This window comes from Silene latifolia, chromosome 1 (assembly GCF_048544455.1).
Source record: "Silene latifolia isolate original U9 population chromosome 1, ASM4854445v1, whole genome shotgun sequence".
Classification (NCBI taxonomy): domain Eukaryota; kingdom Viridiplantae; phylum Streptophyta; class Magnoliopsida; order Caryophyllales; family Caryophyllaceae; genus Silene; species Silene latifolia.
Window position 1 is genome coordinate 171,304,695 of NC_133526.1, and position 101,719 is coordinate 171,406,413.

Consider the following 101,719-nt stretch of genomic DNA (forward strand, 5'->3'; position numbering starts at 1 on the left):
AATTATTGATAACTACATTATTGTCCTATTATTTTGACCAAAACCCTTAACTTAACCCATTTTGAAGCATTTCTATGCTAGATACCTTTGCTCTATAATCAATTTTGCATTTATTGACTTTACTCACGAACTTGCTAGATTCTTGTAGTTTTTCACGCATTTCTAGGTGGAATAAGAGATCGATTAAGGGCCATAACCTTTTGTAAGAAGGGAAGTGAAGAGTTGAAACCTCTTTGGAACCTTTTCAAGTCTTGTGGGTGTATCGACTTGGGCAAGGCGCAACTAGGGCTCGTAGGGTGTATCTTTTTACTCCTATGGGTGTATTGGGTTGAACGTGGGTGTATCGACTTCAGTCAGGATGTAACAAGACCTCGTAAGGTGTATCTTTTTAGTCTTGTGAGTGTATTTTTGGAGCATGGGTGTAAGTGTGTAACAGAGGTCCATCCAGCGTAAAAGGCACACGGTCGGCGCATCTATACATCGGATGGACCCGTGTTCTGGGCTTTACTTAGTTTTTTACTCTTGTAACTGCGTTTTGGACTTTTGTATAAAATAGTTAAACCCTATTATTTGCAACATAACTAGATACACTTTATTTTAGCTTAAAAATTGGGTAGTTGGAGGAATTTTGTAGAGGAAATCGAATCTCATCTTGTTCTTCATTTATTCAAGCAATTTAATCTATCCAGTTTATTTCTTTCATCTTTGTTGGTATATTTTTACTCCTTTCTTTAATTTCTTGTTTTGTTTTGTCAATTTCATTTCCTTAGCTATGTTTGTCTTATTTTTGAATATTTACATTACTTGTAGCCAAAGTTATCACTTTTTAGTTTGATTTTATTTTTATTAAAGTTTAATTAGCCAATTATCATCATCCTTGTTATTAATTGCATGATAAAGTTTAGAAATCAATCTTATACCATGTTTAGTGTTAAAGTGTCAATTTTTATCGCTTGTTTTAGTTTAATTAGCATGATTAATGAGTAGTCTCCCTTCTAGGGTCCGATTGGCCTAAATAAATGGTTTATTTGGGTGATTAGTTGTCTTTGACAAGTAGTGGAGTAATGGGTAATTGATATTTGTTGGGTAATTAGCATTGACCCCTTATTTGACCTTATTCAACCTTATAGAAGTTGGGTTGAGTTTTGGGCTACCTAGGCTATTAATGGGAGTTGGGCCTATGGTAGTGGGCATGTGTGGACTTGGGTATTGATTTTGGATGGGTTATTAACGAAAGTGAGACCCATCTTGGGAAACCCCACCATTTCGCTAATAAGTTCCATCCATGGAAGTGGGGAAGGACTTACTCGGGATCTATTGTTGATTTTGATTCTTTGTGTTTGATTTCGGGTTATCCATGGGAGTGGGACCCTAGTCGACTCAAGAGGCCATTTACACTTGGGATAATTGGGTGGTAGTTTTGTTAACATTGTTTCCTTTTATAACTCCATGAACTCATTGCTTGTCAAGTGACTAATTGCCAACATAAATTGTCATTAAAGGCTTGATCGGATCCTAGACTTTTAAATTTATTGAATTACAACCTTGTTTCAATTGCTTGCATTTAATTTAGTTATTAATTTGCATTTCACATTAATTTAATCCATTAGATAAAAACAAAAACGCAATGTTTGCCGACTTAGCTAAACATCATAACTAGAATAGGCTAGTAGTGCATAACTTGCTCCCCGTGAATTGACCCTCAAGTGCTACAACAACACCGTACATTTACGGTAATTTTATAACTCATCAATTATGAAAATCATTTTGATGTAATCCTTACTGTATTACTTAATATATAGACTCCGATAATAACAGCATGAACAATTGATATCTACTTGTATCAGAAATGTCGAGAGAGATAGAGATTAAAGTTATTCTAAAAATATGCATCCGACGTCTATGCTTATGAGCTTATCCACAACCAAATAAGGAGTACGGAGTATGACTGTATATGCAAACATACAAAGCTTGTTTGGTGGTATAACAACCAAATTCTCATTTGTAACGGTCATATTTGTCGTACGTTTATGATGGACAAGTACTATTTATGTGAGTTAAATAAGAAAAATTAAACTGAATTTCTAAAAAATAACAATCTATTTTATCTTATCGACCCACATGAGTAATTCTCAAACTTGTGACGGATACGTCTGTCACAAAAGAAACGTGATGTAACAACAGATATCCACGCATTATGAATTTATGAATTTTGTGCTTTTACACGTGGCATGTTATATCACCAAGCTTGTCTCACGTTTTGTTTTGTCTTCGTCTTCAAATGTTGGCATATCCACATAACCACATGCTGTATCAGCAACCTAACTAGCAGCTGACAACATGAAACTTGTTTGCGCTGCTGACTTTGGTACTCCCATCATTCGGTTCATTTTTTATCTATTCATTTGGGTATAAATATCAAGAAAATAATAAAAATAAGAGAAAATAGTGATAAATTAAAGACTTCTCTTAAACGTTACTTGCTCACTTCTAAGATCCATTTGCAATTTTGGCCATTTATATAAACTTTTCAAAACTAAAAATAGATAATAGTTTAATAATACGCTATAAATAAGGAAATAGATAATAATTGATCATGACGAAAGAAGTACAAGCAAATTAAGGATGAAAAATTGAAATTGGTGGTAGTGAATGTCGAGTGTAAGCTAAGGTGACACTTGAGTTGTGATTACAAATAAGCTTGATATCTTAAACTCAATCTCGCATAATAATGCTTAAGTCAATATGGTGTGTGTTGCAGAGTTATGACGAGTTGATGGTTAGACTTGCTTAAAATTTTTTGATAAAGTTTTAATGTTGTTGATCAATAAACTTAGGGCTCGTTTGATTATCATAGGGGGAATTAAACTCCCATGAATTTAGAAAGCACATGAATTGAACAATTCACGTGAATTGCTCAAAATGCGTTTGGTTGGCATACGGGACTTAAATGGATGTGGGAGTTTACAATTACCTAGGTGGGACTAGGTAATTCAACTCCTCCATTATGTAGGAGTTGAAAATTCATGGGAAAATGTAAATCACCCGATTTTAGGTAACCAAACAACTCTCATTTTCTCAATTCATGGGAATTTACAACTCCCCCGTTTTTAAAGGGGCAATCAAACGAGCCCTTAATAACTTGTTAAATTATTAGTCACGGCAGTCGAATGCGTTAAACAAATTAAAAAAAAGGGGCAAAACTTTTATCCTCAAATAAGTCTCTTACTCAAGGCTCAAATTACACCAATAATTCAATCTTTCTTTTTCTGTAATTTTGAGCTAAATGTGCAAAAACTAACTATAAGTAATTACTCTTACTTAAAAGTTAAAACCTATCACCAGTCACAATCACATTTTATTTACACTTTTATTTCAATCATGTGTAAGAGTCGCCTTAACTTCTTAAATAAAAAATTGTTAACTATAAATTCTTGAATTTTTTATTTTTTTTTACATTACGAGTATAATATATATAAATAAACATAACTTAATACTTCTATTAATAAGTTAAAATCATGCTTTCACTAAAAAGGAGGGAGAGAAATTCTTTAAATTGCGTATTGCAATCCACCCATCATTGATATCGCCTATCGGTGCTTTTTTAATTAGATAGAAGAGTTTTGCAACACAATTACTAAAGAGCGCCCCTAAATTACTCATATCGCCCCTAAAATTCATTTCTTTTTCCAAGTTTGCCCTTCTCTCTACTTTAACTCTCTAAAACTTGTTTTTTTCCGGAAAAATTTAAATGAGTGACGGAAATCCTTTTTTAATTATCTTTTAATTCGCATACAATAATGATAATTCGTACAATAATGATAATTCGTACAACAATGATGGATATCGATTTCAAAACGATTGGAATGCCGAACAACATTATCGGTACGACGATCAACAATATAGTTACGGTAATGGTGAAGGTAGTGGTTATGGAGACGGTAGTAACACGGGAAATTACAAGGAAGCTGAAAATACGCAAGACAATGAAAACACGCAAGAGAATGAGGTAATTTTGACGCATTTTTATATTGTTATTACGTAAAACGCGTAGGACCCGACCCAGGAAAAATGATTTCGTGTGAGATTCACGAAATAGCCCAGGAAAAGTCGTGCAAAACTCATTTAAATCGCCAGGACCAATTCGCGTAAAACACACGAAATAGCCGGGACCATTCGTGTGAAGTACACGAAATGGCCCGGGTTTTTTTTTTCGTGTGCTTTACACGAAATGGCCTGGAAAATTTCGTGTATTTCACACGAATAATGGGCCCAGCTGTTTCGTGTATTTCACACGAATGGACCATTTTTTTTTTTTTTTTTTTTTTTTTTTTTTTTTTTTTTTTTTTACGTTTAATTTTTTTTTTTTTTTTTAAATATACGTTTTGTGTTTCACATGAGTGGACTTTTATTTTTTATTTAATTTTTAAAAAAACGGTTAATGGATTTATTAGGAAAATTATGAAGATCCCGGTGAAGAGAATGTTGATTACGGTGATAATTTTGTATTTAGCCATCCGTTTAACACATTTGAAGAAGCATTTGATCGTTGTGATGAAGTTGCATATGGGTTAGGCTTTCATTTGGTAAAGGCTAAGTATCACATGGAAAAGAGTCCTCCGTATAAAATAGTGAAATGTGACCGACACGGACCGTATAATAGCAAGGCTAAGGATCCCTTGAAACCGCAAAGAAAATCGAAGACCAAAAAATTTATGTGTCCATTTTCATTAAGAATGATTAAAAAAGGTGAAGGTGTGTGGGTTGTTGTTCCGAAGTGCGGTGTTCACAATCACAAGTTTGGGAAGTTTCTAGAAGGTCACAGGCGTAGAGCGAAATTTACTGAAGAACAGAAAGAATTGATTAAGCAGTATCGGCAGTCTCACGTGAAACCGGGGATGGTTAGACATGCTTTTACGCTCGGTATCCCGATCAACCGCCCCGATTCTCGAAACAAATTTATAATGAGAATGCCCGATTGAGTGCGAAGGATAAAGATGGGAGAAATAGTGTGCAATATATGTTGCATTTAGCGAACCGAGCTAACTACATTAGTGAGTCCGTCAAACATCCTGAAACAAAAAAACTTACACATGTTTGGTTTACTCATCCAGAGTCGGTGAAGATGTTTAAAGCGTGGCCAAATGTTATTCTAATCGACTCCACTTACAAGACAAATAAATACGGTCTTATATTGGTTCAATGTGTAGGTGTCACACCTGTTGGAAAAAGTTTTTTGATAGGTTACGCGTTAATTGAGAATGAGGGTAAAGAAGGGTATAATTGGGTTTTGAGAAGGTTAGAGTCATTGTTGGAACCAGGTGTGAGGCCAACAGTCATAGTTACGGATCACGAGCGTGGTCTACTTGCTGCACTTCCTGGTGTATTTCGTACTTCCCATCATTTCTTGTGCTTATTTCACGTATACACTGCAATTGAGGCTAGAGCAACGAACATGGAGAGGAATGGTAATTTTGGGAAAGCGTTAGCACACGGTGCTTGGAAGAAAGTTGTTGAAGCTAAAACATTTGATGAATGTACCATGGAGTGGAATGAGTTGCGGAAAAAATATTGTTGTCATCCTGCACTTATCAGTTATCTTGAGTTGACTTGGTGGCATAAAATCCATATGTTTGGCAAATGCTTTACCAATTTGGTGCTTCATTTTGGCAACACAACTACGTCTAGAGTTGAGTCCGCTCATGCTCAATTGAAGATGTGGTTAGGATCAGCTGAACTTACTCTTGACAGTATATGGAAACGGGCTGATGTTATGCTTCACGGGCAACATATTGAAATTCGTAAAACGTTGGAAGATTCTATAAGCAAGACAGTTGTTACTAATATGTATTATGGGAATATATTTTCAATGTTGAGTGGAAGAGTTTCGGCGACCGCCATTGAAGCAATGTTAGTCGAATATAATCGTGGGACTGATCTGGGTTATTATTTGGAGGAGAATTGTGGTTGCACATTATGGACGACCCATAAGCTATTGTGTGCTTGTCGGTTACATACAGTTTTCCATGAAGGTAAAAGAATTCATCCTGATGATTTACATGTGTTTTGGTCACGGTTAGCCTACACGGATTCCGGTCATCGACGTTTCGCCATAATGATGTGATGGAGGACCTTTTCGATAAAGTTCGGGCGGCCCACCATTCGGTCCAAAGAGATGTAATTGAGTCATTGTTCAGTAAGTTGTATCCTGAGGACGAGGTTATTGAGGAACCTGAAATAAAAGATACAAGGAAAGGTCGTCCAAGGAAGTCCAATACCCGTAATAAATCTGCTTTCGAACATGCCAGACGTAGTTACCGAACAGTACGTCAACCAGTAACGGTGAAGGTATGCTAATATTTAGTTAATTTAAATTAATGTTAATATGTAGTTAATTTAAATTTTTAATAATTGTTTTTGTTTATATTTTTACTTAATTAATTGTTAATGTTAATATGTAGGTGGTGATGGACCCCCTCTTGAGCTTAATTATAATCGTATAATGACGTCGGTCTTTTCGATTATCGATTGTATGCCCGAGGCGGTCATTGATGGGTTTTAGGGTTTTTTAACCCGGAAGGTGATGGTCATTGTGGTTTTCGGGTTATGTCGCATGCAAAAACAGGAAATCAAAAGAATTATCTCGAGATGCGAAATCAGTTGATGGTGGAGTTGCAATGTAACATCTATATGACTATCTACTACGGTGAGCGAAACAGTGCTTGTAGACGAATCAAATGGGCTCATCATACACCATGTCATAAGCCAAATTGGATGGAGGCCAATGATTTGCATGGTTTTGCAACATTGTTCAACTGGACAATATGTTTCGTGACTCTCCAAGTTAACCTAATCGGTGAACGTGTATGGACCGGTTCTAGCACGTACCTACCTCTACGACCAGTTCAGTGTCGGGGCCCCATATGGTATTCTATGGATTCTTTTTACAGGTAATCATTTTGTGCGTCTACGCATGGATGATAATTGTGCCATGCCTCCCGTCAGCGAGCAGTGGATCAATAATCGGCATGAAGACGTCGCGTATTATGAAAACATTTATACCGAAAGACTTGATTTGTGGTGGCAATTTGTATTTTCGGGTATGATGTTTAACCCGTTTACTTAGTTATTGTAATATTTTAGAAATTTTACATATTGAACTTAGTTAATTGAGAATTTATTATGAAAACATGTCCAACCAAATTGAAATTAGAAGTCCATCATCAATAAAATACAAACAAGTCCAACATCTAAATAAAAACAAGTCCAACATCTAAATAAAAACAAGTCCAACATGTAAAATAAAAGAAGTCCAACAAAATAAAAACACAACTCCAAAGAATAAAAACCAGAAGTCCAACAAAATAACAACTAAAAGTCCAACATCTAATAAGTACGCCTACTAGTGGTAGGCTCTGATCTCGACCACCTTTGGTCATCATCGCGACCTCGACCTCCGCCTCGTCTCCGACTCGACCTCCTCCTCATGACGACCCCTACCACGTCCTCCGGATCGCCCCGCCTCTCCCCTACTACCCTCCACAACCGGGGTCGACCAGTGTACGCACGCATCCGAGGATGAACGTTCCTTAAAAAGTTTGTCACTTCGCGGTCACTGCGGGGTCTTCAACATTGTCGTAGTGCGAGAACGCCTCGAATAAGAGAGTGTCCAACCGAAAATTACGATAACAAAGATATTAAAAATACAAAAAAAAAAAAAAAGCGAATTAGTAAATAATATTAAATATAGTTACCGTAGTCGGAAAGTGGGACCTCGCCATTGGCACTTGATCAGCATCCCGAGGAACATTCATCACGTAAGGATGCGAATGTGAGACAAACCACTCCATATATCCTACCGCATAGGAATGTGGTGGGTGAGCGGGCATCGACACCCTATCCAAATGTGTCATGTGCATCTTCCAATTATTCCACGTGTAGTCTAAAAATGCACCGTCATACTGCACATCATAGGAAATGGACTTCACCGGACGGTAGGCCTTGTCAGGTTGTACCATTGGGGTCGGGATGTTCTGCATGTACCCAAACTGACGAAGACATCGATCTGGCTGATACGGCTCAACAATATCAATAAATCTCAACAACCCATGGTAAACACTACGCGGGTGCTCGGTCTCCCGGTGGTCGTGGTACGGTCTCCAAGCTACCGTCTCAATCGGCATCATATCAAGTCGCTCACGATAGGAAACCAAAGCTCTCCCCGCCTCACGTTGTGGCACCGCAAAGAGGGACCACAACATAGCTCTAGGTGCACCGGAGGGGCCGTCAAAGTAGCCATTGGCCTAAATGCCGGAAAGTACTCAAAAATCCAAGACTGCAACAAAGTCAAACAACCGCACAAACCTTTACAATCAGACCTCGTCGCGATCCCCATTTGCCTATATAGATAAGCAAGTGTGCCGGCACCCCAAGCAATCCCAGAAATACTACCAACATCTCTAAGCATCGGGAAAGTGTTAGCTCGCACTCTATCACTGGATTTATCAACAAATAACGTCGAACTCAATAAAAGCATCAAGTAGCCCTGAGCCTCCGATGCCTTTCCCCGCTTGTCTCCTTCAACCAAATCTTTCAAAGCTTTTTGTAAGATCAAATTTCCCTTGTAAATCTTTGCATCCTTATCAGTCCCCACCGACTTCCCAACTCCGCCTCGCTCATACCCAACAACTCCGACACGCCAAGTATCGGATGTGCCATATCTCGCATCGGTATGCTACAAGGAAATCCATCAATCTCGATCCCAAGAATCTCTTGCACATCATGTAATAATATCGTCATCTCACCCCATGGCATATGGAAAGTGTTGGTGTCTGGCTGCCACCTCTCAATAAAAGCACACAACAATGGCATGTTCAAATGTTTATGCATGATGTTGGGCAAATGACTAATCCCCGAATCCTCAACTATCTTCCAAGCCGCGCCGACAATTTCCATGAACGAAGCTCGGCCAAAGATCGCTCTCTAGTATATTTAGTCAACAAACGCCGCAATCGAGGCCGACTCCACAAAAGGTAAGATATGTGTCCACCAAAACTCGGAATCAACTTTGCATTCATCTGGTCCTCCCTGCCGGCCCTCTCAATATCCAACTAGTATCTTTCCTCTAGCCCTTACTTTCCTCCCTCCGCGGCTCAGAATCGAAGTGCTAGACCCCTCACCATAGACCTCAAATCTACCATGGATCCCCCGCCTAACACGTAAACCAGAAGTAGCCTCCACATTTCCCGCCTCCACATTTCCCGCCTCCCGATTTCCAAGCACCTCATTATCCATCACCTCATTTTCCATCACCTCATTTCCTACCTCCTCATCTTCCTCTTCCTCGTTTTCCGACCCCTCATAATTTCTCATCTCATCCGCAAGCTCTTTTCGAAATTGCTCGAACTCGCCACCTTCATAAAAATCTGTCTCGTAAGGCATAGAAACTTCTCTCGAACCAAAACTAGTACTACCCATCTTGAAAGTAATTTTTTACGAAAGTGAAGCATGAAGTTTGTTTCGACGTTCATCACCATCGGCCATCTGCATTAACGAACAATTTAGTTACGTAAAATTACAAATAAAATGCTAATTTAAACGTAATAAAAAAAATATTAAACTAATTCAAATCTAATATTACAAATAAACTAATTCAAACGTAAATATAAAAATAAAAAACGTAATATTCGAACTAAAAAATAGAAAAAAAAAAAAACAAAAGTACACGAATTAAGTAAAATTATTTCAAACACCTAATTTACGAGTTAAAATAAGAAAAAACAAAAATTAAACGGATACAAATAAAACTAATGCAAACATAAAAACGTAATATTCGAAGTAAAAATAGAAAAAAAAAAAAGTACACGAATTAAATAATCGAACACCTAATTTACGAATTAATATAAGAAAAAAAAAATTTACGGCTAAAAAAAAAATATTAAACGGTTAAAAAAAAAAAAAAAAAAAAAAAAAAAAAAAAAAAAAAAAAAAACCGGTCCATTCGTGTGAAATACACGAAAATGGCCTGGTCCATTCGTGTGAAATACACGAAAATGGCCTGGTCCATTCGTGTAAATCACACGAAAAAACCCAGGTTTTTTCGTGTATTTCACACGAAATTGCCCAGCCTTTTTCGTGTTTTTCACACGAAATGACCATCTTTCCTAAATTTCTCGGGTTTAATAATTCGTCCTTTTTTTTTTTTTTTTTTTTTTTTTTTTTTTTCGTATTCAATCAAACACAACAAATCACAAACAAACATCCTAATTTTGGCTCTAATCATCACAAATCTATACCTAAATCAACCTATACATAAATCTATACTAACCAAACAAATTTAATTGGGTTACAAAACAAAATTAAAAAACATACCTTCTTCTACTTTGGGAGGAATGGAGGACAAATCCGTTTGAATTTTGAAGCGATTTGTTGAACAAAGTTGTTGAAACGATTTTTAAATTTTGAATTTGAAAAAAAAAAAGGGGAAAGTTGTTGTTGTTGTTGGGTTTGCTGGGTTCAACAAGGGGAAAGGGGAAAGTTGTTGTTGTTGTTGGGTGTGCTCGGTTCACGTGAGGATGAGTGAAGTTTGTTTTTTTTTTTTTTTTTTTTTTTTTTTTTTTCAAAATTTAATTCAAAATTTAATGCTGTGTTCTATTTTTGAAGCGGGCTTGAAGCGGTTTTGAAACGGTTTTTAATAAAATACGAAACTCGAGAAGAAATAAAATACAAACAAGTTTTTGCTTATTTATTGTTTAAGGGCAAAAAGGTAATTTCTAGGGGCGATATGAGTAAAGTTAGGGGCGATCTTTAGCAAACCCGTTTTGCAACTGATATTTTGCACCCCAGTTGCCTAATTGAGTAATTGGTCTCCCTTACGATGAGCCATGACGAAATTTTGTTACTATTTTACAGTTAAATATGATTTTTAGAAACCAAATTATCATAAATTGTAAAGTTAATTAAACTATTGTGATTAACATTTGACAATAAAATTGATGGGGCATATTCTGCACCGATGACCAAGTCAACATATTGAGCAAGGTCAAGGGTATCCACAGCAAAGTCAGCGACTTAGACAGTCTAGCCGGTGAAGCCCATCGGCCTGTCACCTGGTCTCGCTTGCAGACAAACTCGCCCCAGACACAAACCGCGTACTCATATCCAAGACCCTCGGCGAGCCCGCCACAGGTCCATCGGCCGAGGGTATAACGGTCTTTTCACCTGATAGCCACTTGGCCACTACGTGACAAAAGGTGAATGCCTATAAATACTCCTCAACCTTCATTGAGGAAAGGATCCACAAATTGACCTAATAACCACTATTCATCTGGTAATATCTTATCTCTCTACAATATACCCTTAGCCAAGTTACAACAACCTCTCTCTAAGTTCACTGACTTGAGCGTCGGAGTGAGTACGCTCGGCCAAAGCCGAGCCCTCAGTTTGTTCATCGTTTCAGGAGACCGCGAGGAGGATTCAAGCAAGGACATCATCCTACTAGCTACGAGTGGCAACAAACATCTGCTCTGGAATTACACCCGGAACAATTGGCGCCGTCTGTGGGGAAGGAACACTAGAAGCTAGTCACATTCATTCCCAAACAACAAAAACAAAAACACAAAAAACCCACCCAAAAAGCTAAGATGTCGAAACAACAAGAGGTAGTCGCAACCGACGAAGCCACATTCTACCAAGATGATACATTTCACCATTCTCGAGTAGACAACCCTCCACCGGCGTGAGTAGTCCAACCGGAATTGAATGCCGATAACACGGACACGCCGCCCACCAACCAGGTCACCATCATGGGACGGGTGGTTGACATAGCAAAATCGAAGACACTCCGGACTCGATTGGGAGTACACCACCACATAGGCACGCCGACACGAGTGGCGGAAGCCGCCCAGAGACCAGGGCCTTAACGTGACTCCAAGAAACCCGGACGGAGCACCGGGAGAAGCAGACCCTACCAAGACGCCGGAGGAGCCCAAAGTGGTCGTGGTAAACGTAAGTCCTTCTCGCACTCGGGAGAGGACATCGCCGCCGCAACACCGACGAGGCACACCGTGGGGAACCAGCGATGGCCCGACTCAGAGAGCCGGAGAAGAAGCCCGAGCCGAGAAGAAGTCCTTCCGCTACGAGGAGAGAAGCCGGACTAGGAACGCGAGGAGTCGGGTCGCGTGTCATCCGACACGCGGTCAAACAGTACCCCCTCGGTGATTATGTCCTAGACACCGCCGTGCCAACCAAGTCAAGTTGCGGCGTTCACATATAAAGGAGACAACGACCGACCGACCACGCCGAGGCTTTCGAGTCTTACATGTCGGTATGGGAGGAGCACTGATGAGGTCCGGTGCCGAGTTTTCCCAACGACTCGCATGGGATGGCTCAAAGCGGTACAAGGGGCTTCCCGACGGTTCGTATATCAAGTTTCGCCGACCTAAAAGACGCCTTCTTAGCCCAAGACTCTTGCAAGAAAAGGACGGTCGTGGAGACGCCGGACCTCCCGACTATCAAGCGGGAGGAGGGCGAGTCTCTACGAAGCTATATGAAGAGGTTCGACGGCAAGGTCCAGCAGATTCGGGAAATCAACCCCGAACTTGCGGCTTTGTGACCGATGAAGGGCCTCCCAAAGGGAAACTTAAAAGACGAGCTCATCAAGCACGGGGGTTTGGGCCTGGACGCCGCCAGGAAGATGACCGATCAGGCCATCAAGGTAGAAGATTACCACAAGACCTGGATAGGCCCCAGCGACGCGAGCCCTCGAGAGAGGAAAAGTCGCCGGATGATAGCCCGGATGAGAGGCGCCGCGGCGACAATAGGTCACGGTCCGATAAGTCCGCCAGAAGCAGAACTCTGCGGGCGCCGGGGAGTTCGGCACCTTACTACCAAAGCGAGACGATGATCACACCCCCGGTTGTATCCGCGCAGAAGTCTTCGCCCGAGCAAAAGCGAAGGTCGAAGTGGGAAAAGCCCCTAAGCCGAGGGGCGACGGTGACACAAGCTAACATCTGCGAGTACCACGGCTACACCGCCACTTAACAAACGATTGCCGACATCCGAAAAATGCCATTGAGGAACCGATCCGGAAGGGAAGCCTAGGCAAATATATTGCCCGAGGTCAAGAGCGATGCCGGATCAAAAAAAAACCCGTCTTAGAACGAGAAAGGAGTAATTAATGTCGTCATCGGGGCCACGAGGGCGGCGAGTCCACTCGTGGGTACAAACGGCACCTGAATGAGCTATATCAAGCCATCAACTTTGTGCCCAACTTAGCAACCCCGCTTCAACATCCCCGATATGACAATCGGGAAGAAGGACTACGAAGGAGTCGTCGCTCCTCACAAAGCGATCCACCGACAAAGTCCACCTAGACATAGCCAACCACTTGGTGAAGAGGTGCCTAGTTGACACAGGCGCTTACACAAATATTATGTACGGAGAATGCTTTCTTAGCCTCGGCCTCGAAGGTTGAAGACTTGACCCCCGCACCCACCCGTTGTACGTTTCTGGGGCCGGCATGGTACCCCGGGGTCAATCAGCCGCCAAGAATGTTCGGAGAGCGAGGTGCGCCAAGAACGTTATGTCGGAATTCATGGTCATTGACGGCTCATCCGCCTACAACGTCCTCATAGGCCGAGACCCCGAGTGAGGCGACGCGGTGATGTCCATCCGGCTCGACATTGATGTATGTCTCGGACCGGGGGAAAGATAGACTCGTCTCAAGAACGAGAACGATGAGGTGGTGAATACCCAAGTATCCGCCAGAGGGTGCAACCTGCAATCCTTCAAAGCGGCGAAGAAATCGAGAAAGGGGAAGAGCCCATCCTTACGACAGATGGCAGCACACGGATACCACCGTCGGCATGGTAGAGGGAGCGGAGACCGAGGAGGTAGAGATTGACCCAGGTCGCGCCGTGACTATCGGTGTCGACTTAAAACCAAAGTTCGAGCCGCTCTCCCAGATCTCGCCGAGGGAAAACAAAGACGTCTTCGCCTACTCGCGGCCGAGATGCCAGGGGCGTGAGCGGGAGGTAATCATTCACAAGCTAAACGTACTCCCCACCGCCGCCCGTCAAGCAAAGGATGAGAAACTCCTCGCCGAGAAAGATGACGCCATCAAAGCCGAGGTAGATAAATTACTAGCAAAGCAGCTTTATTATGCCTTGTACTTATCCCGAGTGGTTAGCCAACGTCGTAATGGTGAAGAAATCATCGGGGGCATGGAGAATGTGCGTAGATTTTACCAACCTTAATAAAGCATGCCCCAAGGATTGTTACCCTTTGCCTCGGATAGATAGCTTAATCGACGCCACGGCAGCTACACCATGCCGAGCCTCGCTAGACGCCTTCTCGGGATATCACCAGGTATTCATGGATGAGGAGGACATGCCTAAATGCGCGTTCATCACCGCGAACGGCACATACATGTACAAAATGATGCCGTTTGGCTTGAAAAACGCCGGCAACGACACCAGATGGTGGACAAAGTATTCCAAAGTCAAAAAGGGCGGAACATTGAGGCTTACGTCGACGACGCTATTGTGAAAAGCAAGTCCGACAACGAGCACTGGCCGATTTACGGAAACATTTTGTTCGCTAAGGAAATACAAGATGAAGCTCAACCCAATGAAGTGCAACCGGGGTCCGGCAGGTAAATTCCTCGGTGTGCTCGTCGGTGCCGAGGCATTGATGCCAATCCAGATAAAGTCCAAGCAATCCTAAATCTGCCGGAACCAAGGAATCGAAAAGAGGTTATGATGTTGACCGGGAGAATGGCGCCTCTCGCCCGTTTCATCTCTCGATCACCGACAAAAGTACCCCATTCTTCAAAGTGTTGAAAGGGAATAAAGACTTGTGGGGGAGGAACAGAGCGCGGCTTTCAAGCAACTAAAAGCTCATCTTCAGACTCTCCCAACACCGTCTGTGCCGATACTAGGGGAGACGCTATACCCGTACATAGCTATTACCTCGGCCACGGTCGCCGCCGTGATCATCGGGGAAGAAGACAAACAAAGAACACCCAATCTACTTTGTCACCATACATCGCGCCCGCCGAGAGAAATTACCCGCTAATTGAGAAAGCAAGCTTTCTCCGTCGTCATTGCCGCAAGGAAGTTAAAACCCTACTTCGACGCTCATCCCGTGACGGTCCTAACCGACCAGCCTTTGGAAAAAGCTTTGGAGAAATTCGAACAATCCGGTAGGCTTATCAAATGGGCGGTAGAACTCTCGGCTTCGCATTCAAGTACAAGCCAAGGCCTTCGATAAAGGGGCAAGCACTTGCAGATTTCCTAGCCGAGTGCACATATCAAGAAGAGCCAAACCCAGGTGTATGGGAGGTTTACACCGACGGCTCCTCCACGACGAACAGCTCGGGAGCCAGATCTTATCATCAGCCCAAACGGAGACGAGTTTGAGTACGCCTTGAAGTTCACCTTCTCGGCCTCGAACAACGAGTCCGAATACGAAGCGGTGATAACCGGAGTCGAGATGGCCGAGCCGTCACGGAGCGGAACACATTGTGTTAAAGAAGACAGACTCACTGGTTACTAACCAAGTCGAGGAGAGTTTGAGGCTCGGGATGACGGGATGGTAAGATACTTAGAAAGGGTAAAAGCCGACATAGCAAAATTGAAATCCTTCCAAATCCAATGTGTCCCTGTGTCCGAGAACAACCGAGCCGACGCTCTCTCAAAACTTGCCAGCTCAACCGTCAAAAACGTTAGCCGAACCGTGCTTGTAGACATCAGGAATGCGAAGAGCATCACCGAGACCATCGGCATGATAGGGGACGTGGAAACCGAGACAACGTGGATGACTCCGATAATGAAATACAAACTCACAAGTGAGTTACCGGATAACCGCAATCTCTCGGCTAAGCTCAAAAGGATCTCCGCTGTGTACTTGGTATTCAAGGGGAACTATACGTAAGGTCCGTAATAAGACCACTCTTGAAATGTGTCGGCCCGACCGACGCAGAGCTACATCGACAGAGATTCACGAGGGCATATGCGGACACCACATGGGGGCAAGAACACTAGCCCACAAAGCTCTCCGAGCCGGCTACTTCTGGCCCACCATGCTTCAAGACTCCAGAACAAAGACCAAGAAGTGCACGAATCGCCGATGCATGCCCCGGTGATACATGCTCCTTCCCGAGACCTACAACCGGTGCTTAGCCCCTTTCCTTTCGCACAGTGGGGGATGGATATGTTAGGCCGTTTCCAACGGCCTCCGGAGGAAGGAAGTTCCTGATCGTCGCCGTCGATTACTTCACCAAATGGGTTGAAGTCGTAGCAAAGACCGCAAAGACCACAGCCGCCGTCGAAAGGTAATGGGAGAATGTTATAACCCGTTTTGGATTGCCCCAAGTCATGGTATTTGACCACGGCCGAGAATTTTGGAGTGACTCGATAATGAACGGTTAGAAGAGCTTGGCATCAAGTATGCGTATTCCTCCGTCTGCCACCCACAGAGCAACGGACAGGCGGAGGCAGCCAATAAGACAATCCTCAACGGTTTGAAGAAGACAGTGGAAGACCTTAAAGGAAGATGGGCCGGTGAACTACCCGGCGTCCTGTGGTCTCTACGGACCACCGAGAAAGAAGCAACGGGGTACACTCCCTTCCATTTAGTCTACGGATCCGAAGCAGTCCTACCAATTAAAGCGGGTGCCGACATTCGTAACGGCTACCTTTAATCCAATCGAAAATGAGGAAGGCCTTAAAGCCTCCCCGGATCTAGTCGAAGAAAGCCGAGATACGGCACGCCTCAACTTGGCAAGATACCAAAACCGGATGAGAAGAGCCTACAACCGAAGAGTCCACAAGAGGGACTTAAAAGTAGGAGATCTAGTCCTAAGAAAGTCGGCCGCCACCAACAAAGGAAATATTCACGGTAAACTAACGGCCAACTGGGAGGGTCCCTATAAGGTGATTGAAGAAATGAGGCCGGCACATACCGCCGACAGACATGGAGGGAGTGCCTTTGATGAGCCATTGGAACACCGACAACTTAAGAAAGTACTTTGTATAGCGGTGGAGGTGTCCAAACCCAATGTGGACACCCCAACGCGTGATCTTAAATGAAGAAACAACCAAGTTTTCCATCCAAGTGCCTGTCCTCCATAATCGCCACCCAAAGAGAAGAATTGCTACCGAGCCATAACCCCGTTACCTTGGCAATTGGCCGAGAGCGACGGGGACACAATGACCGGTACGCTAGAAGAATTGCTACCGAGCCATAACCCCGTTACCTTGGCAATTGGCCGAGAGCGACGGGGACACAATGACCGGTACGCTAGAAGAATTGCTACCGAGCCATAACCCCGTTACCTTGGCAATTGGCCGAGAGCGACGGGGACACAATGACCAGACGCTAGAAGAATTGCTTCGAGCCATAACCCGCTTACCTTGGCATTGGCCGAGAGCGACGGGGACACAATGACCGTGCACGCTAGAAGAGTTGCTATCGAGCCATAACCCCGTTACCTTGGCATTGGCCGAGAGCGACGGGGACACAATGACCGGACGCTAGAAGAATTGCTACCGAGCCATAACCCCGTTACCTTGGCAATTGGCCGAGAGCGACGGGGACACAATGACCGTTACGCTAGAAGAATTGCTACCGAGCCATAACCCCGTTACCTTGGCAATTGGCCGAGAGCGACGGGGACACAATGACCGATACGCTAGAAGAATTGCTACCGAGCCATAACCCCGTTACCTTGGCAATTGGCCGAGAGCGACGGGGACACAATGACCAGACGCTAGAAGAATTGCTACGAGCCATAACCCCGTTGCTACCTTGGCAATTGGCCGAGAGCGACTGGGACACAATGACCGTGACGCTAGAAGAATCACAGCCGAGCCATAACCCCGTTACCTTGGCAATTGGCCGAGAGCGACGGGGACACAATGACCGCACGCTAGAAGAGTTGCCGAGCCATAACCCCGATTACCTTGGCAATTGGCCGAGAGCGACGGGGACACAATGACCGTTACGCTAGAAGAATTGCTACCGAGCCATAACCCCGTTACCTTGGCAATTGGCCGAGAGCGACGGGGACACAATGACCGGCACGCTAGAAGAATTGCTGCCGAGCCATAACCCCGTTACCTTGGCAATTGGCCGAGAGCGACGGGGACACAATGACCCGACGCTAGAAGAGTTGCTACCGAGCCATAACCCCGTTACCTTGGCAATTGGCCGAGAGCAACGGGGACACAATGACCGGTACGCTAGAAGAATTGCTATCGAGCCATAACCCCGTTACCTTGGCAATTGGCCGAGAGCGACGGGGACACAATGACCAGACGCTAGAAGAATTGCTACGAGCCATAACCCCGTTACCTTGGCAATTGGCCGAGAGCGATGGGGACACAATGACCGCACGCTAGAAGAATTGCTATCGAGCCGTAACCCCATTACCTCCGCAACTTGCCGAGAGCAACGGGGACGCACCTGGTCAAGACATCAAAGACGTTATGCGGTTGAGATATGCATTCGAATCGCGCTCGCCATACCAAAGGTAAAAACGAAGGCACTCAATTAATAACGCAAAAAGGACAAACAAAGATGGTTGATCAATGCCTCGGCCAAGCCAAAGGCCAAAAGGATAAACTTTGTTAAAAGAGTTGTAAGAAGAATACGACGACGACGACTACCGTCCCCATAGGGGTAAGCCTAAACACAACCTACCAAGAAAGTTTTTACAAACAAGGGAAAAGAAAAGCAAAAGATTACAAGCATGTCAATTGAAGCGCCAAAAGATGGCAGGGAGGAAAGGCTCAATAGTTGGCCCCCGAACAGCTAAGGCTATCCGAGATGCCGGGTGAGTCCGGAGACGACCGCCCGTCTCCTATGCCTCGTTGCTCCCCTCCATCGAGGCAAGCAGCATCCACGGTGCCCGCTCAAGAGAAGGCTCGACATTTTCAGCACCTTTAGCCTCTCGGCCTCCTTTTCGGCCTCCTTTGCATCATAGGCCGTCTTGGCCAACGCTATCCGAGCCGCTTCGCCACCTCCGCTTCACGGCCATTGCCTTCGCAGCTTCAGACCATCTCATCCAGGAGCTGGTCATATTTATCCCACGGAAAATGCCGTCGGGATCGAGCCGATTGCCTCCTTCGCCGCCTCCTCGGCCTGGTCCCGGAATTGAACGCACATTTTTGGGAGGAGATCATCTTGAAGCATGTCAATATCCTTCTCTTTTTGAGCAAGGATAGCCTGTGTGTCCCTGAGCACCTCCGCCTGCTTCTGGAACCGATCCTCCCACTCGTCCCTCTTGGCAACCACGGCGTCGTAGGCACCCTTATACCTCTCCAGTTCCTCCATCATCTTGGCCGTGGCGCCATCAGCCTCCTCAACCTTGGCCCTCTCGGCCTTCAGCAGCTTCTCAGCCTCCTCCGCACGCTTCTCGGCAACACGAAGATCCAGCTTAGCCTTACCGGCTTCCCCTCTCGCGGCAGAGAGATCAAGCTTGAGCTTTGCAATCAGTGGCCCAGATTGGGCCGCGGCCTTTTCCTGCTCCATGATGAGGGAGGCGGCTAGACGGCTCCATTTCCCCAACCTCTTATATATTCTCTCACCCTCCGCCACAAGCTCGGTAGGAGTAGCCTCTCGGGGGGTGCGGAGTCAACGGTGACATTCCCTGTCACCCGCCTTCTCAATCGTCTTTTCAGCCGCTTCCCGCTTGCGTTCGGTGAGAACATTTGCCGATGATGGATCTACAAAAATTTACACGGGGCATCCATGTCACCGTGCATTGACACATCGAGAAAGTCCGTCATCGTGAACGCCCAACGAACCGGCTAAATCCGAACCACAAGTTAGATCCGTACCAGTTTGGACCCTCTTTTTGGAGGGTGGTAGAGGCGTGCTTCCCCCCAAGATCGGTGGAAGCAGACGGTGGGTCTTTCCTCTTTTTTCGGAGAAGGGACCTTAGCAACGGTCACCTCCTCCTCAGTAATATTGATCACCTCCACATGATCCTTTTGGACCACCGGGGCGAAGAGGAGTTGGCGTTGAAACCGCCGCCGACTTGACGCCGCCTTCTTCGATCTTTTCGGCACGCCCCAAGAACCCGTGCATGGGCGTCTCCGATCCAACCCCTTAGTCCGCTTTTCCATGATTTCGTTGGGGATAGCTGCGATCTTTCGAATCAGCCGTAGGACGCAGATTGACAACCTTCCCGTCCTTGTCAAGCCCTAGCCTCTTCAAGTCCTTCTCGGACAGATCCCGCCCAAACCGATCTGCAAGAAATCAAACAAGAGTTACATAAAGGAAGTAAAACAAGGCTCTGAAAAAGAAACATAACAAGCAAAAGTGGGCCTCACACCGACCCCACTCACCCCACTGAGGGCAGATGAGGCCGACGCAAGCATAGCACTCATCCTCGGATAATAACCGAGCCTGGGGCGCCCATCCCTCCTTAGCATCAAACAGTTTGACGCCCGCTTCTCATCCACAAGAAGGGGACAAACGAAGCGTCCATCTTAACCTTGCTACCCCGGGTGATGTGTTTCTCATACTCATCCCGGGTCTCACACCGTAAGTGAACGGGGCTCTGGAAAGACCGAGGCAATGGGTAGTCATCCCAAGACTGGACGTACACCCATCGCCCTTGCCGTCTTTGCAAGAAGTGAGTTTGTTCACAGAGACGAGCCCGCCCGCTTCAGACGCCGTACCACCCCACTTTGCCGGATTTTGACGGGCGAAGACTATGGAGGCGGCGAAACAAGTTAACCGATGGGACCTCCCCCCTAAAAAGACAGATCCATACAAAGTCGACTATCGTCCTCATGGCCAACGGATGCGGTTGGGCCACGGCAACATTCATAGCTTTGATAATGGCCATGACGTGCTCATTCAAAGGAAACCGAGCCCATACTCCGGATGCCTAATATACACGCCAATATGACCTGGGAGGACAAGAGACCGCCCGACCCTCCTCGGGGATAACAATCTTATACCCTCACCGAAGGAGAAATGATCTCCAAAAGAGTCTCTCCGGGAATCGCTTGCGAATTTATTTGTAAATACACGGTCGAGGCCGATCGTGCGAGCCTCACCATGATCCGGATAGTCGTCCTTCCACCATCAACGGAGCCCCTCATCATCGACATCATCCTCATCCTCCAACTCCTCCGGGAGGGGGACAAAGAGCGGCGGGAGAGGGAGACCTAGGGCCCCCAAACCTTAACGGGACGGCTTCTAATATCTCCTCCTCGTCAAAGCGCAACTGGGAACCCCCCGCAGAAGTACTAGCCCCAGCATCAACAGAGGACATGTTCGCAAATTACTAACGAAATAAAAGAAAATTTGTTTGATTACCTTGAAGAAATACACTCGCCGGATCGAAGACCGAAGATTGGAAGAAAAGAAAGCCCTTGAAGGTTTAGAGAGATGAAGATTTTGGGAGAAAATTTTGAAAATTTGAGGAAATGAAAGTAATGGCCAAAATCACGGAGTAACTACCCTATTTATAGGGAAAAGCCCATGAAGAAGGACCAATCAGGGCATGACCATGAAGCGTCAACCAATCGGCCAGCGGACACGTGTCGACATGCAACCGCGGAATGTCAATCGTTGCGTTCAGCGGTTGAATGTCAATCAATGCTACGATTACCAGCGTATTCAACACGCCCATTCACATCTCTCTTCGCCTGTTCATCTCCCTCAACAAGTTCCTAGGGCGCCGCTCTCCGCCGGCTACATAATCGACCAAGCCATGAAGCACGGGCACGGGGCAATCAAAAATAATAAGACTCTCACCGGTCTCGCCAGCGTCACATTATTTCCCACATCGGATACCCTTTACGCATCCATGTGGAGGGGGGTATATGGTACGGCCTAACAAGAACCACGCCGATGCTTCAGAAGAAGCCGATACCAAAAATTTTGCAAAAATACTTGCGCAGAATATACGCTCAACATACATCGGAGCCCATACCACGGCATAGACTACGCTGGGGCAAATTGATGGGGCATATTCGCGACCGATGACCAAGTCAACATATTGAGCAAGGTCAAGGGTATCCACAAAGAAAAACGACTTAGATAGTCTAGCCGGTGAAGCCCATCTACTGTCACACTGGTCTCGGCCAGACAAACTCGCCACCAGGACACAACCGCGTACTCATATCCAAGACCCTCGGCGAGCCTCGCCACAGTCCATCGGCCGAGGGTATAACGGTCTTTTCACCGATAGCCACTTGGCCACTACGTGACAAAAGGTGAATGCCTATAAATACTCCTCAACCTTCATTGAGGAAAGGATCCACAAATTGACCTAATAACCACTATTCATCCTGCAGTAATATCTTATCTCTCTACAATATACCCTTAGCCAAGTTACAACAACCTCTCTCTAAGTTCACCGATTTGAAAGCGTTGGTAAAGACGCTGGCCAAAGCCGAGCCCCCGTTGTTCATCGTTTCAGGAGACCGTGAGGAGGATTCAAGCAAGGACATCATCCTACTAGCTACGAGTGGCAACAAACATCTGCTCTGGAATTACACCCGGAACAAAAATAATTACAAAATTCCGTCATTTCAATATTCAAAAATAAACCGTTTGAAATAAAGTAAGAATTTGTGTTTGCCAATGTCCAACTTTTCTTTATCTTTTTAGATGTTTTTTTCTTGAATGTAGGACAGTAGTGACCTCAACTATAGCCGCTGAGAACAAGCCAAGTGTGAAGGGATGAGTGGCTTGGACTTACATCAAACGTCAGGTTTTACACTTGGATCCAATAAAAGAGAAAAGCACGGGTGGGGCCAACCTGCAATTTCAGAATGCTCACGTGTTTAGTTTTATCGCAAATTCTTGTTTCAGACGAACATTTTTTGTCTTATTTATCAAACGGATAAAATGTTGTCATTTTTTAAGAAAATGTAACCAATTAATTCACAAAATGTTATGACTGGAGGTGTCATTTTTTACCCTGAAAATGATGTGAACAATAATGGTAACATGTTATCAGAAAATAACAACATTTTATTGTAAAATGATGACATATTACCCGTCTTATTTCAGACCAAAAGCCTTCCGTAAAAACTGTGATTTACCAAAGTCAGTTGGCGTTAGTTTTTTTTTGTTTTTTTGGTGCGAAAGAGGGACGAACCCCACAAATTAACGTAATTGTTAAATCCTAGTATCCTACACACGATTTTGCATTATCCTACACATTTTTCCATCTTTTTCTATTATTACCCTTTATCTTAAAAACAATAAAAATTATTAAAAAAAATAAAAAATAATTAAAAATACCCAATCCCACTCCACCCCGACACCCCTGCCCACCCTCCTCTCCCCCTTTGCTCCGGCCACCCTTCCCCAGCCTTGACCCCCTCACCAAGCGCCGACCACCCTATCCACTTCGTCGAACCTAGCCTGGTGAGCGACACATGAACACCTTCGTTGAACCAAACCCCTTCTCTCGTCTTCATCGCCGTCCTTACTTAGAATAATACGTCGTCATCGACCTTCATCGTTCACCGTCGCCGATCAGTTGGTGGGACGGTTGTTGGGGAGGCTGGTGGGTAGAAATGTTTGGGGGTGAGGGAGGGTGGTGGTCCATCGGTGCAATTTCTTATTTCCTAGGGTTTTTGTTTTGTGTCTCTCTTGGTGGAGTGGGAAATGAAAGGGGTAGACTCGAAATAATACGTAAAAATGTGCGGGATTCAGTAAAATTGTGTGCGGGATTTAGCAAGTCCCAAAATTAACTACTACTCCCTCTATTCAGCATTTATCACCCCATTTCAATATAATAACCCTCACATATAATAGGGAAATAGGGAAATATTGAATGGAGGGAGTAGCTATTACACGGGGAATAGTCACCTCAAAAATATCTTCCATAAGGATGATACGTAACTCTGTAGCTGGAAAATCTAAATGTGTGGATATAGTACTCTAGTTAACTCCTTTGTTTGCAAGCAAATCTGTTGCTCTGTTAGCTTCTCTGAAGGTATGCTCTAGCTTGATCGCACAACTATTGTCTCATATAAAATCTTTACACCTTCGGACAATGAACTTAAGATTGTTGCTCACAAGCTGTTCTTCATTGATAAGGCTCGCACAAGGAGAATTGTTCATATGTATAAGTAGTCGGTTGGTGTTAGTAGTAGTGACTTTTATCTCTTAAATAAGTGGTCAGAGGTGATGTCCCTGGTTTGTAATGTAGTTATTTTACATTATCTCGAAAACTATGTAATCTTGTTTTATTTAATTTATACCAGTTCATCGTTGTTAATTCATAACTTTCGCGAATGAAAAAAGCCAAATTTGGGTAGGGACTTAAACCTGGCAAAACGGGTCAACGGGTCGGGTTTGGGTCAGACAAATTCGGGTCAGGTCAGCTCGGGTCTCTCATATTGACGGGTTATTTCGGATCGGGTGGGGTCGTTTCGTGTTTCGGGTGTTTTTTGGGTATATTGGTCGGGTCATTTTCGAGTTAAAGCGGATCGAGTTATTTCGGGTTCGGGTCAACGATTAAGATAGAAAAAAGTGCGTTTATTATTATTATTATTAGGGTTTTTTGTCAAAAACTACTTTATATTTAGGAGTATTTGTAAAAAGACTACCTTATATTATTTTTCTTGTTTTAGACTACCTTTGTTTTCTCTTTTTTTGGTCAGAAACTACCTATGCTGAAAATATGGTGAAATCTGATCGATTTAACGACATTAACCTATCTCACATTACTCTCTTAACACCAAATGACAATGACCAAGTACGTTCTAACCACAATTTAACTTCAAATAAGCATAATTTATGGTTTCACATTTCAATAATACCTACGAATATCTCTTAAAGTTAAGCGTAAGTACATCATGACTTCCCAAAATAGGATATAAGCAAGTTTGAAACATAAAGGACTCATGGGAGATAGGTTAAAGCCATAAAATTGACTAATTCCGTCTAGACTCTTAACATAGGTAGTTATTGACCAAAAATAAAGAAACCAAAGCCCAAAGGTAGTCGAAAACAAAAAAAATAATGTAAGGTAGTATTTTTACAAATGCTCCTAAATATAAGGTAGTTTCTAACAAAAAACCCTTATTATTATTATTATTATTATTATTATTATTATTATTATTATTATTATTATTATTATTATTATTATTATTATTATTATTATTATTATTATTATTATTTATTTATTTTATTCAATTAGAGTTGTGTTTTGTCTAGACCTAGCAAAACGGGTCACCGGGTAGGGCCAATTCGGGATGGGTCAGTTCGGATCTCTCATATTACCGGACTATTTCGGGTCGGGTTGGGTCATTTCAGGTTTCGGGTAACTTGGTCGGGTCAAAGCGGGTCAGGTCATTTTCGATTTCGGGTCAACGATTAAGACAGAAAAAAGTACGTTTAGTATTATTACCTATTTTTACTTCAGGTTTGATCATTGATTCTTTATTTTTAACATTAACAATATTAAGTGTGTTTTTAGATTAGTCATTTCAAGCCTTTTTTGTTCAATTAGAGTTTGTTTTGTCGGGTTGTTCGGGTCATTTCAGATCGGGTCTGTTCTGGATCAACAAAGTTAAGGACATTTTCGGGCCAGTCGGGTCGGGTCAATTTGGGTTTCGGGTCAAACTCGAGGGTTGTAGTTCGGGTCAAATTCGGGTCTCGGGCCAACCTTTTCGGGTCGGTTCAATCGGGTCGGGTTGGTTTTGCCGGGTCTAGTTTTGTCGGGTCCTTTTCGGGTCGGGTGGTTTCTGATTGGGTCATTTCGCGCTGGGTCAGTTCTGAGTCAAAAAAGTTTGAGTCATGTTCGGGTCAGGTCGGGTTAATTATTTGGGTTTCGGGTCAAAGTCGAGAGTTGTATTTCGGGTCAATCTCGGGTCTCGGGCCAGCCTTTTCGGGTCGGGTTGGTTTTGCCAGGTCTAGGTCAACCCATTAAATAGCCTTCAATTTCTCGAAGGAAATTACCCCAGCTGTCGGTAGGGAATACTCCTAGTCAATACAAAAAAAAAATTGTGATTCTACTCCATAAATAAAATTAAAATGACGTTAATATCTGTTTAAAATTGTCATAAATATAACACAATTATTCATATTCTCAGTAGTATAGAAATAAACAACCATTACATATTTAGATACTTCCTTCGGATCTCGGTAATTTGTTTACCTTTGTTTTAATACAACGACCATGAAAAGAGGAAGGTGTTAATTATTGGACAAGTGAATCAAACCGAATTTATTTAGAAGATTAAATTGCTCATTAAAAAACATTTTTTAAAATAGAAAGTTAAATAATTGAGTGATATACCTCAAAATGAAATATGTAAACAAATAATAGGGACAGAGGGAGTATAAAACAATCAAAAATACTCTATACTTTATTCCATGATTTTCAGTAAAGGTAATGAGGACAGTCTTCCCTAGTTGGCATTTTGGGCCAAGGCACGGCGGGCGGCACGGTGAAGAAAACGAGATGGTCCGGGTCTGACACGACACAAGGCACGATGGGTCAAGCATGGCGGGCACGACGATTTTAAGGGTAAATAATTAAAAAAACCATTAAAAATACCCAAAACACGACAGGCGATATGTGTCCGGCACGAGCCGAGCCCGACTTTGCTCGGGCCAAAAGACGGGCCACAATAGGGGTGGGAAAAGCGGACCGGCACGACACACCCAAAATCATGATTGTCCGTGCCTAGACCAAGCCAAAATTGTGCCTAAGCACGATGAGCCGGAACCAAAATTGTGATTAGGCACTACGGGCCGTCCCGGAGTACCGACTACACAAAGAAATTTTCGATAATATAGACGTAATTCGACACTCGTTTCTCTCGGCTCTCGTATTTCTTTCCCTCTCTTTCACCGCAACTACTTGCTCTACTTGCTTCAGTTGCTTGCTCAAACACACACCCCAATTCCTCTGTCTCACCATAATTATCAACCAAACCCTAATTTTCTTCAATTTTCCTTCAATTTAATTCACATTCTTCCCTCTTTCATCGTGCAATGCTAAATACTTCAATCTCTTTCTTGCTTGATTGAAGGAGAAATAACATTTCAGTGAAAATTTGAGCATCAGAAAGCTCAAAAATCTACAACATTAATGGCGGCGAGTTCAGCAGGTGGATTTACGACGCCGTTTTCAACCGTAAAGCTTCGTAAATTACACGACGATGTTTCGTTCCATAACTTTCACCATTGCCGAAGCTTCGAGCTCGTCGACGTCGTAAATACTCGGCGCCGTGTTTTCGGAGAGGAGAGAGTTAATCACTTCGTATGTTCGAAGAATGAAAATGTCGGAACAATCGAAGAATGGCGAAGAAAGTTCGATCTAAAGGAGAAGAGTCTTCGAAGAGTTCGTAGCCAAGCTTTGCCTTCTTTGCCTTTCACCACCTCTCCTCCGTACGCTCTAATTATTACTCCGTATTTTTTTTTATAAATTATTTAATTAATTGCGTTTTTATTTTTGTATCTGTTTTGTATGTATATGCTTGCTGATATTTGTAGTTTTTCGGTGTTTTAGCGAGCAATGCTATCGGCCTTCTCCTTTCTAACTCTGATATTTGACCTTCTCTGATATTCGAAGTTTTCGATGTTTTAGCTAGCAGTGCTACCGGCCTTTTTTTTCCCCTAAATTTTCTCTTACTTTCTCCACTCTAATTAAGCATTAGAATAGAGTATAATTTGCGACCTTGAATTAATAGCATGTAGTTAAAATTTATACTATTAAATTACAGATTTGTGAGAGGAGAAGGTTGGAGAAGAGCGTAAAGAGAAGAGCGGTAGCATTGCTCTTTAGCTAATTGTATGATATGTTAGTTTCCTCCATGATATACTGAATTTAAGTTATATTTGAGTACAGTACTAGTAATTAGCTATAATCGAAATTATGAAAATGAGCTTGTTTCGGATAAATTGACCTTCTGAAAATGGCCTTTGTTGAGATAGTTATTATTTGGCTGATTGCTTAATTTCAAGTAATGTAAATGACAATCTTCATTATGTGGCTGAAGCGTTTGATTGCGACACAGTTCTTAAAATTTTAGTGAATTATACTCGTATTACACATATATGTATAGCTGATTAGATATTTAGATGCACAAAATCTCATTGAAGCTTGTGACGGATACCGTTTCCTCTCACAAAATACCCATGAAGAGGTGAGTGGGAAGCACATGGGGGGGTGCCCCACCTTGTCCCCTCTCCCTTTTTGTGAGAGTCTTCACTTTTGTGACGGATTTAAATTTCATTGGCCACAAGCAAAGACGCTTTGATTTAGATGTAGTAAAAAAAATCTTTCCATTCCCCCTCCCCCAGCCATCTTCTTGTTTCAGTCAGTGTTGAATTTGTTTGAGTTGAGTTCAAAGTCGCTCTGGTTTGGGATATATGTGAACATTACTGAGAGCAAATGACACGCTGTAGATTGATTCATAGTAGGTAAAAGTCACCGTCATTTGTCAAAATTTTGATTTGAGCAATTACTAGGGGACGTAAGACAATTGATAAATAAATTTGTGCATTTTTTTTGTTGATTCTACTGGAGAGAGTTCGGACTAATTCTGTGTAAACAAAATGGAACTCAACTAGTGAATTAAGTTGAGTTGATTGAAATGAAGTCGACTTTAAGTGTTTAATGTTTTGAACAGAGTTAAGTTTTATTGTACTATGTTAGTTACTTAGATTAGCTTTTAGCTCCATGTCGATATCTATCTCATCAATACCCCTTAATTCTGAACTCCTGCTGTTACACATAAAATGAATAGAAGCAAAGTGTTGTGAACTGTTGTCATTACTAAAAACAATTTCCGGGAGACGAGGAACGAGTTCTAACATCAATTACTACTGAAAGCCTATTACATCATTGTGCCAATCTTGACGATGGCAAAAGGAGAATGATAAACTGATAAAGAGTTTTGGATTTTGATTTTTATAGATGTGCCATTCCAATGTCGGTTACTCCGTATTCGCTTCTGATTTCCCTGAAGTCTCCCTGATCAGTGACAGACATCCTGAATTGTCAGATGATCTGCTTTTTCATAAAACTACTTTAGACACTCAACAAGTTATAGAATATAGTAAAATACTGAACCTCAGAGCTTTCCTTAGTGACTGAAGCACCTAATGATTTCTTTGTAATGCAGAACCCGCTTTCGCTCGAAACCCAGGTGTACACCACGTAATTCTGGTCCACAGTCACGTGATACACCACCCAAGAGAGGTATTTGGAAATGCACTCTTCTTATACTTGGAATCATTTAATTATAATTATCTAACAAGCTGATGAAAGATTGGAAGGAGGCTAATAACTGGTAATAAATTGATTATTACTTGTGCTTGGAATTTAAGTCTTTGAAGTTAATTTTTGTATTTTATTGTTTACCCTTCCCCCTAGATACTGGTATTGCAAACGAGAAAGATTGGGGCATCAGCTTGTTAAATGGAAATGTGAATGAAGCAGGCATCAATGAAGATGGCAGTACGTGGTACCGTGAAAGCGGTGATGAACTTGGAGAAAATGGTTACAGATGCCGATGGACAAGAATGGGTGGTCAGTCTCAAGATGGTTCGACAGAATGGAAAGAAACGGTATTGATTTTATTTTATTATCTGGAAAATGTGAAATTCGTTTTTGATTTATAGATGCTAAGAGATTAAATTTTGTATGTTATTCCTGGTTACGGTGGCTCCTCTTGTTCATTAAGATTGGAGAACATGATCATTCTTTCTTAATTTCAAGGCGTCATCCTAGGTAAATGTTTTGAATGATTTTGTTTATCTAATTGGCAGTGGTGGGAGAAAAGTGACTGGACTGGATATAAAGAGCTAGGTACACAGACTTTCCTTTGTAAAGTTTAAGCACCGTGTATATTTTCTCGTCGTCAATCTGTTAGTCATGCACTGTCCTTGTTAAAAGAGGATTAATATGGGATAGTGCTGCTGTTATTAATGTAAGTATGTAACATCTGCTCATTTTTGAGAGATCTAGAGATACGTGTCCTTGTCCCTAATCGGTTGAAATACCTAATCCTGATATATAAGCAATTCATATCATTTTGGGAGATAATATGCATCATGCCCTTAGTCAAAATAGAGATGCTAAAGGGAATAGATCCACTAAACATTTGGATAAAATTACAACATATTGGCTCCCTTTCAAAAGAGAATGCTCACATAATCTCGTGTCCTTTTTTGTTTAAACAATATAAGTAATCATTTTCTGTGTTTTGAAAATATTAAAGTAGCATCCCCAGATTATCAGGTAAAATACCTCAGAATCATGTTCAGCATACTCAGCAAATTTTATGTGCTGTTGACAGAGATCATTAGGAAAAGAACTATCAAGCTTTTGAATGTTAATTGGCAAAGGATTAAAAACGCTAGGAAAACCTGAATTGGAGCTGTCCTATGGTCATGCAACATGTCTTCTGTTTGTAGTGAGCTCTTTCTTGTATACAGTCTGGTTGCTAGTTAGGTGCCGCAGCATTATGTATGAGTTTCTGATGTTGTGTAGGTATCAATAGCATAGAAGCAGCAGTATGACCACACATGAAGTTTATGTGTAGCTTTTCCTTACCAAGTGAAAGGTGCCCTGCCTGTTACCTATTGCTAATATTTTGTCGCTTTTTCATCGACTTGTTTTTTTGGGTCTTTTTTGCGGCATATTACTCTATTGGCCCTCACCCTATGTATATGACCTATTAGTTAGAATGTAGTCTGTACTCCTATTATTTATTTACTTTTTTCCGTTTATGAAGAGTTCAGTCTTAATGAATGATGAGTATGTATATTGGCATGTGTGATGTGTATATTAGTATCTAATTTGTACGAAGATTGTTTATAAATTTGTGGATGCAATTTTGTCTCGTGTTTCAGCGTTGGCTCCTCTTTTTGTTTCCCTATTTCTGGGTTAAATTTAGGTGTGGAGAAATCTGGAAGAAATGCCGAGGGGGATTCATGGTGGGAAACATGGCAAGAAATGCTTCATCAAGATGAATGGAGGTAAAGGAGTTTTCATCATATAGTTTTAGACTTGAAGTAATATGGAATCTACTTTCTTGGGGATATTTAAATATTGACTAAACTTCAACAGCATTGTGTACTATATCAATCAATTTCTTTTGTTTGTTTAATATATAATTATGTTACCTATTACTCCGTAATTTGCAGCAATATAGCAAGGATAGAGAGAAGTGCACAGAAACAGGCAAAATCAGGCGCTGAAAATGCAGGATGGCATGAAAAATGGTAAGAAATAGTGTTCCTGTGATGCTTGGATGCTTGGATGCTTGGACGCCTGGTAGTAACTAGGTACAGGGTTAAAGAAATTAAGCTTGACGTATTATCTTTAGGTGGGAGAAATATGATGCCAAAGGTTGGACAGAGAAAGGAGCACACAAGTATGGCCGATTGAATGAACAGTCATGGTGGGAGAAGTGGGGAGAGCACTATGACGGAAGAGGATCTGTCTTAAAATGGTTAAAGCCTGTCTTTTGCATTATTGTGTTTTCAGTTGAAGTGTTTGTTGGATCTGCTGGTTAAACCTTGGGCTAAGAAATGCATTAACATTTACTTATTCCTGCTGCAGGACAGACAAGTGGGCAGAGACAGAACTTGGTACTAAATGGGGAGATAAATGGGAAGAGAAATTTTTTGCGGGCATTGGCTCACGACAAGGAGAAACTTGGCACGCATCTCCTGGTGGTGAACGTATGACATTACTCTGCCTGTAACTTTCTGTTGTAATTCTTTGGTATTGACCAGTCAATAGTCTACCTGTATGCATATGTTCATCTCAAAAACAAGTCGTGCGTTCTTGCCTTACTGCTCCTTCACTCGAGTAAACCGTGATTCTATAAACAAACTGAGAACTAAATGGAAAGTAACCATCTGGCTAATGCTGGTTAGTTGATAGCGGCAGGTTTGGCTGGCAATCTGGCATCAATGTTGTAGAGAAGGGAAAGTATGAAAAGATTAGCCATTTTGTATAGGTTTTGGCCTAATATAATACTGGATTTTGAATTTGTAATTTTTTGACAAATGTTATCTGGAGTCTCAATTTCATATGGTGCAGAATTGCAGATCATGGTTGTCTACATCATGGTGAAAAAAGTGTATCTGGGCTGACACCAAAATGATTGCCATTCTCGCAATTGCTGCTTTTTTTTTTCCTGGGCCGACTGAGATATTTCTGCTTGTTGGATGTGCAGGCTGGTCTAGGACATGGGGTGAAGAACATTTTGGAAATGGGTATGTTCCTGTAGACATGTAGAGTCCTAATTTATTTTAATTGTTTATTACAAGTTTCATTTTTCAGATTTCTTTTTAGTGCAAAAAATCTAACATCTTATGTAGTCGGGATTTGGCCGCGTGTTCACCACAAAGGCTGAAAAGCTCTCCCCCAACCATGTTGCATGCTCAGACTCTCGAATATGAGAGCTCTGGTTAAGCTAGATTAACTTTACTTCAGTTGATCTATGTGCTCGAGAGTCAATCCAATAATTGTGATTACTAGCCTAATGCATAAAACTGTACCTTTTGTTACAATAGCAAGGTCCACAAGTATGGAAAGAGCACAACTGGAGAAAGTTGGGATATAGAGGTGGACGAGGGAACATATTACGAGTAAGCACGATTCTCTTCCGAGCATTAGTGCAATTACATCTTTTCTAGTGGGCTGTGTTTATTTGTAATGTGAACTAAACTCACTGGATTATGCTTTGCTACTGTTTGTGAAGGGCTGAACCCCATTACGGATGGGCGGACGTGGTAGGTGACTCAACACAGCTGCTTTCAATCGAACCACAGAATAGGCCGCCAGGAGTTTATCCAAACCCGCCTTCTCCTCCTGATGATATGTCTGATTCGCGACCTTCCTCTTGAAAGTTTTGAATATTAACTCGGTCAGTCTAGAATACAATCTAGGTAGTGGAATAGGTAAACTTCAATTCTTAGGTTGAAAGCAATTCTGTACAACATTTCTTGCCATTCTCTGGTTTATAATTCATTTAAAGGTTGGGTAATTCTCACCTCTCTAATTTCTCTATACTTCATTTTCAAGCTCCACTTTCCCAAAGGTTCCTTTTTTATGTCAATTTGCCAAAATAAGTTTTTTTTTTTTTTTTTTTTCAATCACAGGCTATTTTTTTTTGTTAAGTTGAGTCGGGGTACTCAGAACCTAGCTTTGAAATCCAACATTAAAAATTGCTCCTGGACCCCTTTTGGACCTTGTACCAAAAAATATTACAGTAATACTTCCGATTCCCGGAGTTCAAACGAAGGGACCTGCTTGGCAATTGCTCCCAATATTAGATCGATAAAACAGATCTAGCATGTGATCTGTGAACATGAACTCGGAGTATATAATCGTAGTAAATGAAGGGGAATTGGTAATAGCACTAGCGCTACTACTTGAATGTTCTCCGGGGATGAACAGGTAGATGACTTGGTTGGGGAATAGAACTGTCACTTATAACTAACGCACTAAAAGGAACCAAAAAGCTTGGACAAAAAAGAGTTTGCTAGTACATATACCCAAAAATGTAAAGCGAAATGTGTACAAGTACATATTCCGAAACAACCTAAATGATCTGAAGGTGTGAAGCAAGAAAAAAAAAGGATATCTAACAATCTAAATCTATCCTATTGATTGAAAGGGGAAAAAAATCTACAGCTATCTACTGATTATAAGATACCGCAGCAGGAACTTCTCTTCAAAGTCCATAGTCAAAAGGGGTGGGAATCTCCTTTACCATTAGTACACCAAAATCATTTCCACGTTCCACAGCGTGCCTCAGAGGGTGATCGCTAGATGTCAGGAATTAAACTTTGTACAGATTCTCAAACAGCAGCCAGACAACACGATCTCTGCCTCCTCTACATGTGGATCCTAGCCACCTACGAGTTAAACTTGTAGAGCAAGGTATAGTATCTCACCTTATGGAGGATGCAAGACATGATAATAAATACCTCTCGGAACCAGAAAATGTGTGATAGTTAGATGCAAGCGAAATCCCTAGTCGGACAACAGATCTTCTATTTCAGGCTCATCCGATGTAATTCCATCATAATCCAAAGTGGTTTCATTCATAGTTCGTCTCTCTTGGGGTGTGACTTCATCGTCAAAATCTGGATCTGTAACTTCAATATCATCGTCAATATCACGATCCTCTGGTTCTTCTTTTCGAGTGTCTTTGCCCATCCCTATTTTACGGAGGCTGGCATCTCTCTTTGCCTTAGCATAGGTATCTTCACATATGCATGTAGAAGGATTCTCATGAAACTCACCTCTACCAGGTCTTACTTCATTTGGCAAACCCATGAATCCTCTTTGATAAGAACGAACCTTGGAAGCAAATTCTTCCCAAGTCATGTTACCTCTGTTTACAAAGAGCTTGGATAATTTCTTAGCATTTGGCCGAATAGTAGGCTTATGTCCGAAATATCTCCTGGAAACACGAGATATAATCGAGTTAACATTCAACCAGATCTTGTCCTCTAACTTGGAGAAACAACAGCTACTAGTGAGTCATTTTACTTGGGGGGTGTTTGGTTGGCTCTGTTGGAATGGATTTGCTCCATTCCAATGTTTGGTTGGAGTCTTTTGGAATGGAGTTAGATTTCCAACCCCCTAGAATCTCATACCCAACTTCTCCCTTGGTATCAAACTCCATTCCTCCCTTCTACAATTTTAAGATGAACCAAACAAGTTTAGGAGGGAATGGATTTAGAACCCCATATGATTATGGATTCATATTCCAATCCATTCCATTCCATGCTATTGAACCAAACGCCCCCTTAATTTGTTTTAAACCAAGTAGATTTATTTGGAATGACCTTAGTTGAAAATTGCACTGGAAGTCTACTAAATCATTTTCTTTTCTTTTGTCATCATCCATAACTTAAGAACAAAGGAACCAAGGAGTAGTGAATCATTGCCGCATTTATAGTAACATAATAGATCAAATGAATACCTTCGCCCTGCAAGGATCTTTGCCATGTTCCCATTGTTGTTAGTAACAAAGACATCACTTTCATCACAAACAATAAAGTCAAGAGCTGCCATGCGAGAGGAAAATTTGGAAAATGATTCTAGCTCCTCTTTGCTGGCTATATTATCTTTGGAGTGATAATTAGGGAAGAGTTCTTTCAGTGGCGCTAATGTTTCCTCCCCTCCATATACTTCGCCCGAGGCAACATAAATGTGAACATCACTACCATAACCCAATGCCCTCAACATCAACCCCACTTCTTTCGGTGTGAGTGGACATCTTCCTTGTCTCCTTGCCTTTTCTGGGTTATTTCCCTGCATCGTATTATGAGCAGTCAGTTACCTTATCAGCAATGTTGACTGATCAACCAAGTTAGCAGACTGCTGGAGAAGTGCAAAAGGAAAACTGCTATCTATAAGGCTGTTCTACACTGCCGCCTTTTTCCTAAAATTGAGAAAGAAGTTGACCTCAAATTATAGATAGGCCATCCCCAAACTCGAAACCGAAGGGTTACGATTTGGACCAGCAAATGTAGAGAAGTAATAGTTAGTTTGGTTCAATATAAAACAAATTTAACACTAAAAGGTGCTATCAGCTTTGAACTGACAAGATGCTGCACCAAACTGACGTACATAGACAGCAATGAGATAAGAATAATTTTCATTTCGTGCCTTGAAATTTGGGCTAATTCACTTTGCAATTCACTTTGGTGACAAGAAGCTTGAGTTATCTTATCTCCCATTTTGGTGACCAAATTGTAATATCACCAAAATTTCATCCAAATAGCAAATAGTTTAGTGTAGTAAACTACTCCATCAAACATTTTCATTTAGTGCCAATGGTGTTTGGCACAAAGTTTGAGGATAGGAAAACAGAGTGAACAAGTAGGGGACTATGAGGTCGTTTCACTGCACATGGATGAGATGAGTATAGAATGATTATTTTGAATATAAAAAGGTAGCTAGATCCGAATTGGGGCTAAATGAATGCAATTCCCATAAATGGAGAATGAGGTAAAATGAGAAAAATGGAGTAGTTTCCGCACCTTAAATACTTCAGTGTAAACTTTGTCAATTCAGTATGCTGCAAAGTCCTTATTTTAGGTGAAGACTATGGTGTACCCTAGGCTACCAAATTTTAAAAAATAAAAAATGCAATCTTTAGGTCACCAAAATGTGAAATATCTCCGAAATTAAGTCGCCGAAGTGAATATTGAGACCTGATGGCACCAGAGTGAAAAGTTTCTAAAAGCAAACAACTATAAGTACTGACGAAGGTGCATCAATATACTTTAAAGCCGCGGAAGTCTTACATGCAATGTTTTCCACCTTCGTCTTATGGCACCCAATTCTTTCCTTTCCTTGTCGCCTCCCCCGTAGTAACATCCTGAGAATGCTAGCATATCAGGTTCAAATCTGCAGCATAAAGCCAGAGTAAAGCAGTCTGCCATAGCGATTGAGGCTATGATTATGAAACAAATATAAGAAACTGTAATAAGGCATATACAGCAATAGAAATTGTGTTCCATATATGACAAGCACACGTTCAATGAGAGAAAATCCTAACATTCCAAACTACATTTATAAATAATAATACATTTCAGTACTTCTAGTTGGCGTGCTTGGCAATTCATTTATTTTTCAAATCATTTTCCTGTCTGTCAACGGTTTCAAGATTAGTCAAACATGACTATTGGTGGATAACTTTGCTGGTATCTAATCTAACGACGGAGAATTTAGATGCCTAAATCCAGATTCTAATCATTAAGGATTCATATGAGACAAGAAGTATAACACTTTGAAGCACAAGTTCCCTCAGTCCAGTCGTGCATGACGTGTAGGTTGAGATCTTGAGGTCCAAATATTGTTCGTTAATTGTATTCCACATCCCCTTAAAATACACCAACAGTAAATTGCTATAAACCTTCAGGATTTTCTTATGCTTAGGATTTCTTGAGGATTTTTTTTTTCACAAATACATTCAGAAATTACACTTTATGTCACACATGTAACCAGCCGGTCCAGCCATATGTTATGTATAAAGTTGAGGAAGCCTCTTGTTTCCTTCTCGTGCAACTCTAATTAGATAACAAGAAAGGCCATTACTCCTAATCTTACTCTAATCACATAGTTTTCTTAGTGCATTAGGTAGACAAAAAAAATCTTCACGAGATTCCCCTAAGTGGACCGGCCAATATTAGTGTTTGGGGGAGAGTAGATTATCCCAAAACGCTCTTGTTGAAATCTTGCGGGCATAGCTCTTAATGGGTCTAATATTAGTAAAATTATCCAATAAGCTACTTAACTCGTAAAGTATTCTGTAGCATATAAGGAACATGGATCCAAGTCATCCAACCCATTTTAATGATCCAATCATTCCATCCTCAAGAAAAGTTAATTGATCCCTCAGCTTCCCGTGAACCCAATTTTCTAATCAATCAAGGGAAATTATCTCCGTTCCTAACCTTTCCTAATAGATCCTTCCATACAAACAAGAGGTTAGTCTCTTTGGAGTCTTCGCAACTTTATTCCCCCCCAAAAAAAAAAGAAGAGTCAAAACTACTAAAACGGATGCTCCACTGATCAGTCATACCTTAAAGGGTCCTGCCTAAATCGGAGTAAGGTGACTGATGTACATAGCCTTAGACCTACGTTGGAAAACAAAGAAAAACTATTTCTCGATCACAGTATCACGCATAATGGAAATTTACTCGAGAAGTATATTAACCAGCTATTATTTTCCAACGTAAGAAGGGCAAAAACTAGGGAACATTTTGGTTTAGGGAAAATTGATAACTACTAGGCTACTACCCACCATAAACCTACTTTTGATATTTGCTACCTACATAATAATAATAATAATAAAAAGAACGTTAAAAACTACTTCCTTGACATTTGTTCAGGAGATAAGTTGCTATCCAACCCCAATTCCACGTCATTTTTCCGGCTTATTTGAATCTCCCTATCTAACAGAACGATATACCCTCTATACCCTTCCCTTTAACTTACAATATAACATAGCTCCTTCTTCATTGAACAAAACACCATCAACAACCAAAATTGGAGATTGAGAACTACTCTATTTCGACAACCCAAAATCGTAGATCAATCCAAACTATTCGTCCTCAAAATATAGTTCGACAGGTATTTCTCTTCTCCATTCTTCACTTTATGTTTGATGGTTGCAAATTTCATTCATTTCTTTAAATTAGGGTTTATGCAAAATTTAGGAAAAATTTGAATTAGGTTTTATTAAAATTGATTGCATTTCTTGTAGGTATTTTTGCAAAAGATGTTGACTGGGTGAAGGCAAAACACGAAGATGAAGGGTGCTAATAACTTGTTAAGGTTGAAGGCAAACGAGGTTGTAGATGTCCACACCCAAAGAAGAGGTTTCTTCAGTTTAAATGTTGTTATTGTCCTAATTTGTGTTCTTTATTTCAAAAAAGGATTGCATGTTGTTATTGTCCTAATTTGTGTTCTTTATTACAAAAAAGGATTGCAATTGTTGTAGTTATTGGCATGATGTTGTAAATTTATCAACAAAGGTTCATACTTTTTGACAGAAAAAGTGCATTGTTCATAATTTTTTATGACAAAGGCTCCTCAAGTTCAACCAAATTGACAAGATAAAGTGACAGTAATAACATTGGATTCAAACAAAACGGTAATTGTTCATACCATTACATAACCATTATTTAAGATTTGGGATTATAATGAGATAAGACTCAACCTCTGATGAGGATTTTGGGATTATAATGAGAGAAATAATAAAGTTTTGATTTTGGGATTATAATCACAAAGGAGAGTGTTGAGGATTTTTCGGGAATTTGAATGAAGAAGGTAGTAGGTAGTAGTTTCAAAAGGGGTGGGTATAACACAAGTAAAAGCAAGGGTGTGAGAGGTTAGTATTAATGAAGGGCAAAATGATCTTTTCATGTTTAAGTCACCTGAGAATTGGAGTTAGGTAGCAATTTATCGCCTGAGCAAATGTTAAGGGAGTAGTTTATTAAGTTTTTTTATATAGGTAGCAAATATCAAAAGTGGGTTTATGTTAGGTAGTAGTAGACTAGTAGTAATCAATTTTCCTTTTGATTTATTCCATCATATTTTGAAGGCTATAGCCTGAATTGGTCTTTGGCTGATTGGCTCGAACACATTCTATTAACAAAGCAACAAGAAACAAAAGAAGCAAAGATATAACAGCTTACCTCAAATGGAGGGCGATAAAATGCTTGCTCATGGCTCTCACCCTTTGCACCAATACTTGCCCCATCCCTTGTATGTGACTCGTGAACTTCACAGCATGATAGTTAACCCTACATCTTAGCTTTTGGAGATCTGTCTCCAACCGATTTGCAAGCCTATAGTCAAACTTGGTAAGCCGAACAGCCTGTCTCATTCAACAAGGCAGAAAAGAGTTAAATGTCAAAAGACAGAATGATCCCGCTACACGATATCCACAAACAAGCGTCGCACTTGAACTCACAAATCAGCAAAACATAACAATTAATACTAAACTGATTGTTAAATGCTGGAAACTCGATGAAATTTTTTTTTAGTGTTCTGTTGAAGAAAGTGACATCTTACAACAAAACATTACAGCCATTCCACAGCAAGGTCAGAATTAAAGCACAATATGCGTATCTAGCAACAAAAAATCGCCACTTTATCAAACAGAAATCACAAAGAGGGGAAGGTGTGGAAAACAGAATAAAACCAATCTAAACAGAAGTGTAAAAAAAGGGAAAAAAAAGGAGGTGCATGCACAGAAGACTTACATGCCTTTTCGTTATAACAGGTAACACCCGTTTTTCATAGCATCTTTCATTGCACTTTCTGGGAACACGCATTGTTGTTACTTTCGGTCCTTGAGGGAGTTCTTTCACGATATTTACATCATCTATTAAGGTGGATATGAACCAGTCAACATCGAAGATATCCTCAAAATTACTGCAAGAGCATTATACATACAGCAAATCTGAAGATTGTTAGGGTTTGCAAAAGGTTGGGCACTTAAAGTTGTCCAAGAGTTTTAAAACATACCTCGCATCCTTCCAGTAAGACCTTTGGTCTAATTTTGGAACAACCAGGGTGGCATTCAATATACGAGCTGCAACAACAGCATCAACTATCTGTAAAAAAGTTCGAATCAGCAGTTTCCAAAGGTGATCAACTTAAAACTTAAGCATTGCTTTTATTTTTAAAAGTAACTAACGGCTTAGATGCCCTCCCTAATAACAGTTACAAACACATCAAATAAAAGAATCAGACCATCTCCCTATTGACCAACTAAGACTGTACTAAATGCAGTGAAAGAACAGTTAAGCCAAAAACTTCTGAGTATGTGTCTTGTCGCATTGAAGTGATCCATTATAAAAATCCACTTTGGAACCTAGGGATCCTAATAACCTATACATTCCCATCGAAAAAATTTCCAACTCTTGTAGCATTGTTGTTTCAGAATATGTACTTGTAAATATGTGTACATTACAACATAGAAATCCACTTTGGAACCTAGGGGTACTAAATGCTGTGAAAGAACAATTATGCAAATATGTGTACATTACAACATAAAACAGTATCTCCAATGTCAAGAACATTGCAGTAAAGTGGAGTTATCAGGCACCTAATATATGTGCTTACTATCTCCATATCACTTTTAGTTTTGTTGACAGGAATATTTCTTCCTAAATGAGATGTTAAATGGGTTGCTCAACCAGTTGGAGTTGGTTATCCGGGTTTACTATGGCCATCTTGTTGCTCAAGTCTGCCGGGTGATTTCACATGGTTTGCATTCCTTTTCTGTGTCTTGATAATTTAGGATATCGTAGATGATTGTTTTTACAAGAAAAAAGTTGATTTCCCTTTTGAATTTGTGCAAATCTTAGTTACATGGTTTTAAAAGTAACTAATGTGAATAATATTAAGTTTCCAGATCATAACCCATACAGCTGCAAATAAAAAAAAAAAACTATACTAACGTATCATGACATGAATTTTTTTATTTATTTAGGAAGCTGAAAAGGCACCATTTCAGGCATGTATCATTCAATATTGGGAACGTCAAATGATTAGACAAAATATATGAAAATTGAAAACACTGTATGCATATGTACCTCTACTATAACTCGTCCCTATAATTGTCTAAATATTTCGAGTGAAGAAAGATGAACACGTCATTGTTTAGAAAAACATAATTAAAAGATAAGTCATGCAAGAATCTACGAATGACTTAACTATTAGCAAGATATACAAAAGATTGCCACATGGAATACCGACTGAGTAATCCCAAATGAATGACATAAACAATGAATTAAATGCCATAAACAACCAAGAAAATATCATTACCCCAGTTCTTTGTTGATTTAAGCCTCCGCTTGTTGCAATCATTAAATAACGATTTTTACGTGTGATAAGATCTGCTTCTGCAATACCAGGAATCATAATTTAGGCAAGTAATAACCATAGGATCTACTAAAATATAATAAGGTTCGCATAAGTACAGTTGTAGTAGTAGTAGTAGCAGGCTAGCAGCAACAACAACATTATCCCAATGCCACTAGCCAACTGTGTGTAAGGGAGGTCGAATGTTCGCATTATTAAGTAGCAGCAATAGCTAGGCTAAATGTGGAATCAAAATAAAATCTCAATATCGGTATTGATACAAAGATAAGAGGTTCTTAAATAAGCCATCTCTAGTCCATACCACCTCTAGTCCATAGCAGTCACGTTGCTAGACATCTTACCCTCTAGTATAATCTATTACACACGGGCATACAATAGATAACTGAAATCATTGATACGAACATCAAAATTTCCGAGCTTCAACTTCAAGCAACTTTAGTTATGACATGCAAAAATCAAACATCACTCAAGAAATAAAATTTCGCAGGTTTCACCAATCATCATGCATTTTATTCGCTCAGATTACTGAAATTATAATACCAGAAATATATGACATCGGACATTCGAGTCATAGATCAAATCAACATTATAAAAGTATAGAACAGCAGCAAAAAGAAAACACATACTAGCAAATTTACGGCTCGAATTACTGCATCCATAAAAAAACTCTGAATCTCTCGACTTCCATATATCATACTTAGATTTTCCTCCAGTCGCCTACACAATAACAAGTAATACACAAAAACACATCAAAACAACCAAAAACTTCAAAAAACGAACGAAATTTATCGAAATATCGTCATTTTGAATCCCTAACTGGAACGGAGAACGCCGAAGCTCCATTCGATTTCTCGTCTTCCTGCATAATATAATAAAAAACACAATAATAATCAAACACCAAAACGAAACCGAAAACAACGAATTTCGCAATAATTTCAAATTCGTGAAAGAGAGAGATAATTACGGATGAAGATCGCCGGCGATTCAGAATGTGATGGCGAGGAAGAGGAGCGAGAAAAGAGAGTACGAAAAACAACATGAAGAACACGGCGAATACGACAGCGGCAGCAGGAAGAAACTGACGGATTATACGAAGGTTTCCGCCATTGTTGCGGTGGTGGCGCCGCCGCAAGTTCGCCATTGTTACGCTTTGGCGCCAAAAATGAAAGCTTTTTTCGACGACACAACGCTTGATTAAGTATCGGTGAAGTAAGAGGGAGATTGAGGTTGAGTTTCAGTGGATTGTGTGTATAGAGCTCGAGCTTGAGTCGGCTATGGCGGAAGAGAGAGGAAGTGAGGAGGTGGTGTGGGAGATTGAAGAGAGAGAAAGAGGGGATCTGAGATTTTTTTATTATTTTTTCTTTTTGGAAAAAGTGAGAGGGAAAAGTGTTGGATTGTTCGATGACGACGAGATGATTTGGTATATGGCAATTTCTACCGCTGTGTGCTGTTTCGCTTTCGCTCCTTGTCATTTGTCATCACAACATGTCACTTTAAACGGACATTATCTGTCTAAAATTGTAAACGGATTAAATATATCACCATTTTTATAAGACAAATAACAAGTGGGATGGTGGGGATTGTCTTATTGTGAGAAGGGTAACATATTTGACCCGTCTAAATCTTTAGACAGATATAAAGTTATCTACAATGAGACTAATTGTTTTGTCATAGAGATAAAAATGAAAACTTGTCAAAGACACTTTTAGAAGTGTCGAATTGCCGGTTTAAAAACTCAATCAGATATGTCGGATTTTTATCTCTCTTAAGGAAACATTATTTTTCCATCTCCAAATCCACCAACATGTAATAACAAATTTCATAAACCAATCATTATTAAACCCACATTTACACTATTACTTGCATAAGTTGCATTCAGTGAAACTGAATCCGATAATGAAATATTAAAGAAAGAAGTATAAGACTCGGAAATACCAATCTGGCACCAAATCTTACGAGATATAGGACACTGACGGAGTAAGTGTGTGGTCGCTTCTTCCGAAAACATTATGAGCAAAGAGGATCATCATAAAGGTTATGTCTTGCATTATTAACAATGCACATCACTCGACCATAGGCTACGGGTAGGGATGGCAATGGGTAGGGTCTGGGTAGGGTCCGCCTAGACCCGGACCCGACCCGAGATTTTCCCTTTGGACCGTGCAGGCCCTGGACCGTAAGGGTCTAAAATTTGAGGACCCATACCCGGACCCTATGGGTAAGGGTAGGTGCAGGTCTGAGTCAGCATGGTCCGAGTTTCAGCCACTTTAGCAACAAGATTAACAACTATGGGGTCTATAATATTAAAAAAAAAATTCATACTACTTTAACATTATGAGTTTATTAATCTGCCGTTAATGGTGGTTGTCGGTCGCCGACTATTAGAGAGGTGGTTGCCAGTCGCGTATCAGTGCTGTGGTGGTGGTTTTCTTGTGTCAGTGGTGGAGTGGTGGTATTGTCAGAAGAGTTTGGTTGGGTTTTATCACTTTATGGGATGAGGGAAGGGAAAGAGACTTTAGTTGGGTTTCTACAGTCTATCGGTATGCATTCAGAAAAGTTGTAATTTTGATTTTTTTTTCATTAATAAAGGGTCTAAGGGTCGGGTATGGGTCTCATAACTTAGGCCCGGAGCCGGACCCGAAATATTTTCTTAAGACCATACCCACCCATACCCATCGGAGTCTTCCGAAAAATGAGACCCATACCCACCCACAGGCCCCGACTCGCAGTGCAGGTCGGCCCCGACCCACTGCCATCCCTAGCTACGGGCTACCAATCATATGAAAATCTGTATGCAATATTGAACATGTAATCTCCAAATAGCATGTTACGGGACCGCATTAGGGCCGGTTCTGGGTCTAAAAATTTTCCATGACAAGAACCATTCCATTATAGAGCCGGATTTCGGGTGGAAAGTGAGGGCATGTGTCATCAGGTGATAAAAAAAAAAAAAAAATCGAAAATCCGAAAAAAGAGAAGGAAAGGCGCGATCAACACAGTAACTCAATAACACAAATACACAAAACGAAACCAAACCCTCAAAATCCCCAAATACAACGACTCACTCCCACCTGCCGGCCCACTCCTCGGCCGTCAACGGTCCACCGCCGGCCTCCTCCTCCGGCCGCCTGCCATCCACGGTCCGCCTGCCGCTTCGCCTGCCTGTATTGGTAAGTTCATTTTTCTCCAAATTATTTTCCCCCAAATTCAATTATTGTTCATTTGATTGATTGAATATTGATTGGTAATTTCTAAATTTTTATTATTAATTTGTTAATCTATTTGTGTAATTGTAGATTTGTGTTTGTTTAGATTGAATGATTTGGTTAATTATATCATTTTTTCTCAAACCCTAAATCACTCCCTTACTTAGCAATTAATTTCGGTTAGGACACTTATTTGAGTTCAAGAACTATTTACGAAATATTATGAGCGATGAACCTTTGAATAATTGTTTAGTCACTTATATTGAGAGAGCTTTTTTTGCACTAGTCAGTGATAATGATGTTATTATGCGTTTTCAAGACATGAATCCTCGTCAGATGGCTTTAGATTTTTCCTTTGTAATTATATTAGGGTGGTGATTTTCGCAATACATATTTTACTCATTAGAGTACGTTTTCGACAATTCTACCTCTTTCGTTTCCCTCTAATTTGTTATCCTCCTTGTCCCAAATTCCCCTCACATTTCCCTCTAATTTCAAAGAAACAAGAGACTCCGATAGTGATCACCTGTCTTTTGGCTGCAAACATGGATCAATTGTTGGTTTGCTAGTGCAAATGTTCAGATTTCTTTCTAACTTTAACCATTTTGAAGTTGCCTCAATGGCTCCAGCAAATTGCGGGGTAAGGGGGGTCGGATGTACGCAACTTTACCCTTGTGTTAGAAACACAAAGAGGTTGTTTCCGAATGACCAAAGATGAAAATTGCGTCGAGAACTGCATCGAAGGACGGCTACTTCACAGAGAAAGAAGCGCAGCCACTTTAGTAAGCCATTTTGCTTTATTCCATCATAATCCGTAACCAAAAAGTAATGAGTCTTTGGCTCCATTGGAAATATGGAGAAACCATTTTGGAGTTACCATTACGAATTTTATGATGATGATGAGTTTATTTGATACATCATGTGCAATTTAGATTTGGCTTTGATTGTTTCTATTGCGTTGGCTTCTCTTTTGAAAAAGTGCATCGTGATGAATTAGTTTGTGTACTGTGTGTTAATACCATTCTTCTCCGATATTTGACCCTTTACCCTTTACCAGCGCCGCCTCCGACCACCAATAATCAAACCGTAATAAGCCCCCAAACGGCAAAAAAAAAAAAAGAATTATTATCAAAAAGAAATGGAAGAAAGCATTAATTTGTTGAATAATTTACATTTAAGAAGTCAAATACTTGTTTTACGTTCAAATTAAAGACTACAATTAAAGAAACTAGATTTAATACCCGGGCGATGCCCGGGCCAATTTGTAATATCTTATGATTATGATGTTGTAATACTCAAAGGCTATGTTCTTTTGCTTGTAGTTTTGCTAAACTGAACACATCTAGAAGCAGAACTGAACTTGTATGAGCTTAACTTCTCCGAACTGAATTTATTATAGGATAACTGAACTTGTAGGAGCGTAACTTATAGAAAAATGGTTATAAATTGAGCTTAAATTTTTTGAATTAAAATTGTAAGAGTTGAACTAAACTTATAGAGCTTAACTTTTCTAAACTAAATTTATAGGAGCTCAACTTTTCTCAACTAAACTTATAATATTGAATCGAACTTAAAGAAAGGCAACGACTTTAAGTCCTAAAGAACAGAGGCTAACTACTCAAATTTTGCCATTAATTTAAATCTAACTCTGATCGTAAGTGATTAAATTGGATGACATAAGTTAACTAAAACTTGGAGTTCGAATTTATAGGACGGTTACGTTAAAGTTAATCGAGTAGATTGGTTTGGAATAAAGTGGTATGGATTAGGTTATTTTCTAGGGTAGTGTTTCCCATGTCTTATATCAACCAAGTATTAATATGATCGTCAAGTTAACCGAGTTTATTAACATTCACAGGTACAAAACGATAACTTGTAAAATATTTATTTATGTACAGAAAAAGGTTGGCCTATAAGTTAAATATCATGCATGTGTTCAGTAACATTATCGTTTCCTCATCAAGTTACCGTATTATTCTATTAACTTTAACAATGTTTAGAAAATGTGAGAACTCTCATGTTGCTCGAAAGCGTTTAAGAAAAAATGAACTCTCTAAAATTGCAATGTTATTATTAAAAACACTTACCTCTATCAATAGAGCTACATATATAAAAATTTGACGATCTGATCACAATGGATAACGGCCATGTTACACTCTAATTTTGTACTTGAAATTGAGAGTGATTTGCATAGTTCATTGTTTATCGTGTGTACGTAATGCTGGAGTATGATTTAAAATTATGGTAAAAACCTATTTTTTTGTATCTTGTTTTAATTAATTTTTTCTCTCTTTGTATCTCTGACATGTGACACATGAACTTTGTTGTCTAAAATTTTGAGTGTGCAATCAAATTATAGTGTTGTTACAATTTTGGTGATAATTATCACTGATTCCTTGTCCATTAATTCAGTCACCATAAAAACTACTCCTTGAAGTTGTCAAGACTCAAATTTGTGAATTATCTCTATTTTTGAATTTGGTATGTTACATCTTTAATTAAGAGAAAATACTTTTGATTAAGAAAAAAAGCTCTACCGTTGGAAGGGCCAAGGGCTTATCGACTGAGACCGAGAAAAAAAAAAGATCAGGAGCAATAAAAGTTTTAACCTACTGAAACCAATTTTTGGTACTTTAAGTACTTAGCCAAATGTATAAATATTCATCAAAGTGATCAAACTATCAACATATTAGATTAAATATGTACATGAATATCCATCAACGATGCTTGTTACACATAATACTTACTACTGGTTCGTTTTCTCGTATTCCATGTACATGTGATGCACTGTTACGGTCTTCTTTGATTGCCCATAAGACAAAGCTATCTGCCCATTAAAGAACAACAAATATTAGAGTTCAAATCCATTAAGATGAAGACACAAAATAATAACAAAGGGTCAAGCAAAATTGTAAAACAAATGGTCAAACAACAAAATTAAGAGCACAACAAACAATATGAAAGTATGAAAATAATGTACAATGTACGGTATTATGCATGTCTATGATTGACATATTTTTATGTACGTAGAGAGATGGACTAATTAATAACTATCAAAACAGAAGAATGAAGTATATGAAGTTAAGAGCATATGCTTTTCCCCTCTTATTATTTATATACTCGTACAAATTATTAGACTATTTTGATTTGATTCCAACACAAATTCATGATCAATTCATTATCTTTTAGCAACCTATACAATTTATTATTTGAGTCCAATAAGGACTGGTATGGCCGGCAACATGAAGAGTTAGAGTACAACTCTTCACTCGACAATATAGTTAATTTGTTTTATATTATTATATGTATACGTATTTTATAAAGGTTGGAGCCTTTGTGATCGCTCGAAAAAAGCTTCCTTTATTAATATAGATAGATAGATAGATTTGTTTGGTTTGAAATGTTTCCTGATTGGAAATTGGGAGAATTGGTTACAAGTATTTTAGCTAAGGGTATGAAAATGTGTACTGCGAAAATAAACTACGTTATATTATTATGTATTGACGATATTAGAATTTTAATGTATAATGTTGTCCGCAATTTTTTTCTTAGTATGCCACCCCTTTACTCAAATCCTGGATCCACCCCTGACTCCAAGCACCTAATTAACTCACTTTAAATGCCGTTATGTATCTAAGCACTTTTCCAATTTATTATACACAAGAAAGACTACAAAAGTTAACATAATAACATGTGATAAATAGAACAACTTTCTATAAAACCTTGGATAGTGATTAGTGTCTAGTCGACCTGACATACCTGTCATTTGTGATTTGTGACACTCTTATCCAACGATAATTCCATCAGTTTAATTCCCACCAAAACCCTAGAAATTCGTACACCATAATTTATCAATCAAAAGCTACAGATTACAAAATACAGCGTCTGAAGATTCGATATTTCATCTATCTCTCTATTATAACAACTTCAATCGAACAATTTCTGATAGTTTTTCCTGTTTAATTGTTGTTTTAACTTTTAATTATATATTTTCGGGATGCAATTGTACTTCTATGTATCTTCCAGTTTTGATCCCGTCTGTCGTTGATGACGAATGTATCGTTTTGCGTGTACATATGGTGTTCGATGAAATGCTTGAGAGAGATTTTGTGCTAATATGTGATGTTGATTGATTATTGTATTTGATTGCAGTTTACCCTTTTCATCTTCAATATTGAGAATTTTCGCCTTGGCGAAAGATTTGTTGCACATTGTTGATGGACCTGCATTGTTGAGTGTTACCTGTTAGGCTATGATATTGCAACTCAGAAATGCATAGAATTATGTAAGGATGTCTCTACAGCTTGTACTTTCGCTCTTGAACTTGATTAGCTAATTTCCATTTATTAATGTTCTTTCTGAATGTTTGATATTATAGTCTCTTGTTTATGTTTTAACAGATCAAGATGGCCTATAAGATTATTTTCAGAGGGTTTTTCTGGATCTACATTGCCGAAAAGGGTATATCTGATTTTCTATTGAATTGTTATCATTAATATGCACTTCTCCCATCCCATTTATATTGTCCCATTTGACTAAAGGTCATATCTATGATTTAGGGTAGTTGTGAATAGGTAATGAGGAAGAATACAAAAGAAGGGAGGAGAAAAGAGTAGTGTTGGAGGGAAGACGAGATATAGATAGGCTAATTATTATCTCATGAAGGGTGTAATAGTTACCCACATCCTATGACTCACTTCCCACATCCTCTAGAGTGATTTATTATCCTCTCATGGGAGTAGTAATTCCCCTTCATCGTCCTTTTACAGTTCTTTATCTTTCTTTCACTATCATCATTTTTCTTTTTTTCTTGTTTTTTTTTTTGGACTTCCATTACCCCAAATCCAAATCATGTTTAGAGAGGACAATAGAGATGGGATAGAGGGAGTAATATCCTGAATTTCCTGATGATTTTGTAGTTACTAAACTGTAGGATATTAGGTCAATTTTCCTAAAGGTTTGGAAAAACAAACTATATGGGTAGTGATTCATACCTTTGCTGTTGCAGGGAAAGAATAATGGGTTAGTTGCAGCGGAATCATTTCAAACTGCTTCTGACTGGACAGGTAAAATAAAACAAAAGCTTTAGTCAATATGTATTTTGTTTGTGATGTTTTATATCTGAAAGTATTACTATCTATCCCAGGATGTTTATGCAAGAACACATGGATGGTGGAGGGGGGTGGGCAGGAAAGGGTCCTTGTTATTAATGAACACTCGAATAGGCGATGTAGGCATATAGCTATCCTTGTCTACGTTTATTTTTCCTCAAAAGCTATCAAGTTGACATGTTTGACCGTCTCATAAGAGTGACTATTGAATGCAATAGGAGTAAATGTCTGACGCAGAGTGGACTGTTGGAAACAGGCGATATAAGTCATATAACTATACTTTCTAAAAGTTTCTGTTACATTGATTAGTTAGAGGAACATTTTTAGTAACAGATACTAAAAAAGTATAAAGTGATTATATCTTTTGCTGGATGGTGGACTGTTAAAAAATGAACGATCCTATACTGTCAGTTATTGCATATTTTAGGTAAATGAAGTTATTATTTGAGTTTATAATGATACACATTATTCGTGAGCTTAGAATTTCAAGTTATTTATGTAATATAAATAGATATGCAAATGTTTGTAGTAATACCGATGCAAAGAAGTGAAAAAAAACCCTAGAATGTGTTTCATTTAGCATGCATAGTTATTAGGATATGAAGAGGTATAAGGTGGTGGCTGGTAAGAATCACTAATTCTTGCTCATTCTCTTCCAAATTTTGATGTCTATGAAAAGGGCATCACAATCTGCTTTGCTTTGCAGTTAATTTTGTCTCTGGAGGAGAATCAACAAGCAAGCCCATAGGCCAGCAAGTTGTTAATGCTCTTCAGTTAGGCCATAGAAACCAAGCTTCCAGTCTACTGTCAGAATTTGATGCTGCTAGCCACATGATGAATGCTGAAGATATTGTCAGCATTCTTGAATACTGTGCCAAAACACCAGATCCATTGGTGAGCATAGTAGTGTTTGTGTTGGATGAACAATTAAAAGAACTATCTGGTGTGAATATTTTTTTTCTTCATCTCATAATAGTTCTAATTTTCATTGGAGCCAAAGACTCATTACTCTTTGGTTTTGTATTATGATGGAATACAACAAATTGGTTCATTGAAGTGGTCGTGCTTCTTTCTATTGTTAACTGTTCAACACCAGTCTTTCTATTTAGTTGATGCCACAACTTCATCTTGGGTTATTCGGAAACAACCTCTTTGCGTTGCTAACACAAGGATAAGGCTGCGTACATCCGACCCTTCCTTACCCCTCTGTCCCCTTACCCCTGGGATAATGTTGTTTTTTTTGTTGTTGTCATAAAGGCATAATAGTTTTCAGCCATATGCCTTTGCTGATATTTGTTAATGGAATGGGAGTAGTTGATTCATGGTTAAAGCACAGAAGTTGGCACAAAAATAATATGTTTAACCAAGAGAAAGTATGTAAATAAGGAACAATTGATTTTATAATTAAGAACAGATGATCCTTTCAAGATTTTCAAATATCAACCCAAAACAACTAAGGCAAAAAAATGTTCTCCATCCTTCTCTCAACGGTTAAGGTGATTCTCTGAAAAACATTGCTACACGATAACTAGATAAGTTAGTTCGTTGCCAATTGGGTAAGCATGATGAAAATAGAAGTGGTAGCTCAGTGACACCTAACGGGCCAGTTCATCTTCCTGTTTGAGTATAACCCTATCAAAGCAGATACTGCAATATTTTGATCCAATTTAGTGTCAAAGCTGTATTTAGCATTGCCTATATATTATCATGTAGCTCTTAACACACCTAATGGTGCTGTGATCTGAATGTTGCTTGTCTTTATTTACCAGACTTCAACTGTATGATGCAGATTAGTCTAACTCCTACATTTCATATAATAGCACTGAGGCATTTTTGAGACGTGGTTCTAACATGATATGTTACCTGTTCCAGTTCGTAATGCAGACATGGAGAGTCCTACAAGAGAAGGAAATTACTTTAACTCGGCATTATTACTTGCTTATTGTCCGTGCTCTTTTTAATGGTGGTCACATAGAAGAGGTATGAAATTTAAATTCCTACTGTATTATTTTTCTCTCTTTTCTTTTGTTGTCCAATTTTTTTGATGTATATGTATACATACATACATGCACTCCGTATATGAGAGTGTGAGCTTGGGTATCTCCTTTTGTTGAGGCTTTGTTGTTTAACATCATTTTCCTGGATCTCTGCGCGTACTATGTTTTGCACTTGCCTTTTCAATTCTTGAAGTACATGTTTTTGATAGCATGTGACAATACAATAGGCCTCTGGTAGATGGAACATTACTGTTGAGTTTCAGATAATATCGATTGACCCTACTATTTTTGTATCACAGGCAATTCGTTTGGTGAAATTTCTTGGAGAAAATCATCATGTCAGTTTTATACTCCCTGTGTACAATTTTCTTCTGTCAGCTTGTGCAAAAATGAAGGATGTGATGTATCGTGATCAATGCTTGAATTTGATGGACAAACATTTGTTAGGGAAGAATGAGCACACGTATACAGCTCTTCTTAAGGTAATTATTACAAGTGACTAATTTGTGGCTGGATTTAATCCTTTATGGTTCTCCTGCTCACCTGTTGGTTTTCGATCAGTTTTATTGCTATGGTTCTTGTTTTTTTTTTTTTTTTTGAAAAGCTATTTGCCGTATTGATGTAAGTCTGGAGGAAGATAGTTCACTTGCAGAAATAATATTGTTAGTAAAGAATGAAAAAAAGCTTAATACGGGAAACAGGAGATGAGGGAAACATGTAAGAGATTAGTGGCCAGATAGTCTGACCTTCATCATGTACTTTGTCGGTTATTGTCCATAGCATCACCTTACATGAGTTTCAATTAGCTTGTTTAGCAGCTCTGTATAAAGCAACAAAACCTTCGTATAAGAATACACTGAATTAGGCTTATATAAAGCATTATTTCTACTACAGAATTACAGAGACATAAAAGGTTGCAAGAGTAGAGAACTGAATGAGAGTAAGACGTGACAAAGAAAAGGGCTGAAAATAAGGAAAAAGTCTTAAGGTTTGGCGAGATACAGAAGCATTAGAGAGAAGGAAGGGATGGGATTATTGAGGCCGGTATTTTCCTTTCAAATTTTTCATTGGTTGGAAGAATTTCGATTGAACTTGTAGGGGGAAAAATATTCCAACAAGGGAAATTGTTGCCTTCCCTTTCCCCCATCACCTTTCTTAATCCGTCAAGCCATCCGAAGGGTAAAGGACATAAAGGGAGAATGGTGGGGAACACTAGAGTAAGCAAACCAACCAAGGAAGAAATAAATAAATCAAAAGGCTATCTCAAACTCTTGTGTTCACTTGAATTGTGTCTTTCCACTGTGCCTTCCTTACCACCATTCTCATCACCAAATTGATCCATGCTGTCTGAATCACTCTGAGAATGCAACTTTGACTGTGAAGGAAAACTCAAATTGCCAGGACTAATATATTCATCTCTGTCACCGAGACAGAACGTAAAACTTGAAAACTGTGGACCTGATTTCTAATGCCAAGTATTATTAATTAAGGCCGGAAATTATCCATTACCCTGTTAGTTTTTTTTCTCCCAAACGATAAAATCTTTATTTAATCATCTTCAGCATTATCAGGTATTGCTTTATTTCTGAAGTGTACGACGGTAAGCTTTATGTGTATCTCATTGACAGAGAAATTTCGTTATAACCTTTGCATTGAATTTACGGATGACTTATACTATCTACGGAAATTGGGTCTGCTAAATATCCTCCGCCCTCTCTGACATATAGAATTGGTTCTGCTTCTGTGAGTGGTAGATTTAACTTTTTTTGCCACCATTTAGAGAATTGATGTGTTAAAACAAGTTTTATTGAAGCCCATCTATGCATTATGGTGACTTGAAGTTGATTCTCTTTGACATAACAATGTGTGAGACATAAAGTATTCACATAACTTCGTAAGTATTGCCATCAGCCTCCTTCCTGCGTGTTCTCAGATATTGTTGTAGCCGTGTAGGGTGGAGAAGAGGTGTGGTGTATTGTTTTTTCCCTTTCTGATTAGCATTAAGATATTAGATATCTGTTCAACATGAAGGGTTTTTTTTTGTATAACTGCTTTCAAATTTCCTTGTGAACTTTGAAGTTCTGATGTTAATGTTTGGTCGTTGTTCCTTTCAGCTTGCAGTTTGGGAGAAAAATTTGTTAGCTGTGCATGAAATTCTGAGAGAGCAATGCAAATATTACAATCTGAACATTATCTCATTGCGAAAGTTCATCCGGTCTTTTACAGAATTGAACGATTTGGAATCTGCATATAAAACATTGCAATATATGGTTTCTGTAGCTCTTAAGGAAGGAACCTATCTACGTAGAACTATGCTGGGAAAAATCATTTGTCCAAATCTGGATATTCCTATTCCTTCAGCCACTGTAACGAGTATCCTAGGCTCTGATTCGTTACAAGATGGAGATTTCAGAACTAATATCTCGGATGATTGTGAAGAAATGATTACAAACACAAATAAGGATCTGCAATGCATTCCTTTAAACTTAGATGCTAGTACGCTCAACAATCCTGAAAAGGGGCCCATTAAGAAGGTCTTGAGATGGTCTTTCAATGACGTCATACGTGCATGTGGTCGCGGAAATGCAGAACTAGTTGGGAAATTAATCATGCAGGTAAGATTTACTGGTTCTCTGCCTGAATATACTTGTTCAATACTTTGCCTATTTTTATGGTTCATTGTCATTTTGGTTTGTGGTTCTGAAAACATGTATCATTAAACTTAAACCTTTGATATTAATTCTTTTCTCCCCCTCCTCGTGAATGTGTTAATTTTTTTGGGCAGTTTACATTATGAGTCTTAAAAAGAGATGGAGATGATGAGAAATCTTCAGTCTCTCATCTTCATAGAAGCGGGTTGGTGTTTGTATTGGTCTGGTAATCTGCGTATTGGCATTCCTTTCTTGTGGGTCCTTCCATCTTCACTTAAACTTTAATGCTTCATCTATTACTTTGGACTCAGCTAGGGAAAGCAAAAATAGGAGTTTTGGCAAGGAATAAGAATTTATCAAGTAACTATAAAATGTCACTTCTCTTGTGACATTTCCGCAGTCAGAGGCTCAGAGCCACTGCTAAGGCTTCTTCATCTTTCGAGTCTCCATACCTAGAGTCTTATGTAAATTGGAAACATAGTTGTTGAGCACTCTCTCTTAAACTTTAATATTCGTCCATTCTTGTATTGCAAAAACTATAACCTAAACAAAAAAAATCTCGAATGGCGGCGCTTTCTTTCACTACCTTTCAAAAGGGCGTCAATGCTTCACACTTGTAATTTTGTTGGTTGATTACAGACGAAGTAGACTTGAAGAGCGAAAATCTGAAACAAACAGAAGAGAGAGAAAAAAAAAGGACATTTACTACTCTAATAAGTTGTTTCTTTGGGTTTACATTCTTATGTTTGTTCTAATAATTAACGTTACTTTCTCTCCGCAAGTGCTGACTGACAAATGTCCGAAATATTTGTAGATGCAAAATCTTGGACTGGAACCATCACCGTGGACATATGACTGCTTTGTTAGAGCAGTTATTCCAGGCCGAAATTTTCGTGATACCGTGGAATTAGTAAGTTTGACGAGATCTCACTCTGACCAGTGCTTGTGGTTTTTAACGGTTCTATTTTTTGGGTATTTCAAATGCATTTGACTTTTGGCGTCCTTTAATACAATTTGCAGTTAAAAATAATGGAGGAGAAAGAAGTGAAGCTATATGATTCCACTCTTTTAATTCTTTCAATAAGCTTCAGCAAAGCTTTAAATTTAGATTCAGCTGAATCCTTGCTTAATCAGATTACAAGAAGTTCTCATCCTCACTCTTACAACGCATTCCTTGCGGCATGTGATAAGATGGTTAGTAGATACTCCTTTTGAATCTATTATCAGATTGAAAGCGCTGACTAGGTCATGCTATCATTTTTGCTCTCCTAGTATTGTTTGAGGCTTTGACCATATATTCGACAAAAAGTGGATATTTACCATCAGATATCTAATACTCTGTTCTCTATGGAGCAATGATATCTAATTGGTTTCCTTGTACCACAATTTTTGTCAACAACAACAACAACATTACCCCAGTGCCTCAATGGCTCCCGCAAATTGCGGGGTAAGGAGGGGTCGGATGTACGCAGCCTTACCCTTGTGTTAGCAACACAAAGAGGCTGTTTTCGAATGACCCAAGATGAAAATTGCGTCGAGAACTGCATCGAAGGACCGCCACTTCACAAAAGAACTGCATCGAAGTACCACAATTTTTGTATTCTGGTTTAATCGATTCCATGTTGCGGAAATTGGAGTACCTAATTACCTGCCTCCATGAGAAAAGTTGAAACTTCTTTTTGTTTAAATTTGGATTAATTAACCAGAATAATCCAAAGTCCAAACTATTGGCCACCTTTTTATATTAATCCGAACTTTATTTTAACCCACAATAACCCTTACTTTCGACTCGTCTTCTCCTAATAGACCATGATGACCGGCTACCTGATAAACCAGTCAACCTCTCTTTAATTAACCCCTCACAAACCCATTATCCCACCACTTCTCTCTCACCATATCCAACACCACGGCAGCTATCAACCACCATATCACACCACCCACTACCAACTATGCCCAGCTAACAGACCTTATACGCACCCTGACAACCACTATAACAACCCCACCCCACAGCCACCCAAAATTAACATTTACCCCAATTCTATTTGGGATTTTTTTTTTCAAAATTACCAAAATTGTTGGTACAGGAGCATTGCCTTTCAAGGCTGACAACATTTGACGACACCAACAGTGACGAGGTCGACGACAGCTTAGTGGTAAGATGCGGCTAAGGAGAAACAGGGAAGGTGAGATACGACTCACGACGGCGCGCTGCCGATGATGAGCGATCGCGAGTGGGGTATTTTGGTGTTATGGCTTGGAGTGCATCGGTTAATGGTGGTGTTAATAGCGGTGAATGATGATGGTAAAGAATCTAAGGTGTGTGACGGTTGTCTGGTGGCTGTGGTGGTGAGAAGATGGTTACTGCGGTGTGTTGTTTGTGAGAGTTGAGCAAGGGTAGTGAGTATGGGGTGGGATGGTTGGGGTGGTGAGTATGAAGGTTAACCTAGGGTATTGACGGTTGTGGTGGGGTGGTTGTCCCGGTGAGGAGGCCAAATATGGTAGAGTTATGATTGATTAAGATGGATGTGTTATGTGAGGCGATTGGTTATTAATGAAGGGATAAGTGTTGCTTGGAAAAAAAATCAGTCCCACATTAATAACCGGAATTCATAGGTCAAAAACAATCCAAGTGCAGTATGAGAAAATGGAGCAATAGTAGGATTTATTGTGGGTTAAAATGAAGTTTGGATTATTTTGAGAAGATGGTCAATAGTATGGATTAGTGAAGATACTTGAAACTTTAAATTTTTGTCAATTTATTGGTTGTTAAAAGGTGTTCTATCAATTTAGCTATCTTGAAGGTCTCCTAACTTCATCCCTTCCCTTTAACTTTTTCGTTTCACATGCACATTGCTTATATTTGTCGGTTTCAATGGCGTAACTCAAGTTGAACATCACTCCGTCTTAGTTCTTCGGAATAGCCATATTTGTTTTTTCACTAATATATTTATGAGGCAAGTGGGGTAGACACTTAGTCAGGATGAAACCATAAGATATGTGTTACTTTAATTCAAATGGTCAAGGCTAAACGAGACATTTTCGATTCAGCATTTGTCAAATTCCGGAAATGGAGCAGTTGTATTGAAACAATAGGAAAATGGGGCAATTTCATCGAACGGAAGGGCGTACATTTTATGTACAATTTTTAAAACAACATTATCTAACATCGAGAAAGCAACTTGTAATGTTCAAACTGGTGGTTCACGACAATAATCCCAACTTTTAGTCGTCGTTTTATAACAATCCAAACTTCATTTTTACTCTCAATAATGCATACTTTTGCCTTCTCAAATGCACTTGGTTGACCGATTACCTGTTTAACCGATTACCTGTTTAACAAGTTGATTGATCCCCCCTTACAAACCTACTCACCCGATCCTTCCTCCTCACCATACCACCAACACTACAACCGCCACCATCCACCCACAACCACCTACGTTCAAATCATGGACAACCTACATCCACCCCACGACCTCCCAACTCCAAATTAACGTTTACCTCCAAATTGACTAGGGGATCTAAGGTTCTGGAAAATTGCCTCTTTTCTATCGAAAAAGAAACAAGGGAGAAGAAGAGTCAAGGGTAGGCTCGTTGGTGGAGTGTTGGGTGGTGACCGTCACCATTCACCACCATTTGCAAAACCATTGATCCACCACGGCCACCCACAATCCTCACGCACCAACCTTCAACACCATCACCGTTCACCACCATTATCAACACAGTGATGGTGTTGAAGATTGGTGTGTTACGGTTGTGGGTGGCCGTGGTGGATCAATGGTTTTATATACCCCCTCCATTCAATTCCAATCACACTATTTACCTTTTGCACATTTGCCAATGCACAAATTGCATCACAGCTATCTTTAATTTATTATAAAAAGATATAAAAATTGACATTCTAATTGTACTCTTAAAGGTGAATCAAACAAGATCCCGCATGACTATACTCTTTCTTATATATTGGAAGGAATCGTGAAGATTCTCTTCGATCATGAATAGTGTCAAAAATTCAAATGGCGTGTTTGGATATGAATGGAGTATAAGAAAAGCACATTATAATCTAAGAAGCTACAAAATAATAATTAACACGTCGGAAGAATCTAACAAGTATGACTTACATTCTAGGGTGAAAAGAACAACATAAATGCATAGTGTAGACTAAAAGGTCAGAACACAGAATTCAGAACATGCAGGACGTCACATATAGCTTATACACTGATAAATCATTCTGGTGTAATGGACCCCCTATCCTCCTTGTATTCCTGTAGGAGTAAAAGCATATGCAATAAAATGGAGGGTGGAATCTTGCTGATAAAGCACATTTAATTACTCGTGTCATTGTGTTGCAGCTCTAGTTAGTCATCATTGACCTGACAACTGCTTGTAATTAACAAGTGTTTCATTAATGCCTAATTTTTACAGGAGCAACCTGAACGTGCCATTCCGATGTTGGCTAAGATGAGGGATCTGAAAATCAAACCAAATATCAGGACATATGCGTTACTTTTTTCTTTATTTGGGAACGTAAATGCTCCTTATGAAAAAGGCAACCTGTTCTCACAGGCTATTGTTACTCAAAGGATCAATGCCATACAAGCGGATATGCTTGAAAATGGAGTTCAGCACAATAAAAGTTCAATGTTCTATTTGGTAAACAATATAAAACACCTTCTGACCTCCTTACAGCTATATACTCTCTGAATTAGTGAATTGTCTGCTTGCAAAGATGTTGAAATGCTCTTTTTCACTTCTTAGTCATGCTGTTTTAATGTTTTATGACCGTTGAGTTGTTGGTTTTTGGTTTTACTGAAATGATCTTTGCCTAAATTCTTCTGTTGGGAAATTGCTAACCCACAATCTGCTAAGGTCACGATGTGTCGTCGTTCATTCATTTATTGATTGGCAAATTACTTGTTGACAGGATTGCATTATATTGTTAACTTTATAGATGGGAGGCCGCAGCTTCACCAGTCACCACTGCTTCATTGTTATCCACTGATATTTTTTTCACTTACGTACATGTGTGGTTTTCAACTTGGTCTGCAATTATTTCGAACTTTCTTGTAAAGCTGTACGTACGTACATCAATGTTTGCGTTTGGAATAGCAAACTTGGTACCAGCAAATGCAGTTGAATCAAATTACGTAATTAACTGCTAGCATGTAAGAGTTTTATTTTACTTGCTCGACCATTTGTTGTATTTGGATTGAAATGTTTGGACTTTAACTTACAGTAATTAGCTCATGTGCCTGTATTTGCTTTTGTGCCTTCTGTGGAATTTTGTATGCTAGTAAATTGCCATTGTTACATGATGGTTGTTTGAATTCTGCGCCCTTTAGGTCCCTTCCGCTAGTTTTTTGACATGTCAGGTAGCTGTTGTATCTTTATGGAATCGATATGTGTATTGTGATGTTATATTTTGTGTGCAATCTGAATACTCGAATATATGTTGGGTTCATGTAGGTGATGAGCAATTGGGATCTAAGGCTTTCTACGATGTTGTGGATGTCTGCATGTTACTCCCTCTGTTTCATCCGATACTTTACCTATTTCACTTTCCATTTTGAGACAGTTACTTGACTCTACTTCCTATATTTTGGCAAGTCTTAGTACATAAAGTTACAATATACCCTGATCTGAAGTAAAGTCCACTTTACTGTAAGGGTAAACTTGAAATATAATTCCACTTGCCCCATTTTCTTTCTCCATTCCTTGGTTCATGTGCAAAATGTAAATCTAAAGAGTGAAGTGATTTAGTGGAAGTATTATTTACTAGACAGACATGTTAATACACTGAGTTTTTAAATTCTTGTCCCTCGAAGACCCTTAACTCTGTTTCGTTGATCCTTAACTCTGGTTCCTTGACATGTCAGTTAGCTGTTGCATCTATATGAATCGAAATGTGGTTTTGATGTGAGGTTATGTTTTGACTCTGAATTGCTGTGTATATTTTATGCACCTTTCAGGCTTTCAGCTATACATTGTTCAGCTGTTATTTGGCTATAATGAAAACAAATGCCTCCATCAGTTGAACTATAAATTTGTAAGGATTTAACAGACACAAAAACACTGTTAATAGAGTTCTCCACGCATTAAATATTGATTCAAGATTCTCAATAGGTCAAATGGTTTACGTGTTTTTTTGTGTCCTTGATCATTCTTGTTTTGACTTTTCTACCTTCAGAATTTATCTGTTAAAACTGAAATATGTAAGTTGGTCATCAGTATTCATCTGTAAGTTTGAATACTAATGTATTACCTCTGCCCTCTAAAGCTGAATGCCCTTGGATCGGAAGGGATGGTGCAGGAAATGATGCGGCATTTGTATTGGGCGGAAGAACATTTGTCCGCACTCAACTGTCTTAACGTAGGGGTGTATAATATCGTACTGCATTGGCTTAATGAGTCTAATGAGGTCAGCTCTTATAATTTCTTTTCTTCTCCATAAATTACGTTGGAGTTGAGGAGACCATTTTCACCTGTTTATTCTGTCTTTTTTCTTTTGCTTTACAGACTTATAAGGCATTTGAAATTTTCAAAAACATGAAACTATGTGGGCTTCGGCCTGATGCTTCAACTTACAATATCATGGTTGATTGCTGTGGAAATATAAGATGCTTGAAGTCTGCACGCGCTTTGGTTTCTTTGATGGTTCGTGATGGCTTTCCTCCTCAGACCCCAACATACACAGCATTTATAAAGGTATACAATTTGTCTTCAGTGTGCTGTGCAAGTTTTGATGACTTTTCCATATTTATAGAGTTCCAAGTTTTCAACAAAGTAGAAGAAATAGACCACAGATGTGCTGTAACTAGAATGGAGCAACAAGGCCTTCAGGCTTCAACTCATATGAGAGAAATCTGGAATTTCAAGTTTTCAACCTAGAGGCTAGAGGTAGGTAAAATAGACCACAGATGTGATGTAACTAGAATGGAGCAATGTGGTTCCATTGAGCCGTTGGTCGCATTAGGCAGTGGGTTTGGATTGGGTCCATGACCACCTTTTTTCTGGATTTTTAAGAGAGAATATTGATTTAAGGGATACCAAGGGGGTGGCACCCTTATACGGAAGGACACCAATTTGGCGACATCCTTGTACCGGGGAAAGAAGAGGAAAGGGGGGCCTGGACACTTTTTCTAGTAAATATACGATTTAACAAACATGGGGTATGTTATTTTTGGTTTGTTAGTAGGGATGTCATTGGGGGCGGGGTCGGGAGGTGGGTGCGGAGAAAGGGTAACCCTCACCTGCATCCACGAACTATAATGCGTACCCGCACCCGACCCATCATCTTCGCGGGTGGAACTTCTTAAATCCGCACCAATTTTCGTTTTCATGTCAATCCGCTGATGAGCGAGTTATAGGACTTCGCTAAAACCCACAAAATATTTTGAAAAAATTAAAGTATATGCAAGATATCAATGTTTGTCCTTAGTTCCTTGGTAAAGATTGTGCCTTTTGAGTCCCCAATGGAGTTTTTGTTTAAAAATTTAATTGTAGCTCTATTATTGGAAATTGTTCATTACAAATTAGTGAATTATGATAGGCTTAGAGAATAGGATCGACGAAATTACCGAATTATAAATTTTGTATTATGCTCAGCGAATCCAATTTGCTAAATTAAGCAAATCGCGAATTTGAATTATGAAAACGAATCGAGCGAACCATACCCATCTAAATTTTTAATTAGCTTAATTCCTTATTTCTATACTCTTTAGCGGGCCGGATGGGTCGGGCTTTTGGATGGTATGACCCATGAACCACTTTATGTTAAAAGTATTAATTTTTTTACTTGTTTTAGTATAATTATATATAGTAGTGTATGAATAAGTAGGGTGAGATGGGTAAGGTGGGTATAAGTGGGGCGAGGTGGGTGTGGGGCGGGTCTCATGTGATACCAGCTCCACCACTCGCGACGGATGACACTTTTGATCCCCACCCCACCCCGCATCAAACCATTACCCGCATCCGTCCCAACTGGGGTGCGACCTGCCAAAACCTGCCTAGTGACATGCTGACATCCCTATTTGTTAGGATTATTATATCTCATTTGTCATTTGACAGCGCAAGACTTTTCATCTTACACAGGATTTGACTGGTGGAATAACTCTGTTTATGTTTTCTTCCCCTCAGGTTCTGCTGCGATGCAATGCTTTGGATGAAGCCTTGAATCTTCTTGACCAAGCTCTGTCCGAAGCAAAACCGGATGTCCTGCTATTCAACACCATCCTTCTCAAAGCCAGTGCACAGGTACCACTCTTATCTTCTTGCTGTCAAGCAAGTCTGTTCGTTTTTGTTTAAGTATGCATGTTTTAAATTTTTTAGTAAATTAAGCTGTACCCCTCATAACTGAATCAAGACTAAGACATGGCGGCTAAAAGCTATCTTTCTGCTTTGAGCTCCATTTTCCCGGTAACAATCATCTCCAATCCAACCGAGTTCTTATAAACGGTAGTGTGATAAGTAGTGAAAAAAGCTTTGACGAATCCACTATCCAAATGACCAAATCCTTTGATCAGGAAATTTTAATAAAATAACAATCTTATAGCACTCTCCATAAGGAACACTAGAACATGGATGCGTTGAAAATCATAAAAGGTGGACGAATGTAGGAAAGTGAGAGGCAGGAGAATAACATCTTTCCGGTTATATGTTGTCCCTGCAAAATAGTACTCCGTATCATATTTGATTGTTTTTGCAAACAAGGGAAAGTATAAAGATGCTATGAGGCTTCCCTTCTGAGTTCTGATCATTGCAACCCAAGAGAAAATATTCTAAAACCGCCCAAAGGAACTCCAAAATACAAAAGAGGAAGAATCTTCAAATTGCAATTGCATTTTTACATATATCTTCAGTTTTATTAGAATGGCTATTTTATCTGTGAGTGAGTCTTGTATGAGATCATCTCAGTTGTGAGAATAATTAGAATACATATATATCTATCATTTATTTATATGTTATAGTGTTTCACATATTCTCTTGACTTGCTCTAAACAAGTTTGTTTCCATGAAACGTTTCTTAGAAAAGAATCGATGTTATTGAGCATGTACTCAAGGTGATGCAACGAGAGAAGATCCGGCCAGATCCATCAACCTGTAGTTATGTGTTTAATGCATATGTTGAACGTGGATTCTTTGGCACCGCTGTTGAAGCATTACAGGTCTTGAGCATTCAAATGATTTCAAAGGACAATTATGTTAGCACGAAAAGGATAAAGATATATGAGGATCTCATTCTTAGTGAAGAACCAGATGCAGAAATGAAAATAATCCAGAAATTCAATCATTCTAATATAGAACTTGTTGCCGCCCTTCTAAATTTAAGATGGTGTTCGTTTGTTGGGGCCTCAATTTCATGGGTTCCTGATCAAAGTCCTTGGGCCGAACGACTAAGAGACACTGATGATAGGTGATATTACTTGGCAAATGGGTCCTTCGGGCGGGTCAAGTTCCGACCATTTCAGATGTGTTGTTGGCGGGTCACCCTGCGCATGAGTCATTTCGGGGACACTGACTACGGGTAGGTCATTTTGAGTTGTGGGCCTGTGGTTGTTCCAAAGTAGCCATATTGGTTTGGTTTTTATTGGCTCGTTTTTGCGTTTGCGTCTATTTGGTGGTTCTTATTCGGTTTGGATTGGATAGATAAGAGTCAGTATTGGTAAATCTAAGAAAGACCCTCCTGATATCGTCACTATAATGGCTGATTGGTGAAGGATGGTGGCCTTGGTCAGGTGTTCATGGTCAGTACATCGCAAATCTGTGGTTGGAGCTTCTAATACAAATGTGAATCTTCAGCAAGCACTCGACCCTTTTGCTAATGTGGAAGACTTGAGTGTTGGCACCTATGATCTCGTACACAATCAAACGCTTGATGTTTCTCGACAAGAATAGACGGGTAGGCAATTTCTCTGGCCATTTTAGTGTTGTGGCTGTACTTTTTGTTATGACAATCAAATGACACAAATTAACCTTGTATTCCTTTGTGAAATCTTTCATTTACCTGACGGCTATCTATCTCTGTACCAGAGCAAAATGTATTTAAAATACTCTCTCCATCTCAGTCATTTGTTATTTTATTCCATTTTGGCGTGAATTGTTGTCCTTTCTATTTTAGGATTGCATTTGTTGAGCAATTTGATCCTTCACACTCAATTTAGTCTACTTGTCATATTATAATTGACCCCTCCTCTTTCCTTGGTCTTTGTGCCAAAATCAAAGTATAGCGGGACGGAGGGAGTAATAAAATGCAACTTGTTTTTCTCCGTGATGTTAAACTTGTAGTAAAAGAATAATTGTAATGAACAATTGAATGGAATGAACTTTTCTCGACAAGGAATTTATCATGTTTAGTATGCATTTGTATTCAACTCGAATGTGCACATGTAACATTAAACCAGTACGGCAGTAATATATAAACCCAACACGAATACGACCCAAAATACAAAATGAATCGGACCCGTATTCACATTTCAGCTAACACTTTACAATATGCTCCAGGATGAGTTCAACAATCCAAAGAACATCATCCTCACTACAACCAGTCGCAAATCTCAACCAAGACACCAACGGAAACTCACAACTTCGCTTCGGCACCGTCATCACGAACGAAGCTGCCACAACTGCTGCCGCCAGACACACTGGTGCCTCCACAAACAACCTCGAAATCACCTCGCTTTCATACAATACATCCATGACATCAATACACACCTCAACCCTCACCATCTCCGCAATCTTAGCCACCTCCTTGAATCTCACCAGCAACTCCTCCACCCTCACAAACACCGAATTCTTCATCGTTCCGATATCGAAATTAACGCATTGGAGGAACAATATCTCGGCGTCTAGGTAATCAGTTTTGGTGTAATGCTGGTCTTTAATGCGATCATCGCCGATTGATTTTAGGGATTTGAGACGTAATTGACGATATCCGTGACTTTTGGAGGAAATCAAGAGAGATATGAGAGCGAAAAGCTGTAAAGTGGCGCAATTGAGTGGATTTTGGAGGAGAAAATGGCGGTGTTGTAGAGAGGAGGAAGGTGTTGAGATATATGGGAAAAAGCGGTGCGCGAAGAGAGTGAGGGCTGAGTATTTGATGATCGGTGGAGCTTCGAGCTTCGCAGCGGTTTCGATAAGGAACGCCACCGCTTCGCGACGGCGAAGCGATGTCGGAGATAGGATGCCGTTGGTGGTCTTCATCACTTTATCTCTCATCTGAGGTTGGTATTACTCTTTCCCGCCAAATAGCTGTTGTAGTTCTCGGCTTCCCGGGTAGTGGGTTTAGATTTGGCAATAAAGTTTTTAAATTTTATTTTAAAAATTATGAGTTTTATTATAAAGTTTTTGAGTTTATTCTTTTCAATCTAAAACTAAAAAAATTACAATATAACTCAAAAACATTACATATAAGCTCAGAAAAATTTGAGTTTTGACGTTAAAAAACTAACATGTAACTTTTAAACTTTATAAAGCTCGAAAAAAATACACAAAAACTCAAATATATATGGAGTCTGATGTAATACATCCGATGTATAATCCTTTTTTCTCGGGTTATCCGTTGTCTCTAAAAGAGTACTCCCTCCGTTTCAACATATTTTTTACATTTCCTTTTGAACATTATTTACAACCCTATAAGAGAAAATATAGTTATTTGGGATCTTATTTGATTCGTCGTTGTAAATACAATAAGAATATCAATTTTTTATAATTTTTTTCAATGTAAAATGAAAGATATTGATGGTGTAAAATGCGCTTTAACAGATATGATAAAACAAATGTAAAGAATCTATTGAGACGGAGGGGGTAAAATGTGTTGAAATACTAGTGGAATAAGTTAAATAAAACTACGAGTGTGTTATAATTGGGAATAATTTATCAAATTTTGTTTATGTTACTTGCTCTGTTTAACCTTAATTGTCATATTTTTTTGTGATCCTAAAATGATCGACCCTTTCTAAATATAACAATTAAAAATGGTGAATTGTGTATTTATTCATAATTAAATTAAATAAATAACATTTCTATTCTCATCTACTAAAATTAACTTGTAAATTTTGCTAATCAAAGGAATATTAATGATCTTTATTCACTATTTTTTAATCGAATCATTTTCATTTTATCGCTATTTTCATACACCGTAAGTCTTTAACATGACAAATTTCAGGAGTGTGAGTGTGTGACAAGCAAAAAAAAAGGTAATTGATCTTTACTTAAAATGGTCTTAACTCAAGATCTCTCATAATCAATCAATACATATATATAAAGCAGAAACTTTTCAAGCGATATTAGAGAGTCCAACTTTTTTAGAAATCCTAACAATAGTAGATTTTGAAACAAATTTACTAAAATTATCCTAATAGATTTCTTAATATTTAAAAACAAAATTTAATAAAATTATCCTAATATAAGTAGATCAAATATATTTTAGTAAAATTATCCTAATATAAGTAGATTACAATTATCAAACAGATAACAAACAATTATAATAGGCCAAGTTATCATTTTTATTTTTCTCACACTTATGGTGTCATACATTTGTAGTTTGTATTCCCGCATCAAAATTCAAGAAGCTGATGGATAAATAATGAATTTATTTGATTAAAGTGTTATGGTAAAATGATGTAGTTCGTAGTTACACGAAGTATAAACTACGGTTACTTCATCAAAATATAATCACAAAATAATTATTGGAGTGTGTATATAAATCATACATGCCTCGATACACATGCATTCAAGTGATCAATACATATAAAATAATTCACTGATCTATATACGTTACTCCCTCCCTCCCGGTCAATAGTTTATAATTACTTTATACGCGATTATTAAGGTAATGAAAGAGGAATGATGCGGGAAATTATCCTAATAGATTTCTAAAGGATGTCTTACATGGCACACGTGGTTTGCAGGGTATTGCATGTGCCCGGGGGGATTCAACCCCTCGTCACAAAAAAAAAAAAAAAAAAAAAAAAAGAGGAATGAGTTTATAATTATTAAAAAAACAAAAGAAACACGAAATGAGGAGGAAATAAAATGGTCCCCACCCACATGAGTTTGTTTATTTACTAGAAAAGAAAAGTGTAAAGTATTTGACTTATTCACCTTAAATAGGAAAGTGTAAACTATTGATCGAGTTTGAGTGTACTATTTTGTTTCATTAATTTATACTAAATAAGAATGTGTAGATCATTAGATCGTAGAGGAACAAAACCAAGAATAACCGAAGTAAAATTTTGTGGTTTGAACAACTTAAAGCTTGCAGCAACTCATAGTATTATTCATATATGATGAACTGATGATCAATTGTAATCTAACCATTACATAATATTGATTTCTTCTTAGATTCATATTGCAAGGATAAAATTTTACTTAATGCACAATTCTTCTTAACTTAAACACGGAGAACAAAAAAATTAATTACAATGCAGAAAATCGAAACAGTTTTTAACCATTTAGAGTTTGAGTGTTAGACTCATGGAAATTTGGAAAGATTAAAAGAATAATAGTAAGTGGTACTCTAAATACACAATGTAACTAATTATATGGTATATTAATAACATACAAAGTACTTATTCATATACTATATCTCAGATTTCATTAGTCATCGTAAAATTGAAAAGTTAACTGAAAGCTAAAAAAAATATCTTAAAAGGTAACTGAAAAGTAGGAGTTGATAAGTTAACTAATTAAATAAAAAGTGTTTGGAAAACTAGCCGAAAGGTAGTTAGTTTTTAGTAAAATGACATAAAAGGACTTAGGCCCTGTTTTTTTGGACTTAATTTCAGTTCTAATAAGTTGATTGATTCGATTGATTCACTCCATTGATTCGATTGATTCGATTCAACTCGATTCGATTCGATTGAGTTCATATTAGTTTATTTCAACATTACTATTATTATTCTTATTGATATTATTATTATTATTATTATTATTATTATTATTTTTTATAATGTATTTACTATTGTTATTATTATTATTATTATTATTATTATTTTTATTATTTTTATTATATTATTTTTATATTTATTATATTACTATTATATTTATTAATAATTAATTCGTATTGTTTATATTATTATATTTATATTTAATATATTTATTATTATTATTATTATTATTATTATTATCATTATTATTATCATTATTATTATTATTATTATATTATATTTATTATTTTATTAATATATTCATTATTATTAATATTATTGATAATATATTTAATATTATTATATTGATAAGTTATAATATTATATTTATTATTTTATTAATATACTCATTATTATTAATATTATTAATCACATATTTATTATTATTATTATATTTAATATTATTATATTAATAAGTTATTATATTAAACCTATTATTATTATTATTATTATATTTATTTTTTAGTTATTATTATTAATATAGTATATTATTATTAATAATGTTATCATTTATATTACTAATATATTATTATTATTACTATATTTATTAATATATTACTATATTTATTTTTTATATATCTTATTAAATTATTATTATTAGATTATATTAATATATTATTATTATTAATGAATAATATTATAATAATATTTATTATTATTATTGGTATTATTTTTATTATAATATTTATTTTTATTATAATATTTATTTTTATTATAATATTTATTATTATTATTATTATTATTATTATTATTATTATTATTATTATTATTATCTTTTTATTATTATTTTTTGATTGATTGATTGATTGATTGATTAGTTCAGATTGATTGAATCAGTTCATTGATTGATTCATTGATTCAATTGATTCGATTCGGCTCCATTGATTGAGACAATTTCAGTCCAAAAGAACAGGGCCTTAGTAAGAACTCCATATTTAATATTTTAAATTGAAGGATTAAAAATAAGAAACAAGTAACTTATTACTCACAAGCTACTCTTATTTTGGTAAATAATTTATCTACCAAATACTTATAAGAAATTAAGATAAATGAAATTTTGGTCAAATAAGCTTAAGCTTATTTCTTAGAAACAGAGCTTAAATATGAGATTTCTCATAATCTCCCGACCTTACTCATGTAAAATTAATTTCTTATTTATGTCTGCCCATGTTTACTTGCTTTTTAGCCTATTATTAGGAGTTGATCTCAAGTTCCTTTTAATTTTATAAACTTGATTGATAGAATAAATAACTATTGGTTCAGAATAAATATTAGCAATTAGACATTATAACACAAATTACAAATATACTTTATAATAATCACGAGGAACAAGATAATAAGCAATTGGTTCAAAATAAATAAACGTTAGCTTTTTACATGAGAAAAAAAAATTGTTAGCTCTACAATAAGAAGCAAATTTGATAAAAAGGGAAAATCTATCACAAGTGTCCAATTATGTCGCATTTGTCTTGGGTGCAGCGAAAATAAATAAAGTTTTAGACTCAAACTGAATTTTAAATGATGACAACCATGAGTGTTAGACATGGGTAAAAATATTATGAGAATTATTTGAAAAAGTTATAGAATAAACGAGTAAAGATCTCCACAAGTTGAGTCGGTTATAGTTTGGAAACTTTTTACCCACGACAGAAATTATGACAATTAGGGAGCATGTAATTTTAGTTTTCGTTATGCAAGACTTGGCAGAATACTTTAGTAGGGTTAGACTTAGGGTGTGTTTGGATTGAGGGATTTGGAGGGAAAAGAAAGGGAGGGAGAGTATGAGATTTAAAATCCCTTGTTTGGATATCAAAAAAGGGTGGAGGGAAATAAAAGGGGGGGGGGGGATTTGAAGGGATCCATTTTCCCTCCTCTAAGGCAAATCAAAATCTCTCTACAATAGGCAAGATTTGGAAGGAAATTGTATCCAAACACACCTCCCCTTCCCTTCCCTCCCTTTCCCTTCCACTTTTGCTATCCAAACACACCCATAAGGAGCAAAATTCATTATCTTTTAGGAATTTCTCACACTAAATGTACTTGATTCTCTTCTCAATTATCTTTTGTATTGCTTTTACACAGTTGTCAATGCGGTAGTTTGACCATGATTTTTGACACTTTAGTGGTCAAATTTATAAAAGTTTGGCCCCTTAAGAAGAAAGGTGGAAGATGTTTAAGAAGGGAGGGGAGCATACACAATACATTTTTAAATATAACTCATAATGGTAAGCTCTATCACAGTACCAGGTGTGGCGTGTCAGTTATGTTGTTGAGGAACATTAACTCCGTAAGAGGACTATGCCGGTTATGCCAGACCATGGTAACATACACCGTTTTCAGCGATGCCCTAAAATACTAATTTGTTAACCCAACGATTTTGTTGATGCCATAAACTATTAAACGATATTGTCAAATATGATACTACTAGGTGCCCCTTGCATTTTATGTAATAGAATCACATATATTTTTGACTGATTATTGTTTAGACTACTAATTATATTAGAATTTAGTTTGGATTGATTTTGCGAGAAGTTTATAAGGATTAAATACTCTTAGTTGTATGTAGATAGTCAAGGTAGAATTATATTGTTAGAGATCTAGAATTTTCTCTGAATACACTAAATTTATATAATTATGACACCTGTTGTTTTACGTAACATCATTATGTATTGCTTAGTTGTTGTTGGTGAAAATAATTTGTAAAACTCTTAAGGCATGTCTTCGTTATTAAGGGTTCATTATGGTGTGCTGCAGCATGTGTTATGGACATAGTATTTTGTATTTAACTAAAACCGGATGTGCATGTGACAATGAAAAAGTTAAATACGTACTCTTGATGTTATACCTATGAAGGACAAAACTTTTCTGCTAAAAGTACTGATAATTTATCGGTGATTAACTAGACAACTACGTACACCAACTACAATTTTTTTTCATTAATGATTCATTGTTGGACTTTTTTTTAATCAAACTTAAGAGTATATTTTTACAGATAATTCTAATGGGAGCCCCGTGCATCGCACGGGCTTTCCAACTAGTCTCTTCTTATTTCATACATTATTTTAAATTTTAGTCGATGGTAAGAGCCGTCTTAAGTTAAGACGCTTTTAAATTAGTATGGGGACTCTTTTAAACTTAAATTCAACTCATTTGAATTCCGTTCAGTTCAATTTCATTCAATTCAGCTCAATTCAATTCAAACTCTTCTATCCGGCCAATAAAAGCAAAACTGAACTGAATTAAACTCAACTGAATCGTGAATCATGATATTGAAATTCTGGAAATAATATCCAGTTGCAGCAAAATGAACATTAGCCGAGCAGTCTCCACATCATCTCCAATTCTCCTTCCGCTCTTCTATCATGAACTGCTTCCTTCTTTCTCCTCCACTCCCTTCTCTCCACAACCACCACCACCACCACCACCACCCCCTCTCCTTCTCCTCCTCCCCCTCCCTCTCCCTCTCCCAACGCCGTCACTTCCCTCCTTCCCCTTCCTTTCCCTCCTACTCGTCCTCCACCCCCACCTCCCCTGACCCCACCACAACAACCACCACACGCCACCACATCGACTTCACCCCACTCCTAACCCACCTAACCACCACACCCCCCAACTCCCCCCTCACCTCAACCGAACTCACTCTCGCCAACACCTACCGCTCCCTCCCTTCCCACCATTGGCACTCCCTCCTCAAATCCCTCATCTCCTCCTCCTCCTCCTCCTCATCCGATTTCGCTCTCGCTTACGCACTCGTCTCATTCCTCCAACGCCACAGCCTCTGCTACTCCTACAATCTCCTCTACTCCATCCTAATCAACGCCTTAGGCTCCTCCGACCGCCTTTACGAAGCATTCCTCCTCTCCCACCACCAACCCCTCTCGCCTTTCACTTACAACGCGCTTATCGCGGCCTGCGCGCGCAATGATGACCTCGATAAAGCCCTACATTTGCTCACTAAAATGCGTCAAGACGGTTTCCCGCCTGATCATGTTAATTACAGTTTAATTTTTCAATCAATTGCTAGGACTAATAACTGTGACACCTCCGTGTTATCTAAAGTGTATAGCGAGATTGAGGATGATGGAATTGAGCTTGATGCACAGTTGTTTAATGATATTATTGTCGGGTTTGCGAAAGCTGGGGATGTCGATAGGGCGTTGTATTTTCTTTCTGTTATGCAAGGGAATGGGTTGAGTGCTAAGACGGCGACGTTGGTGTCGGTTATTACTTCGTTAGGGAATTTAGGAAGGTTTGAGGAGGCTGAAGGGTTGTTTGAGGAGTTGAAGGAAGGTGGGATGAAGCCTAGGACTAGAGCTTATAACGCGGTTTTGAAGGCGTATGTGAAGGCGGGAATGTTGAAGGATGCTGAGGCGATTGTTGAGGAGATGGAGAGGTTTGGGGTGTTGCCTGATGAGCATACTTATAGTTTTTTGATTGATGTGTATACCAATGCTGGGAGGTGGGAGAGTGCTAGGATTTTGTTGAAGGAGATGGAGGAAAGTAATGTGGGACCGACTTCTTTCGTGTTTAGTAGGATTTTGGCTAGTTATCGCGATAAAGGGGATTGGCAGAAGGCGTTTCAGGTGTTGAAGGAGATGAGGAGTTGTGGGGTTAAGCCTGATAGGTATTTTTATAATGTTATGATTGACGCGTTTGGGAAACATAATTGTCTTGATCATGCTATGGATACGTTTGAGAGGATGAGGTTGGATGGGATTGAGCCGGATAATTGTACGTGGAATACGTTGATTAGTTGTCATTTTAAGTGTGGAAGGCACGATAGGGCCGAGGAGTTGTTCAAGGAGATGCAAGAGAGTGGTTGTATGCCTTGTATAACGACGTATAATATTATGATTAATTGTTACGGTGAGCAGGAGAAGTGGGATGAGGTTAAGGTGTTGTTGGCAAAAATGAAGGGTCAGGGATTGTTTGCTAATGTCGTGACATATACGACTCTTATTGATATGTATGGGAAATCGGGGAGATTTAATGATGCGGTTGAGTGTTTGGAGGACATGAAGGCTCGTGGTTTGAAACCTTCAGAGGCCATGTACAATGCCTTGATCAATGCCTATGCGCAAAGGGTACTTTTCATATGTTTACTGCAAATTTTCCTTGATCCTTTTGTTTACATCATACTGTACATCGTTTTAATATGTTTATTCTTGATCAAATGTGAAGAAATCCGTGAGTTGATTTGCTGACACTTCAAATGCAGCGTTGTAGTCTACGCAAGTGCATTGAATTGTTTGGGTTTATGCATTAGTTTATATCAGGTAATTTGAGGGTCGTCACATTTCCAAAAAAAAAAAAAAAGAAACATACAGAGTACTACGGTATATGGAGGAGTATGGGGGATTTGCAGACCAAAAGCGTCTACGTACCCTGTGAGCCACATGATTCCCTTGGTCTTAAGTGTACTTGAGAGATAATAATTGGTTCTATGCTGGAAGCTGAGCAAATATCATCTAATAATTGGTCATTTGCAGGGTTTATCGGATCAGGCATTAAATGCATTCAGACTCATGAGAGCAGATGACCTGAAGCCGAGTATTTTAGCGCTTAATTCATTGATTAATGCATTTGGTGAAGATAGAAGAGATGCAGAAGCATTTTCTGTCTTACAGTATATAAAGGAAAATGTAAGCTACATTGTTGGATTGATTCACTGCTGTTTATGTTACGTCAATATCTCAATGCAGCAGCTAAGTCATTGGATTGACTATATGCAGGACTTGAAACCAGATGTGGTTACATATACAACCCTTATGAAGGCTTTAATTCGTGTTGACAAGTTTGATGAGGTATGTATTTATGCATCTATTGTGCAAATAACCTATATTCCTTTATGTCATTTTCTGTTTATTTTTTGGCTCACTAATCCTGTGCTTTATGTTCTTCTCCTGGTTTGTGTTTCCCTGTTTATCTAGGATTATGTTTAAAAATTGCGGCTAACAATAAAGAAATTACGTCTCTAGCTACATGTGAAAGTGGTATAAGGAGCCTGCTTGGCTAAGTAAATAATATTGCCTGGTTTCTTCACTCCTCTTTTCGCCTGTTTGTGAAAGTTTTGAGGGGAGGGTAGGGTATTATTTGGCACGGATGTATGAGGCATTTTTTTTAATTAATAATATTATGCTTAAAACAAACGCAGCTGAAGATTTTTATTTATTTATTTCGAGACTCTTGGTAACAAGATGGAGTGCGCGGAATGGTTGCATTAATGAAGTTTTGTTTTCACTATATTTTGCATATATATCGAATGAAGTTTTTCTTACTAAATACTTAACCTTTATAACCTCAGGTCCCTGCTGTTTACGAAGAAATGCTTTCGTCTGGGTGCAGTCCTGATAGAAAAGCTAGGTCAATGCTGCGATCTGCTCTGAAATACATGAAGCGAATGTTGAAATCTTAGCCTTTGCGAATTACCTTCGTCCAAAGCTGATGATATAAGATGACAATGAGCTTCTCTGCTATTTTGACAGGGTTTGTCTTCTCATACTTCTACATAGTCTCCGAGGATTGTTCCATTAGTTGGCCTAGACCTAGTTTAAAGTAAACTAACTTTAACATTGCAAGTATGTCATAGGCCATTCATTTTGGAAACTGTACATCTGTAGATATCTCTTCTGTCTCTGATCCATCTATCCAAGCTTCTACGCAGAGGATGAAAAGTTAACTTCCCACGTGGTTGGAATCGGAGTGTTGGACATAACCCTTTGTTGATACATATAAAGGAGGGAAGGAGAGGGGAGGGGGAGGGAAGGTGAGGGGAGGCAATGGAGTTTTCCCCCAGCTCTGCAAGCTTTTCCTATGTTGTAGGGGTTTCAACTTTCAATTCTTGTATGAGGTTCCCCCGTCTCCAAATCGCTCTAACCTAATTTGCTAACCAATAAACCAAATAAAGGATTTGTACCCCCATCGGCTATCCCTTATATTGGGATGTATAAGGTCTATGCACATGCTGTCTTTCCATTCTATAACTGGCACTCTGGCAGATGTGGCAGTGTAACTATGACAAACTGAGGCTGAACACATTGGATTATACAATAATATGTCTTGTTCCATCGTCAGTTTTTGAGCTTGATACTTCTACTTTTGGATGAGTGATTGGTGTAGCATACGATAATTGCTCATAATAGATGCATGCATGCTTTCTTTATTTTCCCTGAATTATACGTGAGCTGTCTACTTTAGACGTTTAGTAGGAGCTACTATTCCTTCAATTATTTACTGTGCATCTGCACTTGGATGGTAATTGTTTTAGAACTATACAGAATAGCTGATTTCTGTTAGCTGCTGTACAACAGGTTTTTAATAGTCTTACTCTGTTTGAGTGGTGGGATTTGGAGAGAAAATTAGGGGATAGTGTCTCACTGTCTCTTACTCTCTTGTTTGGTTAACAAGTTAGATTTGAGTGATTTGGAGGGATTCAGTTTCTCTCCTACACGACAAATTAAAATCCTTCGAATATAACAAGATTTGGAAGGAAAAAGATACTGTTATCTCAAAAAAAAAAAAAAGAATGTAGCTATTCATGTGCCGTTTTAGATCTCTAGCCTTGTAAGGCGTGTTTCTTTTCCATGATTCTATAGTATGGTTCATATTAGCTAACCCCAAATTCTTTTGGACCAGGGATTCGTTATTGACTTGTTAAGTTGTAATCATCGTGTCATATCAAGCTTTGCTGCAAGACTGCCTTCCTCCTCCAGCTTTTGATGTACATTAGCGTGCACCATGCACACTATGACCAGGCTAATAAAAGCCCCTGAAAGTTACTGACCAAATTTCATATTGGCCCTTCTGTCCCGTGTCTACTATATCCGTTTCACGTTGCTGTACTTTGCTGAAGGGAGTAGACTTCACGGAGTGATGATTAATAATTCATAACCGACGTAGAGAAACTTTTTGTTGCTGCAGCTTAAAATACTATGAGCCTGAGGCTAGGTAATCTGGAGACGGTCAGTTTTGCTAGTCTGCTCAGGAGCAATGCCAAGTAACCGATACAGACTCATAAAACCTGAGAGTTGAAGATATTGTACAGCCTCCATCCTATTTACAGTGTATTTTGTACTTCCAACTTTTACCATTAAATTATTGATTTTCAAAATATATGTAGAAGTTCAATGTCGAGTATGTAACCAACTACTCTGTAGTCTGTACTGTATATTGTGGGAAATAGTGATCAAAATTGACAGTCGAAAAGTTGAAAAAGAATGTAAATGGGATGAAGGATTGAAAAGTCCAGTCCTTGTAATTCTGTAACTGATAAAGAGTCATTTGCTCGTCTCTGTACCGGATTCTGCCAAATTTAGAACCTTCTAGAGTGTAGATGATTCTCTATACACACATTTGGAAACAAAGGTGAAGACCAAAGATTGAACAATTGTTCTACTCACTTCTACATTAGGTGTTAGGATGAGTCATCAAACTCAAAGTACATGCCCTACTATTTGTGAAGCTGCAGTTGCCGTTGATGAATTTGCTTCTGGATACTCGAATCATTTTAGAGCATTATCCTCTATTCGTTACACTTTTATCGGTCACATTTTATTTTGAAAATTTTATAGAATGATAAAATAACAACTTTACCTCTTAGATTAAGAAATGAGAATAATATTGTCGAGAAAGATAAAATTGTAACTAAATATAAAGAAGTGATATTCGATTGTGTACACAATTTTCTAACTTAATTTAGAAATAGGATAATTAATGTGGCGCAATTTAGATCAAGGAGGGAATAATAACGAACAAAATGGTTGGAGCATAAGTCGAACCCGACAATAAATCTCACGGGACATACAAACCCACCACGATGAAATTTACAACCTCAAATTCTCGATAAAACAGTACTCAACTGAGTCAACTCAATATCTGAACTAAACCCGAAAGTTGAAACCACTATCTATCTATAAAACATTATTAAAAGGTTAACCTAAAAAAAGCCACGTAGACAATGCCACATGGGATGAAAAAAAAGCCACGTATGCAAAAACAATGTGACTTGGCAAACTAATATGACATGGATTATCAATTTATTATTATATTGCATTAATTTAATTCATTTATTTTCTTTACAAATTCATCCATATTCCATTAGCCTTAAACTTAAGTAACTCAAAAAAAAAAACTACAATATAAAAATATGCATTAATTATAAGTTAATAATTTCAAGATATTTCATATGGAGTAGTATTATATATATTTGAAATTAAAAAACCGAATACATGAAATTAAGAACGAAGAAGAATAAATGAAGTTGAAAAAAAAAAATTGTACCTACACAATATAGTTAAAAGGCTACTTAAAACATTTAATTTTAATCCACATGTCGATTTTTTATTGGTAAATACTAATTCATCTATATTGATTACTTGATTATTTATTTATACAATATTATAAAAATCTAGATTATGTATTAAAGAGTTATCTTTAAAACTGTCACATGGTTATAAGTACAAAAAAATTAAAAAAAATCAATTGCAAACACAAAAAATAAATTAATACAAACTCTTTATTTTCCTCTCATAAATTTGGTTACTAATCTACTTATTTATTTCACCTTTAATTTCTTTTATTTAATAGGATGGTTTTTTGGTTTACTCTCACCATCATTATAATTTGTAATTATCATAATTTTTTTTATCTCCCTTTTAATTCACAAAATCGTTCCTCTTCCCTCGAATAAATTGTTTAAATTAAATAATTAATCAATAATTAATAACAAAAAGTTTCCTATATAACTATTATAACAATCCTAATTTTCATTCAAACAGTTGGTAGGTAAAGTATACATACATAGATAATAAAATGAATTCTTTCGCTTTTTATCCTTATTATGTTTTGAATTTATTAATAGTAATAATGTTATTTAGTTATTGTTTTTGTGTTTGTATTGAAATTTCAGGAAGATGACATACTCAGTTATCAATAACATTGCATGAAATCTATACTATCTAATTAAAAAGGTAGCTTAGAACATTCAATTTCATTTCACATGACATTTTCACACCCCATTAATTCTTATTCATTTTTATTGATTATTTAATTATATTGACAATATGACATGCATGGAATAATAATTGAATTTATAAAATTAAATTTAAATTCCGTGTCCCGTGTCCTAAATTTCATGGAATACCGTGTCACGTACCCGTATCCGTATCCGTTTTGGTGCAACCTAGGTTATAACTAAAAAAAGGACATAGCCATCAAAATTTCTGGAAAGACCCATCAAGGCCCTCCCATAAACACAAGTACACAACTACTAGTAGTAAATAGACAAATAAAGTAAAGTGAAGGCAGTCAAGTAGACACATAGGTTGGGTAACAATTTAGTGCCTTCCCCTAGTTCATCTTCTCACAACCTCACGCTCTATTTCTCCATTCTCCTACCATTCTCATATCATATCCCTCCCTTAAACCTCCTCTCGCTCTCATCCACCGGCACTCGCCGGTAATCCCCATTCCGCCACCGTCTACCCGCCCTTTTGTATATCCATTTCCGGTATAACTCTTTACTAATCTTGCTTACTTCTTTTTTTTTTTTTTTATCTAATTTTGTCTTCTAATTATTACTTTCGCTTTTATTTTGTTCCCCTTTATTTGCCTTAATTTGCGTACTCAATTTTGTTGAGCCTGGGTTCGATATTTTAAGGGGCGAACTAGTAATGTACTCCAAGGGGTCCTGTTCATTTGTTTACCTTTTTTATTCTTTGCGCAGGTTCTTTAATCATAGATAAACAAATGAATGGGATGGGGGGATTAATAGTGTAATTTTTGATATTTTAAGGGGCGAATTAGTCATATAAACCCTAATTGTCATAGTTTAGATAAATCGGTTTAGTGGCGATTTGAAGATAGGGGACTAAACATAGATTGGATATTTTTAGAGGCGAACTATTAATGTAGTAGTGTAAGTTTTGGGTATTTTAAGGGGTGTACTAGCAATATAAACCCTAATTTTCATAGTCTAGATATATGGGATTAGTGGTGATTTGAAGATAGGGGGTTATACATATAAATGGGATTAATGGGGATTTAGGTTATACATAGATTGGATATTCTTACTTCTTAGCGCGAACTAGTAATGTACTAGAACAATCATTTGCTTACCTTTGATTAAAATACCATTAACAAAGAATACAGAAGGTAAATAAAAGGAGGGAGTAGTAGGGTAGTTTGGTAAAAGTTCAAAAATTCTGGCTGAAGTTTATATTTTTCGTTTCCTGGGTGTGGTTTAACATTTGCTAGCCTTCTTGCTCTGCCACTAAATGAGCGTTATGTGAACTTACGGTATGTGCAATAATCCTAATTCCTAACCGGCAAATTGCATTGTCAATTTGTAGGATTTCGGAGAAGAAGTTGTGTTGATTGTAGGTGGGATTTAATGGCCATCTCACCTTGTGGAACTACATGGGCAGCTCAATGGGGTGTTTGCACCCTATCCGTGCCAAAAAATTCTTTGAACAAAATATCGGCTGTTCATTATAGGTAAGAAATGTGTTCACGGTATTCAAAGTATTCAAAATACATTTTCTGTTACACCCAATTTTGGTCACTTTTCAAAATTCTGGTGCTAGCAACCCTGTGTTCACTAATGTGACTTAATGATAGTTGACTGATTTGATTTGAGTAGCATGTCTTGCTGTGAGGAACAATCAGGTGTTAGCTAGATTATTTCAAACATCCCTGGGCAGTTTGGAGGTGCAATTGTCGGGGGCATGAGTTGCACCCGAGGGCTAAGTTACATGCACGTTCAATTGGCTTTTCTTTTCTCTCACCTTTACCTTGTTTCTTTTGCTGCTGTATGTCAGAATGTTAGCTGAACTTGAAGCCCAACTCAGAAGTTTTAGGACTAACACAACTTCACATTTACTTAAACGAGATGGGGTCACATGATTGCTTTTTTGAGACCACTCCATTTGTTATTACAACAACAACAATTAGTAAAATTATGACCCCAATAAACTAGTTGGGTTATCGGATTTGCTCAACTCTTTAGAGCGTATCCTGAATCGAATACTACATATTTGTATTGAATTAGGCAACTATTGGCCCAGTGCATTAAGGGCTCTGCAAATGGTTGTTAACAACATAACTCCGTTTATCCACTACTTATCTGTAAGGAGTTTATCTCACATCTTTATTTTGTTAGGGATAATGACTGGGTAAGCATATATAGTCTTCTCTCATCCATGCGATGTTGAGTTGCTCTCCTGTGTTCACCTAGCATATTGATTTTCTTCCTGTTGGTCATTTAATTTTCTGTGTTTAAATGTGACACTTTGGCTGCATTGTACTTATGGCTGCAGTGGTCCAAGAAAAATAAGAGCGATGCAATCATTGAGTTCGAGCATCTTCTCTCCTGAACCAGTGCGTTTGTTGTTTAATTTGAGTTCTGCTCGAAGTCAATGCAATAAAAAGGGTGGCCGTTTCATTGTTAGGGCTGAATCAGTGAGTAACTCCTTTTTAAATAAGTCTTCTTTTTATTTGGTTAAATATTTTTGTCCTTCTACATGTGTTAATATTTTATTATCGTACAGGACTATTACTCTGTACTTGGAGTATCTAAAAATGCCAGCAAATCAGAAATAAAAAGTGGTGAGTTGTAGCTTTCTTTCCTTCTTTTTGCTAAACGAGCATATTTGAACTTAGAGAAGCTGGCTGACGTATTCCTCATTAACTTTTAACCATGCTTCCCTAGATTTTGCAATGATTTTGGTTGCAAATTTTTAGTTGGGGTGAAACTTGTACAAAGTACGTTTGAATGGTAGGGCTATCTAATTTCAGAAATTGACTTTTACGATATCAAAAGATTCTGAATAACTACTAGAACGAACAGGAGGAAACCTTTCAAAATTTTATCTTTTCTTGCAATTGGTTTTTGCATGTGCCAGTGAGCAAACAAAACCAACATATATGGATTATGGATGTCACCTTGTCCAAGACTCAACACATATTAGGGTCTTCATTGATCAAGTACGTAGGTGTACAAGTAAGATGGTTCGGGATTTATTGCACCAGAATGTGGTGTCCTCTTGTAAGAGTGAATCTTGAGGACTCTTTAGTCTTATATTGGGTCATGTAATTTGGTAGGTACTCTGTTGTAGCATTTTTTGTGTCCGCAGTGGATGCTGTCAGAGGCTCAAAGTTAGAGCCATAAAATATAAGTAAGTTTCTTAGTCAAGGTAATTTGGCCATCGTTGATTCGGTATGTAGCAGTATTAAGGCATTTCGGGATTTTTAATCCAGAATCTAGTATCCTCTTGTGAGGGATTGTGGGTCTTGAGGATTTAATGAGTTTTAAGCCTAATATAGGGTGATGAAATTTGGTAAATACTCCGTTCTAGCATATTTAGTGGTCCTCACACCCCGAAGTGGATGCTGTCAAAGGTGGAGCCATAAAATCTATGTTAAGTTTCTAAAATAAAATAAGTTTTTTAACAGTGATGTAAATTATCCGTGGCGAAGTGAAAGTGGTAGGACTTCTGTAATAACTGTGCAGGTGAATGGTTTTATTTTTCAAATTTGGTAGTGATATCAGTAAAGGTTGTTACGATAAAATCAAAGGGTGGTAGGATGATTTGATTTTTTTAATAAATTTTTTATTTGCTGGTAGTAAAATTTCTACATCGATATCAAACGTGTTGGCTACTGGAAACAGGATTTTTCTTCCATTGACGAGATGAAATGTTGAAATGGCTAAGTTATGAAATATGTAGTTCGAGAAGTGCTTGAGAGGAGTGAAGGTTTAGGTTCAGTGGTTGGCTGCTTGTTTAAGGCGCTTGTGGTGATATGTGCTCTCTCAACCTCAAGAGTTTGTATTTCATCATTGTGGTATTATCTGTAGTCTGATACTCTGGCCTGTTACAGACTTTAAGTACACCTTGGATACCGAAAACCAGTATGGCTGAACTTGGTCACTGATATTCAACACACATTTTATGTTGATTTCATTCTGTCTGTTTCTTGATGTGGAGGGAGGGCCGGGATTATGGAGGCATGACTCACAACTGTCAATACTTTTGCTTAATCTTAATATTGGTTACCATTTAAGCGTTACAACTATTATTTCAACTACTCTTCTTGTTTGAGACTTTGGGTTGATATCTGTCAGTCGTTGATGGTGCTGCTAGACTGCTAGTTGTGTAGGTAGCAGAGTGGAACTTGAGTGTTCGTTTAGCGTGGCCATAATTTGGGAGTGATGTTAACAGTCTAACACAGATTTGCTGAAAAGATTGGATTTTATGCCGCGTTCCTGGATTTTTTTGAATTTTTTGCATAAAGAACGTGGATGGAAAACATATAAAGGAATGGCTTGATTGATCTGATGAATGCTATGATTTGTGTATGTAGTCAGTGGAATCTTGGTGACCTAAAATCTGTCGCCTGCCATCTTCCGTACCCATATTATTTGTTTGTTTTTGAAAATAATTCAATCTAATAGAAGTATAGAGCTGCTTCAGTATTCCAGTACATTATGTTACTGTTATCAACATGTTATATGCTTGTATTTTATTTAGGGTTAATTGATGGGAATAATCCATACTATTACCCACCTTCTCAAAATAATCCGAACTACATTTTAACCTAAAATAAACCATGCTATTGCCTTCATTTACCCATAGTGCACTTAGGTCATGTTTTACCTAAACACAGGTAAATCAACCGGTGATTTTTTTTTTTTTTTTTTTTTTAATTTAAACTTCCTTCCTCCTCCTTCATAACAATCCCATCGCCAACCACCAGTATACTCAACCCAGCCAACCACCTACACCCTTCATCAGCCATTTACACCACCATTACTTCACCAACGTTCACCACCAAGGATTGGGAAGCTTAGCAGACCGGAGCGGAGCGGACTAATCGGAGTTTATTATGGGTGAACCCAGATCGTACTCTCAAAAATCAGGTTTATTACTGAAGAAAATCAGGGTCACCCTCTTCTTCAATGACAAACCTTCCTAAACTCTCCTTTATTTTAACCCCCCTAACCAAATCTCCCACCCCCAAATCTCTCTATATAGAGAATATCTGTTTAAAAAGACTCTTGTAGCAACTTACTTTAGGCCACAGTTGGAGTGTTGGATCCCCTTTCAGTCCCACCACCATGGTCTTCCCCAAATCAACAACATATGGAACCTAGAATCCATGATTGATGATGATTACACCCGTTTAATTACCTCAATAACGACAATAGATACTGGGGTTTGAAAGGATATAGGTGTTTGAAAGGATAACGAATTGAAATTGGGGTTTGAAAGGAAATAGGGAAAAAGAGAGGAGATTTGTTGATGGTTTGATGTTGTTCATTGTGTTGTTGGAGTGGCGACGGAGAGGGGACAAAAACGCAGAGCTAAAAGAAGAGGAATGGAATTTTTTTTTTTGGTACACAAAGAAGAGGAATGGAATGAGGAATGGAGTTTAGAGGAGGTTGGAGTGAGGTGGATGTAGTCCTGCAAATGTATTGGTGAAGGTAATAATGGAGGAGTCAGGGAGTATTGGATTTAATTATTTTAATTTTTTTTTTGCTTTTTTTTTCCAAAAACTTGTGACCTGATTAATAGGTAATAGGTTACCGAGCTTAGTTTGAGAAGATGAAGTTAATAGTACGGCTTATTCTGAGATTAAATGTAGTTGGGATTATTCTAAGAAGACCACTCATAGTTTGGATTATTCTTGTCAAATAACCCTTTTATTTATTTGCTTGATATTAGGAAAGCATTTGCTTCTATATGAATACAGTGTTATTTCTGTTACAGCTTACAGGAAACTTGCAAGGAGTTACCATCCTGATGTAAATAAGTAAGTTTGCTTCTCACTTCCTCTACTTCCACTTCAATGAAACACTTTATTTTTTAATTATTTGATGCATAAGGTTGTGAGTCTTGCGACAGTAGAAGGCATGTATCCATGGTCTCCTATGTTTGATGCTGTTCTATCTTTGCTTGTTTTATGTTTTAGTATGACACTATGATATTTTGGACCTAGATTACACTAAATTTGATTTTGTTTAAATCGAACATGTTTACGGACAGCATCGTTTGTTTAGAATCAGAGAGATCTTAAATGAGGAAATTGTGCTGGTCCTTAGGAGTTGGGATCTAGGTTACATGGAAGTGGATTTTGACACGAGCAGACGATTGTTAAAAACATTTTGACTTTAAGACTTGTTTCGTAAGTTTTGAATTAGTTAACGTTTGGAAACGATGAATTTTTATTTTCATAATTTTGATTGTAGAATTTTGAATGTTCTAATTCAACTCCAAATTCAATCTCATAACCCATTTGGAGATCACGTTGAATTCAATTCCAAATTTCAATTTTTCAATGATTTTTGGGAAAATGGAAGTGGAATTGGAATTGGGCGAGTCAAATCTAGGGTAGTTTTTGACAAGAAAAATAATATAAAGTAGTTTTTTTACAAATACCCCTAAATATAAGGTAGTTTTTGACAAAAAACCCTTAATATATATTAAGAACTTGGTTCTTAAATAAGAACCAAGTACTTATTTTAACAAACCCAATGACTCTTGCAATGGGAAGAATTTTATTCTAAAAGTTCTTGTTGACAAACCCAGACAAAAACCTCCCATTGCACTTTCTCTAAGTTCCCAAACATATTGAAATTCTCAAGTATAGAATTCAATTCTAATTCTAAGTTCCCAAACATACCATTAAGCAATTTATTTTAGGATTTTTTTGTCAGAAACTACCTTTTATTTAGGGTCATTTGTGAACAACTACCTTTCATTTTATTTTTGGCTTTCAACTACCTTTCATTTCTTCTTTTTGCAAAAGACTGCCAGAATTTCACTTCCGACTAAAAAAAAGTCAACTCTCCGACGCTGAGTCGTCATTTTCATGTTAAATTTAATTTTTTACTTCTTAAGCCTAATAATTGATGATAAATATTGATTAAACTCTATTTCGGTTTTTAAAAATCGTTTTAATCTTTTCTCTCGATTTAAATTTTGAGTTTTTATAAAAGAAAGACGGAATTCGATTTTAAAACCCCGAAGTTCAGCTTGACTTCCCATTACATTTTCGTTCTCCCTTTTTGTTTTTCATCTTCCCTTTTTTATTCGCATTTTGAGGCGTGCGTTCACCCATGGACGGTTCGAAAGGATGATTCATGTCAGCCGACCCCAAATCATTTTGGGATTAAGGCTCTGATGTTGTTGTTGTTGTTGTTGTTGCCAGTACAAGACACATGCATTTGGATTTGGCTACCTTGTGCTTTGTCATTTTTGATAACACCAACTAAAAGCTTCCTCTGATTTATTGTGTATGTTGCGTTAGCATTAAGAGTGGTGTAATCGTCGGATTGTGGCGGTGAGTCATGATTCATGAGGGGGAGTTATGGTTGGTTATTGGTGTATGATTCAGTATTGCGATATAAAGTAGTCCTAAATAAAGCTCTTTTATAACCGCGTAAATCACATTAGAACAAAAAGAAATCCCCCAAAATATGGTAAATGTAGCGTCATACTGTAAGGGAGAAGGAGCGAAGTCTTAACTACCACACACGCTACTACCATGAAGTTGTCGGTATTTCACTGATCTCCTACCCGAATGAGGCCGGTGCTCGTTTGCGCGTGTGTGAACGAATCTTAAGTCGCTGTCATGTCTTGCCCTCTAGTATAGTGACCGCTTTCATGAGGCCATTTGTTCCCTTCTTTGCCACTACCACTCCTCCCTATTACTTTCCCTCTTCATGCGACCAGATTTTTTTAATATCACCGAAAGTCAAAACTAATTGAGTCATACTTTAAAAGCAACTCAAAACCAAAAGTAACCATGTAAATTTAGCTTAACTATAATTCAAACTGACTCAATTCTTCTTCGTAAGTAACAAGGATGTGGTGGAGATGATAGTTAGAGGAGAGAGAGTGAGTGTCTACATGTTTTTGAGAGTGATTGTAAGCAATTGGTATTGATCATCCATTGTGCTTGTGAGATTTAGTTGGAGATGGAGGTGACGAGGATGATGGGTCATGAAATGGTGGGCGTGGGAGAGGAGAATCTGGAGATGCGGGGAACTGGGGCCCGTGGAAGGTTGCTTAAATTGATTTTCAATGCAGGAGTTAAGGTGGAGAGTGGGACATGTATTTGGATGATTTTGAGGAATTGGAGATGTGAGTAGTGTCGCTGTGAACAGGTCTGGGAAGTGACGAGGATGAGTGTCACCGTTCATGGGTTGTAGATAGATGTTCTTGATTGTTGGACTCCGCGTGTATGTAGCTCCTTCCCTCCGTTTGTATTGCATGATTTACCATCTATGAAAGTTGTGTCAGGAAGTTGGACGACTTCAGAAAAAAAAAGTGATTAACAGATTAAAAATTGCTGTTGATCAGTTGAAATTGCTAGTTTAATTTCACCCGGCTTTAGGATTATCGTGTGACTTGTGAGGTAGTTTATAACTTCCTTGGGAGGTTTGATTTCTTTGTATGTACTGGGATGGATACGGGTCTCTCACAATTAATGTAGGTACACTGTTCCGAGTATTATATGCTTCCAAGATTTTTTGCTCAACCAGGAGTGAGTTGGTCATTCCATGCTACCTTTGTTAGTCATCATGATGAAAAAATGAGCTTATTACCACCATGTAACCTCAATTTTTAATTAATAGTTTATAATTTTAATTTGTCCCTTACACTTGTTATGTAGGGAGCCTGGAGCCGAAGAGAAATTCAAAGAGATTAGTAATGCTTATGAGGTATCGTGATGTTTTCTTCCGTTTTAGTTTGCTGTACTTGCCTTTGTCTTCCTAATCCCTCGTTGTGTTAATACTCCGCCCCAGATTACTGTCATTCCTATTGTTTACGAGCTTATAGACGTAGTTTGCTGAGAACTGTGTGATTCCCTTAGGTGTTGTCCGATGATGAGAAGAAGTCCATATATGATAGATTTGGGGAGGCTGGATTAAAAGGATCTGGGCCTGGCATGGGAGTAAGTCGTCAATTTGCCTTTTTTCTCCTTTTTCACTCTCTTTTTGAAATGGTTCGATTATGTTGTTTTAATGTTCGTGGCACAACGTTCTATTATTCAAACAGGATTTCTCCAACCCATTTGACCTATTCGAGTCTATATTTGACCTTGGTGGTATGAATATGGGTGGTATGGGAGGAAGAGGCTCAAGAAACAGAGCCACGGAAGGTGAAGACCAACTTTACAATCTGGTCTTAAATTTCAAAGAAGCTATTTTCGGGGTAGAGAAGACTATTGAGGTAAGTCGACTTGAGAGTTGTGGCACTTGCAATGGCTCGGGCGCCAAACCCGGTACCAATTCAACAAAATGCAACACGTGTGGAGGTCAAGGTCAAGTTGTCTCTTCGGCTAGAACCCCGCTTGGTGTTTTCCAACAGGTTTCTACTTGCTCCGCGTGTGGTGGAACTGGGGAAACCTTCACACCATGCAACACGTGTGGAGGCGACGGTAGAGTTAAGAAATCAAAGCGTACCAACCTGAAGGTGCCTGCTGGTGTTGATGCAGGCAGCAGGTTGAGAGTAAAGGGCGAGGGTAATGCCGGAAGGAAAGGTGGGCCCTCCGGTGACCTTTTTGTCGTCATCGATGTAATTCCCGATCCCGTTTTAAAAAGGGACGACACGAATATTCTTTACTCGTGTAAGGTGTCTTATATCGATGCCATCCTTGGGACCACAATGAAGGTCCCAACAGTCGACGGGACAGTCGACCTAAAGATACCTCCCGGTACACAACCCGGGACTACTTTGGTAATGGCAAAGAAAGGTGTGCCGATGTTGAATAAACCAAACATAAGAGGCGATCAGCTGGTACGAGTGCAGGTAGAAATACCGAAGAGACTTAGTGATGAAGAGAAGAAGCTCATTGAAGAGCTATCTAATTTAAATAAGGCAAAAGCGCCCAACAGTAAAAGATAGCCTTGTATTGACGGAAAGACGGTTGCGGTTTATACCCCATTTCGTTGCAAAGGGGACTGAGATAGTTTTGCGTAGGTGATTTTGGTCTATGTATTTTATTGTACAAACATTTGAAAGGGATTTTTTTTGATATGATAACTTGAGAAGAAAATAATTCAGTATTGACACGAACATTTAAAACCGTCTTACATAATAATTTGTGTTTTGTTAAGTTGCCTCACATCAAAGTAATGTAGATTACTCGAGATAAATAATCGAATTAGTAAAGTGGTTTTAAGATTTTATTATGTTTGAAAATTGGAATCAAAGTATCTTCATTGAAGTATTTTTTTTGTCCGAGTGAGGCTCCCTTAAGTTGCCCTCGTTGCAGCTATATGCCTATAGTGACCGTTATTGGATGATAAGGGGATAATAACGGATGTGAAAGATTAAATTATCCATTAAAAACATGTCTAATATAGCAGGGTAAACAACTAAATGAGATTCAAAAAATGGAATAGTTAAATAAATGACTGAGACGGAGGCCGAGTAAATAGTTGATCAATAGCATTGGTTGAAGGCTTTATAACCCCTTCAAAGTTTGCTGGCATTGCTACGAGAAAGGCTCCCCATGGCCTTCGCTTTCTCCTTGAGAACAAATTTCTGGGTCTTCCCAGTTGAAGTCTTTGGTAGCTTCTCGAACACAACTGTTCGAGGAACCATATATCGAGGAAGATGATCTCTACAAAACGTAATCATATCTTCAGCACTAACATGGCTATGACCGCTCTTGAGCTCGATAAATGCACAGACTGTCTCACCCCAGTGATCATCTGGGCGGCCCACGACAGCAGCATCTACAACAGCAGGGTGATTAAATATTACAGATTCAACCTCAATTGTGCTTATATTTTCTCCCCCAGATATTATTATGTCCTTAGCACGGTCTTTTAACTCGATATATCCATCGGGATGTTTAACTCCCAAATCTCCAGTGTGAAACCATCCGCCCTGAAAAGCCTCCTGGGTTGCCTTCAGATCATTCAAGTATCCATTCATGACAGTGTTGCCTCTAAACATGACCTCACCCATTGTTCTTCCATCGGAAGGTGCACTTTCCATGGTGACCGGATGCTTCACATCAACTTCCTCCATTCCGATATGGTGGACTCCTTGTCGCGCCTTCATCTTTGCTTGTTCATGTGGAGGCAAGGCATTCCACTCGGGCTTCAATGCACAAAATGTACCTGATAGCAGCAGTAAACGAAATTCAAGAAAATGAGTTCTTTTGAGATCCATCATTGGAACCTTTCCAATAGAGCGATTAGGTCAGTTCATGTCTTTTCGGAACCTTTACGAATTCTAAGCGACTTGATTAGGTCAATTTGGGTTTGCAATCATTTTGTATTATTCTGTTTTAGTCTACTTCGGGTTTCAGGTCAAGTTATTCAGATTGTGTTAGTTTTGTCAGGTCTATTGTAAACTATAAATTCCATACTGTCATTTATTTTTCTGAAATCTCTGAAATCTGAATGCAAATTCATTATTTTCTGAAAACTTTTGGGTCATGTGTGTGTGTCTGCCATTGATACCTGGTCCATAAGTTTCGGTCAGACCATAAGCATGGATCGCCACAAAACCCATCTCTTCCATTTTAAAGAGCACCTGTGGAGGAGGCGGAGCTGCACCAATCATAACAGCTACCTTTGCCGGAAGAGGCTTCTTCTGTTCATCCCGTGCATTTATCATCATGCTTAACACGGTGGGTGCACCTCCCATGTGCGTTACCTTGTGCTCAGCAATGTTACTGAATATTCCATTTGCAGTAACATTTCTCAAGCATATGTTTGTGCCGCCTCGAGCTGCCAGGCCCCACGTCAGGCACCAACCATTGCAATGAAACATGGGGTTGGTCCACAAATAGACCGTTGTGGAACCCATCTCCATCAGCATGACTGTAGCTAGCGAGTTCAAATACGCACCCCTGTGGCTATAAATCACCCCTTTTGGCGTTGAGGTTGTCCCTGAAGTGTAATTTAAGGAAATGGGCTGTAACTCGTCTTTTGGTTTCTGAATTTCAAAGTCGGACTTTCCTGTCTGTAGAAGACTCTCATATTCCAGGCTGACTGAGGAAGGCATGGAGTATCCAACTCCAACTGACTGCTTATCGATAACTAAGATGATTCGAGGAAGGTTAGAAGTGGCTTTGGACATAATACCGATTGCTTTTTGAACTACTTCAAAGAACTGGGCATCAACAAAAATGAGTTTGGCGTTGGAATGTTTTAGCAAGACTGACACCATGGCAGCGTCATGACGAATATTAAGGGTGCATAAAACTCCGCCAGCCATGGGAACTGCAAAGTGCAGCTCATACATTGCCGGAATGTTAGGAATGAATGCAGCGACCTGTAAGTAATTCGAAGGCCATTAGTCATAAATACAGGCAAGAAAAACTGAAAAAAAAGACAGATGGAGTAAAAAACGATACCTACTTCCCTCTCCATCCCATTTATATTTTCCACTCGATTTTGTTTTGGACAGTAAGATAAAAATAACTTACAATGTGTCAATCGATACAAAGTAAGCTATTCGACTAAGTAGCACCATAAAAACTTGTGCGTGAAAGTTCTATTGCCCTCATGGTTCTACCCGTCTAGAAGCGGATTGCACCGGACAGTGCAAAAAAGAACTGAGATCCCAAAGTCAGAACCGCAACTTTACCAGCTGAGCTAGTGAGTTGATTGAATTGAAAAAAATAATAATAAAAAGGCCACCAAGAGCAAAATCTTGTGGAGCATTCTTGGCCTGAGTCCATATCTAATAGACTTCGAGCATGTTACCCTCGGGTGGCATTTCCAAATGAGATACCCAAAAAAAAAAAAAAAAAAATAATAAAAAAGGGTAAAAGGGTACTCACAACATCTCCAGATGAGATACCCAAGAGAGAAAGAGCAGAAGCAAGCTGAGTACACCTTTCTAAAGTCTGTCCCCAAGTATAATGAACATTTCCATAGATGACGGACAGTCGGTCTCTATACACTAGTGCTGCTCTCTCCAGGAAGCTGATTGGAGAGAGCGGCACATAGTTCGCTGAGCAACGTACCAGTCCTTCCATCTTTGCAACCGCAACTAGAGAACCAAGTTGATGACTATAGATAAGCTATATATCCTGAACTTGGAGGAAAGTTAAGAAGTCACCCACTATATATCGCGGTTCGCGGTAATAGTGGCACAAATGTAGTTTCGTTTTCAAATGGAGACCAAGACTTGTGGCTTTTTGGTTCTTGGTTGTCGTGTAGTAATACAATTCTCGACCCAATTTTTATTATAGATCATCCGAAAGCACATCTCAAAAATATTCACACAAGGTAAGGTCGTATATTTCCGACTTCATTATCTCAAATCAAACTATAAAGGCAGCATTATGGTCTTTTGTGGAAAGTGGAGGACCCACAAGGCCACAACAGAAAAAGCACATAAATGATTTAGGGGAATATAGCAAAGTTTAACTAATTTTCCACCATGTAATTATGATAAGAGTAATTGATAAGCATTATAAACGAAAAATGCATGTGATGTCCTGAAGTTTGATATTTTGTCTAAAATACTCTAGTTTTTTTATCATCGAAACTTTAAGAGGCCATAACTCGTGTTTATGACCTCATAAAGTGACAATTTTTTTTTTCAAATTGATCTTTCCGAGAACTACGACTTGAAAAAAAATAGGATATTTTGGAAAAATGTCAAACCTCAAGGATACCGCATGCATTTTCCAGTATTTGAAACATTGTGACCCATAAGGTCATCATCAATATTACCCCCTTGCATTATAGAAGCACAAATTCGTGTTTAAGGAAGACATATCTATCTGAAATAATATAACGGGTCAAATAGATTGAGGGAATGACAAACTCTTGTCCAAGTTTGGGTAATATTTAACCCATTTTACATTTAAGCCAGATATAGTCGTCTTATGCTCATTCCTCCTCACCCTACCACTTTGTAAACTGGTGAGGTGAAAGTTGTAATTGTATTTCCGAAACATTAAGGCAGCGTAAACTATTAGTTGAGACAGCCAAAAACAAATACCCGAACTTCCTTATTAAACCGAGGGACTTTTAGATACATTTATTAACTGTTAACAAAAAAAAAAAAAAATCAGTCTATCACACCCTAATATTGATTATAACAACTCATACATGAGGCTTATAAGCGTCAAATACGACCGTTGTAATCGAATTTTTTGGTTAAATGGGGTTATTTGACAAATTAATTTGCCTTTTAAAGTCGGATTCAAACTATTTATGGCCAATGGGTCCACGTCATCAGCTTAATTTTTTTTTTCTGTTTTTAAGTGAAGCCGCTAGAAACAATAGCATTTTTAGTCTTTGTAAAATGGCTCAACTTTTAAGAGAAGGAAAAGGGATGAAGCCGCTAGATTTCCCAGCGCTTTTACTCTTTCTTGGTTTGCAAAACATGCCTTTAACTCTTCTACATTATAATAACACCAAAACCCATCTTCCTCCTCCCTCCTTTGCTTCCTCCTTCCTCTCCGGCACCCACATACCTCCTTCCTCCCTGCCGCCACTCCTTCCTCTCCGCCACCACCAACGCCTAAACCTCACCTCTCCTTCATGTCCCCACCAAAAGCGAGATATCAATGATCGAAGCTCACGGAAGTTGACGGGAATTTTAAAAATACTCATAACGTAGGTAGGAAGTGAATTGACTCCCGCCTTTATAAGAACTTCCTTACCAGCCCTGGACAAAGTTTTCCCACGCCAACAATTCAGCCGTTTACTAAGCTTATCACAAAGGATATCCGTCAACCTCTTCTTGGACCTTCCCACAATAGTGGGTAAACCAAAATACCTAGCTTGTTCCTCCACCTCAGTAATGAACAATCGGGTAGCTAAATTACTCCTACGCTGCAGCGGCACCCCTTTGCTAAATGAGACGGTAGTCTTGTCCAAATTAACCAACCGCCCGAAGCTTCTTCATATCAACGCAAAATAGAATTTATCACATCAGCCTCCTCCAAAGTCGCTTTCACAAAGAAAATACTATTGTCAGCAAATAACAGATGGGAAATAAAGGGCGCACCATTTGAAATACGAATGTCGTGCAGTGAGTTAATCTCCACGGCCCTCCTCATTAAGCTAGATAGAACTTCCGCACAAAAGATAAACAAATAAGGTGAAAGAGGGTCACCTTGTCTCAAGCCTCTAGTCGGTCGAAAAATACGAGATGGGCTCCCATTAATAAGCACGGAGAAAGACACCGAAGACACACATTCCATAACACGAGCAGACCATTGTCGATTGAAACCCATCACAACTAAGACCCTCTCCAAAAAGCTCAATTCAACCCTGTCATACACCTTTGCCATATCCAATTTAAAGGCCATGAACCCCTCGGCATTTCTCGAATTTTTCATAAAATGGAAAAGTTCAAAAGCAATTAACACATTATCCGAGATAATTCTACCTGGAGTAAACACACTTTGATTTTCTGATACAATATCTCCAAGAAATTGCTTCAACCGATTCGCTAAAACCTTTGAAACCAACTTATATGCCACATTACAAAGACTGATCGGCCGGAAATCGCTAACTTTGTCCGGAGCTTTCTTCTTAGGTATTAAGACAATATTAGTCTTATTTAACTCTCTCGGTGAGGCTTCACCCCGTAAAATAACGAGAACAGTGCTCACTACAATCGAACCCACCGAGCCCCAGTAAGTCTGGTAAAATAACCAATTCATACCATGCGGGCCCGGAGCTTTTAACGGATGCATCTGATTAAGAGCCATCACCACCACTTCTTCAGTATATTCCTTAGCCAAAATGCCATTCATCTCCTCTGTCATCCGCTGGCCTAGATTGCCGAGCACCTCGAAATTAGTCGGATTCGAAGACGTAAAAAGTCGCTTGAAGTAAGACATAGCCACATTTTCAATTCCTTCCTCCCCTGAATGCACGTTCCCATCATCATCCACAAGCTTACTAATAAAATTCTTGCGCTTACGCTCACCAGCCCTAGTATGGAAAAAAGTCGTATTACGATCCCCATCTTTAAGCCATAGGGCCCGCGATCGTTGCCGCCAATACTGCTCCTCCTTACGTCTCAAGTCAGCCAGTTCCGCAACTAATTTCCGTCTTCTCCTCACATTATCCTCCGACCTCTCCCCCTCATTTAGTCTAGATAGAAGTTTATATTTCCGTCCAATATCCCGACCTATGCCCGAAATACTCATACTCTTCCACGCCCTCAGCTCTCTTGCACATTCATTCAACACCCGCACAAGATTTGCACCACTTTTTTCTACCCCTCGATCAATCGCCTTGATAAGTGCATTTTCTATACATTTTAACCCCTTATATTAGCTTTATTTCACATGTCATTTAGCACTTATCTTAGTGTTTTATAAGCTAATATGTGTATTCTAGTATCTTTGCTTGTCTTGTCATATTTTGTAGGTACTTAAACTTTTTGGAGCTAAAATATTACAAATAAGCTACTAGAAGAAATAAGCTAAGTAAGAGCACAAGTTTGGGCTAAGTGTTGGAAGTGCATGGATTTTGTATGAAGAAAGTGTTGGATCAAAATGAAAATACAAGCAAAGTCATTGTGCAAAGTCAAGCCCAAATTCAAAGTTCAAATTATGGTGGAAACTATTGGATGCTAAGAAGAGCTTAGGATGCTAATATCACATTTAACCAAGTGAATTATGATGGAATTAGTGGCTCACTTAGTATTCCTTTGGTAATTAATCAAGCAATTAAGAGAAAATATTTGGGGTTGACTCCTTGTATTTACTCTATGTTTCACTCCTTATTTCTTATATAAAGGGTGTAGACTTCAACACACCATACACCATTCACACATATTTCTATTCCAAAATTCTCTCTAAATATTAGTAGTTTAATTTAGTTTAGTTTAGCTTGTATTAGTTTGTTACAACATTTCTATTATCAAGTTCAAGATTTATTCAAAGTTATTTCCATTTTCAATTGTTCTTCTATTTCCATTCAAGGTAATTTTATCTTTATTTTAATTATGTTATTTATCATTTCATTTAACATTAGTTTAGTTTATATTTTCACAATGTTAGAATAATTTACCTTTGTCTAGGGAATAAAGGAAGCCATGCATGATTAAGTAATTTGTAAATGTCAAAATAAGGATAAGTTAATATTGTATAATTGTTTCTATCACATGTTTGCACCATAATGTTTAATCTATGTTTAAAGGCCTTATTCATCGATTAAGTTTGTTCATTCGTTCTAAAGTCGAGAGGCACGGAATTGAATTAGACTAAGCATGTGTAGTAGGACGACCTAGTCATGGACGAGAGTTTCTCTAGGACCCGGTCTATGGTTGATACTAATGCCGTAAGGTGGGTATCTCTAAGCCTAAACATTTACCGCAAAATCAACTTCTTAACTTGACATAAACATTTACGTAATTAGCATGTGTGACCCGACCTCCCTAGACAATTTCTTTTTATTGTTGTTTTCATTTTATTTGCATAATCAACCAATCAATCAATCTACCGCATCGACTCAAGATAAACTTCGCTTCATAACAATTAATTAATAACTCCCGTCTCCTTTGGGTTCGACCTCTAAGTACTACATTAATTTGTTACCTAGGGTATAAATATTATCTTTGCATAGGTGTGCGATAGCCTATCACGCCTCACGACACCCTTCTACCCGAACCCATACCTGCTCAAATCTAAACTTTCGCTCCTTCGCTGTTTCCCCTTCCCTCCTATTCAAAAGAAGTTTAATAGGCGCATGATCCGACCACTCTTTATCAAGATAAAATAGTCTTGCAAAAGGAAATAAATCTAGCCAAGAAGCCGAGCACAACACCCTATCAAGCATACTCTGTCGATTCGCCTCTCCAGCTTGCCCATTATCCCATGAAAAATTATATCCCTCCCACGGAGCATCCCGAATACCACACTCATCAACCGCTTCCCTGAAATTGTTCATCTGCCTCTACGACCTACTACCACCTTTCATCTCAGTCGAGAACAGTATCTCGTTGAAATCCCATATGCACACCCATGGTAATTGAGATTGTCTTCCTAGGAGCCTAAGAAGCTCCCAAGAAAGATGTTTATCAGACATCGAAGGCCAGCCATAGAAACCCGTAACCCGCCATTCCCCGCCCTCTCCTCGAATCATAAAATCCATATGATGCAAAGAAGCCGACATGAAAAGACAGTCAACCTCCTTCTTCCACAAGAAAGCTAAACCACCCGATCGTCCTGCACTATCTACCTCAATTCCATAATACCCATCCAATTTCTCCTTCACCCTCCTCATTTCACGACCACAAAGTTTCGTCTCACATAAAAACAATATGGCCGGGGCCTCCCTCCGTACCAAAGCACGGAGCGCAAGAACCGTGTCGGGGTTGCCCAAGCTCCAGGCAGTTAATGTTTAAAATATTCATTGGGCCTGGCGGGGTTGAACTATGTCAACCTCCGCCTCGAGTGTACTAAAGACGCCCCGTCTAAGAATAATTTCGACCGCTTTTGAACCTCCACCATAGGTGCCTCCTCACGCCCTCGTTCCCCCCATGCTCCTTCACGGACTCCTCCTCGCCCGTGACCCACCTCCCACATCCGTCCTCCACACCGCGTCCAACTTCCTCCCCCTCACTTCCCGCATTCCCTCCCTTCTTCCCATTTTCCTTGCTTGCCCCCGCTTACCTTCACCACCAAGTCTGCATCAAGCTCCATAAAACGAGTATCGATAATTGCCCCACCTCACTGCCCACTTCCTCACCCTGCTCCTTACCCATTAAGTCACCCTCCTGATCACCGCCCTCCTCATGTTCACTGCAACCCATCATCTCAGGCCTCCGACCTCCTGCCTTCCTCCCCCTCTATCACTTCCTCTCGTTGTTCCTCCCTATCCTCCCTTCTTTCACCATCTTCATTCAACTCCTTTAGTTTTGTCGCTTCACTTTTCTTGCTTTTAAGATCAATAGAAATGGCCTGCAACTTCTTAATCATGGCTGAAATGGTTTCCTCTGTATCCACAGTACTCGCGGCCTCAAAGCTTGGCCGAAGGTCCCTAGCTGCCTTCCCCACTCCCTCTTTAAAATTTTTAATAACTTTCCAAGGCGAGACACGCAACCAGTCCCCGAACTTTAAATCCTCTTCCTCATATATAAGGACCATCTTCACAATCTTTTTCACCGTGTCCAATCAAACCACACCCATAACAGTATGTTGGAAGACGCTCATATTTGACCGAAAAATTAATGGTGCGTCCATCCTTCATACGAACTGGTATAGACGGCTTAAGGGGCATAGTGATATCATAATAAACTCGTACTCGAATAGCCCTATCAAGCTCGGCATTTGGTCCATGTTCGAGACCAATAAATTTCCCAAAACAATTCCCCAATTTCTCAGCATTAGCCAAATTCGTTCGACCAGAAATTGGTAAATCGTAAATCCTGGCCCAAATTGGAAATCGAGATAGCGGAACATCAGTGATTTTACTTGTTGGATTCAGCTCATTAAAGCACCACACGAATTTGTCGAAGTGCCATGGTTGTCCCTCCAAAACCCTAGCCTTGTCCCTCTCTGATCCAAAACGAAAGACAAAAGTTTTCTCCTTAGCATCAATGATATTCCCCATCAGAGACTTCGACGGATTCCACAATTTAATCATAGTATCGATTGTTGCCTTAACATTGATAGCCCTAGACGCCCATAATTTGCCTACAAAAATCAACTCGTTCGTAGCACTACTGTCACCCCCGTCATCCTCCCAATCGAATGTACTCCCCTCCTCCTCAATAGGCTCATTCCCGTCCCGATGATGGACCCTTGTTCCACTTGACATTTGACACCTGCACGAAAAAAACCAAAGCAAACGAACAAAGAAACTAATCTCACGATAAAGATCGCGAGAAAAACCTCGAGAAAGAGGAGAAATCGAAGAATTTTAGACAGAAACCCTAGGAAGCACTAGACCACCTAAGAATTTCCAATTTCCAATTTCAGATTGTATGATTTCTTATTTTAATTTAACTCTTCTACATTATAATCAAACACCAAAACCCATCTTCCTCCTTTCTCATTTGCTTCCTCCTTCCTCTCCGGCACTCACCTACCTCCTTCCTCCCTGCCGCCACCACCAACGCCTAAACCTCACCTCTCCTTCCTCTCCGCCGCCGCCACCACAACCAACAACAACAAAAATAAGTAACAACAAATCTGGGTTTTTTAATTAGGCCTAAAAAATTCTCCAAAACACCTTCTCAATTTGCAAATCAACACTCATTTTCATTAATGAAGATGGAAAAGCTTGTGAGTTTTTTATTTTTTTTCGATTTTATTTTGTTTTCATTCAATTTGGGGAGGAACAATGTAAGAATGGATGTGTTTGTATTGTATTTATAATACATTTTTGAGGAGGAACACCAAGTTAGAAAGTTTAAAATTTGGAACAAATTTGGGGTTTAGATCATACGAGAGTGATTTTAGAGATTGATTTTTATATGGTAGAAAGCTTAAACTGAAGAAAAATGGTAGAATCAGGGGAATTGCATAAACAAGAACACAAAATATTCTAAGAAGACACTGATGTTCTCAGCGGCTTGCAAGAGTAATGATTAGAAAATTTTACATAAGGTCTGTTTGTGAGTAAGTGGTGAAGCCGCCGAAGAGTTTAGCGACTTTACATAAAAGTTTGAAAAAAAAATACAAGTAATGACGTGAACCCATTGACCCTAAATAGTTTGAATCCAACTCCAAAACGCAAATTAATTTGTCAAATAACTCCATTTAACCAAAAAATTCGCGGTAATCCTCATGACTAGGGATGTCATTGGGGCGGGGCGGTGGTGGATATAGGCTCCCCCGTACCCGCACCCACCAAGAAAAACTCATACTCGTACCCGTCCCCGCCCCCACCACCCGTGGCGGGTAGAAGTTTCCAAAACCATCCTCGCCCCAACGGGTGGAAATATAAAATCGTACCCGCCCCGCTTATCCATTAACCCGCTACACCATAATTTTATTTGATAAATTTTTTCGCAAATGTTGCTTTAATCATTATTAATTTCCATTTTTTTTATTTATCTTTATAAGTCTAATTTTTCACCAAAAAAGCTAGTAAAAAAACTTTAAAAATAGCTACTCCCTCCAATTCACAATAAACCTCCCTATTTCCTTTTTCGGTTATTCACAATAACCTCCCTATTTCCTTTTTTGGTAAGTGTTTGTGTGGTCTAAATTTAATTGTATGGTGGGGTAGTGTATTTGTGTGGTCCAAATTTAATTATATGGTGGGGTAGTGTGTTTCCTTAATTTTTGTGCCAAAATGAAATGGGAGGTTTATTGTGAATTGGAGAGAGTATTATTTACATTATATCTTAAAATTCTTAATTATGACTAAATAAGATTTAAAAAATTGTCATAATCGCACTAATGTTTTTTAGCAATTGGCTGGTAGGCGGGTAAGATGCAAAATCCATCCCCGCCCATTACCCATGGCGGGTACAATTTTCATACCCGCACCCGCCCCACCACCCGCCAAAGCTCTACCCATCCTCGCCCCAACTGGGTCGGGTGCTGGGCAATACCCACTTATACTCGTCCCGCTGACATCCCTACTCATGACATGTTCGAAGTGGTCACTATATAGTGTCACGCCAGAATCCAGATGGAATACCATCTGGACATATGGTCCATATCTGCAGGCAACGGACAATAACCTCTTGCGCTACTAAAAAACAGAGCATAGGGTATTACATCCATTCTGATGTGATGGCCATATTAAAAAAAATTAGTTTTTCCGTCATAATTATTTGTTTTCAAAAGTAAACCTACGATTGGGAATTGGGACGGAGGAAGCATACAAATAAGGCTCATTGAAGAGCTATCTAATCTAAATAAGGCAAAAGCGCCCACCAGTAAAAGATAGCCTTGTATTGACGGAAAGACGGTTGCGGTGTATACCCCTTTCCGTTGCAAAGGGGACTGAGATAGTTCTGCGTAGGTGATTTTGGTCTTATGTATTTTATTGTACAAATATTTGAAAGGGATTTTTTGATATGATAACTTGAGAAGAAAATAATTCAGTATTGACACGAACTTTTAAAATAGTCTTACATAATAATTTGTGTTTTTACAAGTTGCCTCGCGACAAAGTAATGTAGATTACTTGAGATAAATAATCGAATTAGTAAAGAGATTTTAAGATTTTATTATGTTTGAAAATTGGAATCAAAGTATCTTCATTGAACAATTTGGCTCCCTTAAGTTCCCCTCGTTGCAGCTATATTTTTGTAGTGACCGTTATTGGATGATAAGTGGATAATAACGGATGTGAAAGATCAAATTATTCATTACAAACAGCAGAGTAAGTCTTTTGATAGACGGTCTATTAATATATTTATTGGAAGACCACTTTACAATTTAAAGAAAAAATGGTACTGTAGGTTATAAAATAGATACAAATCATGATAAACTAGTTTGAATGCCCGTGCGTTGCAACGGGGTAATTAACTTATTTATAATGCAAAAAAAAAACATAAGGGTTTAATGTTTACATTCTATATCTAATAATTTGTTTACATATTATTAAAATATTTCTTTCAAAAAAAAAGATTAATAAATACGTGGGTTAGCTCTTATTTATAATCATATAATCACTCCACCTTATACTAATCTTTCGATGTGGGACAATTCTACTATTTTTTTTGGGAAAGGTTAAGTATATACAATTCTACTATTTATAACTAATATATTCACCAAACTTGGATTATTTTTCTGATGTGGGACAATTCTACTATTTATACGTAGTATATCATCAAACCTGCATTGTTTTACAATGTGGGACAAATAACATACTCAGAATTACACCATCTTTTTTGCATTTAGTTCGACATTCAACGGATCCCGAATGCCGAATACGGTTAATTGTTACTCATTATATCTAATAGTTATATTTAAGTTTAATAATATGATCAAGTACTCTCCATTAATATTTGTCGTTATTTTTCTTCATTTTTTTTTATCATAATTGAGATACGGAAATTTCCCGTGTTACCCCTTAATTTTGTCATATTTTTCATGTTACCCCTACTTTTAAGAATCTGCTTATGGTATCCTTGAAGTTCCATTTTTTTTTCCCATGGTACCCCCTAATATAAAGGTTGTTAAATAGACGTTAAGTTTGATGGCGTGACAATAAAATAACAATTAATAAATAATACTCCCTTTATTGTTTTATTGGTACGGATATCTTTCTCTTTTAAATGAAAATTTAATTAACTATATCATTATAATATTGGAAATTTCTCATGGTAACCTTGAACTTTGATAGATTACACATGGTACCCCTAATTTTAAGTTTCTACAAATGGTACCCCTGTGTTCACCTTTTTCGTTCCCATATTACCATTTGACAACTTCCGTCATAATGTCATTGCTCCTATGACTTTTGACACCTTTTTCTTTTGTTATCTATTACACAAACACTTCATCATCTAATTCTTAAATCCATATTTTATTTAATAAACTAACATTTAATA

General features: G+C 38.6%; 8 protein-coding genes and 2 long non-coding RNA genes across 12 annotated transcripts; 7 read left to right on the forward strand and 3 right to left on the reverse strand.

Moving 5' to 3' along the window:
• Positions 1-3,836: 3,836 nt before the first annotated feature.
• Positions 3,837-6,124, forward strand: LOC141587512 (uncharacterized). Its single transcript, XM_074408994.1, has 3 exons — positions 3,837-3,923; positions 4,455-4,923; positions 5,244-6,124. The coding sequence occupies exons 1-3, from the start codon at positions 3,837-3,839 to the stop codon at positions 6,122-6,124; spliced, it is 1,437 nt and encodes a 478-aa protein (XP_074265095.1).
• A 20,671-nt stretch (positions 6,125-26,795) lies between these two features.
• LOC141611573 (protein EARLY STARVATION 1, chloroplastic-like) lies at positions 26,796-33,019 on the forward strand. 3 transcript variants are annotated; one of them, XM_074430154.1, is made up of 11 exons: positions 26,796-27,378; positions 29,118-29,194; positions 29,369-29,562; positions 29,764-29,803; positions 30,894-30,975; positions 31,144-31,221; positions 31,326-31,451; positions 31,562-31,683; positions 32,184-32,223; positions 32,524-32,598; positions 32,712-33,019. In XM_074430154.1, exons 1-11 carry the CDS (start codon positions 27,080-27,082, stop codon positions 32,854-32,856), a joined length of 1,278 nt encoding a protein of 425 aa, XP_074286255.1. In that variant the 5' UTR covers positions 26,796-27,079; the 3' UTR covers positions 32,857-33,019. The 3 variants fall into 3 exon arrangements, 1 of the variants encoding a protein (XP_074286255.1); XR_012528656.1 differs by having other exon boundaries at positions 26,803-27,378; positions 32,048-32,223; XR_012528655.1 differs by lacking the exon at positions 32,712-33,019 and having other exon boundaries at positions 26,803-27,378; positions 32,056-32,223; positions 32,524-32,597.
• A 444-nt stretch (positions 33,020-33,463) lies between these two features.
• LOC141611595 (O-fucosyltransferase 16-like) lies at positions 33,464-42,874 on the reverse strand. Its single transcript, XM_074430176.1, has 10 exons — positions 42,336-42,874; positions 42,189-42,230; positions 41,998-42,088; positions 41,315-41,391; positions 40,010-40,098; positions 39,745-39,916; positions 39,175-39,356; positions 36,277-36,379; positions 34,947-35,278; positions 33,464-34,421 (listed from the first exon to the last, which is right to left on the reverse strand). Exons 1-10 carry the CDS (start codon positions 42,510-42,512, stop codon positions 33,989-33,991), a joined length of 1,698 nt encoding a protein of 565 aa, XP_074286277.1. The 5' UTR covers positions 42,513-42,874; the 3' UTR covers positions 33,464-33,988.
• On the forward strand, positions 37,788-39,764 carry LOC141611605 (uncharacterized). Its single transcript, XR_012528675.1, has 3 exons — positions 37,788-38,107; positions 38,241-38,355; positions 39,569-39,764. It is a non-coding gene; the product is annotated as an uncharacterized LOC141611605 (long non-coding RNA).
• Positions 39,875-40,903, forward strand: LOC141611612 (uncharacterized). Its single transcript, XR_012528677.1, has 2 exons — positions 39,875-40,131; positions 40,642-40,903. It is a non-coding gene; the product is annotated as an uncharacterized LOC141611612 (long non-coding RNA).
• A 1,403-nt stretch (positions 42,875-44,277) lies between the features above and the next one.
• On the forward strand, positions 44,278-64,369 carry LOC141611588 (pentatricopeptide repeat-containing protein At1g76280-like). Its single transcript, XM_074430167.1, has 15 exons — positions 44,278-44,541; positions 48,730-48,862; positions 48,978-49,038; positions 49,586-49,643; positions 50,395-50,582; positions 51,561-51,668; positions 51,985-52,167; positions 53,800-54,300; positions 55,151-55,246; positions 55,357-55,530; positions 58,759-58,986; positions 60,611-60,751; positions 60,850-61,038; positions 62,470-62,586; positions 63,360-64,369. The coding sequence occupies exons 2-15, from the start codon at positions 48,849-48,851 to the stop codon at positions 63,747-63,749; spliced, it is 2,448 nt and encodes an 815-aa protein (XP_074286268.1). The 5' UTR covers positions 44,278-44,541; positions 48,730-48,848; the 3' UTR covers positions 63,750-64,369.
• A 310-nt stretch (positions 64,370-64,679) lies between these two features.
• LOC141611619 (cyclin-J18-like) lies at positions 64,680-65,619 on the reverse strand. The gene has a single exon (XM_074430200.1). The coding sequence runs from the start codon at positions 65,545-65,547 to the stop codon at positions 64,810-64,812; it is 738 nt and encodes a 245-aa protein (XP_074286301.1). The 5' UTR covers positions 65,548-65,619; the 3' UTR covers positions 64,680-64,809.
• A 6,187-nt stretch (positions 65,620-71,806) lies between these two features.
• Positions 71,807-76,499, forward strand: LOC141587516 (uncharacterized; the record flags this gene model as incomplete). The annotated part of the gene is made up of 5 exons (XM_074408997.1): positions 71,807-73,342; positions 73,748-73,900; positions 73,991-74,062; positions 74,563-74,744; positions 75,894-76,499. Coding segments are annotated over 4 exons (1,872 nt in total), but the record flags the coding sequence as incomplete, so codon positions are not given.
• Positions 76,500-78,565: 2,066 nt separating this feature from the next.
• Positions 78,566-88,210, forward strand: LOC141611634 (chaperone protein dnaJ A6, chloroplastic-like). Its single transcript, XM_074430223.1, has 8 exons — positions 78,566-78,765; positions 79,607-79,751; positions 80,573-80,714; positions 80,804-80,861; positions 84,023-84,065; positions 86,931-86,979; positions 87,132-87,212; positions 87,317-88,210. Exons 2-8 carry the CDS (start codon positions 79,648-79,650, stop codon positions 88,163-88,165), a joined length of 1,326 nt encoding a protein of 441 aa, XP_074286324.1. The 5' UTR covers positions 78,566-78,765; positions 79,607-79,647; the 3' UTR covers positions 88,166-88,210.
• Positions 88,211-88,571: 361 nt separating this feature from the next.
• Positions 88,572-91,430, reverse strand: LOC141611625 (butanoate--CoA ligase AAE1-like). The gene is made up of 3 exons (XM_074430212.1): positions 91,065-91,430; positions 89,737-90,553; positions 88,572-89,391 (listed from the first exon to the last, which is right to left on the reverse strand). The coding sequence occupies exons 1-3, from the start codon at positions 91,260-91,262 to the stop codon at positions 88,739-88,741; spliced, it is 1,668 nt and encodes a 555-aa protein (XP_074286313.1). The 5' UTR covers positions 91,263-91,430; the 3' UTR covers positions 88,572-88,738.
• Between the last annotated feature and the right edge of the window lie 10,289 nt (positions 91,431-101,719).

Coding starts and splice junctions, on each gene's coding strand:
- LOC141611588 (XM_074430167.1), top strand. Junction 52,168..53,799: donor CGTATACAGCTCTTCTTAAG/GTAATTATTACA, acceptor TGTTCCTTTCAG/CTTGCAGTTTGGGAGAAAAA. Junction 62,587..63,359: donor TTCTCAAAGCCAGTGCACAG/GTACCACTCTTA, acceptor AACGTTTCTTAG/AAAAGAATCGATGTTATTGA.
- LOC141611595 (XM_074430176.1), bottom strand. CDS start 42,512: ATGGCGAACTTGCGGCGGCGCCACCACCGCAACAATGGCGGAAACCTT. Junction 41,392..41,997: donor TTCGAGCCGTAAATTTGCTA/GTATGTGTTTTC, acceptor CTGGTATTGCAG/AAGCAGATCTTATCACACGT. Junction 39,357..39,744: donor CTGTTATAACGAAAAGGCAT/GTAAGTCTTCTG, acceptor TGAATGAGACAG/GCTGTTCGGCTTACCAAGTT.
- LOC141611619 (XM_074430200.1), bottom strand. CDS start 65,547: ATGAGAGATAAAGTGATGAAGACCACCAACGGCATCCTATCTCCGACA.
- LOC141587512 (XM_074408994.1), top strand. CDS start 3,837: ATGATGGATATCGATTTCAAAACGATTGGAATGCCGAACAACATTATC. Junction 3,924..4,454: donor TAGTTACGGTAATGGTGAAG/GTAGTGGTTATG, acceptor TGGATTTATTAG/GAAAATTATGAAGATCCCGG. Junction 4,924..5,243: donor TAGACATGCTTTTACGCTCG/GTATCCCGATCA, acceptor GTTTTTTGATAG/GTTACGCGTTAATTGAGAAT.
- LOC141611573 (XM_074430154.1), top strand. CDS start 27,080: ATGGCGGCGAGTTCAGCAGGTGGATTTACGACGCCGTTTTCAACCGTA. Junction 27,379..29,117: donor CCTTTCACCACCTCTCCTCC/GTACGCTCTAAT, acceptor TTTGTAATGCAG/AACCCGCTTTCGCTCGAAAC. Junction 31,684..32,183: donor CGCATCTCCTGGTGGTGAAC/GTATGACATTAC, acceptor TTGGATGTGCAG/GCTGGTCTAGGACATGGGGT.
- LOC141611634 (XM_074430223.1), top strand. CDS start 79,648: ATGGCCATCTCACCTTGTGGAACTACATGGGCAGCTCAATGGGGTGTT. Junction 80,715..80,803: donor TCATTGTTAGGGCTGAATCA/GTGAGTAACTCC, acceptor ATTATCGTACAG/GACTATTACTCTGTACTTGG. Junction 87,213..87,316: donor GATCTGGGCCTGGCATGGGA/GTAAGTCGTCAA, acceptor TTATTCAAACAG/GATTTCTCCAACCCATTTGA.
- LOC141611625 (XM_074430212.1), bottom strand. CDS start 91,262: ATGGAAGGACTGGTACGTTGCTCAGCGAACTATGTGCCGCTCTCTCCA. Junction 90,554..91,064: donor GTATCTCATCTGGAGATGTT/GTGAGTACCCTT, acceptor AATTACTTACAG/GTCGCTGCATTCATTCCTAA. Junction 89,392..89,736: donor GACCGAAACTTATGGACCAG/GTATCAATGGCA, acceptor TGCTGCTATCAG/GTACATTTTGTGCATTGAAG.